This window comes from Oncorhynchus gorbuscha, linkage group LG05, assembly GCF_021184085.1.
Source record: "Oncorhynchus gorbuscha isolate QuinsamMale2020 ecotype Even-year linkage group LG05, OgorEven_v1.0, whole genome shotgun sequence".
Lineage (NCBI taxonomy): Eukaryota > Metazoa > Chordata > Actinopteri > Salmoniformes > Salmonidae > Oncorhynchus > Oncorhynchus gorbuscha.
The window spans coordinates 40,580,693-40,724,871 of record NC_060177.1 but is presented as its reverse complement, the minus strand read 5'-3'; the positions used below and the strand labels follow the sequence as shown (position 1 = coordinate 40,724,871).

Below are 144,179 nucleotides of genomic sequence, written 5' to 3'. Positions count from 1 at the left end.
TCAACATTATCAACAAAGAACAAGTTATGTTGGTTGGACTATGTTTTAAGTTTTACTCCTGTCATTGCTACTTTGTGTAAAATGTACTCCATCTTTTGTTTTTATTATTAAATTATTGCAATTTTTATGATTGTTTTGTACATGAACTCACAGCAAAACTGTATATATTTCATTTTAAATAAACATATTTATAAAGTGTTTATTTAAAAAATGTCCTTCACACCTAAATCAAACCCTGATTTTGACAGTAAAACATCAAAATAGCACCATCTACTGTCAAAATGTGTCAAATACTGTGCCGGCAAAGCACGCTAACATTAAAAAAACAAAACACAGGATCATAATTTCCCGTCTTTCAATCAAGGAGTTAGTGTTTACCTACTCAAGGATGACTTTTAATATTACTTGGTAGTGTTACTCCACACACAGGGCATGGCAAAGGTACCTGATATGGAAAATCATGGCTCATTATGGCTACTTTCCTACAAATATATGGTCTTAAGGCTCTTTCACACTGAGCAACGCAACATAAATTGACAGAGGCAATTCAGTGTATTTCAATGGTGAAGGTGCGAGGGGTTGGCGCATCAGTTGCATGAGGTTGCATTAAACAATGCACTACCAACACTCAAAACAAGTGCATACTCATCCGTTAACTCTTCATGGAAAGCATCGCTAGTGTGTGAGGCATTACTCAGTCGATGAAGCTGATGATATGATAACATATTTAAAAATGGACATACAGTAGAAGACATGAATTACTACTTATTCTGCTTAAAGTTAGACTTTGGATAAACACAAAAATAACGTCTTTAAACTGTATAACTTATCAATGCACCATCATAACAGGTCATTTAATGCTTAAAACAATTGATGAATAATATATTTGGCTACATCCGATATTTGGCTTCTGTGAATCCTGTGAAATGACGTCAACACATCAAATGTTATTTGTCACATGCTTCGTAAACAAGTGTAAATGAATAGTGAAATGCATAGTTACGGCCCTTCCCAACAATGCAGAGAGGAAGAAAATAGAGTTATAATAGAAAAGGTATAACACATAATGAAAGTAATATCAAATACACAATGAGTATATATACACGGGGTACCAGTACCGAGTCGAAGTGCAGGGGTAAATGAGGTAGATATGTACATATAACTAGGAATAAAGTGACTAGGCAACAGGATAGATAAAACAGTAGCATCAGCGTTTGTGACGAGTCCCCCAACAAATGTGACCGGCTCGATTCGGTCTTATGTAGCATTTGAAATTGTGTTTTTTGCATTGGATAAAAGTAGAGACTCTGAGAAATAAAATGGTATATCATACACTACAGTTGAGGAACAATGGGAAAGTAACTATGCTTTCAAAGTTGAAAAACTTGTAACCTTTTGAGAATGTGCCCATTGAAAGTTTTGGTACCTACTGGAGAACTCTTCTTTGTTTGCACCCATTCGGCATCGTTCACACCCTCTTAAGCTTTAGCCCCACCCATCTCTTTAAAGATTCACATGTGAGGCTATGTACTAAACAACAAAACATTTAAAGACTACAGGCTGGCTTAGACTACAGGTGTGTTCGTGAATTTAATCTTGAGTGCCAGACTCTGCTCTGGGCGTTCTTAAAATGAGAGCATTGTCAAATTGTTCATCTTTGTAAATTCGGAGTGTTCCACTATCGGAGCGTTCAAAGCATACACTGGATGCTCTGGCCGAGGAGTATGGTTGATCCAAGCGTTCTGACCTAACAACAACTGTCAAGCAACCAAGCTAACTGGCTAACATTGGCTAGCTTGCTAGCTAATTCCAGACAAAAATGAGAGAACCTCTCATTTTACTCACCCTAGCAGAGGTGGTTGGGCTGTTTTTATGTTATCCAGAGTGTTGGTGATGCAACTGTGCTGCTGGCAACAATTTAATTGCGCTTTTTTTTGCTAACGTTTACTGACACTGGCCATATTCAACGGGTGTTGAGTGTTCGTAAATTCGTCAGTTATTCTGCACTCTGTCACACTCAGACTAGAGTGTTCTGAAATCGGAGTAGATAGCCAGAGTGAATTTGGAATACACTACCGGTCAAAGGTTTTAGAACACCTACTCATTCAAGGGTTTTTCTTCATTTTCCTATTTTCTACATTGTAGAATAATAGTGAAGACATCAAAACTATGAAATAACACATGGTATCATGTAGTAACCAAAAAGGTGTTAAACAAATCAAAATATATTTTATATTTGACATTCTTCAAATAGCCACCCTTTGCCTTGATGACAGCTTTGCACACTCTTGGCATTCTCTCAACCAGCTTCATGCTTTTCCAACAGTCTTGAAGGAGTTCCCACATATGCTGAGCACTTGTTGGCTGCTTTTCCTTCACTCGATCCGACTCATCCCAAACCATCTCAATTTGGTTGGTTGAGGGATTGTGGAGCACAGGTCATCTGATGCAGCACATCATCGCTCTTGGTAAAATAGCCCTTACATGGACTGTGTGTTGGGTCATTGTCCTGTTGAAAAATAAACGATAGTCCCACTAAACCCAAACCAGATGGGATTGCGTGTTGTTGTAGAATGATGTGGTAGCAATGCTGGTTAGGTGTGCCTTGAATTCAAAATAAATCACAGACAATGTCACCAGAACAGCACCCCCACACCTCCTCCTCCATGCTTGACTAGGAACCACACGTGTAGATCATCCGTTCACCTACTCTGCGTCTCACAAAGACACAGCGGTTGGAACCAAAAATCTAACATTTGGACTCATCAGACCCAAGGACAAATTTTCGCCAGTCTAAAGTCCATTGCTCGTGTTTCTTGGCCCAAGCAAGTCTTATGTCCTTTAGTAGTGGTTTCTTTGTAGCAATTCGACCATGAAGGCCTGATTCACATAGTCTGCTCTGAACAGTTGATGTTGAGATGTGTCTGTTACTTGAACTCTGTGAAGCATTTATTTGGGCTGCAATTTCTGACTGTTAACTCTAATGAATAATGAACTTATCCTCTGCAGTAGAGGTAACTCTGGGTCTTCCATTCCTCAAGAGAGACAGTTTCATCATAGCGCTTGATGGTTTTTGCGACTCGAAGATACTTTCAAAGTTCTTGAAATTTTCCGGTTTGACTGACCTTCATGTCTTAAAGTAATGATGGTCTGTAATTTCTCTTTTCTTATTTGAGCTGTTCTTGCCATAATAAGGACTTGGTCTTTTACCAAGTAGGGCTATCTTCTGTATACCTCCCTACCTTGTTACAACACAACTGATTGGCTCAAACGCATTAAGATGGAAAGAAATTCCACATTTAACACTTAACAAAGCACACCTATTAATTGAAATGCATTCCAGGTGACTTCCTGGAAGCTCATTGAGAGAATGCCAAGAGTGTACAATATTGTCATCAATCTGAATTATAAAATGTTTTGATTTGTTTCATTTCTTTTTTGGTTACTACATGATCCCATATGTGTTATTTCATAGTTTTGATGTCTTCACTAATTTTTCTACAATGTACAAAATAGTAACAATAAAGAAAACCCCTTGAATGAGTATGTGTAGTTAGTTGAATAGTAGAGTCTTTTGTTTAGACATGTAGCTAGCTAGCGAAACAATTAATCATATTCCCAACTCATAATGTTACTACCTTGTATGAATCTGCAGGTAGCTAACCAACTAGGTCCAATGTTAGTTAACTAACATTAGGCTACAACTAGCAATGCAAATGGCTCTAAGATATGAATAATATTACTACACAGATCATACAGGTAATGTTAGCTAGCTAGCTAACGGTATACTTTATTTTATTTTTATTTTTTTCACCTTTATTTAACCAGGTAGGCTAGTTGAGAACAGGTTCTCATTTGCAACTGCGACCTGGCCAAGATAAAGCATAGCAGTGTGAACAGACAACACAGAGTTACACATGGAATAAACAATTAACAAGTCAATAACACAGTAGAAAAAAAATGGGCAGTCTATATACAATGTGTGCAAAAGGCATGAGGAGGTAGGCGAATAATTACAATATTGCAGATTAACACTGGGGTGATAAATGATCAGATGATCATGTACAGGTAGAGATATTGGTGTGCAAAAGAGCAGAAAAGTAAATAAATAAAAACTGTGGGGATGAGGTAGGTGAAAATGGGTGGGCTATTTGCCAATAGATTATGTACAGCTGCAGCGATCGGTAAGCTGCTCAGATAGCTGATGTTTGAAGTTGGTGAGGGAGATAAAAGTCTCCAACTTAAGCAATTTTTGCAATTCGTTCCAGTCACAGGCAGCAGAGTACTGGAACGAAAGGCGGCCGAATGAGGTGTTGGCTTTAGGGATGATCAATGAGATACACCTGCTGGAGCGCGTGCTACGGATGGGTGTTGCCATCGTGACCAGTGAGCTGAGATAAGGCGGAGCTTTGCATAGCATGGCCTTGTAGATGACCTGGAGCCAGTGGGTCTGGCGACGAATATGTAGTGAGGGCCAGCCGACTAGAGCATACAAGTCGCAGTGGTGGGTAGTATAAGGTGCTTTAGTGACAAAACGGATGGCACTGTGATAAACTGCATCCAGTTTGCTGAGAAGAGTGTTGGAAGCAATTTAGTAGATGACATCGCCGAAGTCGACGATCGGTAGGATAGTCAGTTTTACTAGGGTAAGCTTGGCAGCGTGAGTGAAGGAGGCTTTGTTGCGGAATAGAAAGCCGACTCTTGATTTGATATTCGATTGGAGATGTTTAATATGGGTCTGGAAGGAGAGTTCGCAGTCTAGCCAGACACCTAGGTACTTATAGGTGTCCACATATTCAAGGTCGGAGCCATCCAGTGTGGTGATGCTAGTCGGGCAAGCGGGTGCAGGCAGCGATCGGTTGAAAAGCATGGATTTGGTTTTACTAGCGTTTAAGAGCAGTTGGAGGCCACGGAAGGAGTGTTGTATGGCATTGAAGCTCGTTTGGAGGTTAGATAGCACAGTGTCCAATGACGGGCCGAAAGTGTATAGAATGGTGTCGTCTGCGTAGAGGTGGATCAGGGAATCACCCGCAGAAAGAGCAACATCATTAATATACACAGAGAAAAGAGTCTGCCCGAGAATTGAACCCTGTGGCACCCCCATAGAGACTGCCAGAGGACAGGACAACATGCCCTCCGATTTGACACACTGAACTCTGTCTGCAAAGTAATTGGTGAACCAGGCAAGGCAGTCATCCGAAAAACCGAGGCTACTGAGTCTGCCGATAAGAATATGGTGATTGACAGAGTCGAAAGCCTTGGCAAGGTCGATGAAGATGGCTGCACAGTACTGTCTTTTATCGATGGCGGTTATGATGTCGTTTAGTACCTTGAGTCTGGCTGAGGTGCACCCGTGACCGGCTCGGAAACCAGATTGCATGGCGGAGAAGGTAGGGTGGGATTCGAGATGGTCAGTGACCTGTTTGTTGACTTGGCTTTCGAAGACCTTAGATAGGCAGGGCAGAATGGATATAGGTCTGTAACAGTTTGGGTCCAGGGTGTCTCCCCCTTTGAAGAGGGGGATGACTGCGGCAGCTTTCCAATCCTTGGGGATCTCAGACGATATGAAAGAGGGGTTGAACAGGCTGGTAATAGGGGTTGCGACAATGGCAGCGGATAGTTTCAGAAATAGAGGGTCCAGATTGTCAAGCCCAGCTGATTTATACGGGTCCAGGTTTTGCAGCTCTTTCAGAACATCTGCTATCTGGATTTGGGTAAAGGAGAACCTGGAGAGGCTTGGGCGAGGAGCTGCGGGGGGGCCGGAGCTGTTGGCCGAGGTAGGAGTAGCCAGGCGGAAGGCATGGCCAGCCGTTGAGAAATGCTTGTTGAAGTTTTCGATAATCATGGATTTGTCGGTGGTGACCGTGTTCCCTAGCCTCAGTGCAGTGGGCAGCTGGGAGGTGGTGCTCTTGTTCTCCATGGACTTCACAGTGTCCCATAACTTTTTGGAGTTGGAGCTACAGGATGCAAACTTCTGCCTGAAGAAGCTGGCCTTAGCTTTCCTGACTGACTGCGTGTATTGGTTCCTGACTTCCCTGAGCAGTTGCATATCGCGGGGACTGTCCGATGCTAATGCAGTCCGCCACAGGATGTTTTTGTGCTGGTCGAGGGCAGTCAGGTCTGGAGTGAACCAAGGGCTGTATCTGTTCTTAGTTCTGCATTTTTTGAACGGAGCATGCTTATCTAATATGGTGAGGAAGTTACTCTTAAAAAATGACCAGGCATCCTCAACTGACGGGATGAGGTCAATGTCCTTCCAGGATACCCGGGCCAGGTCGATTAGAAAGGCCTGCTCACAGAAGTGTTTTAGGGAGCGTTTGACAGTGATGAGGGGTGGTCGTTTGACTGCGGCACCGTAGCGGATACAGGCAATGAGGCAGTGGTCGCTGAGATCCTGGTTGAAGACAGCGGAGGTGTATTTGGAGGGCCAGTTGGTCAGGATGACGTCTATGAGGGTGCCCTTGCTTACAGAGTTAGGGTTGTACCTGGTGGGTTCCTTGATGATTTGTGTGAGATTGAGGGCATCTAGCTTAGATTGTAGGACTGCCGGGGTGTTAAGCATATCCCAGTTTAGGTCACCTAACAGAACAAACTCAGAAGCTAGATGGGGGGCAATCAATTCCCAAATGGTGTCCAGGGCACAGCTGGGAGCTGAGGGGGGTCGGTAGCAGGCGGCAACAGTGAGAGACTTATTTCTGGAGAGAGTAATTTTCAGAATTAGTAGTTCGAACTGTTTGGGTATGGACCTGGAAAGTATGACATTACTTTGCAGGCTATCTCTGCAGTAGACTGCGACTCCTCCCCCTTTGGCAGTTCTATCTTGACGGAAGATGTTATAGTTGGGTATGGAAATCTCTGAATTTTTGATGGCCTTCCTGAGCCAGGATTCAGACACGACAAGGACATCAGGGTTAGCAGAGTGTGCTAAAGCAGTCAGTAAAACAAACTTAGGGAGGAGGCTTCTAATGTTGACATGCATGAAACCAAGGCTTTTTCGATCACAGAAGTCAACAAATGAGGGTGCCTGGGGACATGCAGGGCCTGGGTTTATCTCCACATCACCCGCGGAACAGTGAAGGAGTAGTATGAGGGTGCTGCTAAGGGCTATCAAAACTGGTCGCCTAGAGCGTTGGGGACAGAGAATAAGAGGAGCAGGTTTCTGCGCATGGTAGAATATATTCAGGGCATAATGCACAGATGGGTATGGTGGGGTGCGGGTACGGCGGAGGTAAGCCCAGGCACTGGGTGATGATGAGAGAGGTTTTATCTCTGGACATGCTGGTTGTAATGGGTGAGGTCACCGCATATGTGGGAGGTGGGACAAAGTAGGTATCAGGGGTATGAGGAATAGGACTAGGGGCTCCATTGTGAACTAAAACAATGATAACTAACCTGAGCAACAGTATACAAGGCATATTGACATTTGAGAGAGACATACAGCGAGGCTTTCTGACAATATTAGACTTGTGTAATATCTGAAAATGTATGTAGTTAGACTCTCTTACCCGGATGCATGGATCGACGCTTCTCACTCTTTGTCATAGATGCCATGGTTGCTCTTAGTTTGAAGATGTAATATAGACAGTGGTAATAAAGGTGCCGGAGGGCTGCTGTTTTACGGGCTTCTAAACAACTGTTTTATTAGATTTTATTTTTTGCATTGTTTGTAATTCATTCTGTATGTAATGTTGCTGCTACCATCTCTTATGACTGAAAATACCTTTTGGACATCAGAACAGCGATTCCTCACCTCGAACTGGATAATATTTGATCTTTAATGAGTCCGATGCGATGGATATACTGCTTTATCGAGATAAGGCCCAAATCCCCATTATCAGCATGAAGAAAAGACTGAGAAAATTGTAATAATTCACCGACAAGTATTATTGCCCAACGTGCAATCAGTGGAAAACAAACTGGACTATCTACAATCAAGACTATCCTACCAACAGGATATTAAAAATTGTAATACCTTATGTTTCAGAGACTTGGCTGAAGGACGACACAGATAATATAGAGCTGGCTGGCTTCTCCGTCTTTTGGCAGGACAGAGCAGCTACATCTGTTAAAACGAGGGGCAGGTGTTTGTTTCTATTTGTCAATAACTGCTGGTGTGCGATGTCTAATATAAAAGAAGTCTCTAGGTAGTGCTCGCCTGAGGTAGAATACCCCATGGTAAGCTGTAGACCACACCAAGAGTTCTCATTTATATTATTTGTAGAGGTCTATTTACCAACACAAACCGATGCTGGCACTAAGACCGCCCTCAAAAAGCTTTATAAGGCCATAAGCAAACCGGAAAATGCTCATGCAGAAGCGGCGCTTCTAGTGGCCGGGGACTTTAATGCAGGCAAGCTTAAATCCATTGGACCTCATTTCTACCAGCATGTCACGTGCAACCAGAGGGAAAAAACTCTGGACCACAGTTATTCCACACACAGAGATGCATACAAAGCTCACCCTCACCCTCCATTTGGCAAATCTGGCCATAATTATATCCTCCTGATTCCTACTTACAAGCAAAGATTTAAGCAGGAAGTACCAGTAACTCGCTCAATACGGAAGTTGTCATATGACGTGAATGCTACGCTACAGGACTGTTTTGCTAGCACAGACTGGAATATGTTCAGGGATTCATCCAATGGCATTGAGGAGTATGCCACCTCAGTCACCAGTGTCATGACTCTCCTGAAGGATCAGGTTACATCACCCTCTCTCTCCTGCAGAGGGGTAGAGAGGTGAAGTTGGCCATTTTATGACAGTCGCAAGTACCTGCAGGAACTCTCTCTCTCCCACACAATGAAACGGAATTGAAAAATCCCTTCGTTACAACAGAGAGATTTTGTAGTACTGTGACATCAAAAGGTTGAATAATGATACTACACTGCTCAAAAAAATAAAGGGAACACTTAAACAACACAATGTAACTCCAAGTCAATCACACTTCTGTGAAATCAAACTGTCCACTTAGGAAGCAACACTGATTGACAATAAATTTCACATGCTGTTGTGCAAATGGAATAGACAACAGGTGGAAATTATAGGCAATTAGCAAGACACCCCCAATAAAGGAGTGGTTCTGCAGGTGATAACCACAGACCACTTCTCAGTTCCTATGCTTCCTGGCTGATGTTTTGGTCACTTTTGAATGCCGGCGGTGCTTTCACTCTAGTGGTAGCATGAGACAGAGTCTACAACCCACACAAGTGGCTCAGGTAGTGCAGCTCATCCAGGATGGAACATCACTGCGAGCTGTGGCAAGAAGGTTTGCTGTGTCTGTCAGCGTAGTGTCCAGAGCATGGAGGCGCTACCAGGAGACATGCCAGTACAACAGGAGATGTGTGGGAGGGCAACAACCCAGCAGCAGGATCGCTACCTCCACCTTTGTGCAAGGAGGAGCAGGAGGAGCACTGCCAGAGCCCTGCAAAATGACCTCCAGCAGGCCAGAAATGTGCATGTGTCTGCTCAAATGGTCAGAAACAGACTCCATGAGGGTGGTATGAGGGCCCGACATCCACGGTTCCCAACACCGTGCAGGACGTCTGGCATTTGCCAGAGAACACCAAGATTGGCAAATTCGCCACTGGCGTTCACACAGGTTCACACTGAGCATGGGACAGACGTGATAGAGTCTGGAGACGCTGTGGAGAACGTGCTGCTGCCGGCAACATCCTCCAGCATGACCGGTTAGGCGGTGGGTCAGTCATGGTGTGGGGTGGCATTTCTTTGGGGGGCCGCACAGCCCTCCATGTGCTCAACAGAGGTAGCCTGACTGCCATTAGGTACCGAGATGAGATCCTCATACCGCTTGTGAGACCATATGCTGGTGCGGTTGGCCCTGGGTTCCTCCTAATGAAAGAAAATGCTAGACCTCAGGTGGCTGGAGTGTGTCAGCAGTTCCTGCAAGAGGAAGGCATTGATGCTATGGACTGGCCCGCCCGTTCCCCAGACCTGAATCCAATTGAGCACATCTGGGACATCATGTCTCACTCCATCCACCAACGCCACGTTGCACCACAGACTTTCCAGGAGTTGGCGGATGCTTTAGTCCAGGTCTGGGAGGAGATCCCTCAGGAGACCATCCGCCACCTCATCAGGAGCATGCCCAGGCGTTGTAGGGAGGTCATACATGCACGGGGAGGCCACACACACTACTGAGCCTCATTTTGACTTGTTTTAAGGTAATTGCATCAAAGTTGGATCAGCCTGTAGTGTGGTTTTCAAGTGTGGTCCAAATCCAGACCTCCATGGGTTGATAAATTTGATTTCCATTGATCATTGTTTTGTGATTTTGTTGTCAGCACATTCAACTATGTAAAGAAAAAAGTATTTAACAAGAATATTTCATTCATTCAGATCTAGGATGTGTTATTTTAGTGTTACCTTTATTTTTTTGAGCAGTGTATTTTTTTGGGGACCTCCGGCGCCTCACCTTCCTGCAGGGGGCCAGCTACCACTAGCCTGAGGAGAGACACATGAAACGAGGGGTTAATATGATAGTAAGAACCTCATTTATCCTCCTCACAAACTGCGCCCCCAGCTTCCGGCAGGGCAGGGGGAGGGGCAGGTTTTGGGTCTGGTGCGAACACGGGGGCCTCACTGTGGTGGTGGTCAGCACTCCTCTTCTGCCATCCACCAGCTTGCTTGAGGGATTCCTGGCCCTCCAGGTGTCCTTAGAGTGCTGCACCCACTCCTCCACCGCAGGAGCCTCGCTCTGACTCTGATGCCACGATGCCATGGTGACATGTTCGTGGAGGAGTGGCGGAGTGAGTTCTGAGCCACCTCCGCCCATGGGACGTACCTCACCCATTCTCCTGGCCGGTCCTGGCAATACGACCGCAGAAACCTACCCACCTCCTGGTTCACTCTCTCCACCTACCCATTACTCTCGGGGTGATAACCCGAGGTCATGCTGACTGAGACGTGAACTGGGGACCCCGATCAGAAACTATGTCCTCAGGCACCCCGTAGTGCCGGGAGACGTGGGTAAATAGGGCCTCCGCAGTCTGTAGGGCCTTAGGGAGACCGGGCAACAGGAGGAGACGGCAGGACTTAGAAAACCGATCAACAACGACCAGGATCGTGGTGTTCCCCTGAGATGGGGGAAGATCGGTAAGAAAGTCCACCGACAGATGAGACCACGGCCGTTGTAGAACAGGGAGGGCCTGTGACTTCCCTCTAGGAGCCTTACTCCGAGCGCACACAGAACAGGAAGAGACATAGAACCTCATGTCCCTAACTAAGGTGGTCCACCAATACTTCCCCCTAAGACCCAGCACTGTCCTCGCCACACCAGGATGACCCGAAGAGGGTAGCGTGTGAGCCCACCGAATCAATTGATCACGGACACCAAGCGGCACGTACTTAACAAAGACCTGTAGGACGTTGTGTAGGCGCAGGTTCCAACTGTAACGCCCACTCAATGTCCGTGTCCACCTCCCATACCACCGGTGCAACCAGCCTTGAAGCTCGAAGGATGGGAGTAGGATCGATGGGCCGATCCTCTGTGTCGTATGGCCCACGTTGCCTGACGAGGATTCAGTCTCCTCGCTGCCTGAACATACTCCAGATTACGGTCCAGTCCAGATGAGGAAAGGGTGCTTGGCCCCCTCAAGCCAGGGTCTCCACACATTCAGGGCCTTTACCACAGCTAACAACTCCCGGTCCCCCACATCATAGTTCCGCTTCGGTGGCGTGCCCGAGCGCTGTGATAGCACGGCTCCAACCCCAGCCTCGGATGCGTCCACCTCTATGAATGCCAAAGAGGGGTCTGGATGTGCCAACACGGGAGCATCAGTAGTAAAAAGCGCCTTCAAACGATTTAAAGCTCTGTCCTCCTCTTCCGACCACTGTAAACTCGCCGGCACCCCCTTCAGCAGTGAGGTAATGGGAGCCGCCACCTGGCAAAAACCCTAAAAACCACTGCACCTCCTTTACTGTGGTCGGAGTCGGCCAAATACGTACCGCCTTAACGTGGTCACACTCCATCACCACCCCCGAGGTGGAAATGCGATAACCCAGGATGGAGACGGCTCGTTTGGAGAACAAACATTTCTCAGCCTTAACATATAGGTCATGCTCCAGCAGTTGTCCAAGCACCTTGCGCACTAGAGACACATGCGCGGCGCGTGTGGAGGAATAGATCAGGATATCATCCATATACACCACCAGACCCTGCCCGTGCAGGTCCCTGAGAATCTCGTCTACAAAGGATTGAAAGATGGCTGGAGCATTCTTTAACCCATACGGCCTGACGAGGTACTCATAATGGCCAGATGTGGTACTAAACGCGGTTTTCCACTCGTCTCCATCCCGAATACGCACCAGATTATACGCACTCCTGAGGTCCAGTTTCATGAAAAACGTGAAATGATTCTACCGCCATAGCAATGAGAGGTAACTAAACCCCACTGTGATGGAATTGAGACCTCAATAATCAAGGCACAGACGCAGACCTCCCTCCTTTTTTCACAAAAAAAGAAACTTGAGGAGACGGGTGACGTCTGAGCCGAATGTACCCCTGTCCCAGAGATTCCGTGACCTATGTCTCCATAGCCAACGTCTCCTCCTGTGACAATGGGTACACGTGACTGCTGGGAAGTGCAGCATTTACCTGGAGGTTTATCGCGCAATCCCCCTGTCGATGAGGTGGTAATTTGTTCGCCCTCTTCTTACAGAAGGCCAAGGTTCTGTCCTGTTAGTGTCTGTGTTTTTATGGTCTCCACTCTAGTTCCCTGCAGCTAATCTGAGCGTATGGTCACCAGAGATGACTTGAGCTGACAAATAAGTTAAAGACTGCATTACATAGACAATAATGTGTTTTTCTGGGGATAGCTTGGGAGTAGAACAATCTCTCGTTGTCTCAAAATGATCCTTCCAAATGGGGAACTAAGCCAGGTTGGGGTTAAGACAACATCCCTGTACAGATAACGACAACATGAACCCAGAGTGGATTATGATGCTCCTTGGTCTGCATTAGGGGGGTTGAACCAACCACGGCTGAGCATTGTTAGTGTCAGCTATATAAAGTACTCATTTGCATTTGTGTGAAGGTTAATTTACTCGGTCCAAAACTCAAGGTTTGGGGGTCGACCAGCCTCATTATTGCAATAAAGAATCTATATTAAATAAAGATGATTGTTTGGAGAAATGACAAAGTCTCTCTCAGTACTGAATTTCTACGACAGTGCATCGACGACGTCGTACCCACAGTGACCCTACGTACATTTCCCAACCAGAAACCATGGATTATAGGCAACATCCACCCGAGCTAATGGCTGGAGCTGCCTTTTTCAAGGTGCGGGACACTAATCCGGACACTAATAAGAAATCTTGCTTTGCCCTCAGATGAACCATCAAACAGGCAAAGCGTCAATATAGGACTAAGATTGAATCCTACTACAGGTGTTCGTTGGATGTGGCAGGGCTTGAAAACTATTATGGACTATTGTGGAAAAAATGGGGACACTCAAAGTCAATACTAAATTAATCATTGTTTATTGTCAGCGAGCTAGAGCGGTTCCAACCAACTCACTGCACCATAGTACACAGACCCAGCAGTTGTCTTAGATACGGCTATACACAGACAATTTATATTTGCATGATTTAGCATAATTAATTCATCATTACTGTTTTGATTCATTCATATGACCGACCAATACTGTTTCATAACATGTGACAGACCAACACCTCACGAGGCTTCTCCTCTCTAGGCTGGCTGAGACGTTGAAACTGAGATCTTTCATTTGGTCTCAAAACGTCATTCGTTCTTAAAACACGGCCAGGGCGTACTGCCAAATTGCAGTTACTGATAGGTGATTTGAACAGTCAGCCACTTGTATGAACACAGAAATAGGTTTATAGAACAGCATATGACTAGAACACAGAAATTAGTTATAAGCACAAACATTAAAATTCCCATTACAGGACTACAAAGGGAAACCCAGCCGTGAGCTGCCCAGTGACGCAGGCCTACCAGATGAGCTAAATGCCTTTTATGCTTGCTTCAAGGCAAGCAACTCTGAAGAATGCATGAGAGCACCAAATGTTCCAGATGACTGTGGGATCACACTCTCCATAGCTGATGTGAGACCTTTAAAAAGGTCAACATTCACAAAGCATGCGTGCACCAACTGTCAAGTGTATTCACTGACATATTCAACCTCTCCCTGTCCGAGTCTGTAATTCCTCCATGTTTCAAATAGACCACCATTGTCTCTGTGCCCAAGAAAGCTAAGGTAACCTGCCTAAATGATTACCGCCCTGTAGCACTCACGTCGATAATCATGAAGTGCTTTGAAAGGCTGGTCATGGCTCACATCAACATTGTGTTATAGTCTCCTACCATAATGAATAGATAATTTGTTGCCTGTAAATTCAATAAATTGGTATAAATATTTTTGAAGAGGTATGGACCATCCATGATTTGGACCATATAGATTAATGAGCCAAATCTCTTTTTCGTTCACTTTCAAATTCAAACGGATCCACCTTCCTTGCGAATCATTCTTGACTATTTGCACATTCAGATCGACATTTTTGATAATTTGTCACATTCTGACCTTAGTTCCTTTTTTATGTCTCTATTTTGGTTTGGTCAGGGCGTGAGTTGGGGTGGGAATTCTATGTTTGGTTCTGTGTGTTGTATTTCTATGTGTTTGGCCTGGTATGGTTCCACATTAGAGGCAGCTGTCAATCGTTGTCTCTGATTGAGAACCATACTTAGGGTAGCCTGTTCCCACCTGTGTTTGTGTGTAGTTGTTTCCTGTTTTGTCACCTTGCAGGACTGTTTCGATTTTCGTTGTTTCACTTTTGTTATTTTGTATTCAGTGTTCAGTTGTAATAAATTTAACATGGACACGTACCACGCTGCATTTTGGTCCGATCTTTTCCTCTTTCCTCTCTGAAGTAGACGACAATCGTTACATAATTAATATCATCACACATTTTGAGAACCTTTGTCCATGACAGAAAATTATTTCACCACCCCATTCCTTTTCCTACGCAAATTAATCTAGGGATGTAGTGAGTTTACTGTAAACAGTATATGTTATATTCCTTTTCTTTTTGCCATGTAAAGACTGATCTTCTTTTTTTATAATCTGCTAAACCGTTACAATTATAACTGGCTATACTTACTTCACCCCTTACCATAACTAGATACTATTCTCAGTCTAAATTGACCACAATTAGTGCTTGTAAAGTTACTGCCATCAGAGGTATTATTTGTGGTCAAAACTAGAGCTTTCAAATGTCTGATATTTAGAATTCAAGAAATAGGTTCTCGCAATATGTGTTTTATTCCCTCGCCTGTTTGCCTGTGAGCCAATACCACAGATGGTAGAAAATTGATATTATGTGTGTAGTAAATCTGAGTAGGTTGATGTGTATGATATTGGATGTGATTTAGTGAGAGTGTGTACGATGTCTGTATAAGAGTAAGACTATTAATGTGTGATGTCCAAATAAATAACTCGGCCAATTTACATGGTTGGGTGTCTATGTGTGTAACATGTAGTGCGTTTAGTCATAATATTCATGATGATAATTGTAATCCATATCGTATTACCATCATAGTTGCATCATAATTGCCTTTAACATAATTGAAAAACACATCCCAGCATTTCCATAGCAATTGATGTTTCGCATGATCATGAAAGAGACCTTGCATTTCTCTGGAGACGGCTTCACTTCAGTACAAATGTATTTCGTACAATATGTTATTATTCCCCAATGCAGCGAAATGCTTAAGTTTCTAGCTCCAATAGTGCAGTAATACCTAGCAATTGAAAAAAATACATACAAATCCCCAAAATAAAATAAAGGAATTAAGAAATATAAGAATGAGTCCGGAATATAAATATACTGAACAAAAATATAAACGCAACATGCAACAAAATTCAAAGATTTTACTCAGTTACAGTTCATGTAAAGAAATCGGTCAATTGAAATAAATGAATAAGTCCTAATCCATGGATTTCACATAACTGGGATCATGTGCAGCAATGGGTGGGTCTTGGAGGTCCACCCACTTGGCAGCCAGGCCCAGCCAATCGTTTTTCCTCACAAAAATGCTTTATATAGACAAAAATACTCCCCCACCAATTTGCTCATAAAACAATTTACATGTTATGTTTATATTTTTGTTCAGTACTACAGTGCCTTGCAAAACTATTTTTTAACCTTTATTTACCTAGGCAAGTCAGTTAAGAACAAATTCTTATTTTCAATGATGGCCTAGGAACAGTGGGTTAACTGCCTGTTCAGGGGCAGAGCGACAGTTTTGTACCTTGTCAGCTCGGGGGTTTGAACTTGCAACCTTCCGGTTACTGGGCCAACGCTCTAACCACTAGGCTACCTTGGTGTTTCTCTATTGTGTTGCATTACAACATGTCATTTAAATGGATTTTTATTTGGATATCATGTAATGGACATACACAAAATAGTAAAAAAAAGTTTACTTGTTTCAATAAATGCAAAAAATGTCAAATGGAAAAGTGGTGCGTGCATATGTATTCACCCCCTTTGCTATGAAGCCCCTAAATAAGATCTGGTGCAACTAATTACCTTCAGAAGTCACATAGTTAGTTAAATAAAGTCCATCTAAGTGTCACATGATCTGTTACATGATCTCAGTATATATACACCTGTTCTGAAAGGCCCCAGAGTCTGCAACACCACTAAGTAAGGGTCACCACCAAGCAAGCAGTACCATGAAGAGCAAGGAGCTCTCCAAACAGGTCAGGGACAAAGTTGTGGAGAAGTACAGATCAGGGTTGGGTTATAAAAAACCACCCGAAACTTTGAACATCCCAAGGAGCACCATTAAATCCATTATTAAAAAATGGAAAGAATATGGCACCACCACAAACCTGCCAAGAAAGGGCCGCCCACCAAATCTCACGGACCAGGCACTTAGGGCATTAATCAGAGAGGCAACAAAGAGACCAAAGATAACACTGAAGAAGCTGTAAAGCTCCACAGCGGAGATTGGAGTATCTGACCATAGGACCCCTTTAAGCCGTACACTCCACAGAGCTGGGCTTTACGGAAGAGTGGCCAGAAAAAAGTAATTGCTTAAAGAAAAAAATAAGCAAACACATTTGGTGTTCACCAAAAGGCATGTGGGAGACTCCCCAAACATATGGAAGAAGGTACTCTGGTCAGATGAGACTCAAATTGATATTTTGGCCATCAAGGAAAACACTATGTCTGGCACAAATCCAACACCTCTCATCACCCCGAGAACACCATCCACACAGTGAAGCATGGTGGTGGCAGCATCATGCTGTGGGGATGTTTTTATCAGCAGGGACTGGGAAATCGGTCAGAATTGAAGGAATGATGGATGACGCTAAATACAGGGACATTTTTGAGGGAAACCTGTTTCAGTCCTCCAGAGATTTGTGACTTGGACAGAGGTTAATCTTCCAGCAGGACAATGATCCTAAGCATACTGCTAAAGCAACTCGAGTGGTTTAAGGGGAAACATTTAAATGTATTGGCATGGCCTAGTCAAAGTACAGACCTCAATCCATTTGATAATCTGTGGTATGACTTAAAGATTGCTGTACACCAGCGGTACCCATCCAACTTGAAGGAGCTGGAGCAGTTTTGCCCTAAAGAATGAAAATCTGGCAAAATTCCCAGTGGCTAGATGTGCAAAGTTTATAGAGACATACCCCAAGAGAGTTGCAAAGACAAAGCCATATCTCAGACTGTCCAATAAAAATATTAAGATGGGCAAAAGAACACAAACAATGGACAGAGGAACTCTGCCTAGAAGGCCAGCATCCCAGAGTCGCCTGTTTACTGTTGATGTTGAGACTGGTGTTTTGCGGGTACTATTCTATTCTGGTTTGAGCCAGTTTGCGCTGTTCTATGAAGGGAGTAGTACAAAGCGTTCTATGAGATCTTCCGTTTCTTGGCAATTTCTGGCATGGAATAGCCTTCATTTCAGAAGAATAAACTGAGGAGTTTCAGAGGAAAGGACTTTGTTTCTGGCCATTTTGAGCCTGTAATCGAACCCACAAATGTTGATGCTCCAGATACTCAACTAGTCTAAAGAAGGCCAGTTTTACGTAGAATGTATGCACACATGACTGTAAGTCGCTTTGGATAAAAGCGTCTGCTAAATGGCATATATTATTATTATTATTTATTGCTTCTTTAATCAGGACAACAGTTTTCAGCTGTGCTAACATAATTGCAAAATAGTTTTCTAATGATCAATTAACCTTTTAAAATGATAAACTTCGATTAGCGAACACAATTGGAACAGGAGTGATGGTTACTGATAACGGGCCTCTGTACACCTATGTAGATATTCCATTAATTATCAGCCATTTCCAGCTACAATAGTCATTTACAAAATTATCAATGTCTACACTGGATTTCTGATCAATTTGATGTTATTTTAATGGGGAAAAAATGTGCTTTTCTTTCAAAAAGAAGGACATTTCTAAGTGACCCCAAACTTTTATTTATATATATATACATACATACAGTGGGGAGAACAAGTATTTGATAACCTGCAAAATCGGCAGTGTTTCCTACTTACAAAGCATGTAGAGGTCTGTCATTTGTATCATAGGTACACTTTAACTGTGAGAGACGGAATCTAAAACAAAAATCCAGAAAATCACACTGTATGCTTTTTAAGTAATTAATTTGCATTTTATTGCATGACATAAGTATTTGATACATCAGAAGAGCATAACTTAATATTTGGTACAGAAACCTTTGTTTGCAATTACAGAGATCATACGTTTCCTGTAGTTCTTGACCAGGTTTGCACACACTGCAGCCGGGATTTTGGCCCACGCCTCCATACAGACCTTCTCCAGATCTTTCAGGTTTTGGGGCTGTCGCTGGGCAATACAGACTTTCAGCTCCCTCCAAAGATTTTCTATTGTGTTCAGGTCTGGAGACTGGCTAGGCCACTCCAGGACCTTGATATGCTTCTTACGCAGCCACTCCTTAGTTGCCCTGGCTGTGTGTTTCGGGTCGTTGTCATGCTGGAAGACCCAGCCACGACCCATCTTCAATGCTCTTACTGAGGTAAGGAGGTTGATGGCCAAGATCTCGCGATACATGGCCCCATCCATCCTCCCCTCAATACGGTGCAGTCGTCCTGTCCCCTTTGCAAAAAAAACATCCCCAAAGAATGATGTTTCTACCTCCATGCTTCACGGTTAAGATGGTATTCTTGGGGTTGTACTCTTCCTTCTTCTTCCTCCAAACACGGCGAGTGGAGTTTAGACCAAAAAGCTCTATTTGTGTCTCATCAGACCACATGACCTTCTCCCATTCCTCCTCTGGATCATCCAGATGGTCATTGGCAAACTTCAGACGGGCCTGGACATGCGCTGGCTTGAGCAGGGGGACTTTGCGTGTGCTGCAGGATTTTAATCCATGATGGCGTAGTGTGTTACTAATGGTTTTCTTTGAGACTGTGGTCCCAGCTCTCTTCAGGTCATTTACCAGGTCCTGCGTGTAGTTCTGGACTGATCCCTCACCTTCCTCATGATCATTGATTCCCCACGAGGTGAGATCTTGCATGGTGACCCAGACCGAGGGTGATTGACCGTCATCTTGAACTTCTTCCATTTTCTAATAATTGCGCCAACAGTTGCTGCCTTCTCACCAAGCTGCTTGCCTATTGTCCTGTAGCCCATCCCAGCCTTGTGCAGGTCTACAATTTAACCCTGGTGGCCTTACACAGCTCTCTAGTCTTGGCCATTGTGGAGAGGTTGGAGTCTGTTTGATTGAGTGTGTGGACAGGTGTCTTTTATTCAGGTAACGAGTTCAAACAGGTGCAGTTAATACAGGTAATGAGTGGAGAACAGGAGGGCTTCTTAAAGAAAAACAGGTCTGTGAGAGCTGGAATTCTTACTGGTTTGTAGGTCATCAAATGTCATGCAATAAAATGCAAATGAATTACTTAAAAATCATAAATTATACAATGTGATTTTCTGGATTTTTGTTTTAGATTCCGTCTCTCACAGTTGAAGTGTACCTATGATAAAAATTGCAGACCTCTACTTGCTTTTTAAGTAGGAAACACTGCCGGTTTTGCAGGTTATCAAATGCTTGTTCTCCCCGCTGTGTGTATATATATATATATATGTGTGTGTGTGTGTGTTTAACAAATAAAAATATTTTGAATGTTTGAGATTCTTCAAATAGCCACCCTTTGCCTTGATGACAGCATTGCACATTCTTGCCATTCTCTGAACCACCTTCACCTGGAATGCTTTTCAACTGTCTTGAAGGAGTTCCTACATATGCTGAGCACTTGTTGGCTGATTTTCCTTCACTCTGAGGTCCGACTCATCCCAAACCATCTCAAGTTATTCTACAATGTAAACAACATTAAAAATAAAGAAAATGCCTTGAATGAGTAGGTGTTCTAAAAAAAATTCACCAGTAGTGTGTACAGTACCAGTCAAAAGTTTGGACACAGCTACTCATTCAAGGGTTTTTATTTATTTTGAATATATTCTACATTATATAATAGTAGTGAAGACATAAACTTTGAAATAACACATATAGAATCATGTAGTAACCAAAATAGTGGTAAACAAATCAAAATATATTGTATATTTGGGATTCGTCAAAGTAGTCACCCGTTATCTTTATGACAGCTTTGCACATTCTTGGAATTCTCCCAACCATCTTCACCATGTGGAATGGAACGCATTTAAATTAACAAGTGTGCCTTGTTAAATGTTCATTTGTGGAATTACTTTCCTTCTTAATACGTTTAAGCCATCAGTTGTTTTGTGACAATGTAGGGGGGTATACAGAAGATAGCCCTATTTGGTAAAAGCCCAAGTCCATATTATTGCAAGAACAGCTCAAATAAGCAAAGAGAAACGACAGACCATCTTTACCTTAAGACATGAAGATTTCTAACAGACATATTTCAACATCAACTGTTCAAAGGCGACTGTGTGAATCAGGCCTTCGTGGTCTAATTGCTGCAAAGAAACCACTACCAAAGGACACTAATTATAAGCCAAGAACACGAGCAATGCACATTAGACGTGGAAATCCTTTGGTCTAATGAGTCCAAATTTGAGTTTTTGGTTCCAACCGCCGTGTCTTTGTTAGACGCAGAGTAGGTGAATGGAAGATCTCTGCATGTGTGGTTCCCACCATGAAGCATGGAGGAGGAAGTGTGATAGTGTGGGGTGAGTTTCTGGTGACACTGTCAGAGATTTATTTAGAATTCAAGGCACACTTAACCAGCATGGCTACCACAGAAATCTGCATTGATACGCCAACCCATCTGGTTTGCGCTTAGTAGGACTATCATTTGTTTTTCTACAGGACAATGACCCAATACACCTCCAGGCTGTGTAAGGGATATTTGACCAAGAAGGGGAGTGATGGAGTGCTGCGTCAGATGGCCTGGCCTCCATGATCACCTGACCTCAACCCAATTAAAATGGTTTAGGATGAGTTGGACCACAGAGTGAAGGAAAAGCAGCCAACAAGTACTCAGTATATGTGGGAACTCCTTCAAGACTGTTATAAAAGCATTCCAGGTGAAGCTGGTTGAGAGAATGCCAAGTGTGTGCAAAGCTGTCATCAAGACAAACATAACAGAACTGCAATGATCAAATGCTCAAATACATGTACAGAACATCTGACCAAATCAAATCAAATCAAATTTATTTATATAGCCCTTCGTACATCAGCTGATATCTCAAAGTGCTGTACAGAAACCCAGCCTAAAACCCCAAACAGCAAACAATGCAGGTGTAAAAGCACTCTGACCATTTTCTTGCCTTAGTAACTGACGCATACCTTTGTAAAAATCTGCAGCACTTATATACCTATACTCTAATAATATATTATAACCATTAAATCAATCAATTTAATATTATTTTATTACATTATAGGTAATATAGGTGCTGCAGATTTATATGAGAGTATGCGTTCAATTCAGGTACTAAGGCAAACAAAAATCATCAGAAGTTCTGTACATGTATTTGAGCATTTGATCATTGCTGTTCTGCTATAAAGATGTTTTTCCACCTTCTCGCCATTAAATCTAGTTAAGGAGGAATTTGCCGCATTTGCAACCTGAATGGAGAATGTTTTAGGTACGAACCAGTCCATGTGGTATACGCGTGTATTGCCAGCTGCTTACAATGTGTTTGGAGGGTAAGATGAAACCATCAATATCGCAATCTGCCGGCTTATGGGCTGTCATACCATGTGCAACCTACAGACAGATCCAAAATTATTGGTACCCTTGATAAAAATGAGCAAAAAATACTGTATAAAATAATTCAAATACTGAGCTATATTGCATGTATTTTTGTTTATATTTTTTATACTAATACAATTGCCCAGATAAAGCTTAGCAAGTAATGTTTAACTAATATATTTTTTCTCAAATGAAAGGAAAAATTAAGTGATATTGCCCAAGAAGCCGGTGTTTGGAGGATATGTTGGCACGCGTGTTGTAAACTGCATATTCTCCAAACAACGGCTTCAAGGGCATTATCACTTTTATACAATGGGTTACCAACATATTCAAATAATGATTGACATATTTTCATTAAAAACATTATTTTGATTAATTTATTCATACTATTTCATCCTTCCACAATATATAGTCTCGACAAAAATCTAGGGTTGCTACCCAAGCCGGGTGGTCGTTCATTCTATCGGTTCGGTTGCCAGGGACGCGACACAGTCCATCAGTCTTTTTGTTCTGTACCTATGGACTCGACCTCATCGTTCGTTCTAAATGTTCCATTGCCATGCTGGCTGGCAATGTTCTCATCCCTTGCTTGCTAGCTAGCCAACTACGGCTAACTTACAGTTATGTCAAACAGTGCAGCCAGAATATCAGCAAAATAGCTGCATTTAAGTTTGTTTAAGGTGTTTTCTTGTGACATTTATTTGTATACATCCATAAGAATTAGCTAATAATATGTGATTTATCCTGGCATAGAAAATGTGCTCGCTGGTCAGGACACTGTTGTTCAGAGGAGCTAGCCAACAAAATAGCTGACACAAACTGAGCCTTTTTTCTTAGGAGTTTGGAGTTTGGGAGTGATCACAATTTGGGAGTGATCTTAGACCATTCCTCCTTACAGAATATTTCCAGATCCTTGATATCCTTCAACTGTGCCTATGGACTGCCATCTTCAATTCAAACCAAAGGTTTCCAATGGGGTTTAGAGCCTGATTTTGTGGTCAATTAACCATTTCTTTGTGGATTTTGTTGTGAGCTTCGGGATATTGTCTTGCTGGAAGATACACTTGCGGCAGCCTCCTGGCAAATGCAAACAGGTTTTTTGCAAAAATGTCCTGATACTAAGTCAAGTTCATGATGCCGTTGACATTAACAACGGGCCCAGGACCAGTGGAAGCAAAATAGCCTCATAATGTCAAAGATCCACCACCATATTTTACAGTAGGTATAGGGTACTTTTCTGCTTATTCATCCTTTTTTCGATGCCAAACCCACCACTCGTGCACGTGGCCAAAGAGCTCTGTTTTCATGTCATCCAACAAACGTAAACACCTGCCGTTTTCTAAACGGCATTGGCACTTGGATTGGAACCAGTGCTATGGTCAGATGACACTTTTGCGATGCCCAGCAGTTATGGGTTTGGCATTGAAATAAGGATGTATGGAAAGGTCTAGGAAATTGGGACAGTCTAATTCAGGGTTCTCCAACCCTGTTCCTGGAGACCTACCCTAGTGTAGGTTTTTCTCTCAAACCTGAGTTGTAATTTACCTGCAGTTTATCAACCAGATAATTATTAGAATTAGTTGCGCTAGATTAGGTTGGAGCAAAAGCCTACAGGATGCTAGCTCTCCAGGAACAGGATTGGAAAGCCCTGGTCTAATTGATATAAAAAAATATATATTTTGCATTATTGCGTACATGCAGAGATGCAGAGAATAAAGTTGGGTTACTCCTACCTAACTTTGGGTTACTCCTAAATGATCATCTCCAACATTGTGACCTTCCATTATAGAGCTTTGCTTTGGTCCGGATTTAGACATATACAGCACATTCATATCAGTTGTGTTCCTCCATTGTATTCACCTTTCCTTTATTCTATTGTGGATTGTGTTTCTTTGCACCAATTGAAAGTCTAAACAAACCTTTATATTGAATACATTGAATTGGATTGTGATGATACCTGCACACTGTGCTTTTTTTGTATTGAATTTTTTATCATGATTAATATTTGATTTGTATGAAATTGTTCAGTGAAATACTGTATGCATAAAATAAGAGTAATTGCCCATAATTCTGTACCTTTGGATATTTGTAATCATCATGATTTAGTGACTGCAAATTTTTTTTATTGATCTACTGGTATTTTTAAAACAGTGACCATGTTTTTTTCTGCTTGGACTCAAGAGATAAGTATGTTGTTGGATACATTTTTTTTGCAGGTAGTCGTGTTCTTTTGATGAATATATTTGCAATTTCGACGCTATAATATAGTTTTGATTCATGTATTTATGTCTTGAGAAGGCATCTACATTTTGAAAAGGCATTTACTGTTTTGCAAAAAGCCACAGAATTCTATGTCTTGTGGACTCTGTTTTGAAAAGCCCTCCACTGAGACTGACAAACAGCTACAGGTACCTTCAGTCCAAAAGCTCATTATTTCAATGTATTCTCAGCTGTGCCTCAAGTAATACAACAACTGATATATTACCCGTATTATCATATACAGTATTATCGACTTTCTGACTTTGTTCTCCATATTCCTACCATCTTACTCAGTACATCTTCTTGTAACAACTTCTCACGACTATCTCATGAAATGTGTGTGTCTATCTCCTTTACAGAAAGTGGATAAGGTATTTCAGAGTGGGATGCCAGAGGCCCCAACCAAGAGTTAATTTAAGTAGCAGGAAAGGTTTGTACTTTGTGCCATTCAAGTAAAATATATGCATGAATTTTGATATTTTCAGCTACTGTAGTAAATATTTACAGTAATGTGCCCATGGTATACAGCAGTTTCTGTAGAATAGAAGTCATGTGTGGCTCAGTATGGGGTCACAAACTCACATATTATATTATTAGTCTATAACAAATATTTGAGCGTAATTCCTTAAGATCGAGTTGTTAACACAACATTCAAAGACACCAAAATGCCACACAACTTAACAAGAGTGTCTATTATCCATGTCCATGTTCATCTATTATCCATGTCCAAATCCTTAAGTATACTCTGCATCTCTTCATTTACATGGTGGATATTTAAGATGCTCAGGAGAGCACATTTCCCACTACCATCATTTCATCAGTTTCAAAGAGAAAGGAGGTGCTATCTGGGGACCTTGATAAGTATTTGACAATACATCCATTGATTGCGCTGAGGCTGACACAGAGTGCAGTGTTACTGGTAAACCATGAGACAGATTCCCCCCTCCTTATCACAAGTTCAACAAACTCCTCGGGAACACCATAAATGTGGCACTAGCAGGCTTGCCATTGATCTTTTAATAGACATTCCCAATTATTCACACTTCCCAGCCGTGTGATTGAAATGGGTAACTCTGTGCCATCTCAAAGAGTCAATGTTGTCGATCACACTCCTTAAGGAGGGAGACATATGGCTCACAGTGTGCATGCCGTCAAATACACTTTGTGTGGTCCTGTTGCGTTTTGAAACACTGACCTTAGGTCTCCCTGTCTTCAATGCAGCTCACAAGATGCTTTAAGTCACAAGGTCTAAAAATGTATTTGGGAAGTACAAATGTGACCGACTGCCTCAATTCAGTGTAACGTAGCAAAATTTGAAATTGTGTTTTTTTTTATATTGGATAAAAGTATAGACTCAGAGCTACAAAATGCAATATTATACACTGCAGTTGAGGAACAATGGGAAAGTAATTCTGCTTTGACAGTTGATAAACTTGTAACCCCACTTTTGAGAAAATGTTTTGGTACTGTAATGCTCCGGGTGTCGTGGGTGTGAAGTCAAATGCAGGAGACAGAGTTCAATGCTGTGCGTCTTTTAATAGCACCAATGCACCACAGGTTTTTCACGAAAGTTACATTCCCAAAACACAGGGAATCAAAAAATACATGACCAGGCAATAACACGTACCTTTACAACAGAGCCGAAGGTTACACTGAAATAATCCCGCACAACAACCAGGCAGGCCAGCTGACTAATAAAGACAAACTAATTAACATAAACATGTTCTACCACTAAACATACAAGGAGGGGGAGGAAAAACAATCAGTGGCAGCTAATAGGCCGGTGACGAGGACCGCCGAGCTCCACCCGCCCGGGAAGGGGAAACACCCTCGGTCGAACTCGTGACAGGTACACCTACTGGAGATCTCTTCTTTGTCTACACTCATTCAGCATTGTTCACACCCTCTTAAACCTTAGCCTCACCTATCTTTTTAAGGATTCACATGAGGCCATATTGTTACGGTTTTCTTCCGTCAAAAGAGAGTCAGACCAAAATGCAGTGTGGTTAATTCGATACATCTTTAATGAAGACAAAACACGAACAATACAAAAACAACAAATGGACCGTGAAAACCTATACAGCCTATCTGGTGACAACTAACACAGAGACAGGAACAATCACCCACGAAACACTCAAAGAATATGGCTGCCTAAATATGGTTCCCAATCAGAGACAACGAGAATCACCTGTCTCTGAGAACCGGCTCAGGCAACCATAGACTTTGCTAGAACACCCCACTAAGCCACAATACCAAAACCTACGAAAAAACCCCATACATAAACACAACACAAAATAAACCCATGTCACACCCTGGCCTGGCCAAATAAATAAAGAAAACACAAAATACTAAGACCAGGGCGTGACACATATGTTAAACAGAGTGAGTGTAATGTAGACTCTGGGAGTCGAGAAGCAGGCGCAGGTGGTGAGTTTAATAATATAATGAACATAGAAAGATACAAGACAAGAGTAGTGTCGAGACATGAAACACATAGTCAGTTCCCTTCCACAGGCAGGACTAAGGGAGTTCTGTGAAGTGATCAGTGAAGTGATGGAATCCAGGTGTGTCTCATGATGAGGTGCAGGTGCGTGTAACGAAAGTGCCAGGTGTGTGTTTAATGATAGTAGTCAGAGCCAGTGATTAGTAAACTGGCAACATTGAGCGTTTGAGAGGGGGAGCGGGAGTAGATGTGACAGTGAGTAAGGTAGTGTAGTAAACAACCAAAGATTTCAAGACTAAAAATGGTGAAAGTAGTAGCCTTCAATAAAGGAAAAGCTCCAGGTAAAAATACGCTATATAGTCCTTGGCCTACATCCTAATCTGACTTTGGTGCAGGTCATGTTGTTCTTCACATTACCGTATCTGGTAAACACCACATGAAATAAAACAGTTATTTGTCACATGCACTGGATGCAGAAGGTGTAAACAGTACAGTGAAATGGCTACTTGCATAGTAGCAATTACAAAAAATAAATTGTCAAGATAACAAAATTGTATAAATATTTTGCAATTATTAGATGATGCTTACCCAGACACATTTGTCTTAATTGATGGGACATGAAATAAATGCTCTAACCACCCCCAGCCACATATACAGTTGCTTGTGAAAGTATTCACCCCCCTTGGCATTTTTCCTATTTTGTTGCCTTACAACCTGAAATAAAATAGATTTTGGGGGGTTTGTATCATTTGATTTACACAACATGCCTACCGCTTTGAAGATACAAAATATTTTTTATTGTGAAATAAACAAGAAATAAGACAAAAAAAATCTAACTTGAGGATGCATGACTATTCACCTCCCCAAAATCAATACTTTGTAGAGCCACCTTTTGCAGCAATTACAGCTGCGTGTTTCTTGGGGTATATCTCTATAAGCTTGGCACACCAAGCCACTGGGATTTTTGCCCATTCTTCAAGGCAAAACTGCTCCAGCTCCTTCAAGTTGGATGGGTTGCACTAGTGTACAGCAATCTTTAAGTCATACCACAGATTCTCAATTGGACTGAGGTCTGGGCTTTGACTAGGCCAAGCCAATACATTTAAATGTTCAAATCAAATTGTATTTGTCACATACACATGGCTAGCAGATGTTAATGCGAGTGTAACGAAATGCTTGTGCTTCTAGTTCTGACAATGCAGTAATATGCCTCTGGCAGTCTCTATGGGGGTGCCACAGGGTTCAATTCTTGGACAGACTCTCTTCTCTGTATACATCAATGATGTCGCTCTTGCTGCAAGTGAGTCTCTGATCAACCTCTACGCAGACGACACCATTCTGTATACTTCTGGCGCTTTTTTGTTTGGACACTGTGTTAACAATCCTCTAGGCAAGCTTCAATGCAATACAATGCTTCAATGCCGTGGCCTCCAAATGCTCTTAAATACAAGTACAACTAATTGCATGTTCTTCAATCGATCACTGCCTGCACCTGCCCGCCTGTCCAACATCACTACTCTGGACGGCTCTGACTTAGAATATGTGGACAACTACAAATACCTAGGTGTCTGGTTAGACTGTAAACTCTCCTTCCAGACTCACATCAAACATCTCCAATCCAAAGTTAAATCTAGAATCGGCTTCCTATTTCGCAACAAAGCATCCTTCACTCATGCTGCCAAACATACCTTTGTAAAACTGACCATCCTACGAATCCTCGACTTCGGCGATGTCATTTACAAAATAGCCTCCAATACCCTTCTCAATAAATTGGATGCAGTCTATCACAGTGCCATCCGTTTTGTCACCAAAGCCCCATATACTACCCACCACTGCTACCTGTACGCTCTCGTTGGCTGGCCCTCGCTTCATTCTCATCGCCAAACCCACTGGCTCCAGGTCGTCTACAAGACCCTGCTAGGTAAAGTCCTTCCTTATCTCAGCTCGCTGGTCACCATAGCACCCATAGCACCCATCTGTAGCATGCTCTCCAGCAGGTATATCTCTCTGGTCACCCCCAGAAACAATTATTCCTTTGGCCGCCTCTCCTTCCAGTTCTCTCCTGCCAATGACTGGAACAAACTACAAAAATCTCTGAAACTGGAAACACTTATCTCCTTCACTAGCTTTAAGCACCAGCTGTCAGAGCAGCTCACAGATTACTGTACCTGTACATAGCCCATCTATAATTTAGCCCAAACAACTACCTCTTTCACTGCTGTATTTATTTATTTATTTTGCTCCTTTGCACAGCATTATTTCTTTCTCTACTTTGCACATTGTTCCACTGCAAATCAACCATTCCAGTGTTTTACTTGCTATATTGTATTTACTTCGCCACCGTGGCCTTTTTTTGCCTTTACCTCCCTTATCTCACCTCACTTGCTCACATTGTACATAGACTTATTTTTCTGATGTATTATTGACTGTATGTTTGTTTTACTCCATGTGTAACTTGTTGTATGTGTCAAACTGCTTTGCTTTATCTTGGCCAGGTCACAATTGTAAATGAGATCTTGTTCTCAACTTGCCTACCTGGTTAAATAAAGGTGAAATAAAAATAAAATAAAAATCAGAGTAATCTAACCTAACACTTTAACAACAACTACCTTATACACACGTGTAAAGGAATTAATAAGAATATTTACATTTAAAAAAATCCATGAATGAGTGATGGTATAGTACGGCATAGGCAAGATGCAGTGGATGGTATAAAGTACAGTATATACATATGAGATGAGCAATATAGGATATGTAAACATTATATGAAGTGGCATTGTTTAAAGTGGCTAGTGATACATTTATTACATCAATTCTATCCATTATTGAAGTGGCTGGAGTTGAGTCAGTATGTTGGCAGCAGCCACTCAATGTTAGTGATGGCTGTTTAACAGTCTGATGGCCTTGAGATTGAAGCTGTTTTTCAGTCTCTCGGTCCCTGCTTTGATGCGCCTTTACTGACCTCGCCTTATGGATGATAGCGGGGTGAACAGGCAGTGGCTCGGGTGGTTGTTGTCCTTGATGATATTTTTTGGCCTTCCTGTGACATCGGGTGGTGTAGGTGTCCTAGAGGACAGGTAGTTTATACCCGGTGATGCGTTGTGCAGACATCACTACCCTCTGGAGAGCCTTGCGGTTATGGGCGGAGCAGTTGCCGTACTAGGCGGCGATACAGCCCGACAGGATGCTCTTGATTGTGCATCTGTAAAGGTTTGTGAGTGTTTTTGGTGACAAGCCAAATTTCTTCAATCTCCTTCTCCTCTTTCTTCAACCTTCTTCAACCTCCTTCTTCAACCTCCTATTCCTCATGTCCAAGTGGGTTAGGGCAGTGTGATTGCGATTGCGTCGTCTGTGGACCTTTTGGGGCGGTAAGCACTTTGGAGTTGGTCTAGGGTGTCAGGTAGAGTGGAGGTGATATGGTCCTTGACTAGTCTCTCAAAGCACTTTATGATGACGGAAGTGAGTGCTACGGGGTGGTAGTCATTTAGCTCTGTCACCTTAGCTTTCTTGGGAACAGGAACAATGGTGGCCCTCTTGAAGCATGTGGGGACAGCAGACTGGGATAAGGTTTTGGTAGTGGGCAGTGTCAGTGGCACTGTGGTGTCCTCAAAGCGAGCAAAGAAGTTGTTTAGTCTGTCTGGCAGCGACTGCGCTGGTTTTCCTTTTATAGTCCGCGATTCACTGTAGACCCTGCCACATACCTCTCGTGTCTGAGCCGTTGAATTGCGACTCTACTTTGTCTCTATATTGACGCTTAGCTTGTATGAATGCCTTGCGGAGGGAATAGCTGCACTGTTTGTATTCGGCCATGTTTCCGGTCACCTTGCCCTGATTAAAAGCAGTGGTTCGCGCTCTCAGTTTCGCGCGAATGCTGCCATCAATCCATGGTTTCTGGTTTGGGAATGTTTTAATAGACGCTGTGGGTACGACATCGCCGATGCACTTGCTAATAAACCCACTCACCGAATTAGCGTATACATCAATGTTGTTGTTCGCCGCAATGTGGAACATATCTCAGTCCACGTGATCGAAGCAACCTTGAAGCGTGGAATCCGATTGGTCGGACCAGCGTTGAACAGACCTGAGCGCAGGAGCTTCCTGTTTTAGTTTCTGTCTATAGGCAGGGAGCAACAAAATGGAGTCGTGGTCAGCTTTTCCGAAAGCATGGCGGGGGAGGGCCTTATATGCCTTGTGGAAGTTAGAATAACAATACTCTAGGGTTTTGCCAGCCCTGGTTGCACAATCGATTTGCTGATAGAATTTAGGGAGCCTTGTTTTCAGATTAGCCTTGTTAAAATCCCCAGCTACAATAACTGAAACAGGTTTCCCTTAAGAATTTCCCTGTATATAGAGACATTCATCATTCCTTCAATTCTGACCAGTTCCCCAGTCCCTGCTGATGAAAACATCCCGACAGCATGATGCTGCCACCACCATGCTTCACTGTGTGAATGGTGTTCTCGGGGTGATGAGAGTTGTTAGGTTTGCGCCAGACATAACGTTTTCCTTGATGGCCAAAAATATAAATTTGAGTCTCATCTGACTGGAGTCCCTTCTTCCATATGTTTGGGGAGTCTCCCACATGCCATTTGGCGAACACCAAATGTGTTTGCTTATTTTCTTCTTTAAGCAATGGCTTTTTTATGCCCACTCTTCTGTAAAGCCCAGCTCTGTGGGGTGTATGGCTTAACCTCTTGCTCCTACCTGACACGCAGGCGTCCCATCTAGACATCTGGAAATGCAAATGCGCTATGCTAAATGCTAATAGTACTAGTTAAAACTCAAACGTTCATTAAAATACACATGCAGGGTATTGAATTAAATCTACACTCGTTGTGAATCCAGGCAACAAGTCAGATTTTTAAAATGCTTTTCGGCGAAAGCATGAGAAGCTATTATCTGATAGCATGTAACACCCCAAAAGACCCGCAGGGGACGTAAACAACATAATTAACATAGTCGTCGCTACACAAACCGCACAAATAAAATATAAAACATTCATTACCTTTGACCATCTTCTTTGTTGGCACTCCTAGATGTCCCATAATCACTATTGGGTCTTTTTTTCGATTAAATTGGTCCATATATAGCCTAGATATCGATCTATGAAGACTGTGTGATAAACGAAAAAAATTGCGTTTTATAACGTAATGTCATTTTTTAAATTAAAAAAGTAGACAATAAACTTTCACAAAACACTTCGAAATACTTTTGTAATGCAACTTTAGCTGTCCGTCTGGAAATAATGTCCGGGTAAATCTCAACCAAAATATCCGGTCGGAGGCTTGAACAAATGGCTTGTCTCTTCTTCGTTTGACCAAGAAACAAAGCCTAGGCAAATGACAAGACTGTTGACATTGTGTGGAAGCTGTAGGTATTGCAACCTCAGCCCCATTTATTGTGGTTCGCCTTTATCAATTGGTTGAAGTGGCGGATGGATATATATTTCCATTTTCAGTGATCAGATTTTCCTGCGCTTTTCGATGAAACGCACGTTCTGTTATAGTCACATCCGTGATTTAACCAGTTTTATAAACGTCTGAGTGTTTTCTATCCACACATACTAATCATATGCATATACTATATTCCTGGCATGAGCAGCAGGGCGCTGAAATGTTGCGCAATTTTTAACAGAATGTTCGAAAAAGTAGGGGGTAGGAGTAACAGGTTAAAGTGGTCCTATGGTAAAGAAACTCCAATCTCCGCTGTGGAGCTTTGCAGCTTCTTCAGGGTTATCTTTGGTCTCTTTGTTGTCTCTCTGATTAATGCCCTCCATGACTGGTCCGTGAGTTTTGGTGGGCAGCCCTCTCTTGGCAGGTTTGTTGTGGTGCCATAGTCTTTCCATTTTTTAATAATGGATTTAATGGTGCTCCTTGGGATGTTCAAAGTTTCTGATATTTTTTATAACCCAACCCTAATCTGTACTTCTCCACAACTTTGTCCCTGATCTGTTTGGAGAGCTCCTTGGTCTTCATGGTGCTGCTTGCTTGGTAGTGCCCCTTGCTTAGTGGTGTTGCAGACTCTGGGGCCTTTCAGAACAGATGTATATATACTGAGATCATGTAACAGATCATGTGGACTTAAGTGAACTTTTTTTAAACTAATTATGTGACTTCTGAAGGTAATTGGTTGCACCAGATCTTATTTATGGGCTTCATAGCAAAGGGGTGAATATCACTTTTTTATTTTTTTTTGCATTTATTGAAACAACTTATTTGTTTAATTTCACTTCACCAATTTGGACTGTTTTGTATATGTCCATTACATGAAGTCAAAATAGAAATCAATTTAAATGACAGGTTGTAATGCAACAAAATCGGAGAAACACCAAGGGGGATGAATACTTTTGCAAGGCACTGTAGCGAGGTGGATGGGTCACTAATGTCTAAACATGTACACTTGTTCATGATATCCAATAGATGGCCGTAATCACCCCCAGACACACCTGGCTAACTTGATGGGTCATGTGAAAGAGAGGCTATAATCACCCCACATTCAGGTCGAGCTAAGTGGACGGGTCTCTACAGAAGGTGTAAACTGTAAAGTGAAATGGTTACTTGCATAGTAGCAATATCAAAAATAGAAAGTGTCAATATATATATTAAAACATATCAATGCCAGTAGAGCTTGTATTTATTACTTTTTTTATTTAACCCTTATTTTACCAGGTACGTTGACCGAGAACACATTCATATTTACAGCGAAGACCTGGGGAATAGTTACAGGAGGAGAGAACAAACAATATCAATAATGATATCAGTGATAGTGGTGATAGATGAGGTAGGTATATGCATACAATTCGGGGTAAAGTGGCTGAGCAGCAGGATAAAAACATTATTAGTAGCATAAATTTATGGTGTGTGTGTGTGTGTGTGTGTGTGTGTGTGTGTGTGTGTGTGTGTGTGTGTGTGTGTGTGTGTGTGTGTGTGTGTGTGTGTGTGTGTGTGTGTGTGTGTGTGTGTGTGTGTGTGTGTGTGTGTGTGTGTGTGTGTGTGTGTGTGTGTGTGTGTGTTAGGAGAGAGTCATGTGAATGTGTATAGAGGCATTGGAGATAATCCGGATGACTGGGAACTCGCCCCAGGTGATGGGCTTGTCCGTCCGCCCTATGCATGAACAATGGAATCTGTATTCGGAGAGCTTGTTTCTGTCCTGCCCTTGACTTTGGTGCAGGGCATGTGACGTCCATGCCCTCTTTTTCTTAAAACTCCCAGATCTTCTCAAAAATAAATGTATGTCTAGTTGTGTCCAGTCCAGGTGGTGCTTGTTCAGTCTGTCCATTATGGGAGAAAGCACGTCAGCGTTGCGAGGTAGCTGAAACCTGGTCCCGACTGAGTTAAGGCCATCAGATCATGATTTGAACACTCCTTGGCAACATCAACACCCGGCTCCAGAGCATTGAAGCTGTAAAACAAGAAAATAGACTAAACAAATGTGGAAGACATTACAATCTTGCATAACATCAAATCATTTCCCAAGTTTAGATAATAAGAATAACCTCATACAATGCAATGAAAATTATATTCACCTGAAGTGCTGGTACTGCTTGATCTGTGGCAGTGGCCTGAGGTACGAAGTCGGGTGTTGTTGCCAGCCATAGCTTTCCACCAGCACCATACCATCCTCCAGTCCAACCAGCTGTGGGATGTTGACCCCTGTCATAGTGCTGTCCTTCACAACACCAGCAATCTCAGACAAAGTGTTCACTCTGGTCTTTCGGGAAGCGCTGCTTGATGAGGCCGAAGAACCAGTCAGGGGCAAACTTGGTCCAGACTGGTCAAGACTGTGGTGGAGCATGTGCATGCTCCACCAGGCACAATACCAGAGCACAATCTTGTTCTTGTTAAAACGTAGATGAGACCTGGCTGCATAGGGTCAGAAGGATAGTGCATCTGTAAACAACAACAAAATAACAGAGAAATGAAAATGATTTGTCACATCCCTGTCAGTCTTTCTTTACACAGGTCAGTGAAAGACATGTGCCTGGGTCCATAATACCAACCAATAATATCAGCAATACAAAACGATTGTCATATCTAGCCACCATGCATAAAATGCTGCAGTATGAATCAGCAGGTAGCTAAAGTGAACCAACTAGGTTCAATGTTATCTAGCTCGATGACATTTGGCTATAACTAGCAATGTACATTGATTTCTGAGATACGAATAACATTACTACACAGATCATACACGTAGCTGGCTAACAGTACGCTTTAACTTGAAATGAAAACAACTTTGACAAAATTAGAAATGTATAATATCTTAAAAGAGAAATTAAAATGAATTGTACACATCCCTGTCAGAGTCTGTCTTTACACAGGTTAGTGAAAAACGTGTGTCATACTGAGACCAAGGTCTCTTTCACAGATGAGCCCTGAATTACATAAATTACAGAAAATACACATCAATATGAATTTAGACATGTAAATTAGTTAGCTATCTATACAATGCACCATAATCCCAAGTCATGCAGTACTAGCATAACAAACCGATTGTCGTAGCTAATGCATGAAATGCAGTAATATAAATCTGAAGCCCAGTCAAAACGGTGGGTTTGTGTCTATTCCGTTTGAGTCTCTGGGTACTCGTTATCGACTCGGCATCGACTCCGGGGGCTTCATATGGGCCGAGCTTTTCCTAAGTCTGGCAAAATCATATTACTATGGGTTCCGGCTAATGGTACTCGGACCGAGTCCACTTCAGCATATCTGTTTCGATTCACTTTTCAGAAGTAGGGCCATATGAGGTTTTTATTTGGCAGGTGATGGAAGAATAAAAAAACAAATGAATGTAATAATTTCACCTCAAATTTGCGAGGTCATTTGCAAGGAAAGATTTGGCCTATTAGGCTCTTAGTATCAGACCTCAGGATAAGACCCAGATGCAGACAGTTCGAAGTAATAAAAGTTTAATTACAAAAACAGGGGGCAGGAAAACGATAGGTCAAGGGCAGGCAGAGGTCAGTTATCCAGAGCAGAGTCCGAAAGGTACAGAACGGCAGGCAGGCTCAGGGTCAAGGCAGGCAGAATGGTCAAAACCGGAAAAACAGGGACTAGAGCGAAAACAGGAGTATGGGAAAACGCTGGTAGAGGATCCGCTTGACGAGACAAGATGAACTGGCAACAGACGAACAGAGAACACAGGCATACATACACAGGGGACAATGGGGCCAAATGGGCGACACCTGGAGGGGGGTGGAGACAAGCACAAAGACAGGTGAAACAGATCAGGGTGTGACAATTTGATAGAGAAGGACCCTAGAGAATCTATGCTATAAATGAATTAGATTTTACTACAGATTTGATTTTAGAACACCACTCACACTAATCCTCACTTAATATAATGGCATTAGTGATTTTTAGGCATTTGCTGGTGGCCACATTAATTATAGGACGACTTGGCATACATGATCCAAGACAGTGTCATAGTCCTACCATTGAAAAACAGGCTATAGCCTATCTGTAAATGTCAATACATCCTGACAAAATGAGTGGTCTAATGTAATTTTCTGTACCTTGTAAACTGTCGAGAAAGAATCCATAACTGATCCCAAATGGTTGTATAATCAGGGCTTTATTTCGGCATGAAACGCAAAAGGACGTTTGAGGGGTTATTCAAATTAGCCTACAATACTACAGTTTACAGCCTAGACAATAATTGGTTGCTCACAATAATACATTCCACATTGCACTGTGTTGTTATAGCCTAGGATGTAGAATAATAGTGTCTTCTAAAAACGTAGGTCTTATATCTTCAATTTGATAATCTGCTACCTAAACTGAAAGGAGTGATGCTGCTTACAAACATGCATGTTAATGTATTGCAATAGCCTATTCAACTGTTACAAATGTAGTCTATAGCCTATTAAAATAGCAAAATAAATAACCACCATGACAGTCAATGGAAAAAATCATGGCGCTTGAAACGTCATGATTGTGGGTTCAATTCCCGGGGCCACGAATGAAAAATGAATGCATGCATACGGTGGATTTGGATTAAACTGATGATAATGGTTTATTTCATTTCATGTGTACTATGGCAGCTAAACACTGAATTACTGTAACACATACAACATTTATTTTTGTATATGGTCCCGGTAGTTCTGTGTAACGTTGCCTACCTGAAGGATTTGGATCTAGCTCGTGGTCGACCACAAAACAATAAATAGTTTTGCGAAACTATTCATTGTTGACCCTGTACAGTCAATGGGTCAATCAGATGCTGTCTTCATTCATTGAAAAGCAAATCTATAAAAAAAGAAAATAAATAAGTATAAGGTAAAACAACATTCTATAGGTTGACTGATTAGTGTTTCCAGCTGATCCCATTCCTCAGTTGGATGCCATGTAAACCATGTGCTCCACAATACATGTCTTCCTGCCAGCAGACTCAGGCTGAGAGTGGAGAGACCATCTGACAGACTGTCTCCACCAGTGGCAATTTTAGCATGTAAATCTTGGTGGGGCAAACTCCCCAAAAAAGCCCCTACACAACACAACACTAAACAATACATTAATTGCACTATAACGGTTACAAACGATGCCCACAAACTGTTAGGCCCTACAGAAAGCTGTCCCAACAGCATAGCTTTCTTTTCAGCACCACGGAGTGAATCCTTACCGCCGCTACATCTGCATATCAGCGGAGCCTTGTCTGGCAACGAAAAAGTAAATTCAGTCTCATTCAGCCTTTTTAAAAATCATATTTGATATGGCTGGCTTGCTTAAAATAATGTGGTTACTACTGACAATTGAGATCGACAAACTATGATCATAATTTCGATTAAGAATGAGCAAGCTAGGATGGACATAGTCAGAATACCTATTTGTTCAGCACTTTGAAATGTACAGCGACAGAATTCAGAACATGGGCCATTCTTACAGTATACTCCCTGTACACCAAGTTAGAACCATATGTTAAATAAAGGGGGCATATGAGCAGACAATGAAAGCTCTTACAAAATTCAATAATTACATTTCTCTAAAACAGGTTACAGGCTACATGTGCACCACCAGAACATTAGGTGAAATTAAGAGTGGTAAATAGACCAAATTATTAGGGTGAGGCACATGGGCAACTAACAACTTACTACACAACATACATTTAGTATTACTTTTTTAGCTATAGTATACATATCTCCCTGGCATATTACTTCATTTATGCGGCAGCATACAAGAGATTTTTGGACTTACCTTGTTGTGATTGTTATGCAGGTGAATGAGGACCCAAAAGCGACTTGGCGAAAACAGAGTCTTTAATCCAGTAAAGTAAATTTACAATCATAAGGCATAATTCCACTCGTAATGACGAGAACAGACTGGAGACTCGATCAAGAACTGCAGGTTGCCTCGGGAAGGCACTTGAACGTAGCAGACTCAGACACCTGCTCACCACGCAGCATCTGAGGGAAACACGACACGACAGGGCGATACACAGACACAGCACGGTGAACAATAGACAAGGATCCGACAGGGCAGAAACGGAAAACAAGGGGAGAAATAGGGACTCTAATCAGGGAAAAGGATAGGGAACAGGTGTGGGAAGACTAAATGATTGATTAGGGGAATAGGAACAGCTGGGAGCAGGAACGGAACGATAGAGAGAAGAGAGAGAGGAAGGGAGAGAGAAAAAGGGGAACGAACCTAAAAAGACCAGCAGGGGGAAAATGAACAGAGGGAAAAGCAAAATGACAAGACAATCTAAGACAAAACATGACAGTACCCCCCACTCACCGAGCGCCTCCTGGCGCACTCGAGGAGGAATCCTGGCGGCAACGGAGGAAATCATCAATAAGTGAACGGTCCAGCACGTCCCGAGACGGAACCCAACTCCTCTCCTCAGGACCGTAACCCTCCCAATCCACTAAGTATTGGTGACCCCGTCCCCGAGAACGCATGTCCATGATCCTACGTACCTTGTAAATAGGTGCGCTCTCGACAAGGACGGGAGGGGGGAGGGAAGACGAACGGGGGTGCGAAGAAAGGGCTTGACACAGGAGACATGGAAGACAGGATGGACGCGACGAAGATGTCGCGGAAGAAGCAGTCGCACAGCGACAGGATTGACGACCTGGGAGACACGGAACGGACCAATGAACCGCGGAGTCAACTTACGAGAAGCTGTCGTAAGAGGAAGGTTGCGAGTGGAAAGCCACACTCTCTGGCCGCAACAATACCTTGGACTCTTAATCCTGCATTTATTGGCGGCTCTCACAGTCTGTGCCCTGTAACGGCAAAGTGCAGACCTCACCCTCCTCCAGGTGCGCTCACAACGTTGGACAAACGCTTGAGCGGAGGGAACGCTGGACTCGGCAAGCTGGGATGAGAACAGAGGAGGCTGGTAACCCAGACTACTCTGAAACGGAGATAACCCGGTAGCAGACGAAGGAAGCGAGTTGTGAGCGTATTCTGCCCAGGGGAGCTGTTCTGCCCAAGACGCAGGGTTTCTGAAAGAAAGGCTGCGTAGTATGCGACCAATCGTCTGATTGGCCCTCTCTGCTTGACCGTTAGACTGGGGATGAAACCCGGAAGAGAGACTGACGGACGCACCAATCAAACGACAGAACTCCCTCCAAAACTGTGACGTGAATTGCGGGCCTCTGTCTGAAACGGCGTCTAACGGGAGGCCATGAATTCTGAACACATTCTCGATGATGATTTGTGCCGTCTCCTTAGCGGAAGGAAGTTTAGCGAGGGGAATGAAATGTGCCGCCTTAGAGAACCTATCGACAACCGTAAGAATCACAGTCTTCCCCGCAGACAAAGGCAGACCGGTAATGAAGTCTAGGGCGATGTGAGACCATGGTCGAGAAGGAATGGGGAGCGGTCTGAGACGACCGGCAGGAGGAGAGTTACCCGACTTAGTCTGCGCGCAGTCCGAACAAGCAGCCACGAAACGGCGCGTGTCACGCTCCTGAGTCGGCCACCAAAAGCGCTGGCGAATAGACGCAAGAGTGCCTCGAACACCGGGATGACCAGCTAACTTGGCAGAGTGAGCCCACTGAAGAACAGCCAGACGAGTGGAAACAGGAACGAAAAGGAGGTTACTAGGACAAGCGCGCGGCGACGCAGTGTGCGTGAGTGCTTGCTTAACCTGTCTTTCAATTCCCCAGACTGTCAACCCGACAACACGCCCATAAGGAAGAATCCCCTCGGGATCAGTAGAAGCCACAGAAGAACTAAACAGACGGGATAAGGCATCAGGCTTGGTGTTTTTGCTAACCGGACGGTAAGTAATCACAAACTAGAAACGAGCGAAAAACAACGCCCAACGAGCTTGACGGGCATTAAGTCGTTTGGCAGAACGGATGTACTCAAGGTTCTTATGGTCTGTCCAAACGACAAAAGGAACGGTCGCCCCCTCCAACCACTGTCGCCATTCGCCTAGGGCTAAGCGGATGGCGAGCAGTTCGCGGTTACCCACATCATAGTTGCGTTCAGATGGCGACAGGCGATGAGAAAAATAAGCGCAAGGATGAACCTTATCGTCAGACTGGAAACGCTGGGATAGGATGGCTCCCACGCCTACCTCTGAAGCGTCAACCTCGACAATGAATTGTCTAGTGACGTCAGGAGTAACGAGGATAGGAGCGGACGTAAAACGTTCTTTTAGAAGATCAAAAGCTCCCTGGGCGGAACCGGACCACTTAAAACACGTCTTGACAGAAGTAAGAGCTGTGAGAGGGGCAGCAACTTGACCGAAATTACGAATGAAACGCCGATAGAAATTAGCGAAACCTAAAAGCGCTGCAACTCGACACGTGACCTTGGAACGGGCCAATCACTGACAGCTTGGACCTTAGCGGAATCCATCTGAATGCCTTCAGCGGAAATAACGGAACCGAGAAAAGTAACGGAGGAGACATGAAAAGAGCACTTCTCAGCCTTCACGTAGAGACAATTCTCTAAAAGGCGCTGTAGAACACGTCGAACGTGCTGAACATGAATCTCGAGTGACGGTGAAAAAATCAGGATATCGTCAAGATAGACAAAAACAAAGATGTTCAGCATGTCTCTCAGAACATCATTAACTAATGCCTGAAAAACAGCTGGCGCATTGGCGAGACCAAACGGCAGAACCCGGTACTCAAAATGCCCTAACGGAGTGTTAAACGCCGTTTTCCACTCGTCCCCCTCTCTGATGCGCACGAGATGGTAAGCGTTACGAAGGTCCAACTTAGTAAAGCACCTGGCTCCCTGCAGAATCTCGAAGGCTGATGACATAAGGGGAAGCGGATAACGATTCTTAACCGTTATGTCATTCAGCCCTCGATAATCCACGCAGGGGCGCAGAGTACCGTCCTTCTTCTTAACAAAAAGAACCCCGCCCCGGCCGGAGAGGAAGAAGGCACTATGGTACCGGCGTCAAGAGACACAGATAAATAATCCTCGAGAGCCTTACGTTCGGGAGCCGACAGAGAGTATAGTCTACCCCGAGGAGGAGTGGTCCCCGGAAGGAGATCAATACTACAATCATACGACCGGTGAGGAGGAAGGGAGTTGGCTCGGGACCGACTGAAGACCGTGCGCAGATCATGATATTCCTCCGGCACTCCTGTCAAATCGCCAGGTTCCTCCTGAGAAGTGGGGACAGAAGAAATGGGAGGGATGGCAGACATTAAACACTTCACATGACAAGAAACGTTCCAGGATAGGATAGAATTACTAGACCAATTAATAGAAGGATTATGACATACTAGCCAGGGATGACCCAAAACAACAGGTGTAAAAGGTGAACGAAAAATCAAAAAAGAAATAGTCTCACTGTGGTTACCAGATACTGTGAGAGTTAAAGGTAGTGTCTCAAATCTGATACTGGGAAGATGACTACCATCTAAGGCAAACATGGGCGTAGGCTTGTCTAACTGTCTGAAAGGAATGTCATGTTTCCGAGCCCATGCTTCGTCCATGAAACAACCCTCAGCCCCAGAGTCAATCAAGGCACTGCATGTAGCACCCGAACCGGTCCAGCGTAGATGGACCGACATAGTAGTACAGGATCTAGATGAAGAGACCTGAGTAGTAGCGCTCACCAGTAGCCCTCCGCTTACTGATGAGCTCTGGCCTTTTACTGGACATGAATTGACAAAATGTCCATCAAATCCGCAATAGAGGCACAGGCGGTTGGTGTGTCATGCAGGTGAAAGAGGACCCAAAAGCGACTTGGCGAAAACAGAGTCTTTAATCCAGTAAAGTAAATACAAACAAAAAACACAACTTTCACTCGAAATGACGAGGACAAACTGGAGACTCGATCTTGAACAGCAGGTGAACAGCAGGTTGCCTCGGGAAGGCACTTGAACCAGACAGACTCAGACACCTGCTCACCACGCAGCATCTGAGGAAAACACGACACGACAGGGCGATACACAAACACAGCACGGTGAATTCTAGACAAGGAACCGACAGGACAGGAACGGAACACAAAGGAAGAAATAGGGACTCTAATCAGGGGAAAGGATCGGGAACAGGTGTGGGAAGACTAAATGATTGATTAGGGGAATAGGAACAGCTGGGAGCAGGAACGGAACGATAGAGAGAAGAGAGAGCGAGAGAGTGAGAGAGGGAGGGGGAGAGAGAGGGATAGAAAGAGGGAAAGAACCTAATAAGACCAGCAGAGGGAAACGAATAGAATGGGAAGCACAGGGACAAGACAAGATAATAAATGACAAAACATGACAGTACCCCCACTCACCGAGCGCCTCCTGGCGCACTCGAGGAGGAATCCTGGCGGCAACGGAGGAAATCATCAATGAGTGAACGGTCCAGCACGTCCCGAGACGGAACCCAACTCCTCTCCTCAGGACCGTAACCCTCCCAATCCACTAAGTATTGGTGACCCCGTCCCCGAGAACGCATGTCCATGATCTTATGTACCTTGTAAATAGGTGCGCTCTCGACAAGGACGGGAGGGGGAGGGAAGACGAACGGGGTGCGAAGAAAGGGCTTGACACAGGAGACATGGAAGACAGGATGGACGCGACGAAGATGTCGCGGAAGAAGCAGTCGCACAGCGACAGGATTGACGACCTGGGAGACACGGAACGGACCAATGAACCGCGGAGTCAACTTACGAGAAGCTGTCGTAAGAGGAAGGTTGCGAGTGGAAAGCCACACTCTCTGGCCGCAACAATACCTTGGACTCTTAATCCTGCGTTTATTGGCGGCTCTCACAGTCTGTGCCCTGTAACGGCAAAGTGCAGACCTCACCCTCCTCCAGGTGCGCTCACAACGTTGGACAAACGCTTGAGCGGAGGGAACGCTGGACTCGGCAAGCTGGGATGAGAACAGAGGAGGCTGGTAACCCAGACTACTCTGAAACGGAGATAACCCGGTAGCAGACGAAGGAAGCGAATTGTGAGCGTATTCTGCCCAGGGGAGCTGTTCTGCCCAAGACGCAGGGTTTCTGAAAGAAAGGCTGCGTAGTATGCGACCAATCGTCTGATTGGCCCTCTCTGCTTGACCGTTAGACTGGGGATGAAACCCGGAAGAGAGACTGACGGACGCACCAATCAAACGACAGAACTCCCTCCAAAACTGTGACGTGAATTGCGGGCCTCTGTCTGAAACGGCGTCTAACGGGAGGCCATGAATTCTGAATACATTCTCGATAATGATTTGTGCCGTCTCCTTAGCGGAAGGAAGTTTAGCGAGGGGAATGAAATGTGCCGCCTTAGAGAACCTATCGACAACCGTAAGAATCACAGTCTTCCCCGCAGACAAAGGCAGACCGGTAATGAAGTCTAGGGCGATGTGAGACCATGGTCGAGAAGGAATGGGGAGCGGTCTGAGACGACCGGCAGGAGGAGAGTTACCCGACTTAGTCTGCGCGCAGTCCGAACAAGCAGCCACGAAACGGCGCGTGTCACGCTCCTGAGTCGGCCACCAAAAGCGCTGGCGAATAGACGCAAGAGTGCCTCGAACACCGGGATGACCAGCTAACTTGGCAGAGTGAGCCCACTGAAGAACAGCCAGACGAGTGGAAACAGGAACGAAAAGGAGGTTACTAGGACAAGCGCGCGGCGACGCAGTGTGCGTGAGTGCTTGCTTAACCTGTCTTTCAATTCCCCAGACTGTTAACCCGACAACACGCCCATAAGGAAGAATCCCCTCGGGATCAGTAGAAGCCACAGAAGAACTAAACAGACGGGATAAGGCATCAGGCTTGGTGTTCTTGCTACCCGGACGGTAAGAAATCACAAACTCGAAACGAGCGAAAAACAACGCCCAACGAGCTTGACGGGCATTAAGTCGTTTGGCAGAACGGATGTACTCAAGGTTCTTATGGTCTGTCCAAACGACAAAAGGAACGGTCGCCCCCTCCAACCACTGTCGCCATTCGCCTAGGGCTAAGCGGATGGCGAGCAGTTCACGGTTACCCACATCATAGTTGCGCTCAGATGGCGACAGGCGATGAGAAAAATAAGCGCAAGGATGAACCTTATCGTCAGACTGGAAGCGCTGGGATAGAATGGCTCCCACGCCTACCTCTGAAGCGTCAACCTCGACAATGAATTGTCTAGTGACGTCAGGAGTAACGAGGATAGGAGCGGACGTAAAACGTTCTTTTAGAAGATCAAAAGCTCCCTGGGCGGAACCGGACCACTTAAAACACGTCTTGACAGAAGTAAGAGCTGTGAGAGGGGCAGCAACTTGACCGAAATTACGAATGAAACGCCGATAGAAATTAGCGAAACCTAAAAAGCGCTGCAACTCGACACGTGACCTTGGAACGGGCCAATCACTGACAGCTTGGACCTTAGCGGAATCCATCTGAATGCCTTCAGCGGAAATAACGGAACCGAGAAAAGTAACGGAGGAGACAAGAAAAGAGCACTTCTCAGACTTTACGTAGAGACAATTCTCTAAAAGGCGCTGTAGAACACGTCGAACGTGCTGAACATGAATCTCGAGTGACGGAGAAAAAAAAATCAGGATATCGTCAAGATAGACAAAAACAAAGATGTTCAGCATGTCTCTCAGAACATCATTAACTAATGCCTGAAAAACAGCTGGCGCATTGGCGAGACCAAACGGCAGAACCCGGTACTCAAAATGCCCTAACGGAGTGTTAAACGCCGTTTTCCACTCGTCCCCCTCTCTGATGCGCACGAGATGGTAAGCGTTACGAAGGTCCAACTTAGTAAAGCACCTGGCTCCCTGCAGAATCTCGAAGGCTGATGACATAAGGGGAAGCGGATAACGATTCTTAACCGTTATGTCATTCAGCCCTCGATAATCCACGCAGGGGCGCAGAGTACCGTCCTTCTTCTTAACAAAAAGAACCCCGCCCCGGCCGGAGAGGAAGAAGGCACTATGGTACCGGCGTCAAGAGACACAGACAAATAATCCTCGAGAGCCTTACGTTCGGGAGCCGACAGAGAGTATAGTCTACCCCGAGGAGGAGTGGTCCCCGGAAGGAGATCAATACTACAATCATACGACCGGTGAGGAGGAAGGGAGTTGGCTCGGGACCGACTGAAGACCGTGCGCAGATCATGATATTCCTCCGGCACTCCTGTCAAATCGCCAGGTTCCTCCTGAGAAGTAGGGACAGAAGAAACGGGAGGGATGGCAGACATTAAACACTTCACATGACAAGAAACGTTCCAGGATAGGATAGAATTACTAGACCAATTAATAGAAGGATTATGACATACTAGCCAGGGATGACCCAAAACAACCGGTGTAAACGGTGAACGAAAAATCAAAAAAGAAATAGTCTCACTGTGGTTACCAGATACTGTGAGGGTTAAAGGTAGTGTCTCAAATCTGATACTGGGAAGATGACTACCATCTAAGGCGAACATGGGCGTAGGCTTCTCTAACTCTCTGAAAGGAATGTCATGTTTCCGAACCCATGCTTCGTCCATGAAACAACCCTCAGCCCCAGAGTCTATCAAGGCACTACATGTAGCACCCGAACCGGTCCAGCGTAGATGGACCGACAAAGTAGTACAGGATTTTGATGGAGAGACTTGAGTAGTTGCGCTCACCTGTAGCCCTCCGCTTACAGATGAGCTCTGGCTTTTACTGGACATGAATTAACAAAATGTCCAGCAACTCCGCAATAGAGGCACAGGCGGTTGGTGATCCTCCGTTCCCTCTCCTTAGTCGAGATGCGAATCCCTCCCAGCTGCATGGGCTCAGACTCTGAGCCAGAGGAGGGAGATGGTTGCGATGCGGAGCAGGGAAACACCGTTGATGCGAGCTCTCTTCCACGAGCCCGGTGACGAAGATCTACCCGTCGTTCTATGCGGATGGCGAGAGCAATCAAAGAGTCCACATCTGAAGGAACCTCCCGGGAGAGAATCTCATCCTTAACCACTGCGTGGAGTCCCTCCAGAAAACGAGCGAGCAGCGCCGGCTCGTTCCACTCACTAGAGGCAGCAAGAGTGCGAAACTCAATAGAATAATCCGTTATGGACCGTTCACCTTGGCATAAGGAAGCCAGGGCCCTAGAAGCCTCCCTACCAAAAACTGAACGGTCAAAAACCCGAATCATCTCCTCTTTAAAGTTCTGGAACTTGTTAGAGCAATCAGCCCTTGCCTCCCAGATAGCTGTGCCCCATTCTCGAGCCCGGCCAGTAAGGAGTGAAATGACGTAAGCAACCCGAGCTCTCTCTCTAGAGTATGTGTTGGGTTGGAGAGAGAACACAATCTCACACTGCGTGAGAAAGGAGCGGCACTCAGTGGGCTGCCCGGAGTAGCAAGGTGGGTTATTAACCCTAGGTTCTGGAGGCTCGGCAGGCCAGGAAGTAACAGGTGGCACGAGACGTAGACTCTGGAACTGTCCAGAGAGGTCGGAAACCTGAGAGGCCAGGTTCTCCACGGCATGGCGAGCAGCAGACAATTCCTGCTCGTGTCTGCCGAGCATGGCTCCTTGGATCTCGACGGCAGTGTAACGAGCGTCTGAAGTCGCTGGGTCCATTCCTTGGTCGGTTCCTTCTGTCATGCAGGTGAAAGAGGACCCAAAAGCGACTTGGCGAAAACAGAGTCTTTAATCCAGTAAAGTAAATACAAACAAAAAACACAACTTTCACTCGAAATGACGAGGACAAACTGGAGACTCGATCTTGAACAGCAGGTGAACAGCAGGTTGCCTCGGGAAGGCACTTGAACCAGACAGACTCAGACACCTGCTCACCACGCAGCATCTGAGGAAAACACGACACGACAGGGCGATACACAAACACAGCACGGTGAATTCTAGACAAGGAACCGACAGGACAGGAACGGAACACAAAGGAAGAAATAGGGACTCTAATCAGGGGAAAGGATCGGGAACAGGTGTGGGAAGACTAAATGATTGATTAGGGGAATAGGAACAGCTGGGAGCAGGAACGGAACGATAGAGAGAAGAGAGAGCGAGAGAGTGAGAGAGGGAGGGGGAGAGAGAGGGATAGAAAGAGGGAAAGAACCTAATAAGACCAGCAGAGGGAAACGAATAGAATGGGAAGCACAGGGACAAGACAAGATAATAAATGACAAAACATGACATGGTGATCCTCCGTTCCCTCTCCTTGGTCGAGATGCGAATACCTCCCAGCTGCATGGGCTCAGTCTCTGAGCCAGAGGAGGGAGATGGTTGCGATGCGGAGCAGGGAAACACCGTTGACGCGAGCTCTCTTCCACGAGCTTGGTGACGAAGATCTACCCGTCGTTCTATGCGGATGGCGAGAGCAATCAAAGAGTCCACACTGGAAGGAACCTCCCGAGAGAGAATCTCATCTTTGACCACTGCGTGGAGTCCCTCCAGGAAACGAGCGAGCAGCGCCGGCTCGTTCCAGTCACTAGAGGCAGCAAGAGTGCGAAACTCTATAGAGTAATCCGTTATGGATCGATCACCTTGGCATAGGGAAGCCAGGGCCCTAGAAGCCTCCCTACCAAAAACTGAACGGTCAAAAACCCGAATCATCTCCTCTTTAAAGTTCTGGTAATTGTTTGAACAATCAGCCCTTGCCTCCCAGATAGCTGTGCCCCACTCTCGAGCCCGGCCAGTAAGAAGTGAAATGACGTAAGCAACCCGAGCTCTCTCGCTAGAGTATGTGTTGGGTTGGAGAGAGAACACAATATCACACTGGGTGAGAAAGGAGCGGCACTCCGTGGGCTGCCCGGAGTAGCAAGGTGGGTTATTAACCCTAGGTTCCGGAGGCTCGGCAGGCCAGGAAGTAACAGGTGGCACGAGACGAAGACTCTGGAACTGTCCAGAGAGGTCGGAAACCTGAGCGGCCAGGTTCTCCACGGCATGGCGAGCAGCAGACAATTCCTGCTCGTGTCTGCCGAGCATGGCTCCTTGGATCTCGACGGCAGTGTTACGAGCATCTGTAGTCGCTGGGTCCATTCTTTGGTCGGATCCTTCTGTTATGCAGGTGAATGAGGACCCAAAAGCGACTTGGCGAAAACAGAGTCTTTAATCCAGTAAAGTAAATTTACAATCATAAGGCATAATTCCACTCGTAATGACGAGAACAGACTGGAGACTCGATCAAGAACTGCAGGTTGCCTCGGGAAGGCACTTGAACGTAGCGGACTCAGACACCTGCTCACCACGCAGCATCTGAGGGAAACACGACACGACAGGGCGATACACAGCACGGTGAACAATAGACAAGGATCCGACAGGGCAGAAACGGAAAACAAGGGGAGAAATAGGGACTCTAATCAGGGAAAAGGATAGGGAACAGGTGTGGGAAGACTAAATGATTGATTAGGGGAATAGGAACAGCTGGGAGCAGGAACGGAACGATAGAGAGAAGAGAGAGAGGAAGGGAGAGAGAAAAAGGGGAATGAACCTAAAAAGACCAGCAGGGGGAAAATGAACAGAGGGAAAAGCAAAATGACAAGACAATCTAAGACAAAACATGACAGTGATGTGCTCACTTGAACAGGAAGGTGGCTCGTCGGTGTCACGTTTACTCCCCATTTCCGGCGCTCGACGTCGCCAGTTGTCTCATCATTACGCAAACCTGCCACCATCGTTACGCGCACCTGTGTCTCATGACACTCATGGACTCCATCACCTTCCTGATTTCCTCCCCTATATCTGTCACTCCCCTTGGTTCTTTCCTCAGGCATTATTGACACTGTTTCTGTTTCATGTCTGTACGCTTTTCGTATTTCTTGTTTTGTACTATGTTCTATTAATTATTACATTTGCATTCCCTGTACTTGCTTCCCGACTCCTACGTTACAGTCGGTCCTTCTTGTGGGGATGTTTTGTCATCAAAGTCTGGCATTCTCTAGATTTATGGTGCTTTGAAAACAACTGGAAATTTCATTTAAAAAAAGGTCCAATCATAAAGTCAGTGATCTTCAGGTCGGAGCTCTAGAAAATGACGCGAGTTCCCGACTTGGAATTCCGAGTTGGATGACCGCTCAAAACGTATTTTCCCAGGCGTAGCTAGTTTCCCAGTTGTCTTGAACTCACTGAAGTCTGAGATTCCCCAGTTCCGAGTTGCCAGTTGTTTTGAACAATGCAAAAGTCATGCTGGATTGACAGCATTGCCAAAGTATTCAACTTTTCAGGCCCATGGCATGTGAATGTTTATCCTTTTAAGCTTGGAAAAGAGACACTTAAACCCAGACTTGGACCACACACCCACTCCACTGAATAACAGGCTAGTGATTGCTTTGCGGTTAGCCACTGATCACTACCAAAGCACTCATTGTTGAATTCGCGATTTCCAACTTGTTGTGTAATGTTCATGTCCAATGGGCGATAAGCACTGATACATTTTTCTATAATGTCTCTTCATAAGACAAGGATTGAAAAGGATTTGCCAGTAGATTGTCAACTTGATTCATGATGATTCATAATGACTGCTTGTCTCGATTGCTAACTAAGATTTTGAAAATATGATTTTGACTTTGAGCCTTCTGGGATGGGCACTTCTAATGTAACTCTATGACACCCGTGGGCTTGAATTTTCGAGCTCTCCCCGTAGATTTTGCAGTGAAGTAATGTCCCCATGAGTGACAGAACACTGAGGCAATTCACGGCGCAACTAGAGAGAAAGCATTGAGCAAGGCTGAAACATCTGCATTGTGGCGCTGCCTTACTCAAGAAAGAAAAAAAGTGACCATGTTTGTATGCAGCTTTATTAACTAAATGATCATGTTTTTTTTACATTGTTTGCAAACTGATATGGGACACGTATTATTGCCAAAATAAAATGCAAAACAGGCTAAAATAAATAAACAGGTGGGGCTCAAAACAGGTGAGGCTCTGCCCTGAATGACAGGTCGCCACTGGTCTCCACCTTCCACCACAATGTGCCAAATACTCAGACTGTTCACAGCTAGAAGCATATGTGTGACACAACAGTTGTCACTCATAATAACATATAATTTGTTGAACAACAATTACAGTCCATCGATTCTGGTTTACAAAACTTTTTAACTTTCCACTAATAATAACTATAAGTATAATGTAAAACAACATTCTATAGGTTGAATGATGAGTGTTTCTAGTTTACCCCCTTCTTCACATGAACCACATGTACAGTGATGTGCTCTACAATACATGTCTTCTTGTTTGTCTCTCTGATGGACTGTCTCCACCTTCAACCACCGTGCACCAAATACTCAACATGTGAATCTGAAGGCTGACTTCCTGAGCCTTAGCTGGTGTGGCTGGACAGTAAAGGAGACAATCTCAAACGTGATAACTTTTCAAGGGTGTGTAGACTTTCACTAGGCATTGTATACCCATTGACTCTTGAAGAAAATAAGTTATGAATGGTTGTTGAGCTTAGTTGAACTGTTCTTCCCCATCAGATCCAAACATAGGCCTGTTTAACTGAAAACAAACACTGTATAACCTCAAAACATGGTTTAAACTATAATTTGTATATAATGGATGGCCAGTCCTTGCCTATACATAGCTCCTATATGTTTATGGTGAGGGTTATCTGGAATCCTTGGAAATTCCCAAATCTTACACATAACCAAATCCCTTACCTAACCTTAACCATTTTATATGTCAACTTCAATGGGGTAGGGATGTCCAAAGTATTCTAAGTAGCACGGACCATATCTTTATCATCTGCGAGCTATATCCATGAATACTGGGCAGGGGATACAGTAGAATCAAGTGGATTTGGGCCATTGCTGGGTCGTTTATGGCCCTAAAATGGCAACTTTGGCTCAGTTCAGGATGTTCGATCTGGCCACCAAATGATTCGGGCCTAGTCTGTACCATCATTCATTTTGAACTCAGGACGGGTCCAGCTGCCAGACCCGGGCCAGAAGTTTTAGATCTGGCATGCCGGAATCAGGCTAGATGTTTGCTCAACCTGGGAAGTAGCTAAAGCTAAACCAACTAGGTCCAATGTTAGCACCTAGCTAACATTAGGCTATAACTAGCAATGCAAATGGGTTTCTGAGATACAAATAATATAACTACACAGATCATACAAGTAACGTTTGCTAGTGTGCCAGTCAGCTAACGTTAGCTAGCTAGCTAACAGTACGCTTTAACTTGCAATGAAAACAACTTTGACACAATTAGAAATGTTTAATATCTGAACATGTAGGTGGCTATGTAGCTGGCTAGAATCTTACCCTGGATGAACGCTTCTCCCTGTGTGTCACAGATGCCATGGTTGCCCTTAGTTTTAAGATGTAATCCGGAGTCAGGTGTTTTATTCAACAGCCTTCTGTGTTCTCTTTTTTGGACACCATTCACATTTGCAATCAAATGCCAGAATTATCTCCATCTCCTTAGCTATCATACTCTGCTTTTATTGTATTTTTAATCAACATTTATTTAACTAGGCAAGTCAGTTAAGAACAAACTTTTTCCACTGAACTTTGTTAATAACACCTACTAAATTCAGGGTAGCAATATTGTTGAGAGCAGTAGCAACACTTTTGCAATTCTCCATAACTTAATAAAAAAAAGATGTGGTACCAAGGATTATCTACACATACTGAGAAGCTCATGTTATAGACAGAAGCAGGCTACATGGTAGACCAATCCGAACGCATCTCTCGGCATGTCCTTTCTATCCATTATCGCAGTTAATCCTGGCTAATGAGAAGGTTCCTGTCTTTTTCCGTGGCTAAATGAACTAGGCTCGTAAATGAACAATGTTGTTCTACGTATAGACGGCATACACATTTTTTTATTAAGGCACATGGAAGTTCACATGTTCCAGAAGGCATTAGGTGCTGCTCAAATGCCTCTCCTGTGGAGTTGTGACGTGTGACATACGCCTAGAGACGTGAAGAGACGAGAAGAGGAAGCCACTTCAAATAATTGTAGTTGTAACTACATTTCGATACTTTTCTGTATTGCAACATCTTTATGCACCTTCATGTTCAATGATTTCGCTATAACCTGAAAGGAAAAGCTATTATATAAACATTTTTGATTATCAAATAAAAATCACTTCCTAAATTGAGTGACTTTATACTAATTGGACTTAACCCTGTTACATATATCTTCAAAAAATGTACTTGAATGTGGGGGTGACAAGTGTAACTGTTTAAATATTTATGTCTCCCCCGTTCCACCCCACAAATTACAACCTTGACTCGTGTATAGTGGACAGGAAAATTAAGCTCAGGTGTGATGGACAGTGGAAGTCTGACATTAATAAGTAGAATGAGAAATCACAGGCAATGAGCAGTAGCCAAAGCTAACATATCATCTAGCAATTTGCTTTGGAGATTCATCATAATGGTGAGGTTAGCTTCGTTAGATTATTTGTGTGTCTGTGTTTGTAGGGGAAATACCTTTTGGAGCCTGTCTTCCCCAATTAAGGTGCCACAGACCTCCTGTGATCTGGCATGGTTGGTATATCCTCAATTCATTGAACAGATCAGTCGTCTAGATCTATTTTTGAAAAGCAGGAACAAGCATCAATAGACTTAATGGTAAAATAAAGGTTAAATGGAATAAAACATGTAATCTAATTTGACAAGCAAATTAACAAACTTGAAATGTGGGTTGAAAAATATACAGTGCCTTGCGAAAGTATTCGGCCCCCTTGAACTTTGCGACCTTTTGCCACATTTCAGGCTTCAAACATAAAGATATAAAACTGTATTTTTTTTGTGAAGAATCAACAACAAGTGGGACACAATCATGAAGTGGAATGACATTTATTGGATATTTCAAACTTTTTTAACAAATCAAAAACTGAAAAATTGGGCGTGCAAAATTATTCAGCCCCTTTACTTTCAGTGCAGCAAACTCTCTCCAGAAGTTCAGTGAGGATCTCTGAATGATCCAATGTTGACCTAAATGACTAATGATGATAAATACAATCCACCTGTGTGTAATCAAGTCTCCGTATTAATGCACCTACACTGTGATAGTCTCAGAGGTCCGTTAAAAGCGCAGAGAGCATCATGAAGAACAAGGAACACACCAGGCAGGTCCGAGATACTGTTGAAGAAGTTTAAAGCTGGATTTGGATACAAAAATATTTCCCAAGCTTTAAACATCCCAAGGAGCACTGTGCAAGCGATAATATTGAAATGGAAGGAGTATCAGACCACTGCAAATCTACCAAGACCTGGCCGTCCCTCTAAACTTTCAGCTCATACAAGGAGAAGACTTATCAGAGATGCAGCCAAGAGGCCCATGATCACTCTGGATGAACTGCAGATATCTACACCTGAGGTGGGAGACTCTGTCCATAGGACAACAATCAGTCATATATTGCACAAATCTGGCCTTTATGGAAGAGTGGCAAGAAGAAAGCCATTTCTTAAAGATATCCATAAAAAGTGTCGTTTAAAGTTTGCCACAAGCCACCTGGGAGACACACCAAACATGTGGAAGAAAGTGCTCTGGTCAGATGAAACCAAAATTGAACTTTTTGGTAACAATGCAAAACGTTATGTTTTGCGTAAAAGCAACACAGCTCATCACCCTGAACACACCATCCCCACTGTCAAACATGGTGGTGGCAGCATCATGGTTTGGGCCTGCTTTTCTTCAGCAGGGACAGGGAAGATGGTTAAAATTAAGATGACAGGGAAGATGGATGGAGCCAAATACAGGACCATTCTGGAAGAAAACCTGATGGAGTCTGCAAATGACCTGAGACTGGGACGGAGATTTGTCTTCCAACAAGACAATGATCCAAAATATAAAGCAAAATCTACAATGGAATGGTTCAAAAATAAACATATCCAGGTGTTAGAATGGCCAAGTCAATGTCCAGACCTGAATCCAATCGAGAATCTGTGGAAAGAACTGAAAACTGCTGTTCACAAATGCTCTCCATTCAACCTCACTGAGCTCGAGCTGTTTTGCAAGGAGGAATGGGAAAAAATGTCAGTCTCTCGATGTGCAAAACTGATAGAGACATACCCCAAGCGACTTACAGCTGTAATCGCAGCAAAAGGTGGCGCTACAAAGTATTAACTTAAGGGGGCTGAATAATTTTGCACGCCCAATTTTTCAGTTTTTGATTTGTTAAAAAAGTTTGAAATATCCAATAAATGTCGTTCCACTTCATGATTGTGTCCCACTTGTTGTTGATTCGTCACAAAAAAATATAGTTTTATATCTTTATGTTTGAAGCCTGAAATGTGGCAAAAGTTCGCAAAGTTCAAGGGGGCCGAATACTTTCGCAAGGCACTGTATCTCCATGTGAGAACAACACATCACTGGGCTGTAATATATGGACGAAATATAAAGTGTTATGTTATAGGTTGATAAGAATTTCTATCCATTTCAAACAGTCCCCCAACCAAAACAATTGAGATGTTCCAGAATGTGGCTCATTCTCATAAATTATGGATTGTTATTCCACTTAGTCTAATGGTCTGACATTTGATGTTGAACTCTGATCAATCAATAATAGAATCACGTGGCAATATGTATTTTTCACATCACAGTACCATAGAGGTCAAACTAGAGTAGGACAGTTATCTGATAAAAACAGTGGTTGGTAAAGATAGAAAATAAAAATTATCATTTTAATCCCTGCACAAGGGCCTCTGGCTGCACTAGGACAACAACTTGCTAATGTGGGTATTAATAAACCTCCAGGCATAGCAGTGCCTACACCCTTGTGTACCTTTGTCAAGGCACTGTATCCACATTGACCCTGGAAAATACCAGCTCACATCCCTGTCAACAACACCCTCAACCTGCGGGTTAGGAGAAAAAAGGTCTGGGCTACAGGCAGAATGCCCACCATGAGACTAACTGTTTGCTGAGTTTCTGTGACCGGCCTTCCGGAGCGGAAACTTTTGCACACCCCCCTGGTGGGGACCGGCAAGAGAGGGAGGGCCGGCAGGAATACTGGGAGGAGGTGCGGTGGCAATTGGCCAGGCGCTGTTTACACTCTTTGGAAGGGAGGGCAGGAGATGGTAACACAAGGGGAACGGGGGGGGGGGGGGGTGCTTGCAGAAAAGGGGTGGGGGTTAAAACAATGCCTGCTTTAATGGAGCATGGGCATAATGGGTTTCCTTGACCTTTGAACTCACACAGAAAATCCCTCCTAACCCTCTCTCAGGAATTCCATTGTCCTCACGCAAGTGAACACCACTGTCCTAACATCAACAAACCCACGATAAGAGACATGTCGTGTTCTCCCTTGGCAGAGGGGTGTCACCAACATTAACAATGCTCAGACAGACACATCCGCACATATACAAGCATCGGTTGGCATAAGCGGATATGGACAGAAATGTATCTAATCTGATATTGGAAGCTAAGCAGGGACGGGCATACTTAGTACTTGGATGGGAGAGTGCCTGGGAATACCAGATAACTTAAGCTGTTTCTCTCTGTTGTGTCAAATTTCATCTGAGTTTTATGTTTTAATTGTAATGTTGTGACTGGAAAAAAATAAAAACATTAGAAAGGTGACACTGCTTTGAGGGAGGGGGCTGACACCAGCCACAAGTGGCTTCTTTTCCACGAGTGCCGTTGCTTATGGCCATACCACCCACAACACGGCCAATCTTATTTGATCTCGGAAGCGAAGCAGGGTCAGGCCTAGTTAGTACTTGGATCAGAGACTGCCTGGGAATACCAGGTGCTGTATGCTTTTTCTCTCTGTTGTTCTCCCTTTCTCCAGCAGGGGCCACTGGAGCCCCACTGGTACTCCAGCTAAAGCTCTGAAATAAGATTAAAATGAAGCCTCATCGTTTTGCTTGGCACTCCTTTCTGTGGAGGGCCCAATGCCATTATTCCACAGCGCCACAGTGTGGACACACAATGCTCATGTGTGATGCTGCTGTGGGAGGGTGACCGAAGAGATCAGCCTCCTCCCTGCTTTTTACTCCAGTTCCTGTCCTTTCATTCCTTTAACACAGAAGATCAAGGGAGAGTGCGGACGTGGTCCCCCACCTCCCATGTCCATGAGCCCGGAGATCGCTGCTGCCCGATACCACGCTGCTTGGTCCTTGTTTGGTGGGTGATTCTGTAACGGAATTATTCGTCCTCCTCTGACAAGGAGTATGAAATGTCGGACCAATGCGCAGCGTGGTATGTGTTCATGATGTTAATGAACTGAAAGAAAAAATACAAAATAACAATGTGAACTAAACGAAAACCGAAACAGTCCTGAGAGGTGCAGAAAACACCCGACAGAAAATAATCACCCACAAAACACAGGTGAGAAAAGGCTACCTAAGTATGATTCTCAATCAGAGACAACGAACGACACCTGCCTCTGATTGAGAACCATACCAGGCCAAACACATAAACAAAACATAGAAAAAAGAACATAAGACTACCCACCCCAACTCACGCCCTGACCACACTATAACAAAGGAACTAAGGTCAGAACGTGACACCAGTGTCCAGTCATGGCCACCTAAACATCCACAGCTTCCAATTATATTATTCATCCCCTCTCCTCCCTCCTGTAACTATTCCCCAGGCCGCTGCTGTAAATGTGTTCTCAGTCAACTTACCTGGTAAAACAAGGGTTAAAAGGGTTACAAATAAATCTTGATGCACAGATTACAATTGGTCAGACCAATGTTGAACAGTCCTTACCACGGGTGCTTCCTGCTTACATTTCTGTCTATAGGCATGGAGGAGCAGGGGGAGGCGTGATCTGACTTGCTGAAAGGAAGGCTTTGTACCCATCCTGGAAATTAGAGTAACAATGATTAAGGGTGTTCTCTCTGTGTGTATTATAAGACATGATAGAATTTCAGGGAGCGTTTTCTTCAGATTTCCTTTATTAATGTCCCCAGCTACAATAAATGTTACCTCAGGATATGCGATTTCCAGTTCGCACAAAGTCCAGTGTAATTCGCCGTCATGGTGTCGGCTTGGGATGGAATATACACCTCAGTGACAATATAACCAAGGAAAATTCTCTCAGGGGTAATTTGATCGGCATTTGATGGTGAGATATTCCAGATCGGGAGAACAAAATTACTTAATTTCCTGTACGTTACCATAATCACACCATTATTTAAAGATGAGACATACCCCTCCACCTCTGTGTTTCCCGGATGTTCCTTATTTCTGTCCATGCGATGAATGGAGATGGGGACAATATATCCAGAGAGAACTATAATTACATAAAACAGAATATGTTACAGTCCCTTATGTCTCTCTGGAAGGAGGTCCTCACCCTGAGCTTGTCTACTTTATTGTCCAAGGACTGAACTTTAGCGAGTAATATACTCAGAAGCGGTGGATGGTTTGCTCGCTGCCTGAGTCTGACAAGAACCTAACTTCTCCTCCCTCTTCGACGTTTTGGTGTAGCACCGGGAATTAATGGGACTGCCTCAGGAAGTTCAAACAAAGGATCCAGGTCAGGGAAGTTGAACTTCTAAACACATTTCTGGTGAGTGATCACCGATATAATATCCAAAATTTATTTTCAGCTGTAGGTAATAAACTTTCTGAGCAAATAATGCAAGAAATAACACTCAACAAACAAAATACTGCAAAGCTGGCAAGGAGTTAGCAACAGGGCAACCGTGTCTGTCGATGCCAGTTGTTATTATTATGTAAATGAATAATTAGGGTGAAAATTATGGGAAAATGTGAGATCTGCACCTCCTACTTCTTCGAAGAGGGTGCTGTTTGTTCCCTGGCAACACCATAGACTACACTATGCACAACCAAAGGCTATTTTAAGAGCCATCCACATTGCAATAAGAGTATTCTTCCATTTACTTAGCTACGTCAACTGCATTGATTAAATTCCCAGTTTCTGTCCTTTTGATTTCTACTTCTCACGTAAGGGTGTGATGTCTGTACAAAAACAAAAAAGGCTGTTTTAAGCCACCCATATTGAAAAAAAATTGAACAATTAGACATCCTATAATCCATACCTACACACTCATGTATCAATCTGATTGATGGAATGTGTTGTGAAGTAAGCAGACTCAGGTGTATAACTGTGGCTCCTTCCACCTTCAAAGAATAGGCAAGAGGGCCAACCATGGAGAATAGTAAGACACTTCATGATATGTATAACTACGCTATAAATCAAATCAAATTGTATTTGTCACATATACATGGTAAGCAGATGTTAATGCGAGTGTAGCGAAATGCTTGTGCTTTTAGTTCCGGCAATGCAGTAATATCTAACAAGTAATCTAACCTAACAATTTCACAACAATTACCTTATACACACACAAGTGTAAAGGAATGAATAAGAAAATCTGACTCACCTATTTGTTTTATGTACCAGGTGAGTCCACACACAGATTCTCTTTAACTACCTTATTTTCTCAATAAGCCTCTCTCCTTCACTTCATCCCTCTCTCCCCTTCTCCCTAAATCATCTAGGTTATATCAGCTGTGTCGGTGAACCCCTGCCACATCTGAACTGGCTACATAGAGGGCACAGCATGATCAGAGGTGAGAGGTCACTTGGTTGGGTCAACAGGAAATATTATTAAAGAGATTATATACTTTGAAATACAGATAGAGATGCAGTAGTCCACCTCCTGATTATGACTGCTTAAACATGTTAGCAAGTTTAAGTTTTGTGTTTAAAAAAAAAAATTCTCTCGTCTGCAGGTATGTTTTGAAGTGAGAGGATGCCAACCCCCAGTCCCGTCACCTGCTCTTAAGATAACTATAACGATTGTCGTTGGGAGAAGGAGAAGAGGACCAAGGTGCAGCGTGGTAAGTACTCATAATAATTTTAATAAATATGAATACTTGAATAAAAAACAACATGACAAAACAAACAGTTCTGCAAGGTGCAATACACACAAAACAGAAAACAACTACCCACAACCCATAGTGGGAAAACAGGCTGCCAAAGTATGGTTCTCAATCGGACAACAATTGACAGCTGCCTATGATTGGGAACCATACCAGGCCAAACACATAGAAATCTAACACACTGAACAAAACATAGAATGCCCACCCCAACTCACGCCCTGACCAAACTAAAATAGAGACATACAAAAGGAACTAAGGTCAGGACGTGACAATAACCTTCAGGCCGACTGGGAGCCCAAGTCTGGTTTGGAGACACCATTATGTAATTGTGATGAACTGAGAGATGCCTTCCTTGCTATTACCTTTCTCCTGTTGTCTTTTAGAATGATTTAACCAGTTAAGTCAGTAAAGAACAAATTCTTATTTACAATGACGGCCAAACCCGGACGACGATGGGCCAATTTTTTATTTTTATTTCACCTTTATTTAACCAGGTAGGCTAGTTGAGAACAAGTTCTCATTTGCAACTGCGACCTGGCAAAGATAAAGCATAGCAGTGTGAACAGACAACACAGAGTTACACATGGAGTAAACAATTAACAAGTCAATAACACAGTAGAAAAAAGGGGAGTCTATATACATTGTGTGCAAAAGGCATGAGGAGGTAGGCGAATAATTACAATTTTGCAGATTAACTCTGGAGTGATAAATGATCAGATGGTCATGTACAGGTAGAGATATTGGTGTGCAAAAGAGCAGAAAAGTAAATAAATAAAAACAGAATGGGGATGAGGTAGGTAAAAATGGGTGGGCTATTTACCGATAGACTATGTACAGCTGCAGCGATCGGTTAGCTGCTCAGATAGCAGATGTTTGAAGTTGGTGAGGGAGATAAAAGTCTGCAACTTCAGCGATTTTTGCAATTCGTTCCAGTCACAGGCAGCAGAGAACTGGAACGAAAGGCGGCCAAATGAGGTGTTGGCTTTAGGGATGATCAGTGAGATACACCTGCTGGAGCGAGTGCTACGGATGGGTGTTGCCATCGTGACCAGTGAACTGAGATAAGGCGGAGCTTTACCTAGCATGGACTTGTAGATGACTTGGAGCCAGTGGGTCTGGCGACTAATATGTAGCGAGGGCCAGCCGCCTAGAGCATACAGGTCGCAGTGGTGGGTGGTATAAGGTGCTTTAGTGACAAAACAGATGGCACTGTGATAAACTGCATCCAGTTTGCTGAGTAGTGTTGGAATTGTTTCACATCCCTATGGGACTCCCAATCACATCCGGATGTGATGCAGCCTGGATTTGAACCAGGTACTGCATCTCAGTCTCTTGCACTGAGATGCAATATCGCCATTCGGAAGCCTCCTCTTTCTTTCTTCTTTGTTTTTATAGTGCACACCAGATGTGCATTAAAGTACAGATTGAACTTGTATTTACAGTTGAAGTCGGAAGTTTACATACACTTAGGTTGGAGTCATTAAAACGAATTAAAACTCGTTTTTCATTAACTCCATAAATTTCTTGTTAACAAACTACAGTTTTGGCAAGTCGGTTAGGATATCTACTTTGTTTATGACACAAGCAATCTTTCCAACAATTGTTTACAGATAGATTATTTCACTTATAATTCACTGTATCACAACTCCAGTGGGTCAGAAGTTTACATACACTAAGTTGACTGTGCCTTTAAACAACTTGTAAAATTAAAAAATAGGATGTCATGGCTTTAGAAGCTTCTGATAGGCTAATTGACATCATTTGAGTCAATTGGAGGTGTACTTGTGGATGTATTTCAAGGCCTACCGTCACACTCAGTGCCTCTTTGCTCGACATCATGGGAAAATGAAATTCTTTTCAGCCAAGACCTCAGAAAAAAATTGTAGACCTCCACAATTTCTAAATGCCTGAAGGTACCACGTTTATCTGTGCAAACAATAGTAAGCAAGTATAAACACCATGGGACCACACAGCCATCATACTGCTCAGGAAGGAGACGCATTTGGTCTCCTAGAGATTAACGTACTTTGGTGTGAAAAGTGCAAATAAATCCCAGAACAACAGCAAAGGACTTTGTGAAGATGCTGGAGGAAACAGGTATAAAATTATCTTTATCCACAGTAAAACGAGTCCTATATCGACATAACCCGAAAGGCAGCTCGGCAAGGAAGAAGCCACTACTCCAAAAGCCACTACTCCGCCATAAAAAAACCAGACTACGGTTTGCAACTGCACATGGGGACAAAGATTGTACTTTTTGGAGAAATGTCCTCTGGTCTGATGAAACAAAAATAGAACTGTTTGGCCATAATGACCCTTGTTATTTTTGGAGGAAAAAGGGGGAGGCTTGCAAGCTGAAGAACATCATCCCAACTGTGAAGCACAGGGGTGGCTACATGTTGTGGGGGTGCTTTGTTGCAGGAGGGACTGGTGCACTTCACAAAATTGATGGCATCATGAGGAGGAAAATGTGGATGTATTGAAGCAACATCTCAAGACATCAGTTAAAGCTTGGTCGCAAATGGGTCTTCCAAGTGGACAATGACCCCAAGCATACTTCCAAACTTGTGGCAAAATGGCATAATCACAACAAAGTCAAGGTATTGGAGTGGCTATTACAAAGCCCTGACCTCAATCCTATAGAACATTTGAGGGCAGAACTGAAAAAGCATCTGCGAGCAGAGGTCTGCAAACCTGACTCGGTTGCACCAGCTCTGTCAGGAGGAATGGGCCGAAATTCACCCAACTTGTAAATAAGAATTTCTTAACTCACTTGCCTAGTTAAATAAAGGTTAAATAAATACAAAAATGAAGTCTTTATTTGAAATACTAAACATATCCTGTGTTTATCAGATCAATCCAGATGAAAGAAATTAGATAGTGAGAGGAACCGGTTTTAGAGTATTTACATGATGCATAGGAAGTGTAGTGTACTGTTTTTTTAATTCTATTTCTGAATATATGAATTACAGATCAGCATTTAACTAGTTAAATCATGATTATAGTCTATTGTATAGTTACAATGTGTAACCATTGATGTCCCAGGGTCAAGATTGGTAAACACTGTTCAAGTGTATAATTGTAATACTGCACATGTAGACACAGGATCATTCAAAGACTGGAATTTGATACAACTGGTATTGGATATGATTGAAAAAGAATCTCAGACATTCATACCTGAACTGCACATTTATTTGACAAGGTAGAGTACATGATCAGTGAATATATTAAATGTACAGGCTACAATGTGGGGATCTTATGCATGGTAAAAACTACATGTATATGACTTGCATCCTTGGCACACAGTTATATTTTACTCAATCCATTGGCTTCATTAATGTCATTCAAACAGTTTTGAAATTGATACAACTGGCTATGATAGCTGAGGTTCATAGCTAGGTTCTGAACTAATATGTATACCAAACTTTTTAGGGTCTATACACAGATCGGCTACATACTGTAGCTAGTTACACATCCATAGGCATACAGTTATTTTTATCCTCCACTGCACAATAAGCAAGAAAATAGTTAGCTAGCTACGTTACTTCCTCTTTCTGCATTGCATGGCAAATATCAGCAAGGCAAACTTACAAAATTGTACATTCAATTTGCAGTAAATGCTTTAGCTAGCTAGAATCTTTAAATCCACTGTTAAACAAGTCGACAGCAAGGTTTCCTGGTTGTTTCAGGAGTCCATAAAATATGAAACAACCAGAATTACAATTTCATACTCAATTTTTTTTTTTTCAATTACATACATACTCATGTCACAACACCCATAAAGCTAGCAGGCTAATGTTAGCTAGTCAGCTAGCTTGCTAAATCGTTTTTTTGTAAATGAACTTCATGACAAAAGAAGATGCATTACCGTTTCTCTCTACATTAACTAACATATTCCTCTACATTTTTTTGCATGATTCGTTATGACGTTATAGTCACTTACATTTGCTTCCATCCTAGTATTTTTGTCAGTCATCTTTGCTGAAAAAAAGCTCTTTGCTGGAGAGCCTTGGGTTGGGTAGCATAGCGTCAAATTCGTCATGGGAACTTGATATGATTGGTCATCACCCAGCGGTTGCCGATGGTGATTTACATAAAGTTGGGAAAAGTGTATATTTTTCACCGCCTCCCACGCACCACCCAAAAGGTCCCCACCCACTCCGCTTTCCATCCTTCCATTGAACATCAACCGCGCGCCACCGCTTGCTCATGAACAACCTCTGGGCACCGTTTGCTCGTGAACAACCTCCGGGCACCGTTTGCTAGTGAACACCCTCCGTCAACGCCCGTATACATTCCTTCAACATTGCAGGGCATTCCGTTGCGTTATTCCGTTATGCTGATGAAGTCGATCGTTTGACCAATAACAACAGCTGTGACGGGCCGGGCTAAATGTTAACCCGGCCCACATTTAACCCCGCCCCTTTCCGCGGTCTGCAGCGACGACCATCTGGCGCTCTTTGCAGTCTGTGCTAGGTATACCACTATTCTGCGATTGCGACTCATATCGCACCGGTAAACAACAAAAGAGAATGCTACAACCACTACAAAACATTAGTTAACCTGGTTCACATGAACCGTTTTCTGGCTGGACCGTCGTGACAGTAGCGTGTGTCTGAAGATGGCGACTGGAACGGGTTGGCAGCAACCATACAATACCGCGTCTGGCAATCCATGTATTATTACTAGTACAGGGAAATATAATTCATCGAACATGTTTTACGAAGCAGGTTTAACGATGGAATATACTCAAGACCTGCACCTGAAAATGAGTAAGAAAATAGCACAGCTGACAAAGGTTTGTTGATGCGCACGTTTTCTTGCAAACTGTCACAGTCCAGGCCAATGCATTTATTTGTCCTGCTGGCAATGGCAATTATGTAAGTCATTATAAATTCACCTAGGCTACAGTGTCTTTGTGATATGATTAGAATAATTTACTAAAGGATACGTTGTTATAGTGAAAAAAAGGCTACGTTGTTATAGTGAAAATCACACTCTGATGCTGAAGAAAAGCATTTAAATGTCCCTGTTGGAGTGGTCACTCATCGCTAAGGAAATATACAATTCAATGCTATTGTGCCACCTAGGAACACTGCAATTCTGTTGAGGCCTGATACATTTGCGAACAGCAGGAAATGTATTGTCTTACATAATTCCTGAAAGATGGTCTGTTATATACTGTATGGTTTATATAGTCATTCAATGTCAGCTACAGTAGGCCCTAAAAAACATTTAACTGACAGGATATTACTTTTGAATTGTGATTTTTCTGTTACTAGCCTTCAAAATATTTACACTTTTCAAAATGTGTTGTATTATAGCCTGAATGTAAAATTGATTAAATTGAGATTTTGTGTAACTGATCTACACACTACCCCATAATGTCAAAGTGAAAATTTGTACCTAATTCATAAAAAATGAAAAGTTAAATTTACTTGAGTCCTTCCTAACTTAGTTGCTGGAAAGGGAGGAAACTGCTCAGGGATTTCACCATTAGGCCAATGTTGATTTTAAAACAGTTGCAGAGTTTAATGTCTGTGATAGGAGAAAACTGTGTGTTTTAACAACATTTCGGGCAAACACAACACATCACTGAGTACCACGCTTCATATTTTCAAGCATAGTGGTGGCTGCATCATGTTATGAGTATGCTTGTCATCGGCAAGGACTAGGGAGTTATTTAAGATAAAAATAAATGTAATACAGCTAAGCACAGGCAGAATCCTAGAGGAAAACCTGATTTAGTCGGCTTTCCAACAGACACTGGGAGACAAATTCACCTTTCAGCAGGACAATAACCTTAAAACACAAGGCCACATATACACTGGAGTTGCTTACCAAAATGACATTGAATGTTCCTGAGTAGCCTAGTTACAGTTTTGACTTAAATCGGCATGAAAATCTATGGCAAGACTTGAAAATGGCTATCTAGCAATGATCAACAACCAACTTGAAAGAGATTGAAGAAATAAAAAAGAACAATGGGCAAATATTGTACAATCAGGTATGCAAAGCTCTTAGAGACTTACAGTACCCCAAAACACTCACAGTTGTAATCACTGCCAATCATGTAGCTGTAATTGTTGATTTTAAGATGTATTGAATCGGGGTTGATTTGTTTATTTGTCATTATTTATTTTTAAAATCTATATCATTTTCTTTCCCCAGTTTGACATTTGAGTATCGTCTGTGGATCATTGAACAAAAATGACAATTAAATAAAGTTTAATCCCACTTTGTATAACAAAATGTGTAAAAAGTCAAGAGGTGTAAATACTTTCTGAAGACACTAAAGATTTTCACATACTACTCACCGATGTATTAGTAAGGGGAATTCCATCATATATACAGAACTTTTGAGTCTAATAAATTACTTGAAGTACTGTAAAAACAGGAGAATATTTGGTGTAAATATTGGTCGTTATTGGCATCTTCATTGTAATGAAAAATTGTGAATTATACAGACATTTTTTCTATTATCAAAGGTAAAATACTCTAAAACGTTTTACTGCAGCATACTGTAAATTGTGGTGGGTGGGAAAATACTTGCTGTATTTTGAATGGTACTGTAATTCCACCCCACAGAATACAGTACTTCACTGTATTTTTTGGAGCGCCACTAGTGGGTGGATGGTATTGTTTCTGTCTCAGAAAAATATTTTAGGGTGTGCCTTGTAAGAGGCTATATTTGTTACTCCTGTGAGTGAGAATGCTATACCAATTTAACTCCTATGTAATTATAGTTCTCCATCAATTTAAAATGTGTAGGTGACAGATTGGAGTTGCAGCAAGACTTAAACCTTAAATGGTTTGGCTTTTTGCCATGTCCCTTTGGTCCTTTTTGCCCAGTAGTTTCTGCCAGTTTGGAAGCCTTTGTTAAGGCCTCTAGAAGTGCATGTGACATAAAACTCCTAATATTCTGTAATGTTTGTTAACACTTTACCTAGCAGCCAACCAAACTACTTGCACCAATCCCTTTTAATTACAGTAAAATACTATGAAATATAAACCCCTCCTCTCAAAAAAATTCAGTAATTTATTCATCCATTTTTTCATTAGTTCATTCCGAAAGTATTAACTTTTTTTTTTTTACAGTATAATAAAGTACATTTTACAGTATTGTACTTGGTGGGTGTCATTACACAGTACTTGCTTTGATACTGTATTTATATTACAGTAAGTGTACTGTAATATGAAATACAGATTTAACTGCCTCTGAGCTGCCTGTAAACTACTGTCAAATTCCTGGTAACCCCTTTACAGTGTTTTTTAAATGCAGCACCCACCAACAAGCTGCTTGCTTGGCTAGTGGGAATGTCTTGAGCCAGCGTAGAAAGGATTAAGAGGTGTATCCTCCTCCGCACGTCCTCATACCCACCCATACCCACCCAGCCGATGACTGACATTGGCAAGTTGACACCAGCTATCAAGGCTGTTTTCTGTTGTTTCATTGTTAAGATAATGTAGTGTAGCCTTTGACTAAGCATTAAACTAAAGCGAACATTTATGTAACAATACATGATTTCATATCCTCCAAATCTTTACTGATCAAATTCTCTAAATGCACCATGAGGACAATTGTTCTGATGCTATTCAACCAGTGCCAGTGGGGTACACGTCACATGCCATCCTGTGGTTGTATAGATGAAGGGCATGGTCATATTCATTAGTGCACAACAAACCATTTTGTAACAGAAAACGTTTTGAAATAAGGACAAGTTCATGTAGTCCCTCCCATTTTCCGTACATTTTCTTTTCTTTGGTGTGTTGTAAATACCACCCCGGTAACGGTAATCAATACAGATAATGACACATGACCGTTCTGCAAAAATAATACAAATGGCAAAAATCATGCTTCCTTGGTAGTACTGACCATTAAGATCTTTCATAATAGAAAACTTGGGTTTGTGGAAACCCTCCACTCCAACTGCTTTAGCTGCTGAAAAAGGGGAATAATATTTTACTAGTCTTTCCATATTTAGCTTGTATTCAAAAACTTGACACTAGTTTTACCAGACACACTACATACACTAAAGTATTTGGTCACCTGCTCGTCCAACATCTCGTTCCAACATCATGGGCATTAATAGGCAGTTGGTCTCCCCTTTGCTGGTATACAGGCCTCCAATATTCTGGGAAGGCTTTCCACTAGATGTTGGAACATTGCTGTGGGGACTTGCTTCCATTCAGCCACAAGAGCATGAGTGAGTTTGGGTACTGATGTTGGTGAGGTTGGTTGATTTTGGAATGAGATGTTCGAAGATCAGGTGTCGAAATACTTTTGGTCATGTAGTGTATGTCTGGTAAAACTAGTGTCAAGTTTTTCTGTGCATGTGAGGAATGTTGTACACACCAGCAACATCTTAGACGAGGTAAACAGGCAGAGACAAGGGTGTGTTCATTGTTGTAAATCAAATTTTATTGGTCACATGCAGATGTTATTGCGAGTGTAGCGAAATGCTTGTGCTTCTTGTTCCAACAGTGCAGCAATATCAAACACATAATCTAACAATTTAAATTCCACAACAACTACCTAATGTATCTAAAGCTTTTGTTTTTAATGAACAATTTCTTAATGTGTTAGTTATGTGTCATCCTTGATTTACTAACTGATTAGATATTCATTATCTTTTTGATGCTGTGAGGATCCTTAACTATATCCTCACTAATCTTCTCAATCCTCATCATTTTCCTCTTCCCTGTCTTTTTGCTCTAGGTTATCTACGCCCTCAACACGAAGAACGACGAGCATGAGGACGAGATGGAGTCACTGCGGGAGGCCCACGAGGACGAAGTGCAGCACATTGTGACGGAGACACATGACAAGATCATGCAGTATAAGAGCAAGATGGTCGACGAGGTTGACCTGAAGCGCCATCTGCAATCGTTGGAGGAGTCTGTGGAGCTGCACGAGCACATGAAGCGGCAGGCACTGGCTGAATTTGAGATGTACCGCCAGCGCATGGAGGACTCGCAGCTGTGTACTGAGGCGCAACACACGCAGCGCGTGGTCTCCATGTCACGTGAGGTGGAGGAGATGCGCCGCGACTTTGAGGAGAAGCTGCGCTCCTTTGGCCAGGCACAGGCCCAGTTCGAGCAGGACAAGCGGAGGGCAATTGACGAACTACGCACCACCCACCGGCAAGAGGTCCAGGAACTGCTCCACAGCCAGCAGAACCAGAGCGCCAACTCCACCGTGGATCAGGAGAAGCTGGCTGAGCTGCACAGGGCTGAGGTGGAGGCCCTCATGGAGCGAGTGGAGGAGCTGACCAAGGGCAAAGTACATCTGGTGGAAGAATATGAAGCCAAGCTCACCAAGGCTCAGGGCTACTATGAACGCGAACTGGAAGCCATGAGGCGCACACAGCAGCTGACCGCCGAGAAACTGCTGGTCTGGAAGAGGACTGAGGTGGAGCTGAGGAAGGAGTTCCAGGTGCAGGAGGCAGTGCTGCAGAGGACACTGGGAAAGCTCCGGGCTGAGCTGCAGAGGGCGCAGGAGGAGGCGAGAGAAAGCAGGGACAAGACCAACAGGCTGCAGGCTTCCCTCACCAATGCAGAGGGCACCATTAAGGTACAATTCTCATGCATATTCACGTGTGCCGTTTTGTGTCTGCAACCCTGTTTGTGTATGTTTCCGGTATGTTTAATTGTACATGTATATAAATGCCTAAATGTAGAAGCGGCAGGATTTGAAGCAAGAGACAAATAAATGGGTTATCAATATTTATTTCCAGACAATGTAATAAACTATAGCCAACTCATATTTAAGAGGTTAATTTACTTGGTATTAACTAAACTACCCTGTGCTTCTCCGCCCATGCATATAGTCTACTCTATTTAATTGAAACCACACATATAGGCACACTTGATCTCGCATGCCCGACTAGCAGAGGAGAGTAAGGTACTGAACTGCAAGCATCGAATAATGAGTTTAGATTGGTCTGACAACTCCTGCCAGCAGCATGAAAAATGCAGATTGTGCCGCAATGATGACTGATGGTTCTCTTTTATCCCTGGTAGTTTGTTGATTGATTCATGTCACTGATTGGCCAGATCTTCAATTTACCAGCTGTGAAATAATCACTGATTTATATGGGAAGGATGAAAATCAGCAATACTTTTGACCTCAAAGTTGAGATTTGAAAAAAGGGGCTACTAACTAAACTATAGTACTACAAACTAAACTACAGTTTTAATGTGTTCTTGTTTCTGTTCCTTGACCTGATATCACAGAACTTGCACAAGCAGCTGGAGGAAGCCATCCAAGATGGGGAGATCTGGGTGATGCAGTTGAAGGACACGGAGTATGAACTGGAGGGGAGCCGAGATCGAGTGCAGCAGCAGGCTTCTGAGATCCTCCACAAAGCCAGTGAGATATTAAACCTCCATTTATCTTGAGAGTTTGGATAGAGAATACTAATCTCTGGTATTTTGAATTGTTTTAAATATGTTCAATATGTGTTGGTGATTGGCGGGATAACTGTACGTTTTCCTGGTATATGGGGTGAGAGTGAAATATAAGGTTGTCTGGGCAGATAAGAAAACATGTTATTTTTTTATGAAAGAAGGTTAGGCCTATTAAAGAAAAAACACACCTTTTTTTGTGTGCTTATTTTCTTCCATATTCGCACAGGACGAGTATTACTAGAGAACATTGGTTATGTAATTATTACCCCAGAATGTCTGTTATTCCAGAGGACGATTTGTACGGGATTCATTTTTTCCAAACTGCCCTTTGTAATTCTATTTTTTTTTTTATTCCAGGCGTGAAGATATTTCAACGTCCTGGCGATAACAGTCTACACTGATAACTCAAGCTTGGCTTCCAAGTTTCTAAACCATACAAAACCATCTTTGTCTATTTGATTTGAGGAAGTGTGATCATAATCATTATTTCAGCGAACCGAGGTAGACATCCTAATTGACCCCCAGCCTGCAGATGTGAGCAAAACAGAGCACTTGCACTTCAAATCAAATTGTATTTGTCACATGCGCCAAATACAATACAACCTTACCGTTTACAAGCCCTTAACCAACAGTGCAGTTCAAGAAGAGTTAAGAAAATATTTACCAAATAATTGAAAGTAATTTTTAAAATAAAAAGTAACATAATAACAATAATGAGGCTATGTACAGGGGGTACCGGTACCGGGTCAATGTGCGGGGGTACGGCTTAGTCAAGGTAATTTTTACATGTAGGTGGGGGTAAAGTGACTATGCATGGATAATAAACAGCGAGTAGCAGCAGGGGGGGGGGGGGTGTGTCAATGTAAATAGTCTGGGTGGTCATTTGATTAATTGTTCAGCAGTCTTATTACTTGGGGGTAGAAGCTGTTAAGGAGCCTTTTGGACCTAGACTTGGCGCTCCGGTACCATTTGCCGTGCGGTAGCGGAGAGAACAGTATATAACTTGGGTCACTGAAGATGTGTTTTTAAGCTATGGATGAGAACTTGAACTTGTTATTTAAGTTTAGCACAGTTGGAATGCTGCTTTGCAATCTATTAACAGCAAGTGTTGCACTAAATAGGGGTACAAACCATGAGGTCAAAGAATTGTCCATAGAGCTCCGAGACAGGATTGTGTGGAGGCATAGATTCTGCGGTAGGGTACCAAAAAAAGTCTGTAGTATTGAAGGACACCAAGAACACAGTGGCTTCCATCATTCTTAAATGGAAGAAGTTTGGAACCAGCAAGACTCTTTCTTGAGCTGGCCACCTGGCCAAACTGAGCAATCGGGGGAGAAGGGTCTTTGTCAGGGAGGTGACCAAGAACCCGATTGAGCTCTATCAGAGTGAACAGAGTTCCTCTGTGGAGATGGTTGCCCTTCAAGAAGGTTCTCCCTTCTTTGCAGCCCTCCATCTTTCAGGTTTTTATGGTAGAGTGGCCAGACGGAAGCCACTCCTCAGTAAAAGGCACATGACAGCCCGCTTGGAGTTTGCCAGAAGGCACCTAAAGCACTGTCAGACCATGTGAAACAAGAATGTCTGGTCTGATGAAACCAAGTTTGAACTTTTAGGCCTGAATGCCAAGCGTCACGTCTGGAGGAAACCTGGAATCATCCCTACGGTGAAGCAAGATGGTGGCAGCATTATGCTGTGGGGATGTTTTTCAGGGACTGGGAGACTTGTCACGATCGAGGGAAAGATGAACAGAGCAAAGTACAGAGAGATCCTTGATGAAAACCTGCTCCAGAGCGCTCAGGACCTCAGACTGGGGCAATGGTTCACCTTCCAACAGGACAACAACCCTAAGCACACAGCCAAGACAATGCAGGAGTGGCTTTGGGACAAGTCTCTAAATATCCTTGAATGGCCCAGCCAGAGCCCGGACTTGAACCCGATCGAACATCTTTTGAGAGACCGTGAAATAGCTTTGCAGCGAAGATCCCCATCCAACCTGATAGAGCTTCAGAAGATCTGCAGAGAAGAATGGAAGAAACCCAAAACATACAGTTTTTTATTTTTAATACATTTGCAAAAAATTCTAAATGCCTGTTCTTTTTGACTTGATGGGGTATTGTGTGGAGATTGATGAGGGGGAAAAAAAACAATTTAATCCATTTTAGAGGACCTTGGAGTTGTTTTTTCCCGTCTGGAATTATTACTCTCCTGCTATGTAAAAATGACCGACAGGGCAGATTCAGATGGGACTTAAGGTACGGATGTGGTGATTTGTGCTCGTGTACATAATTACCTAAGCCCATCTCCCCCATTAAACTAATCTCATGCGAATAGGGCTAAGCTTGTCTGGTCAGATAAGAGAACATATATATATTTTTTTTTTTACCAAAGAGAAGTAGGCCTACGTATGTTTTTTAAATGCATTTTTTGTTTGTTATTCAAGTAGTGTGCTTTTACCTTTTGAGAAAAATTTGTTTTGCAGATTGAGGGTTATTCGAGACTAGTTTCATCACCCTTTTATATTCTCCCTCAGTGCCAAGTCCTTTCTCATTTTGTACTTCCCTTTGCAGTTCTATGAATAACTCATGCATTAAAAGCAGTAAGATATTTTTGGAAAAAACGCATTGTTTTATTTGACTTTTAAGCTAATTTAGCACTTTACAGTGAGATTTTAACCGCAAGGACACTTCATGGACTTTTGAGTGTTCATCCCACTTGAATATTCTGACAGAACAGATGTTCAGTGTCTGATATGAAACCATTGCCCATTTAACTTGCCTTTCTGCCATTGCCCTTCACACCCTCACCATCTGCTTGTTTTGCATGTGTGCCTCCAGGTCAGATAGGCTCTCTACAGGCCACCCATATGAGCCACGAGGCCACTATCAGGGACCTGGACTTGGAGCAGAGCCGCCTGAGGGAGAAGATCCTCAGGCTGGAGGAGGAGAGGGAGAGGGTGCTCAACCAGAGCCAGGCCACCGACGAGCAGCACAAACATCAGGTCCTCTCACTGGAGCAGGTATTCAACTTCTCTCAGTTTGTAAGATGTGCTGAATATTATATTTCGCTTCTCCTAGTGTCTCAGTGTTTAGTAGATCCGGACACTGGGAAAACAGTGGGAAGTTTCACAGATAGAAAGCATTTGTTTGGCCAACATATTTGGCAAAAAAACATTATGTACAGTACCAGTCAAAACTTGAACTTGAAAAGTTCTTGATATTTAACGGATTGACTGATCTTCATGTTTTAAAGTAATGATGAACTGTTTCTCTTTGCTTATTTGAGCGGTTCTTGCCATAATATGGACTTGGTCTTTTACCAAATAGGGCTATCTTCTGTATACGACCCCTACCTTGTCACAACACAATTTATTGGCTGAAATGCATTAAAGAAGGAAATAAATTCCAGAAATGAACTTTTAACAAAGCACACCTGTTAATCGAAATGCATTCCAGGTGACTAACTCATGAAGCTGGTTGAGGGAATGCCAAGAGTGTGCAAAGCTGTCATCAAGGCAAAGGGTGGCTACATTGAAGAATCTCAAATATGAATATATTTTGATTTAACACTTTCTTTGGTTACTACATGATTCCAAATGTGTTATTTCATAGTGTTGATGTCTTCACTATTATTCTACAATGTTGAAAATGGTAAAAATACAGTTAGTTTTTGTGTCCAAAATTCTGACTGGTACTGTATATTGATTGGCATGGCATTGGAAATGGTTGTTAGCTGCAAATATTTATATAACTGTGCAATTCTGTTTCCGATGATGCCAATGTTTTCAGAACGTATGCATGCTTTCTAGGTTAGCTGTTCCCTCAGGCAGGTACCCGCCAGGGAGCTGGTACAAAACAGAAGAGTTCTGTATCTCAACCCTTCTCTTATTATGTAATACTCATTGTAGATATTGATGCTGTGCCAAATACACTGAAACATCTCAAGCTTCACAGTAGATCCAAACAACGTTTAGTGAAGAAGCTTAGCCCTTCTGTCTTATGTTTAAATCCCCATAGTCGTTTTCTGCGGCCCCATGGAAATCGAATGAACATAATACACTTTTTTCAGTTTAAGCTACAGATATCAGTTTTGCATTGGATGTGTCTCAATCCTCTGCATCCACCGATGCCGCACTTACGCATCTGCATTTAAAGGTGACAGGGCTAGAGCAGTGTTAGTCAGACCATCAGACATCCTGAATTATCGGTCTTCTCACAAAATCTTTCGTCGTGTCCGAACGGTTTGGCCTATTATGACCCCTATATGGAAAGATGAGACTCTCACAAACACAATCATGTTTTCTGTTTTGCTGTATGACCACCACAAGCGTGGTCTGAAGTTGGTACAGCCGATCTGCCAACTTCTGTCTGTAGTGTCCGAACAGTTTGGCTACACACTAATATGGAAAGGTGAGACTCGTCCCCCCTGTACCAGTTGAAAAAATGAATGGAAGAAACATATACTGTGTATGGAGACTGTTTGCTGCCAAAAACTAAACAGTTAAATACTGTACATTCAATACCAATAAATGTTTCCTGATCTTTCTTATATCTCTGATATTGGACAGACTCTTCAGAACAAACTTCCTTTAGATTGTTTTGGGGACGATCAGTTGTACCATGTAGTGAATCTGTTATTCAATGCGTTTGTATAGGCTTATAGCAGTAAGACCAAATGTAAATTTGTTTTTGGTATTTTTTTATACTTCAAGGGGTCTTAAAATGTAAAACCAAATAACTAAAATGTTATACAAAATTATCCTTGGTATAACCTTCCATATAGCTTAGTATATATGCAAATGTATGTGGACACCCCTTCAAATTAGTGGATTCAGCTACACCTCAGCCGTTGCTGACAGGTGTATAAAATAAAGCACACAGCCATGCCAACTCCATAGACAAACATTGGCAGTAGAAAGGCCTTACTGAAGAGCTCAGTGACTTTCAACGTGGCAACAAGTCAGTTTGTCAAATATCTACCCTTCTAGAACTTCCCGGTCAACTGTAAGTGCAAGGAGAAACAATGGCTCAGCCGCGAAGTGGTAGGCCACACAAGCTTACAGAAGGGGACTGCCTAGTGTCCACATACTTTTGGTCATGTAGTATACATAGTTTATCATTTCTTTAGCGGATTTTAAAACATCAACATATTGATTTTAAGAACCATTGGGTTCCATTAGTAACACTGCCGAAACTGCTGTGCTAAGATGAAAGTAGCCCATCTGCTCTCTATGGGGAGGGTACATTCATCTATTAGATTTCAGCTGTGGTTTGTTTCATTACAGCCATCACGTGTAAATTCTTCATGTATCTATGGCCCTTCGGATCTGCCAGGGTGTGAAATAAATCTTGGCTATTCCCCCCCCTTCCCAAGTCCCTTCGCGAGGAGAGGCAGGGCTATGAGAAGGAGCTAGCGAAGCTGAGGGGCAAATACGAAGAGGAGGGTGTGAGATTCAAAGAGGCCCAGGCACAGGCACTAGAGGAGCTGTCGGAGAAACACAGGGTGACGCAGGAGAGTGCACAGAACGCTGCAGAGAAGGAGACTAATCTATTGATGGCTGTGAGTATCATGCACACACACTGCCATACACACTGTTGTTTACACACTATTTAATACACTCTATTTATGCTACACTCTGTGCACACACACACAGCCACACTCAAGCCCAGTATCTATACATATATTCATAAACAATGAACTTGGTACACACCCCCAAGCCTACATACAGTGCCTTCAGAAAGTATTCACAAACCTTGACTTTTTCCAAATTTTGTTGTGTTAGTCTGAATTTAAAATGGAATAAATTGAGTTTTTTTTGTCACTGGCCTACACACAATAACCCATAATGTCAAAGTGAAATTATGTTTTTCAAAATGTTTACAAATGTATTAAAAATGAAAAGCTGAAATTCTTTGAGTCTAAGTCGATAACCCGTTTGTTATGGCAAGCCTAAATAAGTTCAGGAGCAAAAACTTGCTAAACAAGTCACATGGATTCATTCTGTGTGCAATAATAGTGTTTAACATTTTTGAATGACTACCTAATGTCTGTACACCACACATCCAATTATCTGTAAGGTCCACCCTCAGTCGAGCAGTGAATTTCCAACACAGATTCAACCATAAAGACCAGGGAGGTTTTCCAATGTCTGGCATATAAGATGCCCTTACTGGTAGATGGGTTAAAAAAAAGCAGACATTGAATATCCCTTTGAGCATGGTGAAGTTATTAATTACCCTTTGGATGTGTATCAATACACCCAGTCATTACAAAGATACAGGCATCTTTCCTAACTCAGTTGCCGGACTGGAAGGAAACCACTTAGGGATTTCACCATGAGACAAATGGTGACTTAGAAACAGTTAAATGGCTATAGTAGAAGAGCGCTGAGGATGGAATGACTTTGTAGTTCACTTTCAGTCAGTCAAATTCTGTACAACATAGTATGGGGAGTCATACACTCTTTGGTTGAAGGATCTACAATCACTAATGACAAGGCCAATGAAATCCGCACCTCGCTGGAAACCCCACCTTCCACAGGTGATAGGCATGGATTAATTCCTTCAATTATTCCCCTCTTTACCTTGATGTGAATGGGAACGATTCACGGTACTAAAACAAACAATTGGAAAACGAGACTTGTCGTACGTTGCTCCAACTAAATTCCCTCATAGTGGTAGAGCCTGCTCACCACCTGAACATTTGTGCTCAAGGTTGTACTTGTTCTCATAAGATTTCTTATCATGCGGATATACAGTTGAAGTTGGAAGTTTACATACACCTTTGCCAAATACATGTAAACTCATTTTTTCACAGTTCCTGACATTTAATCAGAGTAATAATTCCCTGTCTTAGGTCAGCTAGGATCACCACTTTATTTTTAGAATGTGAAATGTTGGAATAATTGTAGAGAGAATTCTTTTTTTCAGCTTTTATTTCTTTCATCACATTCCCAATTGGTCAGAAGTTTGCGTACACTAAATTAGTATTTGGTAGCATTGCCTTTAAATTGTTTAACTTGGGTCAAATGTTTAGAGTAGCCTTCCACAAGCTTCCCACAATAAGTTGGGTGAATTTTGGCCCATTCCTCCTGACAAAGCAGGTGTAACTGTGTCAGGTTTGTAGGCCTCCTTGCTTGCACACGATTTTTCAGTTCTGCCCACACATTTTCTATAGAATTGAGGTCAGGGCTTTGTGATGGCCACTCCAATACCTTGACTTTGTTGTCCTGAAGCCATTTTGCCACAATTTTGGAAGTATGTTTGGGGTCATTGTCCACTTGGAAGACCCATTTGCGACCAAGCTTTAACTTCCTGACTGATGTCTTGAGATGTTGCATTTTTATGGCGTTTTTTGAGCAGTGGCTTCTTCCTTGCTGAGTGGCCTTTCAGGTTATGTCGAAATAGGACTCGTTTTACTGTGGATATACATACTTTTGTACCTGTTTCCTCCAGCATCTTTACAAGGTCCTTTTCTGTTGTTCTGGGATTGAGTTGCACTCTTTACACCAAAGTACGTTAGTCTCCAGGAGACAGAATGCGTCTCCTTCCTGAGCGGTATGACAGCTGAGTGGTCCCATGGTGTTTATACTTGCGTACTATTGTTTGTACAGATGAACGTGGTACCTTCAGGCGTTTTCATGTATCACGCTTTTCTATCCCAACAGAGGGTGCCCGGGTTCCGGCTCTGCTTCGCCACATTTTGGCTGGGTCACGCACTGCATTTTCGCCAGTGCCTACGCCAGTGCCTACGTCTACCAAGTTGTTCCCTTGGGGCTATTGTTTATACAGCCCTGGACACATACTGCGGCCTAAGCCTGTCGCTTGGGTGTCCCTGTCAGGCCTACGGGCCAATGCCCAGTGGTGAGATTCTCTGCTATTGTCAGGCGGGGGGGGGGGGCGGGGGGGCTGAGTGGTGTCCCGCAAGGTGATCACGACAGACGCTGTACGAAGGCAACTCAATTTGGCGGGTATGGATACTGGTGTGGCACACCCTGCATGTCTATTAACCACATTATCTGGAGGTTCCCCCTGTTTTTGTTGGACCGTTTGTTCTAGTCATAACCGACTATGTCAGTGGTGCCGTGCATCAACAGATAGGGAGAGACTCACTCTCTCTCTCCCTCCTAACCTTGGCTCGCTTTCACTTTGGGTGACACCTCCCCCGGTTGCCTCAACTCAGATCTTTTAAGCAGGTATATTGGAGGGGGTGCGCCAGGAGGACTTACCATTGATTCTTATGGCACCCCTTTGGCCCAGGCAGCCTTGGTTCACAGAGAACATTCACCCTTTGGGCGGGGACCTGTGGATTCTCCCATTGCACAGGGACCTGTTGTCCCAGGCACATGGGCAAGTTTGGCATGTCAGGTGAGAGATTTGGTTCCTATGTGCCTGATGGCTAGAGGTTTACTGCCTTATGTTATTGCTACCATTCAGTCTGCAAGGGCGTCCTCCACGAGAGGGTTTGTCCTCCACGGGAGGGTTTTATGCGTATAAGTAGCAAACGTTTGAGCTCTGGTGCCAAGATATAGCACTTGTTCCTTTTCAGTGCTCTGTGTTCCTACAGGAGCTTTTCAAGTGTTCAGCTCCCTTTAAGCCTCTGGAGTCAGTAGATCTGAAGATCTTCTCCTACAAAACCTCCGCTAAATGTGTTGGGGACCTCCATGCGTTATCCATACACCCTTCCTGTTCTCAGTTTGACCCGGGCGACTATAAGGCGGCGTTGCGTTCAAATGTGGCCTTTGCCCCGAAAGTCATGGGTATGTCCTACAGGTCCTTAGCTTTTGAGCAATTTCCCTTTTTGTCTCATCCTTTTGTTTCTGAAAAGCAACAGAGGTTACATGCCCTGTGTCCTGTGCAAGCTTTTCACACGTACATTGAGCAGAGCTGGGATATCTGTTTATGTGACCAACTTTTGGCCTGTTTTGCTAATCCTGCTCACGGCAGGGCACTCTTTAAGCAGCGTCTTTCCCCCTGGATTGTGGAGGCTCTCTCTCTGACATTTAGCAGCAAGGGTTACCTAGCAGTGTTCGCGCCCACTCCACCAGGGGTCTGGCAGCATCTTGGGCATTGTTTAAAGGATTTACTATAGGAGATATTCGTGCTGTGGAGAGTTGGGTATCACCACACACTTTAGTGAGGTTAATCATTTGGATGACACTGCTCCCAGTATAGCACACAGTATTCTTACAGCTGGGACAGAAGTAAGTCACTAGGCAGTGCACTGTGTGTGCAATATCCAGACTACCGCATCTGGAGTGGTCAGGTGTGGGTGGTCTGCCATGGGCAATTTCATTTAGTATCTGTTGGGGTCGGCTTGTTGACTGACTGAAAGCGAATGTAACATTTGGACCCACAGGTTCCTGGGCTTGGTGAAGAGGGGTATTTAATTTAAGGAATGAATCGAAGCCTCACGCTTATCACCTGTGGAAGGCAGGGGCATCCAGCGAGGGGTGGATTTTATTGGCCATGTCATGTGTGAGGTCCTTCAACCGAAGTCGGGAGAGTGTGATTCCCCATAGTATCTTGTACCTCGATTCCCTCCGGGGAACAGTAATTATAGTAATAACATTACGTTACTCCAAATACTAGCCTAATTGACAGAGTGAAATTAAGGAAGCTTGTTCAGAATATAAATAGTCCAAGACATGCATCCTATTTACAACAAAGCACTAAAGTAATACTGCAAAATATGTGGCAAAGCAATTCACTTTTTGTCCTGAATACAAAGTGTTTTGATTGGGGCAAATCCAATGCAACACATTACTGAGTACCACTCTCCATATTTTCAAGCATAGTGGTGGCTGCATCATGTTATGGGTATGCTTGTAATCATTTATTACTGGGAAGTTTTTCTGGATAATGGAGCTAAGCACAAGCAAAATCCTAGTGGAATACTTGATTAGCCAGCATCACTACTCTGGACGGTTTTGACTACAAATACCTAGGTGTCTGGTGAGACTGTAAACTCTCCTTCCAGACTCACATTAAGCATCTCCAATCCAAAAGTGAATCGGCTTCCTATTTCGCAACAAAGCATCCTTCCCTCGTAAAACTGACCATCCTACCGAACCTCGACTTCTGCGATGTCATTTACAAAATAGCCTCCCAACACTCTACTCAACAAATTGGATGCTGTCTATCACAGTGCCATTTGTTTTGTCACCAAAGCCCCATATACTACCCACCACTGCGACCTGTCCCTCAAGTTAAGCACAGAAATGTCAATGACTGTCAGGCAAATTTAAAGTTTTCTTTAAACAGCAGTCTCAGTGTGTTAGAGTTTTATAATCTTATCATTTTTATTAAATGAAAATGTAGTCTAATAAAGTTATTTAAAATTGCACATATTATATTAATTTGCCATTTTTTTATGAAAGATTTTAATGAAATATAGACCTACTAGTCCTATATTCTTGAATTATTTTACATTCATCAGCATTATGATTTCCAGTGCTCTTGATAGGTCGTTATTTCATTGGGGGCGGGAATAGAAAACCTAGACGAAGAAAGTTGCAGCTGTCCGTTATCAATGTGAGATTAGCTAAATCACTGGTTTGTTCTTGTGGGTTTTGCTTTGCAATCAAGTTTATTTTAGCACGACAATGTATTTAATCTCCCTCCAGTATCCTTTTAAGAAAACCAGTGCACCATGCGAAGTTCAGCTTCTTTGTTGCATCTCAAACTCATCTGGGTATTGACCGTCACTTTAGGAAATGGGGCAGGAGTATGAGATTCGGCGACTCTCATTGGAGGAGCAGAAGAACTGTCTCCAACAGCAACTGGACAACCTGAAGAAGGAGCTTTCTGCCAAGCTCAATATAGCCAATCAAGAGGTAAGGAAAGTCTTTGACATAAACCAGGTTTCCATCCAATTATGCAATTAACGTACCTGTCAGATAAAAAAAAATCATGACAGGCCAGATTACAACTCTCAAATTGGCAGTACATTTCCTAAACGTCGACCAAACGAAATTGGCTAGAGAAGGGCCAATCATTTTTTTGTCATTGGTTAGATAATGCGACAAATTGCAGTGGGAACTATTTCTTGGGCAATTGCTGATATAATTACCACCATATTGAGTTAAATTTGCAGTCATACGATGCTATGTTATGTGGTCCTCCCACAACCTCGACTTCAAGAAGCATGCACAGTTTAGTAGGCTTCAGATAAAATAAGTTATGATGAACTTCACAGGGTGGTGAAAGTACACCAGTAGATCGAGTGTTTAATTGGTAAGCTGGTGACATTATGATCGATGCTTGCCTGCTAATTGACAAATACTAATTATCTCGTTCTTATGTAGGCCTCCCTCTGCCCTGTATCTGCGAGCTGTTGGCTAAAGCGCATGTCAAGACCAGAGTTAGCACGTTTGAAATAGTTCCCACTGCAATTTGTCGCATTATCAGACTTTTTGCACCAAAACCATCAATAGAGTTAAAAGTGGGATAGAAATGCATAGAATTTCAGTTTTTTAATTCTGTGTATGAAAAGTTATATGACAAATTTATTTTTCTGTGCGCAAGCCTTTGATTTGCAAGAAGCCAGTGTGATGGAAATGCACTGCTGCTAGTAAAATGTGCATATTAATTTGTGCAAACTAAAATCTTGAAAATCGTTCCACAAATTGATGGCTGATTTCTTTAAAAGTCCTTATTAGCAGTTGAATTCATTTTCATCTTCATTACAGCAAACTTAACTGATTCATGGTATCGTATCCCATTGTGTTCTCTGTTACTGTACTCAGTGCAGCCGTAGTACATGGATTGGAAACTAGCTCGAGCATCTGCACCTTAGAATTTGCTTAAAATGCAAAAATAGACATTCTGAAAAATCCAACACCAATGGCAAGGGTTGCAAAGCTACCAGTAATTGACCAAAGTTTTTTATTTATTTATTTAACATGTTAGTTAAGAACAAATTCTTATTTTCAATGACAGCCTAGGAACAGTGGGTTAACTGCCTGTTCAGGGGAAGAACAACAGATTTGTACCTTGTCAGCTCTGGGATTTGAACTTGCAACCTTTCAGTTACTAGTCCAACACTCTAACCACTAGGCTACCCTAAGTTACCAGAATTTTGGTAGATTGCCATAGGTTTTCTGTTAATTATTGGAACGTTGGTAACTTATACTTTTTAATAAATTTTAAAACATGTACATATATAATATTAATTCTTTATATCTGTGTCCATGAGTTTTGGTTCAAGAGAAAATAGCCTAATTAATTAAAAAAGCATCAAAACAACAATGCCATTATTTTTAATTACCTCTGCAACTCGTCACAAGTAGTATTGACTTTTTTCACAACTGCCACTAGTTTGACGCAAAAACATTGACAACAAATATATATTGACATAGAAAAATAAATGTAATCAAATCTAATTTGTCACATGCTCCGAATACAACCGGCGTAGACCTTACAGTGAAATGCTGACTTACAAGCCCTAACCATCAATGCAGTTTAAAACTAAAACATAAAAAATAAGAAATAAAAGTTACAAATAATTAAAGAGCAGCGGTAAAATAACAATAGCGAGGCTATATACAGGGGTTAACCGGTACAGAGTCCGTGTGCTAGGGCACCGGTTAGTCGAGGTAATATGTACATGTAGGTGTCACGTCCTGACCTTAGTTCCTTTTTATCTCTCTATTTTGGTTTGGTCAGGGCGTGAGTTGGGGTGGGCATTCTATGTTTTGTAATTCTGTTTTTGGCCTGGTATGGTTCCCAATCAGAGGCCTATCGTTGTCTCTAATTGAGAACCATACTTAGGTAGCCTGTGTGTGTGGGTAGTTGTTTCCTGTTTTGTCACCTGATAGGACTGTTTCGTTTTTTCGTTGTTTCACCTTTGTTATTTTGTGTTCAGATTAATAAAGTTACCATGGACACGTACCACGCTGCATTTTGGTCCAATCCTTCATATTCCTCATCAGACGAGGACGAGAATCGTTACAGTAGGTAGAGTTAGAAAAGTTAATATGTTTAATATGAAACCCTCATATTAAACACCAATGGTATTCACAAAGTTAGTTGATGGTTTATATTTAGGATAATGTTTTACAGCTTTGTCATTCTATTTATTTTTGTTTTGAAGTCATCTTATTTAATAACGTAATATATTTAGTGATGAGGCCACACAGGGGGCCAGAGATAATTACGCTGTTGATCACGCTCTCCGTAGCCTATGTGAGCAAGACCTTTTAAACAGGTCAACATTCACAAGGCTGTGGGGCCAGACAGATTACCAGGACGTGTACTCAGAGCATGCACGGACCAACTGGCTAGTGTCTTCACGGACATTTTCAAATTCTCGCTGACCGAGTCTGTAATGCCAACATGTTTCAAGCAGACCACCATTGCCCCTGTGCCCATGAAAGCGATGTTAACCTGCCTAAATGACTACCGCCCCATAGCACTCACGTCGGTAACCATGAAGTGCTTTGAAAAGGTGGGTCATGGCTCACGTCAACACCATCATCCCGGAAACCCTAGAACCACTTAAATTTGCATAACGTTCCAACAGATTTCGATCGCACTCCACTCTGCCCTTTCCCACCTGGTCAAAAGGAACACCTACTGTATGTGAGAATGCTGTTCATTGACTATAGCTCAGCGTTCAACACCATAGTGCCCTCAAAGCTCATTCCTAAGCTAAGGACCCTGGGACTAAACACCACCCTCTGCAACTGGATCCTGGATTTCATTGCCGGTCCGCCCCCAGGTGGTAAGGGTAGGTAACAACACATCCGCCACGCTGATCCTCAACACGGGGGCCGCTCAGGGTTGCGTGCTTCATCCTCTCCTGTACTCCCTGTTCACCCACGACTGCGTGGCCAAGTGCGACTACAAAACCGTCATTAAGTTTGCTGACGACACGACGGTGGTAGGCCTGATCACCGGCAATGATGAGACAGCCTATAGGGAGGTGGTCAGAGACCTGGCAGCGTGTTGCCAGGACAACAACCTCTCCCTCAAATTGAGCAAGACTAAGGAGCTGATCGTGGACTACAGGAAAAAGGATTCACATCGATGGGGCTGTAGTGGAGCAGTTCAAGAGTTTCGAGTTCCTTGCTGTCCACATCACCAACAAACTTTCATGCTCCAAACACACCAAGAAAGTTGTGAAGAGGGCATACCCCTCAGGAGACTGAAAAGATTTGGCTTGGTTCCCCAGATCCTCAAAGTTGAGAGCATCCTGACCGGTTGCATCACTGCCTGGTATGGCATCTGACCGTAAGGCGTTACAGATGGTACTGCGTACAGCCCAGTGCATCGCGAGGGGCCAAGCGTCCTGCCATCCAGGACCTATACACGAGGCAGTGTCAGATGAAGCCCCAAAACATTGTGAAAGACTCCAGTGACCCAAGTCATAGACTGTTCTCTCTGCTCCCACACGGCAAGCGGTACCAGAGCACCAAGGTCCAACAGGCTCCTTAACAGCTTCCACCCCCAAGCCATAGGACTGCTGAACAATTAATCAAATGGGCACCCAGACTATTTACATTAGAACCCCCTATTTTGTTTTTACACTGCTGCTACTCACTGTTTATTATCTATGCATATTCACTTTATCCTTACCTACATGTACAAATTACCTCAACTAACCTGTACCCCCGGACATTGACTCGGTACCGGCTGTATATAGCCTCGTTATTGTTATTTGTTAATTTGGTAAATACTTTCAACTCTATTTCTTGAACTGCATTGTTGGTTGAGGGCTTGCTAGTAAGCATTTCACGGTAAGGTCTAAAGCTGTTGTATTCGGCTCATGTGACAAATAACATTTGATTTGAATTACAGACAACTGTGATAATCTGAAGTACCCAAAACAGCCACTAAATGTCCTTTGATAGATTACATAAAATCCTTAAAAGATACCAGCATTCTGGTAGTTTCCTGGTAAACTTAGAACATTTACAGTAATATACTCTTCCCTTTTGCAACCTTAGGCATGGCCGTTCCTCTCTGCCACTACTACCTGATTTGGTCCTTGAGTTAATTTCCCGTCCACTGCAGGTGTCTCACCTTCAGGAGTTGGTGAAGGAAGGGGAGCAAAACCTTGGCTCTGCACACAGCCACATCTCCAGTCTGAAGGACACCCAGGAGAAACTATGCATTGAACTGGACACCACCAGAGCCAGAGTGAGAGAGACCAGCAACCTGCTCACTGATCTGCAGGTAAGACTTTTGAGAAGATGTGCTTTATGCTCAGATCTAGGATCAGCTTGCCTCACCAAATCCTCACACACTATTTTGTGCATACCATCAAATTATATTACAAAATGTCTGATTTAATTTACTTCCAGTTAATTTAATTCCTAAATCAACCCTAGTACACTGAAAATAAACACTCTTAAACACTCTCTTATTCTCTGCTCTAAAAATAAATAAATAATTGAAATACAGAAATCTTGGCAAGATCTCAAATTTGTCACTACTGTATATGTAAAATGATTAAGGGAATACCAGATACATGCACAGATCCAATTTGTAAGTCGCTCTGGATAAGAGCGTCTGCTAAATGACTTAAATGTTAAATGTTAATATTCCTATATACAGTACCAGTCAAAAGTTTGGACACACCTACTCATTCCTGGATTTTTCTTTATTTTTACTATTCTTTACATTGTAGAATAATAGTGAAGACATCACAACTATGAAATAACACATACAGTATGTAATCATGTAGTAACCACAAAAGTGTTAACAAATCAAAATCTATTTTATATTTGAGATTCTTCAATTTAGCGACCCTTTGCCTTGATGACAGCTGTGCACACTCTTGGCATTCTCTCAAACAGCTTCATGAGGTAATCACCTGGAATTAATTTCAATTACCAGGTGTGCCTTGTTAAAAGTTCAATTCTGGAATTAATTTCCTCCTTAATGCGTTTGAGCCCATCAGTTGTGTTGTGACAAGGTAAGAGGGGTATACAGAAGATAGCCATATTTAATAATAGGCCAAGTCCATATTATGGCAACAGCAGCACAAATATGCAAAGAGAAACGACAGTCCATCATTATTTTAAGACATGAAGGTCAGTCAATCCGGAAAATTGCAGTTGCAAATAACAATCAAGCGCTATGATGTAATTGGCTCACATGAGAACCGCCACTGGAAAGGAAGACCCAGAGTTACCTCTGCTGCAGAGGATAAGTTCATTAGAGTTACCAGCCTCATAAATTGCATCCCAAATAAATGCTTCACAGAGTTCAAGTAACAGACACATCTCAACAGCAACTGTTTAGAGGAGCCTACGTGAATCAGGCCTTCATGGTGGAATTGCTGCAAACAAACCACTACTAAAGCACACCAATAAGAAGAAGATACTTGCTTGGGCCAAGAAACTCAAGAAATCTGTCCTTTGGTCAGATGAGTCCAAATTTGAGATTTTTGGTTACAACCTCTGTGTCTTTGTGCTGATTCAACTTGTTAGCCAGGGTTTGTGCAGATAAAATAATTTACAACTTTCAGATGAGACTGAATTAAGATGACAATTGATATTGACTGCTATTGATGTAAAATATTACTAGGTCTTTAAGAGTTTACTCGGAATATAACAGCTCTATAAATATTATTTCGTGGTGCCCGACTCTCTAGTTAATTACATTTACATGATTAGCTCAATCAGGTGATATTAATTGTGGATAAATTACTTTATAGAATAGCATGTCATATCACACGGCATAGCCAAAGACACGACAGTGGTAGATGCGATACTCTGTCTCTTCTTTCCTAGCCCACGTTTGCAGCTGCTGTTGCTAACTCAACGGCTAGGAGGTATCACTTCTGTACTGAATCAGAGTTAAAAGTTTATACCATTCTCAAAAGCTCACTCTGAGGTTGGCTTAGTTCTGTAGTTGACATGTTAGTCCTTTTAACGCAGAGGCTGCAGACCTCACATACTTGGAACAGGAGGTTCATTTTCATCAAGGCTTCATATAGTGGAGCGAGAAGGGTGTGTTTGAAAAGTTTTATAACCCAGGCCTCTTCACAGGGGCGGGCCACTGATTGAGCAGAGCCCTAACCTTATGAAACCCCAAATCTCTCATTTGGAAGCTAAAATTAACATTTAATCTCTTCACCAATAATTTAATATTCAAACATTTAAATTGAACAACAATTCCATGTGACTCCGATAACTACAATGTGCAGACTTTCCACTGTAGAGTTTATGTCATCCTATCATTGATGAGAATGTCCCAGATGACAACCAAACTGACATCATATTCATTAAGTACCACTGCATATGTTCAATTGGTCAGATTACCAGAATATAGTTAATTTCCCCCCGCCTTCTGATGTTCCCAGAATCTCTATGTTAACCAAGGGGTTTTCAAATTTCACATCAGTAGGGTAGAGAGAGGAAAGAGGGGGGAAGAGGTATTTATGACTGTCATAAACCTACCCCCAGGCCAAGGTCATGGCAGTGCTTAGTCCCACTATCATTTGTTTTTCAACAGGACAATGACGAAATACACCTCCATGCTGTTTAAGGGCTATTTGTATATGAAATGGATGGCTGTGTAAAAATATTTTACTGCAAAAGGGGTTAAATTTATAGATATTGTGACACACCCTAAACTCAAAAAGTACAGAATAATGCCTGGTTGGAAGGGGGATGGACAAAAATGTGGAATACAAGTAGTCAGTCTTCTGCCCTACATACACAAACAAACAGCATCAGGAAATCTTAATGCATCTTGGAAATATAGACCTGTTAACACATGTATACCATAGGTGGAAATGTAATTTATTAATATTTATGATGAATGTAAGCTTTACTTTTTGGTAGCTGATTTAAAACCTCTAGTGACTCCCCATCCCGCAATGAGGGAGCGTAATCATCGACTGCCACTAATTAGCATAAAGCAACGGACATAAATATTCCTAGAAAATATTCCTATTCATGAAAATCACATGTGAAATATATTGAGACACAGCTTAGCCCTTTGTTAATCGCCCTGTCATCATAAAGATTTTCAAAATATGCTTTACAGCCAAAGCTAGACAAGCATTTGTGTAAGTTTATTGATAGCCTAGCATAGCAGTTGTCCAGCTAGCAGCAGGTAACTTGGTCACGGAAATCAGAAAAGCAATCAAATTAAATCGTTTACATTTGATGAGCTTCGGATGTTTTCACTCACGAGACTCCCAGTTAGATGGCCAATGTTCCTTTTTTCCCAAAATATTATTTTTGTAGGCGAAATAGCTCCAATTGTTCTTCACGTTTGGCTGAGAAATCGCACGGAAATTGCAGTCACGGAAACGCTGGAAAATATTCCAAATTAGCTCCGTAATATCGACAGAAACATGGCAAACGTTGTTTATAATCAATCCTCTTGGTGTTTTTCAAATATCTATTCGATAATATATCCACCGGGACAATTGGTTTTTCAGTAGGACCGATTGGAATAATGGCTACCTCTGTATTTTACGCGAGAGTAGCCGCTTATGGGTATTCTTCAACATAAATGCGTAAAACTATGTCACAATGCTGTAGACACCTCGGATAAAAAGTAATCTGGTTGATAGCCCATTCACTGCTCAATAGGGCTGCATTGGAACGCAGCGCTTTCAAAACATGAGGCACTTCCGGATTGGATTTTTCTCAGGCTTTCACCTGAAAATTAGTTCTGTTATAATAACAGACAATATTTTTACAGTTTTGGAAACTTTAGACGTTATCTTTCCAAAAATGAAAATACTGCCCCCTACTCACAAGGTTAATAGAAAACTTTCCAAGTCAAATTCTGCCTTACAAAATACATATAGTTCCACATGTTTTTGTGTGTGTTATGCCTATTATAATCTGATCTGAGGAAAACAAGTGGATTCAGACATTGGAATTCGATTTGAGGTCCAAGGATCCTTTGATGGATTTTTTTATTTTTAGACGCTACTCTTGAAATTAAGTCGGGAGCCACCACAGATGATCTTTGGGGCCACCGTGGATTTTGGCTCAAATCCAATATGATATCCAAATCCCGTATGGCCACCATAATACCATTTGATGGAGGTTAAATAATGTGTAAATATGTATTTTGTATAAATGAGGCATTTTTTCAGGATTGTGTTCAACTCTCATGACAGAGGTCAAACGTTTTTACAAGGTTTTCACACACTGTTGCTGGTATTTTGGCCCATTCCTCCATGCAGATCTCCTCTAGAGCAGTGGTGTTTTGGTGCTGTTGCTGGGCAACACGGACTTTCAACTCCCCCCAAAGATTTTCTATGGGGTTGAGATATGGAGACTGGCTAGGCCACTCCAGGACCTTGAAATGCTTCTTACGAAGCCAGATCCCTTCATTTTTTCAAAATGTTAAGTTTTTCCTCAATCTACACACAAAACCCATAATGACAAAGCAAAAACAGGTTTTTAGACATTTTTGCTAAGTTATTGATGCACCTTTGGCAGCGATTACAGCCTTGCTTCTTCTTGGTTATGACGCTACAAGCTTGGCACACCTGTATTTGCAGAGTTTGTCCTATTCTGCTCTGCAGATCCTCTCAAGCTCTTTCAGGTTGTATGGGGAGCATCGCTGCATAGCTATTTTCAGGACTCTCCAGAGATGTCTGGGCTCTGGTTGGGCCAATCAAGTACATTAAGAGACTTGTCCCGAATCCACTCCTGCACTGTTTTGGTTGTGTGCTCATGGTTATTGCCCTGTTAGAAGGAAAACTTTCGCCCCAGGCTGAGGACCTGAAGTCCTGAATGTTCCGGAGCAGGTTTTCATCAAGGATCTCTCTGTGCTTTGCTCCGTTCATCTTTCCCTCGATGCTGACTAGTCTCCCAGTCCCTGCCGCTGAAAAACATCCCACAGCATGATGCTGCCACCACCATGCTTCACTGTAGGGATTGTATCAATAATCGAACAAAATCGTATTCGTCACATGCGGTTAAATGCTTACTTACGAGCCCCTGACCAACAATGCAGTTTAAAAAAATACAGATAAGAAATAAAAGTAGCAAGTATTTAAAGAGCAGCAGAAAAATAACAATAGCGAGACTATATGCTGATGGGTACTGGTACAGAGTCGATGTGTGGGGGCACTGGTTAGTTGTGGTAATATGTACATGTAGGTAGAGTTATTAAAGTGACTATGCATAGATGATAACAACAGAGAGTAGCAGTGGTGTAAAAGGGGGGGGGGCAATGCAAATATTCTGGGTAGCCATTTGATTAGATGTTCAGAAGTAGAAACTGTTTAGAAGCCAGGTGATGAATTGTGGCTGGTTTCCTCCAGACGTGACGCTTGGCAGTCAAGCCAAAGAGTTCAATCTTGGTTTCATCAGACCAGATAATCTTGTTTCCCATGGTCTGAGAGTCCTTTAGGTGCCTTTAGGAAAACTCCAAGTGGGCTGTCATGTGCCTTCTACTAAAGAGAGGGTTTCGTCTGGCCACTCTACCATAAAGGCCTGATTGGTGGACTGCTGCTTTCCTTCTGGAAGGTTCTCCCATCTCCACAGATGAACAGTGAAGAGGCAACCCCAGGATGCTGAAGAGGCAGAGTTGCAAAGAAAAATCCATATCTCAGACTGGCCAATAAAAATAAAAGATTAAGATGGGCAAAAGAACACAGACACTGGACAGAGGAACTCTGCCTAGAAGGCCAGCATCCCGGAGTTGCCTCTTCACTGTTGACGTCGAGACTGGTGTTTTGCAGGTACTATTTAATGAAGCTGCCAGTTGAGGACTTGTGAGGTGTCTGTTTATCAAACTGGACACTAATGTACTTGTCCTCTTGTTGAGTTGGGCACCGGGGCCTCCCACTCCTCTCATGGATGACCATGAGATATACCTGCTGGAGCACGTACTACGGGTGGGTATGGTTATCGTGACCCGTGAGCTGAGATAAGACGGAGCTTTACCTATCAAAGACTCATAGATGACCCATAGATGTAGCGAGGGCCAGCCGACGAGACCATACAGGTCGCAGTGGTTGGTGGTATATGGGGCTTTGGTGACAAAACGGATGGCACTGCGATAGACTACATCCACTTTGCTGAGTAGAGTGTTGGAGGCTTTTTGTAAATGACAACGCCGAAGTCAAGGATTGGTAGGATAGTGGGTTTTAGGGAGGGTATGTTTGGCGGCGTGAGTGAAGGAGGCTTTTTTTGCGAAATTGGAAGGTGATTCTAGATTTAATTAAAAAAGGATTCAAAAAAAGGAGTTAAAAAATATTTTTATCCTAGAGGAAAACCTGGTTGGTTCAGTCTGCTTTCCAACAGATGCTGGGAGACAAATTCACTAATCATCAGGACAACATCCTAAAACACCAGGACAAATCTACACGGGAGTTGCTTACCAAGACGACATTGAATGAATGTTCCTGAGTGGCCTATTTACATGTTTGACTTAAATCAGTTTGAAAATCTATGGCAAGACTTGAAAATGGCTATAGCAATGATCAACAACCAACTTGACAGAGATTGAAGAATTGCACAGTCCAGGCGTGCAAAGCTCGTATAGACTTACCCAGAAAGAGTAACAGATGTAATCGCTGCCAAAGGTGCTCCTACAAAGCATTGACTCAGGGGTGTGAATACTTAGGTACATTTAAATATTTGTTTATTTAATTTTCAATAAATATGCAAACATTTCAAAAAACATGTTTTCACTTGGTCATTATGGGGTATTGTGTGTAGATGGGTGAAATCTGAGAAGAAAAATATGTTTAATCAATTATGAATCCAGGGTGTAACATAACAAAATGTGGAATAAATCAAGGGGTATGAATACTTTGTGAATGCACTGTCAGTCTGTAATGTCTATGTTAATGTTTTAAATGTATGTCAATGATTAACTATTTTAGTCTTTTATGTCTTTTTGCTGCATGGTACCCCAGGAAGACTAGCTGTCGCCATCGGCGTCAGCTAATGGGGATCCTAATAAAAATCATACATTCAGACTGAGATTCAGGATGGCATTGACATTAGAGAGCTGCAATTCCTATCACATGTGAAGGCCCACTAAGTCGATGGAATTTCTTGTCAATGAGGGTCAGGTTGTGTTGGTTCATTATAGTGAACAGCTGCCTTATGTTCTTGTGACTCGTTTCAGGAAACTAGGCATATGTTGCGGGTCACTACTTCACATTTGAATGTGAACTTTTTAAAATGTTTTATCAAAATGTGTTTTTGGCAGAAATGCCTTTTGGAACGTGAACTTTCATGTGCCTTAATAATAAACTTGTATGCCATCTGTAAATACGAATAAAATGGTTCAATTACGAGCCTAGTTGGTTTATCCACAGAAAAATACACCAACTTTCCCGCTAGCCATGATTGGCTGAGATAATGAGTTGGCGGGACATGCCGAGAGATGAGTTTGGATTGGTCTGCCATATAGCATGTTTCTGTCTATTAGAGCTGGTCAGTATGTGTAGGTAATCCTGTCTAACTCAAATTTTATATATATATATATCACATAGTAGAAGTGCATAAGGGTTGCTCTCCACTCTCTGGAGTTTTGAATCAGTGGAATTTGAGTATGATAGCTAAGGAGATGTGGGAAAAACACCTGTTTCCGGATTACATCTTCAATCTAAGGGTATCCATGGCATCCGTGACAGGCGTCCACCCATGATGTATAAGGGTAAGAGAGTCTAGCTAGGTACATTTTCAGATATTCCACATTTCTAATTTTGACAGTCGTTTTCATTTCCAGTTAACATGTACTTTAAGCTAGCTAGCTAACGTTAGCTGGCAGGCTCACTAGCTAAAGTTACGTGTATGATCTTATTATTCGTATCTCAGAGCCATTTGCTTTGCTATTTATTGAACCTGGTTGGTTAGCTACCTGCAGAGTTTTGCAGGGTAGTAACGTCATGAGTTGGGATTATGGTTCAATTGTTTACCTAGCTAGCTACATGTCTTAACAAAAGACTACTATGCAAGTAACCATGTCAATAGAATGTCCCTGCGACAACTGTCGATAGACGTAGCTGGTAAATTTGCTCTGGCTATCTACTCTGATTTCAGCGCACTCTCGTCTGAATGTGCCATAGTGCTGAATAACTGACAAATTTACCTACGCTCAACAGCAGTTGAATATGGCCGGTGTCAGTAAACGTTGGCAAAAAAAACGTAAGTTGTTGATAGCAGCACAGTTGCAGTCACCAATGCTCTGGATAACATAAAAACAGCCTAACCAGCCCTGTTAGTGTGAGTAAAAGGGTCACTGAGCTGTTCTCTCATTTGTGTCTGGAAGTAGCTAGCAAGCTAGCCAATGTTAGCCAGTTAGCTTGGGTGTGGTTGTTAGGACAGAACACTCTGATTGACCCTTAAAGAAATGGATGGTGCTAAAGCTTAAGATGGTGTGAATGATGCTCAATGGTTGAAGACAAAGAAGGGCTCTCCAATAGTAGTACCAAAACATCCAGAGGAAATTTTGATCAATCAAGTTGTTCAACTTTTAAAGCATAATTACTTTCTCATTGTTCCTCAAATGCAGTGTATGATATACCGTTTTGTAGCTTTGTGTTTGCTTTTATCCAATGTAAAAAAAACACAATTGCAAATGTTGCAACATAAGACTGAATCAAGGCAGTCGGTCACACACCATAAAGTAGACATATACAGCAACTCCAAGGCAGAAAACCAGGATGGTAGACTTGATTTTCTGGAAAAATAAATGTGCCTTCTCAACCTGAACGGCATAACATTTACATTTACATTTAAGTCATTTAGCAGACGCTCTTATCCAGAGCGACTTACAAATTGGTGCATTCACCTTATGACATCCAGTGGAACAACCACTTTACAATAGTGCATCTAAATATTTTAAGGGGGGGGTGAGAAGGATTACTTTATCCTATCCTAGTTATTCCTTAAAGAGGTGGGGTTTCAGGTGTCTCCGGAAGGTGGTGATTGACTCCGCTGTCCTGGCGTCGTGAGGGAGTTTGTTCCACCATTGGGGAGCCAGAGCAGCGAACAGTTTTGACTGGGCTGAGCGGGAACTGTACTTCCTCAGTGGTAGGGAGGCGAGCAGGCCAGAGGTGGATGAACGCAGTGCCCTTATTTGGGTGTAGGGCCTGATCAGAGCCTGGAGGTACTGAGGTGCCGTTCCCCTCACAGCTCCGTAGGCAAGCACCATGATCTTGTAGCGGATGCGAGCTTCAACTGGAAGCCAGTGGAAAGAGCGGAGGAGCGGGGTGACGTGAGAGAACTTGGGAAGGTTGAACACTAGACGGGCTGCGCCGTTCTGGATGAGTTGTAGGGGTTTAATGGCACAGGCAGGGAGCCCACCCAACAGCGAGTTGCAGTAATCCAGACGGGAGATGACAAGTGCCTGGATTAGGACCTGCGCCGCTTCCTGTGTGAGGCAGGGTCATACTCTGCGGATGTTGTAGAGCATGAACCTACAGGAACGGGCCACCGCCTTGATGTTAGTTGAGAACGACAGGGTGTTGTCCAGGATCACGCCAAGGTTCTTAGCGCTCTGGGAGGAGGACACAATGGAGTTGTCAACCGTGATGGCGAGATCATGGAACGGGCAGTCCTTCCCCGGGAGGAAGAGCAGCTCCGTCTTGCCGAAGTTCAGCTTGAGGTGGTGATCCGTCATCCACACTGATATGTCTGCCAGACATGCAGAGATGCAATTCGCCACCTGGTCATCAGAAGGGGGAAAGGAGAAGATTAATTGTGTGTCGTCTGCATAGCAATGATAGGAGAGACCATGTGAGGTTATGACAGAGCCAAGTGACTTGGTGTATAGCGAGAATAGGAGAGGGCCTAGAACAGAGCCCTGGGGGACACCAGTGGTGAGAGCGCGTGGTGAGGAGACAGATTCTCGCCACGCCACCTGGTAGGAGCGACCTGTCAGGTAGGACGCAATCCAAGCGTGGGCCGCGCCGGAGATGCCCAACTCGGAGAGGGTGGAGAGGAGGATCTGATGGTTCACAGTATCGAAGGCAGCCGATAGGTCTAGAAGGATGAGAGCAGAGGAGAGAGAGTTAGCTTTAGCGGTGCGGAGCGCCTCCGTGATACAGAGAAGAGCAGTCTCAGTTGAATGATGGTCTCTCCTATCATTGCTATGCAGACGACACACAATTAATCTTCTCCTTTCCCCCTTCTGATGACCAGGTGGCGAATCGCATCTCTGCATGTCTGGCAGACATATCAGTGTGGATGACGGATCACCACCTCATGCTGAACTTCGGCAAGACGGAGCTGCTCTTCCTCCCGGGGAAGGACTGCCCGTTCCATGATCTCGCCATCACGGTTGACAACTCCATTGTGTCCTCCTCCCAGAGCGCTAAGAACCTTGGCGTGATCCTGGACAACAAACTGTCGTTCTCAACTAACATCAAGGCGGTGGCCCGTTCCTGTAGGTTCATGCTCTACAACATCCGCAGAGTACGACCCTGCCTCACACAGGAAGCGGCGCAGGTCCTAATCCAGGCACTTGTCATCTCCCGTCTGGATTACTGCAACTCGCTGTTGGCTGGGCTCCCTGCCTGTGCCATTAAACCCCTACAACTCATCCAGAACGCCGCAGCCCGACTAGTGTTCAACCTTCCCAAGTTCTCTCACGTCACCCCGCTCCTCCGCTCTCTCCACTGGCTTCCAGTTGAAGCTCGCATCCGCTACAAGACCATGGTGCTTGCCTACGGAGCTGTGAGGGGAACGGCACCTCAGTACCTCCAGGCTCTGATCAGGCCCTACACCCAAATAAGGGCACTGCGTTCATCCACCTCTGGCCTGCTCGCCTCCCTACCACTGAGGAAGTACAGTTCCCGCTCAGCTCAGTCAAAACTGTTCGCTGCTCTGGCTCCCCAATGGTGGAACAAACTCCCTCATGACGCCAGGACAGCGGAGTCAATCACCACCTTCCGGAGACACCTGAAACCCCACCTCTTTAAGGAATACCTAGGATAGGATAAAGTAATCCTTCTCACCCCCTCCCCCCTTAAAATATTTAGATGCACTATTGTAAAGTGGTTGTTCCACTGGATGTCATAAGGTGAATGCACCAATTTGTAAGTCGCTCTGGATAAGAGCGTCTGCTAAATGACTTAAATGTAATGTAAATGAATGACTAGTCTTGAAACCTCTGATTTGGATCAAGAAGGTCATTCTGAGAGAGATAGCGGGAGAGCTGACCAAGGACGGCACGTTCAAGAGTTTTGGAGAGAAAAGAAAGAAGGGATACTGGTCTGTAGTTGTTGACATCGGAGGGATCGAGTGTAGGTTGCATAAGAGTGCATCGGAACGTCCCAATGTGCATCACGAATACAGTGAGCCAGCGTAAGGTCATGTTGGATTCAGGCAGCCATATTGGACTATCCGTGAATCAAAGCCTACTTCTACAGTAAATGATAAGGTGACTTAAAAGCCCAATCCTGGAGTGGGGGAAAATTGTAGAGCTAGGGAGAGGGTGCTTGAGTCCTGCGTTCGATTCTCTTTCCTTTCGTTGGAGCATGCTACATGTTGCAATAAGCCTTTAGAATAATGCAAAACATATAATTGACTCTATCCAACTTGATTAGCGGGAAACAAACCATGCCAGTCAGCCTACATATCCGGCCCATCGAATCTACACTATACCGAAACTGCCTTCACACATAAGAGTTAGCCAATAGTTTCGGGGGGCCCTAATGTTATTGCAAGTGTAGGGGCTAAACAAATAAATCCACAGAGGAACCTTTGACTGAAAAAAATGACAGGTTTCAGTGTCTGAGCCCATTTGTTTTCCTTCGAGACGATTTAGATTACAATAGCCACAACATAAAAAAAATAAAAAATGTAACTGTATTTCTGTCAGGCAGCACCATACAGCATTGAATGAGAGCAAATACGCTAATGCTGTTTCTTTGTGTATGTGGTGCAGACAACTGACTACTGGTATTTCAAATGTAAAAAATATTGGGTTACATGACCTTATGTGGCCGATTCACCCTCCAGCCTGGCATATTATGTACTTTTTGAATTTAGGGGGCGTGTCACAATATATATACATTTTAAATTTGCCATAAAATATTTTTACACAACCATACTTTTAAAATATGGGATACATAAGAGACATGGTTGTGTTTTATTCTAGCTCAGGTAGGGGTATCTCCAAAACTGAAGACCTTTTTGAGGTTTGGCCACTATCTTAAAAGAAAAACAGTTCATGGTAAAACCCTATCCCTCTGCAAATAACCCTTTAGGAATCCATTTTTCTAAGAGTGTATGGCTTCAATTATTTAGGCAGCTTGGCTTAAAATAATTGACAAAAATCACAGTTGGTACATCATTGTGCACATGTTGTACACATCACAGTAGCTTACAGTTGGCAAAATAACTCAATTGATTAACGCTGCAATATGTCATTCTTTGGGAGACCCAACCAATTTCACGTAGAAATGTAAATTATAGACCTGTCATTCCCATTCAAAGCAATTCTAAGAAGCGATAGATCTGTTCTATGCCCGCTCTTTCTATGCCTCCCATTCATAAGTTTTGTTTTTGCGTCTTTTACTTTTGGTTTTGTACACCAGTTTCAAACAGCTGAAAACACAATTTTGGGGGTTATTAAAAATATATTTTACAACGGTTTAAATGGTGCAATGATTCTCTACACTATACATTGCTTGTTTTGTCCTATAAACTGGAGTTCAGCAAACTATTCAAATTTGAGTAAACAGGAAATGGCAGAGCAAGTTCCTGTATTCAACAAAGTCATTTTTGGACACAGAGAGACAAACATTTTGATTCTGTTTTTTTGTGGAGATCTTCTATGTGTAAAGTAATGACACACTTAGTAGTTCTGAGTGGTCTGAGGCAGTCGTTATCTTACAAGCGTTTTCAAGTGCAACATTAGTTACAATAGTTTTGGGAAACAGCTCTGAAACTTTGCGATGCTTCTACGGAGATTCTAACCATGAACTTAGCCTTAGTATGCTTGTGGCAAACCTGTCCCTGGTTAATAGCTTGGGTTGATGTGTAATTACAGAGTATATCCAAAGAGAAACAAAGTGGAAGATTTATCATTATAATCTTGCTTTTGGTGTCAGTCTAAACTGCAGATTCTCCTCATTGAGAAGGAATTATTATATATATATTTTTTAACCAAATGTTTAACTACATTGCCCTTTTCTGTACTCATAACTTATATTGTATCGTGCCTCAACTTCCCTGAACTTGTCTCTGGTTTGTCCACGTGTCCAGGAGGAGATTGAGACCCAGAAACAGCAGCATGAAGCCAGGGTAATGTCCATAAGGACAGAGGAGAAGCAGAAAATTGACAAAATGGCTGAAGACCTGGACCAAAAATGGACTTATGCTCTGAGGTAGGCCTTTATGTCAGCCAGTAGGTTTCATCGTCCCTAAGCTATTGTGGGGGCGGCATGGTAGCCAAGTGGTTAGAGAATTGGACTAGTAACCGGAAGGTTGCAAGTTCAAACCCCCGAGCCGACAAGGTACAAATCTGTCGTTCTGCCCCTGAACAGGCAGTTAACCCACTGTTCCTAGGCCGTTATTGAAAATAAGAATTTGTTCTTAACTGACTTGCCTGGTTAAATAAAGGTTAAAAAAATAGTGCAGATAAGCCTGGAATAACAACTCAAATATGGCCTATGTGGTAGTGACTAAATACATTTAAAATTGTTTGGCAGAATTTGATTTTAGCAAATCACATGACTGCAAGGCGTGGCTCCGAATCAGAGGTACACGAGATAGGGGAATGGGTTATGAGGTTTGGAGAGGGATTATTTGAGTTAAAGCCAAGTGGGAGAGAGATGATTGATTAGAGATAATGGTAATGGCTGCAGCAGGTAGCCTAGCGGTTCTATCAAATCAATCAAATGTATTTATGATGCCCTTCTTACATCAGCTGATGTCACAAAGTGCTGTACAGAAACCCGGCCTTAATCGCCAAACAGCAAGCAATGCAGGTGTAGAAGCACAGTTCATAGCGTTGGGCCAGTAACCGAAAGGTCGCTGGTTCGAATCCTTGAGCCTGCAATGCAGTTTACCCACAACAACAACTGCTACCCAGGCATGATGACATCGATTAAGGCAGCCCCCTGCACCTCTTTCATCAGAGGGGTTGGGTTAAATGTGCAAGACACATTTCGGTGGAATACATTTATAAATTGGTTCTTTTTCTACTGGATCAGGACTTTTGCCCACTCTTTCTATTGGGTTTACAAAGGCTATGTTTCACTTGTTGATCTAGTAGACCTTTCAAGCATTGGGCTGAAGTGTCTGGTGAATGAGATTACCCAGTATGGCTGTGCAACCCAGAATCTGAGATGTAGTGTTTCAGGCTTCAGGATCATCAAAGTCTCTCTTTCTCTCTCTCTACCCATTCCTTCCCCTTACCCACTCTATAGGGAGGAGTTGAGGTTGCTGAAGGAGGAATTGACGGAGGAATATGAGGCTGACAGACAAGCCTCCTTGTCCCAGCTGTCTCAGCAGAAGGAGCTGGAGTTGATGGCGGCCAGGGAAGGCTGGCAGAGGAAAGTGGAGGACCTGCTGGAACAGGTAGTGTAACACACTCCCTTTCGCATTGTCACGATTTTCAGTATCACAGTACTTTTGAGTAAGTAAGGAAAGAAAACATGAAGCAGACTGGATTTCCTGAGGGAAATGGTTTTAATTTTAAAATGTGGATTGATGTTGTCACATTTGTTAATTTTTCAAGCTATAGCTCACCATTTTACTTGAATCAGGTTTGTAAATGACCATAGAGTTTAGTCTGTGTCTTGTTTTCTTTTTTTTGCCATGGCAAATGTAGTATCATATCATCAGGATACTGGGATTGTAACAACACTACAGCCTGTTGAACACGCCACACACTCACACTGCACCAAATACCCTAGTTTCAGACTCCTAATTATCCTTACACTTCATAATATTCTAACCGCTTCCATGCCAGTCGGTAGAACATGTGTTTTATCTCGGAACACTCAAGTTGCTTTCTCTACCGACTATAGGATAAAAGGAGCATGAGGTGTTAGCCACACTCGGTGGACACCTGAATGGCAATGTGTCCAGCCTGACACATGCCAGTTTTATCGTATCTTGATTATTGCCCAGTCATATGGTCTGATGCTGCAAAGAAGGACATAGAAACACTTCAGCTGGCCCAGAACAGTCTTGCTCTTCAGAGGGCTAAAGTATGCATGACGGTCTCTCTTGGCTAAAACTAGAGGAGAGACTGAATGCATCACTTCATTCCATATTGTTTGCATAGTCAACTTACACACGGCAATGCAATAACACACACACTTACCCCACCAGACATGCCACATTTCACAGTGCTCAAATCCAGAACAAATTCAAGAAAACATACATTATTATATAGAGTAGGGGTGTGAACATTTAAATGTTAAAACGTTTAAACTAAGTTGGGATCCTTAATGTTAAGAAAAATCCATATCCGAAAGACAATGTGTATATATATTTTTTTCTTCACTTAATTAAAATCACAGTGCAGTTATCACAAAACATATAATTTTCTGTGTTATAGGATATAAAGGCCTAGGAAAGTTGTGTAATTAAAATAAAACTGAAAATAGGCAAACTATTAGAGTTTTAGCAACTAGGAAATAACAAAAAAATACCCAGCAAAATCCGTGACCACACTTTGGAAAGGGGAGACTCTCACAACCCCCACAAGTGTCAGAAAGACTTGTCTGAAGTACTGTCGATGTGCCAACTTCTGTTTGGTAGCGCCCAAACCATTTTGGTTACAAACTAATGGGACCCCACTTTGGAAAGGGGTGATTCTCAAGGGTGCATTTTGCTATAGGACCCTCACAAGTGTCACGGGACTCATCTGAAGGTAACTGGTACCGTTTTTTTTTTAACTAATAGAAGTATGAAGGTAGTTTTGTGCCTACCAAAAAAAGGGGTTAAATATTTGTTAAAATAACATTTATATATCCTAGATTTAGGACAGACAGTTCAAAACCTCTGTTTTCCCTTTTATGAATTTGTTATTCAATGCATTTCTATGGGCTTTAGTTGTGAAGGCCAAAATCTATATTAAATCAAATGTTTTTGATATATCTACAGTACCAGTCAAAAGTTTGGACACCTACTCATTCAAAGGTTTTTCTTTATTATTTACTATTTTCTACATTGTCGAATAATAGTGAAGACATCAAAACGATGAAGTAACACATATGGAATCATGTAGTAAACAAAAAAGTGTAAAAAAATCTAAATATATTTAAGATTTTAGATTCTTCAGAGTAGCCACCTTTTGCCTTGATGACAGATTTGCACACTCTTGACATTCTCTCAACCAGCTTCACCTGGAATGCTTTTCCAACAGTCTTGAAGGAGTTCCGACATATGCTGAGCACTTGTTGGCTGCTTTTCCTTCTCTCTGCAGTCCAACTCATCCAACACCATCTCAATTAGGTTAAAGTCGGGTGATTTGTGGAGGCCAGGTCATCCGATGCAGCACTCACTCCGGGTCTTCTTTTCCTCCTCTGGGCCGTCCTCATGAGAGCCTCTTTCAAAGTTCTTGCATTTTGTGTATTGACTGACCATGTCTTCAAGTAATGATGCACTGTCATTTGGACTTTTACCAAATAGGGCTATCTTCTGTATAATACCACCCCTACCTTGTCACAACTTAACTGATTGGCTCAAACACATTTAAGAAATAAATACATTGCACAAATTAACTTTTGACAAGGCATACCTGGTAATTGAAATACATTCCAGGTGACAACCTAATGAAGCTGGTTGAGAGAATGCCAAGAGTGTACAGAGCTGTCAGCAAAGCAAAGGGTGAGTACTTTGAAGAACCTCAAATATAAAATATATTTTAATTTAAAACTTTTTGTGGTTACTATATGACTCCATATGTGTTATTTCATAGTTTTGATGTATAATTTTCTACATTGTAGAATAATAGTGAATACAAATAAAGACAAATCCTGGAATGAGTAGGTTTGTACAATCTTTTGACTGGTACTGTGAGTGTGTGTGTATACAGTTGAAGTCGGAGGTTTACATACGCCTTAGCCAAATACATTTAAACTCTGTTTTTCACAATTCCTAACATTTAATCCGGGTTTTAAAAAATCCCTATTTTAGGTCAGTTAGGATCACCACTTTTTTTTAAGAATGTGAAATGTCAGAATAATAGTAGAGAGAGTGATTTATTTCAGATTTGATTTCTTTCCCCAATTGGTCAGAAGTTTACATACACTCAATTAGTATTTGGTAGCATTTCCTTTAAATTGTTTAACTTGGGTCAAACGTTTTGGCCTACAGGTTCATCTGCCTCACCTAAAGCACATTCTTGTGGGAAGCTGCTATAGACCACCATGTGCTAACAGTCAGTATTTGTATAATGTGTGTGAAATGCTTGATAATGTATGTGATATCAACAGGGAGGTATATTTTCTGGGTGATTTTAAATATTGACTGGCTCTCATCAAGCTGCCCACTCAAGAAAAAACTTCAAACTTTAACCAGTGCCTGCAACCTGGTTTCAGGTTGTCAGTCAACCTACCAGGGTATTTACAAACAGCACAGGAATGAACTCATCAACATGTATTGATCACATCTTTACTAATGCTGCATACATTTGCTTGAAAGCAGTATCCAAATACATAAGATGTAATTATCACAGTATAATAGCCATATCTAGGAAAACCAAAGTTCCCAAGGCTGGGCCTAATATAGTCTATAGGAGGTCATACAATATGTTTTGTAGTGATTCATATCTTGATGATGTGAAGAATATTTGCTGGTCTTAGGTGTGTAATGAGAAGCAACCAGACACTTGACACATTTCTGAAATTGCTTATTCCAGCTACTAATAAGCACGCACCCATTAAGAAAATGACTGTAAAAACTGTTAAATCCCTGTGGTTTGATGAGTAATTGAGAAATTGTTTAGTTGAGAGAGATAAGGCAAAAGGTATGGCAATTAAGTCTGGCAGCCCAACTGATTGGCAATGTACTGCAAAGTAAAAAATCATGTGACTAAGGTAAATAAAAACTAACTTTGCTATGAAACAAAGAAACTATATAAAGCATGATAATAAAAAGCTTTGGAGCACCTTAAATTACATGACCAAAATGCGGCGTGTAGATTACGATTCATGTTTAATGAAAAAACACACTAAACACAAACGCTACAAAACAATAAACATAACGAAAACCGAAACAGCCTATACTTGTGTAAACTAACACAGAACAAGGACACTAAGGACAATCACCCACGACAAACTCAAAGAATATGGCTGCCTAAATATGGTTCCCAATCAGAGACAATGATAAACACCTGCCTCTGATTGAGAACCACTCCAGACAGCCATAGACTTTGCTAGATCATCCCATTAGCTACAATCCCAATATATACACACCACATACAAAAACCCATGCCACACCCTGGCCTGACCCAATACATGAATATAAACACAAAATACTTCGACCAGGGCATGACATCTGCTCCATTATTCATTTAATCAGATGGCTCATTTATCACAAAACCCACTGATATTGCCAACGACTTGAATTACTTTTTCATTGGAAAGATAAACACACTTAGGGATGACATGCCAGCAACAAACACTGACACTACACATCCAAGTATATTTGACCAAATTATGAAAGACAAGAAATTTAACTTTTGAATTCCGTAAAGTCAGTGTGGAAGAGGTGAAAAAAGTATTGTTGTCGATCAACAATGACAAGCCACCGGGGTCTGACAATCTGGATGGAAAATTACTGAGGATAATAGCGGATGATATTGCCACTCCTTTTTGCCACATCTTCAATTTAAGCCCAATAGAAAGTGTGTGCCCTCAGGCCTGGAGGGAAGCTAAAGTCATTCCGCTACCCAAGAATATTAAAAACACCTTTACTGGCTTAAATATCCGAACAATCAGTCTGTTACCAACCCCTAGTTAACTTATGGAAAAAATAGTGTTTGACCAGATACATTGTTATTTCACAGTAAACAAATTGACCATGGACTTTCAGCACGCAAATAGGGAAGGACACTCAACAAGCACGGCACTTACACAAATGACTGATGATTGGCTGAGATAAATTGATGATAAAATTATTGTGGGGGCTGGCTTGTTAGACTTCAGTGCAGCTTTTGACATTATCAATCATAGTCTGCTGCTGGAAAAACATACTGTATGTGTTATGGCTTTTCACCCCCTGCTATAATGTGAATAAAGAGTTACTTGTCTAATAGAACACAGAGGCTGTTCTTTAAAACCTCTTAAGGATCGGACCTTTTTCCAATTTTCGCCTAAATGACATACCCAAATCTAACTGCCTGTAGTTCAGGACCTGAAGCAAGGATATGCATATTGTTGATACCATTTTAAAAGGAAACACTTTGAAGTTTGTGGAAATGTGAAATTAATGTAGGGGAATATAACACATTACATCTGGTAAAAGATAAACATTTTTTAATCATCTTTGAAATGCAAGAGAAAGGCCATAGTGTACTATTCCAGGTTATGTGCAATTTAGCAGTGTATGTGCAAAGTTTTAGACTGATTCAATGAACCATTGCATTTCTGCTTAAACTGTTGTATCAAGACTACCCAAATGTGCCTAATTGGTTTATTAATACATTTCAAAGTTCATAACTGTGCACTCTCCTCAAACAATAGCTTGGTATTATTTCACTGTAATAGCTACTGTAAATTGGACAGTGCAGTTAGATTAACAATAATTTAAGTTTTCTGCCCATATCAGATATGTCTATGTCCTGGGAAATGTTCTTGTTACTTACAACCTCATGCTAATCACATTAGCCTATTTTAGCACAACCGTCCCGCTGGTGGACACTGATCCCATAGAAGTTAATGGAAGCCTCTCAAATATAATACAGGTAGAAACAGGAATTCCCCAGTAGCTTGCTTTTTTCAATCTTTACTAACGACATGCCACTGGCTTTGAGTAAGGCCATGTATGCGGATGACTATACACGTCAGCTACTACACCAACTGAAATGACTGAAGCACTTAACAAAGAGCTGCAGTTAGTTTCAGAATGAGTAGCAAGGAATAAGTTAGTCCTAAGTATTTCCAAACTAAAAGCATTGCATTTGGGACAAATCATTCACTACCCATAAACCTCAACTACACCTCATAATGAATAATGTGGAAATTGAGCAAGTTGAGGTGACTAAACTGCTTGGACTAACCCTGGATTGTAAAACTGTCATGGTCAAAACATATTGATTACAACAGTAATTGAGAAGTCTGTCCATAATAAAGCGCTGCTCTGCCTTCTTAACAACACTATCAACAAGAAAGGTCCTACCGGCCCTAGTTTTGTCGCAACTAGACTACTATTCAGTCGTGTGGTCAGGTGCAGCACAGAGGGACTTGGGAAATTTGCAGTTGGCTCAGAAACGGTGCAGCACAGCTGGCCCTTAAAAGTACACAGAGAGCTAACATTAATGACATGCATGTCAATCTCTCATGGCTCAAATTGGAAGAGAGATTGACTTCCTCAGTACTGGTTTTTGTAAGAGGTGTTGACAAGCTGTCTGTTTAAAATACGAGCACACAGATCGGACACCCATGCATACCCTACAAGACATGTGTAACAGTATAACTTTAGACCGTCCACTCGCCCATACCCGGGTGCGAACCAGGGACCCTCTGCACACATCAACAACAGTCACCCACGAAGCATCGTTACCCATCGCTCCACAAAAGCCGCGGCCCTTGCAGAGCAAGGGGAATCACTACTTCAAGGTCTCAGAGCAAGTGACGTCACCGATTGAAATGCTATTTAGCGCGCACCGCTAACTAAGCTAGCCGTTTCACATCCGTTACAATCACCCCCCGTTTGACCTTCCGTTACATCCGTTACACATGCGCAACAAGACATGCCACCAGAGGTCTCTTCACAGTCCCCAAGTCCAGAACAGACTATGGGAGGCGCACAGTACTACATAGAGCCATGACAACATGGAACTCTATTCCACATCAGGTAACTGATGCAAGTAGTAGAATCAGCTTTAAAAAGCAGGTAAAAGGACACCTTATGGAGCAGTGGGGACTGTGACACAAACATAGGCACAGACATTTGCAAACAAACACATGATAGCATACGCACTATACACACACGTACACATGGATTTTGCGTAGTAGGTAGGTGGTAGTGGAATATGGGCCTGAGGGCGCACACTTAGTGTGTTGTGAATTCTGTAATGAATGTACTGTAATGTTTTTTTGAAATTGTACAACTGCCTTAATTTCGCTAGACAGCAGCTAAATGTGATCCATAATAAATAGAAATACAAATGTCCAGTGCAGCTGTTTTTAACTCAATATCAAATCATTTCTGGGTAACGATTAAGTACCTAACTTTGATTGTTTAAAATGATCAAAAAGAAACCAAAATAGTTTCGTAGCAAAGAGCAATTTTTCAAGCAATAATTTTGCTAGGACTGTCTGGGAGTGGTCTGAGTGGGGAGGGAAGAACGATCTGTTTTTGGCAAAGAGGTTCAGAACTCTATTTCTTATTGGTCTAATTCACTGCCAGGCAGTCCAAAACTCCATCCCAAATAGGCAGACATTTCAGGCGGTCTTACGCTAAAGGGACACCATCATCGTTTTCACAATTTCACAGTATTATTTCATGCTCACAGTGTGGAAATATATATAAAATACAGAAAAATCCAAAATGTTTGACTGCACTTGGCCTTTAAATCAATATCCTGTGGTTGCGGAATGGTGAAACTCAACACAGAAGTAGGACAAATCCAACACATGCAGACTAGTGGCAAAGCTACGCAGCCTAGCAGCAGTACAGTCTGCCTCCACTAAAAATGAATGACTTCTGCCGGATCGCAAAGATTTGAACGCAGTATGTCTGTAGCCTCCATTAGTTGCTGGCCTCTGCATTTTCTTGTGTTACATCCTGAATTTAAAATTGATTCATTTGAGTTTTTTTGTCATTGGCTTACCCCATAATATCAAAGTGGAATTATATTTTTCTAAATATTTACAAATGAATAAAAAATGAAAGGCTGAAATGTCTTGAGTCAATAAGTATTCAACCCCTTTGTTATGACAAGCTTAAACAAGTTCAGGAGTAAAGACTTGCTTAACAAGTCACATAATAGGTTGCATGTACTCACTCTGTGACAATATTTTTTTATTGACTGCCTCATCTCTGTACCCCACACCTACAATTATCTGTAAGGTTCCTCAGTCGAGCAATGAAATTCCAACACAGATTCAACCACAAAGACTACCTATTGGTAGATTGGTTAAAAAAAAAGCAGACGTTGAATATCCCTTTGAGCATGGTGACGTTATTAATTACACTTTGGATGATGTATCAATACAGCCAGTCACTACAAAGATACAGGCATCCTTCCACTCAGTGATTTCACCTTGAGGCCAATGGTTACTTTAAAAGAGTTACATAGTTTAATGGCTGTGATGGGAGAGAACGGAGGATGGATTAACAACATTATATTTACTCCACAATACTAACTTTTTTGACTGAGTGGGGGGGGGGGGGGGGTCCTGTACAGAATAAAAATATTTCAACACATGCATCCTGTTTGCAACAAAGCAAAAAGTACTGCAAAATAATTGGCAAAGCAATGAACTTTTTGTCCTGAATACAAAGTGTTACATTTGGGGGAAATCCAATAAAACACATTGAGTACCACTCTCCATATTTTCAAGCATAGTGGGGGTTTCATCATGTTATGGTTATGCTTGTAATTGTTAAAGACTTGGGGGGTTCAGGATAGAAAAGAAATGCAAAGGAGTTAAGCAAAGGCAAAATCCTAGAGAAAAAACCTGCTCCAGTATGCTTTTCACCAGAGACTGGGAGATATATTCACCTTTCAGCAGGACAATAACCTAAAACTCAAGGCCAAATCTACACTGGAGGTGCTTACCAAGAAGACAATGAATATTCCTGAGTGGCCAAGTTACAGTTTTAAATCTGCTTGAAAATCTTTGGCTTGATCTGAAAATGGTTGTCCACCAATGATCAGCAACCAATTTGACAGAGCCTGAAGGTTTTTGAAGAGAATAATGGGCAAATGTTGCACAATCCAGGTGTGGAATGCTCTTAGAGACTTACCTAGTAAGACTCGCTCAGCTGTAATCGCTGCCAAAGGTGCATCTACAAAGTATTGACTCAGGGGTGTGAATACTTATGTGTATTATATATATCTGTATTTAATATTAAATCAATTAACAAAAATGTTTTCACTTTGTCATTATGGGGTATTATGCTTCAATGGTTGAGATGTATTTATTTTGTATAAACAATAGTACGCAAGTATAAAAACACCATGGGACCACGTAGCCGTCACACCGCTCATCTTAGAGATGAACATACTTTTGTGCGAAATGTCAATCCCAGAACAACAGCAAAGGACCTTGTAAAGATGCTGGAGGACACAGGTACTGTTTATACTGTTTATACTGTCTATATCCACAGTTAAACAAGTCTTATATTGACATAACCTGAAAGGCCACTCAGCAAGGAAAGAGCCACTGCGCCAAAACCTATTTATGGCGGACTATGGTTTGCAACTGCACATGGGGGAAAATATCATTATTTTTGGAGAAATGTTCTCTTGTCTGATGAAACAAAAACAGAATTGTTTGGCTATAATGACCATTGTTATGTTTGGAGGGAAAAGTGGGAGTCTTGCAAGCCGAAGAACACCATACCAACCGTGAAGCACAGGGGTGGCAACATCATGTTGTGGGGGTGCTTTGCTGCAGGAGGGACTGGTGCACTTCACAAAATAGATGGCACCATGAGGTAGGAAAATTATGTGGATATATTGAAGCAACATCTCAAGACATCAGTCAGGAAGTAAAGCTTGGTCGCAAAAGGGTCTTCCAAATGGACAATGACCCCAAGCATACTTCCAAAGTATGGCTTAAGGGCAACAAAATGGTTTAAGGGCAACAAAGTCAAGGTATTGGAGTGGCCATCACAAAGCCCTGACCTCAATCCTATAGAAGATTTGTGGGCAGAACTGAAAAAGTGTGCGAGCAAAGGAGGCCTTAAAACCTGACTCAGTTACACCAGCTCTGTCAGGAGGAATGGGCCAAAATTCACCCAACTTATTGTGGGAAGCTTGTGGAAGGCTATCCGAAATGTTGACCCAAGTTAAAAGGCAATGCTACCAAATCTTAATTGTGTATGTAAACTTCTTACCCACTGGGAATGTGATGAAAGAAAAAAAGCTGAAATAAATAATTCTCTCGACTATTATTCTGACATTTCTTAAAATAAAGTGGTGATCTTAACTGACCTAAGACATGGAATTTTTACTCAGATTAAATGTCAGGAATTGTGAACAATTGAGTTTAAATGTATTTGACTAAGGTGTATGTAAACTTCTGACTTGAACTGTATATTTTATTCCCCCCCTAGGTAGAGTGTTAAGATGACTTTGTAATGAAAAGCGCTATAATATACAAATATAATAATAATTGTACATATTGTTTTTGTGTTATTTTTTTAAATTAATACACTACAGGGGAAAAATGAAGACGAATTGCACATTCATGGTTGTGTCCCAAATGTCACCCTCTTTCCTATATAGTGCACCGTCTGACCAGGGCCCAAAGTAATGCAATACAGGGAATAGCGTGCCATTAGGGACACATAGCATATAACACACCACTCCCTCTTATCCCTTTCTCTCCAGATCTCCCTGCTGAAGCAGAGTCTGGAGCTACAGCTCTCCCAGTCCCAGGGCGCGCTGCAGCAGCTGCAGGCCCAGTTCAGCCAGGAGAGAGAGCACCTGAGTCAGCAACTCCAGGAGCTGCAGCTGGAGCACCAGCGCAGAGAACACCGGCTGCAGGAGGCTCAACGCTGCGCCCATGGCACACTGGAAGACGCGCGCCAGCACCAGCTCAGGGTGAGAGAATAATACACACACACACCCCTCATATATATTGTGCAATCAGAAGGTATTCATACCCCTTGACTTATTCCAACAAAAATTGTGTTACAGCCTGAATTCAAAATTGATGAAAATTGTATCTCAACATTTTACACATATTACACCATCATGACAAAATGAAAACACGTTGAATTTCTTTTGTTGCTATTTATTGAAAATGAAATACATTAATATCTCATTTACATAAGTATTCACACCCCTGAGTCAATACATGTTAGAATCACCTTTGGCAGCGAATACAGCTGTGAGTTCTTGAATAAGTCTGTAAGAGCTTTGCACACCTGGACTGTACAACATTTGCGCATTCTTCTTTTTGAAATTATTTTGTCAAGCTGGTTGTTGAGCATTGCTAGACAGCCATTTTCAAGTCTTGCCATTGATTTTCAAGCTGATTAAAGTCAAAACTGTAACTAGACCACTCAGGAACATCAATGTTGTCTTGGTAAGCAACTCCAGTGTATATTTGGTCTCGTGTTTTAGGTCATTGTTCTTCTGAAATGTGAATTTATCTCCCAGTGTCTGTTGGAAGCAGACTAAACCAGGTTTTCCACTATGATTTTGCCTGTGTTTAGCTCTGTTCCGTTTCTTTTTATCCTAAAAAAAATCCCTAGTCCTTGCTGATGACAAGCATACCCATAACATGATGCAGCCACCACCATGCTTGAAAATATGAAGAGTGGTACTCAGTGATGTGTTGTGTTGGATTTGCCTCAAACATAACAATTTGTATTTAGGACATAAGTTAATTTCTTTGCCACATTTTTTGCAGTTTTACTTTAGTTCTTTAATGCTAACAGGATGCATGTTTTGGAATATTTCTATTCTATACAGGCTTCCTTCTTTTCAGTCTGTCATTTAGGTTAGTATCGTGGACTAACTGCAATGTTGTTGATCCATCCTCACTTTTCTCCTATCACAGAAAATAAACTATTGGCCTCATGGTGTATTCCCAGATAGGTTTCCTTCCTCTCTCCGGCATCTGTGTTAGGAAAGACCCCTGTATCTTTGTAGTGACTGGGTGTATTGATACACCATCCAAAGTGTAATTAATAACTTCACCATGCTCAAAGGGAATTTCAATGTCAGCTTTTTACATTTGTTTCCCATCTACCAGTAGGTGCCGTTCTTTGAGAGGCAGTGAAAAAACTCCCTGATCTTTGTGGTGGAATCTGTGTTTGAAATTCACTGCTCGATTTAGGGACCTTTAGGGACCTTAAAGACATTTGTATGTTTGGGGTACATGCAACTTAATATATGACTTCATAAGCACATTTTTACTCCAGAACTAATGTAGGCTTTCCATAACAAATGGGTTGAATACTTATTGACAAAAGACATTTCAGATGTTCATGTTTAATTAATTGGTATTTTTTTTTGTCAAGGGGTGTGTATACTTTCTGAAGGCATTGTAAATACTTTGTACCCATACACATGCTCCATACACCTTACTCATTGACCATTGTTTCTCCAATAGTTTTTGTGGTATAAGACAGCATGTACTGTTAACCATCCCCTACTCTGTGTCTCCATATCCTATCAGATACTTAAATGTTTTACATTTTATTAATTTAGCAGACACTCCAGAGAGTAGTGAGCGCGTTCATTTTTATCCTTTTTTGTTGTTGTACTGGTCCCCCATGGGAATCAAACCCACAACCCTAGCATTGCAAGCGCCATGCTCTACCAACTGAGCTACACAGGAGATATACATTGTCAGTGTCACTCATCTGAAATGGTCACTGTGTCTCACTCTCCCTATTTATCTCCCTCCCTCACTCTCTCCCCTCCCTTTTTATCTGCCTCTCTAGTACCTACAGTAAATGCACTTTTAGCCAGTTTATTAGGTACACCACCCCGTTCATGAAAATGCTTTGGTCCTACAGACAGTGAGTCACGGGATCGCTATGTAAAACAGACAGACAGGCATCGAGGCATTCAGTTCCTGTTCGATTGAACGTTGGAATAGGCAAAGCGAGGGACCTAGGGGACTTTGAGCTTGGTATGATCGTGAGTGCCAGGTGCGCCGGTTTCAGTATCTCAGAAACGGCCGGCCTCCTGGGCTTTTCATGCATGACAGTGTCTAGGGTGTACAAAGAAACATCCCGTCAGTGGCAGTCCTGTGGGCGAAAACAGCTCATTGATGAGAGAGGTCCAGTGGCCACCAACACTGGACAATTGAGGACTGGAAAAACATTGCCTGAAAAATCCCAGTTCCTGTTGCGTCATGTTTGATGAAAGAGTCAGCATTTGGAGTAAGCAGCAGGAGTCCACAGGCCCCGTCATGCCTGGTGTCAACGGTACAGGCTGGTGGCGGTGGTATAATGGTGTGGGGAATATTAGGTCCCTTGATACCATTTGAGCAACGTTTGAATGCCACACCTTGTAGAAACTTTGCCCCTGAGAATTCAGGCTGTTCTGGAGGCAAAGTGGGGTCTAACCCTGTTCTAGATGGGTGTACCTAATAAACCAAAATACTGAGTGTATTTCTCTTCTCTTTCTTATACCTCTCCATTTCCTCCAGCTTGCTCCTTCTCTCTCTTTCCCCTCTCTTCTCCTAATGTATCTATACCCCTGCTCCCTTTCCTTTCTTCCACTCAGCCCCCTTCCTCACTCCCTCTCTCCATTAGTCCATGTCCAGTTGGATTCATTCCCATTCCCGCCCTTGTGTCCATGTCACCATCTGGATGTGTCCTCTGACCTTAAGCCTCAGTCACCAAACCACAGAGCAGTGAGTTGGAAAAACTGCAGTGCTGCTGCTACCAGACCTGCTGATGTAATGGCAATTAATCCCAATTGAAAACCACTGCTGAATTGTTGCCTGTTACAAGAATGTGGGCTTCTTCAAGAAAGACTTCAGGCTCTAAAGAAAAATCATGGAGTTGCAGGTATAGTAATTGGATTTCAAGTATGCATCAAATCAGTATTTATATTGTAGTGTGAAACAAAAGGAAGTTAGTCTGCATAATAATTCAAATAATATTCTGTGTTTGCGCAGTAAGGATATTGTTTTTGTCGGAAACCCAGTTACTAACTTTGATTGAATTGGGACCTTAATAACTCTACTGGCCTCTTACCTAACATATCAATCCATTTAATTTGTGAATACAGTGCAATATACCGTATCGACCAGCACCTGTTTCCGAAGGATCAAATTTGTTTCAATTGTAAAGAGGGTAGGTCGCTGTTGTAATAGAGCAGTGTTATCAGGACTAACCTCCAGTTAAATTAGATTAAACGCAGTAGAAAATCTTTGATGTAGAAAAAGCGCTATACAGAGGCTAACAGGCTCTATATTTGCCTCACACCCATGCTGGGGCCTTGAAAGCTATACCTCTTAAGTTACTGTTCCATAAGAATTAACAGAAAATGTTTTAAAAAACAACAGGCAGCTACTTTTATATTAAAATGTATCTGGAGAAAAAAAGGTTTGTTCTTCATAGTCACAGTGCAGCGCTTGGCCATAAAAAATAGCACATATTTCACTGAACAAAAATATAAACGCAACAAATTTTCCATATGCACAAAAAGCTTCTTTTGGGGCAATAATTTGTTTATATCCCTGTTGGTGAGCATTTCTTCTTTGCCAAGATAATCCATCCACAATGACAGGTATGGCATATCAACAAGGTGATTAAACAGCGTGATCATTGCATAGGTGCATCGTGTGCTGAGGACAATAATAGGCCACTCTAAAATGTGCAGTTTTGTCACACAACACGATGCCACAGATGTCTCAAGTTTTTAGGGAGAGTGCAGTTGGCATGCTGACTGTAGGTATGTCCACCAGAGCTGTTGCCATAGAATGTAATGTTAGTTTCTCTACCATAAGCCTCTTCCAATGTCATTTTAGAGAATTTGGCATTACGTCATGCTCGTTATCCTCAACAGGGTCTTGACCTGACTGCAGTTCAGAGTCGTAACCGTCTTCAGTCGGAAAATGCTCCCCTTCGATGGCCACTGAAGAAGTGGGCTCTTCACGGATGAATCACGGTTTCAACTGTAGAGGGCAGATGGCAGACAGTATGGGTTCGTGTGGGCGAGCGGTTTGCTAATGTCAACGTCGTGAAAATAGTGCCCCATGGTGGGGTTATGGTATGGGCAGGTTTAATCTACGGACAACAAACACAATTGCATTTTATCAATGGAAATTTGAATTGATCCTGAGGCTTATTGTCATACCATTCATCCACCGTCATCACCTCATGTTTCAGGATGATAATGCACACCCCCATGTCGCAAGGATCTACACAATTCCTGAAAACAGAAAATGTCCCATTTCTTCCATGGCCTGCATACTCACCAGAAGTCACCTATTGAGCATGTTTGGGATGTTCTGGAAGAACGTGTACAACAGTGTATTCCAGTTCATGCCAATATCCAGAAACTTCGCACAGTTATTGAAGAGGAATGGGACAACATTCCACAGGCCACAATCAACAGCCTGATGTGTTGCACTGCAAGAGGCAAATGGTTCTCACACCAGGTACCGACTGGTTTCTGATCCACACCCTACCTTATTTTTAAAGGTACTGTTTCTGTGACCAATAGATGCACATCTGTATTCCCAGTCATTTGAAATCCATAGATTAGGGCCTAATGAATTTATTTAAATTGACTGATTTCCTTATATGACTGCGTGGCCATGCACGCCTCCAACTCAATCATCGAGTTTTCAGACGACACCACAGTGGTAGGCTTGATTAACAACAACAACGAGACGGCCTACAGGGAGGAGGTGAAGGCCCTCAGGGTGTCTGGTGTCAGGAAATAACCTCTCACTCAACGTCAACAAAACAAAGGATATGATCATGGACTTCAGGAAACAGCAGAGGGAGCACAATGCTTCACCGGGGGCAAACTACCAGCCATCCAGGGCACCTACAGGACCCGATGTCACAGGAAGGACAAAAATATCATCAAGGACAACAACCACCCGAGCCATTGCCTGTTCACCCCGCTATCACCCAGAAGGCGAGGTCAGTACAGGTATATCAAAGCTGGGACCGAGAGACTGAAAAACAGCTTCTATCTCAAGGCCATCAGACTGTTAAACAGTCATCACTAACATAGAGGCTGCTGCCAATATACAGACTCAAATCTCTTGCCACTTTAATACATTTATTTAATTAAAGGTATCACTAGTCACTTTAAATAACGACACTTTAATAAGGTCTACAGATCCTACATTACTCTTCTCATATATATATACTGTATTCTATACCACCATCTGCATCTTGCCTATGCCGCACGACCATCTCTCATCCATATATTTATATGTACATATTCTTATTCATCCCTTTACATTTGTGTGGGTAAGGTATTCATTGGGTAGTCAGTGGGTTAACTGCCTGTTCAGGGGCAGAATGACAAATGTGTCCCTTGTCAGCTCGAGGATTTGAACTTGCAACCTTTTGGGTTAACTGCCTGTTCAGGGGCAGAATGACAAATGTGTCCCTTGTCAGCTCGAGGATTTGAACTTGCAACCTTTTGGGTACTAGTCCAACCCTCTAACCACTTGGCCTAGTGGTTAGAGGGTTGGACTAGTACCCAAAAGGTTCCGGCAGGCTTATTTTTTTGCCATGCAAAGATTATTTAATGAGAATATGACTATAATATTATAAACAAGCACATAAAATGGCACAATCTGGAATGATCTAGTCTTTAATGGCGCAAAAAGGATTATATTGGATATCACGATATTTGGAGAAGCATATCATAGAACAGGTCTCCTGTCAGAACAGAAATTACAAGATGTTATAATGCTGTTATTGCATCAAATGGTTGTTTTATGCAACAGAATAAGGGGTTGTTAGAACGCTCATCTGTGTGTCTTCTACTGAGGATGGGCCGCTGGAAGATTTACGATGTCTTTGGGTGATACCGCATTCCAGAGCATGAGTTAATGTTTCTGTTCTGTAAGGTACCCGGGAGAGATGACTCCAGGGCCAGACCCTGGTCTCTACACAATGAGATACTATCTGCTGTGAATTAGAAGTATCTTTCATACAAATCTTAACCTTGTGACCTGTTTCATACATCTGTTGTTTGTCATGTAGACTGAAGGAGGGTGGACTTTGCTATAAAATGCTGTGGCTCAAAACAGATTGTTGAGTTCTCAGTGATCACCTCCAGGGGTGATTACCAACCAGCTCCATTACTGCAGTAATTAAATAATAAAGTTTGATTGTTTTGAAGACATCTACAAGTCTCTCCTTTTGATTACAATAATTCCACCACACTCCCCAAATATCGCCCAACCCTAGTGTGTATGTCTGCCTATTAGGGGTGTGCCCATCTGGCCATATTCATAATAGAATCCGTAAATTGACAGTTATTAGTCGGATCAGATAATACTCATAATCAGAATAACAGAAGTGTTTTAAAATGCCTAAATAGAGCATGGCAATACATAATCATCTCCCTGCAGATGAAGCTGCAGATCAGCAGCAGCAGCGTACTTGTGTGTCTGTGTGTTTGTTCTCAAAACTTGCAGGCAGATGAGTTTGCTAACACTCAGTCAGAACGCGCATAAGCTTTTCATGTTTTTCCTCCCCTTGCTCCGCTTGTTCGATATTATGCACATTCTAGAAAATATTCTTGCTGTGTATGCGCGTATATGCATTTACATATGTTTGAAAATATATTATGTCATTTTAGGTCATGTACTGTATAAGCTGCTACCATTTGTACAATGATTTGTTGAATGATTAAACACTGTGTGTGTGTGTGTGTGTGTGTGTGTGTGTGTGTGTGTGTGTGTGTGTGTGTGTGTGTGTGTGTGTGTGTGTGTGTGTGTGTGTGTGTGTGTGTGTGTGTGTGGGGAGGGGTCTAGGCTTTGGAGGAGCGTTTGAAGCAGGAGCAGAGGGAGGAGGTGCTGGCGCTGAAGGATGCCCACAGACGCACACTGGACATCCTCAGACAGCAGTCAGAACAGGAGCTGCAGACGTTGCGCTTTGAATTGGAGGACGAAGGCAAGGCCATGCTGGGTAAGAGCCTCACACACTGGACAATTTTTTAAAGAACTGGGGCAGTACCACTCTCCACATATTTTTTGTTTATTGGATAGGATGGAGGTAAAGGTAGAACCCATGCGGCAGTGGTATATGTGATCCAGAGGCAACAGCTTAAACCGAAAGACAACCCTAAGCCACCGTGCTGGACTATTCGATCACAAAAGCCACCTTTGAAAGAACACACACACACACACCCCCACACACACACGCCAAAGCTATTTTTAATGAACCAAGGCATCATTTTCAAAGTGATAATGAATGACGAGTGAGAGATACCTCATTGTAAATTTCTAACAGTTTATTATCAATGTAGGGTGTACTACCTATCAATAATCAGGTGTCAGCAACAGGGGGATCTATTTGGCTCACAAGTGATTTTATTTGCACAATTTATGTTGGACAAATAAAAACACTAGGAATGCAGCTAGTAATGACTTTAATTTAGGATATTTCTTCTCAAATAATTCCTTTAATAAATATATATTATCGTATCCGGACCAAATCTGAACCAATTATAGGTCTATGTTTGGTTCAGATTTGGTCCAGATCAGCCTTGATTTCAACGTCCACAGATGTCTGGACCAGCATCGATTTGGCCCAAACATACAGTGGTTACTCCCATAAAAGTTTTGTGATTATGCTGCGGTACTTAGAGGTAATTTGTGGTTTAGTACGGTACCCTGCGTCACCACTTCATTGCTCCAGACCAGAGCAAGGGGGAGTTAGAGCACTGATTATGCTTTTGGGTCCTACTGTTTCTCTGACAATGAATGGGTGACATAAACATAAATAGAAACTGATAATTTTGCACAACTTCAGTATTGCTTACTAAAACTGTTGTTACACTAAGGTTTTTATTATTTTATTTTGTTAGGATTATTTTGCTCTGACTAGTATTGTAGCCCACTCCCGACCGGTCATGTTGTACAGCGCCTGAGTGTCGCAACGGTCTAAGACACTGCATAGTAGTGCAAGCTGTGTTGCTACAGATACTGATTCAATACCTGTGCTGTCCTCTATTGGGACACCCATAAGATGACTGTAGGTTTTTGGTTTCACTCTGTCTAAAAACATAAATATATAATTCAAAATTACAAACGGGCTTTATTTAAAAATTAGCAACAAGGTCTCTGTCCGTGTTCAAGAATGGTCTTTTTCTCACTCATTTTACGTTATTTGAAAATTAAATGATTATCAATATGTTGTTATTTTATAAACAAAGCGATTATTATTCATTTAGAATTATATAAAAGCCCCTTGGATATTCTCAGATATATTATTAACCCTGTTATATTAGCATGACAGTATATTGGTCATGGCGCACAATGGGATTGCCTTACAGTTCTCCAGCTGTATCCACTGAAAGCATGTGAGGTGCAAGGCACGAGGGCATGGGGCACGGGTTAGTCCACAGAGCAGCGCACAGAAGATGGACCTAGCCCATGGGGAAGGGAGAGGGGGGGTTGACCCCCACCCTGCCCCACTGGGTAGCACAGGGCAACACTTTAAGGGGGAACGTTCCCACTGTTCTTAGTGCCAGTCTGCACGTTCAAACTTAAACAATGTAACTAATCATGGCATCTTTATGCTTTCGTGAATAAAATAATGATACAAATACTCTTTCAACATGCCAACGTTTATTTAGTTATGGATCCATAATGAATTACTATGGGAATAAATATCACTGAATTACAGAAATATCCTCCAATATGTAATTATTGGCGGAGAGTCACGTCATATTTTTCGATATACTGTAGGTGTACCGTAGGCGACATGAGTCTCAACAGTGTTGAGTAATGTGCTGTTAAATGGTTGATTTAGGTGCAATCTTACTGGCAGCAAGAAGCCCTTTTTGTGCAAAGCAATGATGACGGCACCTGTTTCCTTGCCGGCAACCATGGTGGTCAATCAGCATGACAGAGTGATCTCCAGCTTTGTCCTCGTCAACACTCACACACGTGTTAACGAGAGAATCACTGACATGACAGCTGGTCAGCTGGTCCTTTTGTGGCAGGGCTGAAATGCAGTGGAAATGTTTTTGGGGGATTCAGTTCATTTGCATGGCAAAGAGGGACTTTGCAAGTAATTGCAATTCATCTGATCACTCTTCATAACATTCTGGAGTATATGCAAATTGCCATCATACAAACTGAGGCAGCAGACTTTGTGAAAATTAATATTTGTGTCATTCTCAAAACTTTTGGCACGACTGTACTATGTTCTTACAAAAAAGGTTTTCAATTCTCTAGTACAGCCACTATTGAAGGCTATCAAATGCTTCTCAAATGGCTTAAGGACAACAAAGTCAAGGTATTGGAGTGGCCATCACAAAGCCCTGACCTCAACCCTATAGAAAATGTGTGGCCAGACCTGAAAAAGCATGTGAAAAACTGAGTTTAAATGTATTTGGCTAAAGTGTATGTAGACTTCCGACTTCAACTGTATGTACGGTTGAAATTTAGCCATCGAAATGATTACCAAAAAAAGACGTTGTTTCAAAGTAAAATATGTATTTTCAAAGCCATGCTCTACCAATTTAGCCTCACAGGACTTTAATGTTCCCCTCCTCCTCTTCCTCCCCTGTAGCCTCCCTGCGCTCTGAGCTGAACCACCTCCATGCAACAGCCATAGAGCATCTGCGCCAGATCCACCTGAAGGAGAACACTGCTGCCAAACTGGAGCTACAGGGTGCTCTGGAACAGAGTCAGCAACAGGTCAGTCCATAGTTGACACTTTTTGCTGCTTGAGGTAGAAGTTGCCCCTAACCACACTCTTAATCATACCCATAACAATTTGGGAGGGAGGAAATTATATCTGGGGGTGTATGTTTTACACGTCTCATAGTAGGAGTTCTGATCTAGGATCAGTTTTGCCTGATCCTAGATTAGTACTCTTACACTGAGATGCTTGATACACATGGCCCCTGACTTGCTATCAGTGGCTAGAAAGGACCAGAGGAGGACTTTTAGGGTGTGTTTATAAATTGTTATTTGGGACTCATCCCTTGGGGAGCTGAAGCTCACTGTTTGCCAAGCATCTGTGATGTAGCCAAAACAATATTATAATTATATTTGAAATACAACAGCTTGCGATCACATCGTGTGCATCTCAAATACAGGCTGAGACAGCGTTTTAAAAAATAAATGCTGCTTTTGGTGTTGCTTTTTGCATTGGCAAACTGGGGTATGCAGGAACACAAACATAATAGGGTAGGATAATACTAAGTCGTATAGATAAGCAAACTGCCCAGAGGTCCAAGATTACCCATTTTCTCATAGTCTGTGCTTTAATCTTTAGGGTGAATCATAATACATAAGTAAAGAACAACAAAGAATCTGAAAGGTTCCATGTGTGTACACATTTCTATATATGTTTCTGAGCACTTCGGTTGCATAATTTTCCTATGTTGGACCACACTCTCTCTTTCCTTGTCTCTCTCTCTTTCCTTCCCTTGCTCTCTTTTTATTTCTCAAAAATACAAGGACAACTCTTTTCAGTTCATTGCAGTGCTACATCTTTTAACATGACCCACTTAAAAATGTAGACTGCGCCTTAGGGCTGACATCTACCCATGCCTCTTCCAAGCAGCTTCTACAATATCTCTTACAAATTAAACTAATTAGATATAGGGTCCCAAATCAAATACTTCTATATTGGGACACACAGTCTGTAAACCGCTTTAGAAATGTTGAAGTATTGTTGTAACCATATTGTTTTGAATAATACCTGGGTGTCACAAACACATCAATGAGGGAAAGAGAGGAAACAAGTTTGTTTCTTGGTGCAAACCTAAATTTACACACTGGCAATTACTATTGAATTGGCTGTAGCAAAGTTGTGGAACTATTTATGGATGGAATCAAACCAGCCCCCCTATGTTTTTAGAGCAGGCGTACTAAGCTCTGTACCAATAGGATTCATTCGCTTTGATAGCTATGCCTAGAGTTGGGATCCTAAAAAAGTACCTGAAAATGTGTGATTTTTCATTCTTGAATTGGAATTTCAATTCTAGTTCTGAATTGACTGAATTAGATTGGAATTGTCACCTCAGCAATTATGATTGTCTTCATTATCTTGTCTGACTTGGAACCAGGAGGAGGACCTGCTGGGTAGTATATCAGACCTGCAGCAGGAGGTGTCCTGCAGAACCCACCGTATTACAGACCTGGACCACGAGATCCACTCCCTCAATGAGACCATCAGCACCCTCACCAGAGAGCTGGAGCTCAAGGGCAAAGAGGTTCTCAGAGTCCGCAGCGAGGCCAACCAGCAGATCAGGTACTGGGACCCATTAACTGGCGTCTATTTATAGTGACCACTAAGGGAGCGAGGGAGTACCCAGGTCTTCCAAACCTCTCAGTATATGTGGACCCTCATGGTCTTAGAAATGCTAGATTGACATGAAAAATAGTATTGTATTTTTCAAGAGCCCACATTGTCATGTGAGGTGCGATTTACAGTTTTTTTCCCCAATCACTTTGGTGCTTAAGTGGTATATTTTTAAAACTCTAAGCACAAAAATCTAAACAGATAATCAAAATGGCTCATAATTCACAATTCTAAGCACATTTTCAATTGAGTGAGTACAACAAACAAATTCACAAAGTAACTTGTTCACTGTACCAAATCACGATTTCAATTTGGATCTGTTTTTTTCAAAATGCAATATTCACTTTACTTTTGATATGATTTTCTTGTCATTTGTCAACAATACTGTTAACTGTGACTTTATCAAACTGCTCAAAACTGATAACTACTGAACCAAAATGATGTAGTGCCTAGTTAACGTGTACACGCAGTGTACAAAACATTAGGAACACCTTCCCAATATTGAGTTGCACCCCTTTTGCACTCAGAACAGTCTCAATTTGTAAGAAATGGACTCTACAAGGTGTCGAAAGCATTCCACAGGGATGCTGGCCCATGGTGACTCCAATGCTTCCTACTGTTGTGTCAAGTTGGCTAGATGTCCTTTGGGTGGTGGACCATTGTTGATACACACGGGAAACTGTTGAGCGTGAAAAACCCAGCAACGTTGCAGTTCTTCAGACGCACTCAAACCGGTGCACCTGGCACCTACTACCATACCCTGTTCAAAGGCACTTCAATGTGTTGTCTTGCCCATTCACCCTCTGAATGGCACACATACACAATCCATGTCTCAATTGTCTCAAGGCTTAAAAGTCCTCCTTTAACCAGTCTCCTCCCCTTCATCTACACTGACTGAAGTGGATTTAGACATCAATAAGGGATCATGGCTTTGGTACTATTTTCAATATGTGGTACATTTTCATAACTCTTAGCACAACTCTAAACTGGTCACACTTGTAACACAGCCAGTCTTTCATTGAAAGCCTGTCATTGTGCGTTAATTTGAATAGTAAACATCTCTCACCACACAACCATTGATTCAAAATATGTTTATTGTGTAATGTAATGAGAACATTGGTTTAATCACCAAAACACAACACAATGATATCTTTTCAATTTCGTCATTTTAACTACCAGTTAATCCAATAGCAATCAATGCAAGATACGTGTTTCAAATAACTCTTAGATGTGCTGAAAGTATTATGCTACAGTACTGTAAATTGCAGTAGATTACACAGTTTTCACATTAGGCAATACAGTTACATTGTTTTTAAACATTCTAAAAACCTGTTTTTGCTTTGTCATTATGGGGCATTGTGTGTAGATTGATGAGGGGAAAAAATAATTTCATAATTTTTAGGCTGTAACGTGACAAAATGTGGAAAAAGGAAAGGGATTGAATACTTTCTGAATGCACTATACAGTGCCTTGCGAAAGTATTCGGCCCCCTTGAACTTTGCGACCTTTTGCCACATTTCAGGCTTCAAACATAAAGATATAAAACTGTATTTTTTTGTGAAGAATCAACAAGTGGGACACAATCATGAAGTGGAATGACATTTATTGGATATTTCAAACTTTTTTAACAAATCAAAAACTGAAAAATTGGGTGTGCAAAATTATTCAGCCCCTTTACTTTCAGTACAGCAAACTCTCTCCAGAAGTTCAGTGAGGATCTCTGAATGATCCAATGTTGACCTAAATGACTAATGATGATAAATACAATCCACCTGTGTGTAATCAAGTCTCCGTATAAATGCACCTGCACTGTGATAGTCTCAGAGGTCCGTTAAAAGCGCAGAGAGCATCATGAAGAACAAGGAACACACCAGGCAGGTCCGAGATACTGTTGTGAAGAGGTTTAAAGCCGGATTTGGATACAAAAAGATTTTCCAAGCTTTAAACATCCCAAGGAGCACTGTGCAAGCGATAATATTGAAATGGAAGGAGTATCAGACCACTGCAAATCTACCAAGACCTGGCCGTCCCTCTAAACTTTCAGCTCATACAAGGAGAAGACTGATCAGAGATGCAGCCAAGAGGCCCATGATCACTCTGGATGAACTGCAGAGACCTACAGCTGAGGTGGGAGACTCTGTCCATAGGACAACAATCAGTCGTATATTGCACAAATCTGGCCTTTATGGAAGAGTGGCAAGAAGAAAGCCATGTTAAGCCTACCCCCTACTTTTTCGAACATTCTGTTAAAAATCGCGCAACATTTCAGCGTTCTGCTACTCATTCCAGGAATATAGTATATGCATATGATTAGTATGTGTGGATAGAAAACACTCTGACGTTTCTAAAACTGGTTAAATCACGGCTGTGACTATAACAGAACGTGTGTTTCATCGAAAAGCGGAAGAAAAACTGATCACCAATATCAATCCGCCACTTGCATGTATTGTCTTTGGGAAAGCAAATTACATGGGGCTGAGATTGCAAGTCCTACAGCTTCCACACGATGTCGCCAGTCTTGTCAATTGCCTGGGCTTTGTTTCTTGGTCAAACGAGTAAGAGAGAGCCCATTCCTTCCAGTCTCCGACAGGATGTTTTGGAGGAGGAATTTCCGAACATGATTTGAAGACGTGGAGCTTTTCAATACACATCGCCCCGTGATCAATTTGATAGATTATTAACGTTTACTAATACCTAAAGTTGGATTTCAAAAGTATTTCGAAGTGTTTTGTGAAAGTTTATCGTCGACTTTAATTTTAAAAAATGATTTTGCGTTTTAAAACGCTGTTTTCCCTGGATCACACACTTTTCATAGATCGATATTTAGGGTATATATGGACCGATTTAATCGAAAAAAAAGACCCAATAGTGATGTTTATGGGACATCTAGGAGTGCCAACAAAGAAGCTCGTCGAAGGTAATGAATGTTTTATATTTTATTTCTGCGTTTTGTGTAGCGCCGGCTATGCTAATTATTTTGTTTACGTCCCCTTCAGGTATTTCGGGGTGTTGCATGCTATCAGATAATAGCTTCTCATGCTTTCGCCGAAAAGCATTTTAAAAATGACTTGTTGGCTGGATTCACAACGAGTGTAGCTTTAATTCAGTACCCTGCATGTGTGTTTTAATGAACGTTTGAGTTTTAACGAGTGCTGTTAGCATTTAGCGTAGCGCATTTGCATTTCCAGTTTGCTAGATGGCACGCCTGCGTGTCGGGTGCACTTAAGAGGTTAAAGATATCCATAAAAAGTGTCGTTTAAAGTTTGCCACAAGCCACCTGGGAGACACACCAAACGTGTGGAAGAAGGTGCTGTGGTCAGATGAAACCAAAATTGAACTTTTTGGCAACAATGAAAAACGTTATGTTTGGCGTAAAAGCAACACAGCTCATCACCCTGAACACACCATCCCCACTGTCAAACATGGTGGTGGCAGCATCATGGTTTGGGCCTGCTTTTCTTCAGCAGGGACAGGGAAGATGGTTAAAATTGATGGGAAGATGGATGGAGCCAAATACAGGACCATTCTGGAAGAAAACCTGATGGAGTCTGCAAAAGACCTGAGACTGGGACGGAGATTTGTCTTCCAACAAGACAATGATCCAAAACATAAAGCAAAATCTACAATGGAATGGTTCAAAAATAAACATATCCAGGTGTTAGAATGGCCAAGTTAAAGTCCAGACCTGAATCCAATCGAGAATCTGTGGAAAGAACTGAAAACTGCTGTTCACAAATGTTCTCCATCCAACCTCACTGAGCTCGAGCTGTTTTGCAAGGAGGAATGGGAAAAAAATTCAGTCTCTTGATGTCCAAAACTGATAGAGGCATACCCCAAGCGACTTACAGCTGTAATCGCAGCAAAAGGTGGCGCTACAAAGTATTAACTTAAGGGGGCTGAATAATTTTGCACGCCCAATTTTTCAGTTTTTGATTTGTTAAAAAAGTTTGAAATATCCAATAAATGTCGTTCCACTTCATGATTGTGTCCCACTTGTTGTTGATTCTTCACATAAAAATACAGTTTTATATCTTTATGTTTGAAGCCTGAAATGTGGCAAAAGGTCGCAAAGTTCAAGGGGGCCGAATACTTTCGCAAGGCACTGTATGTACCCGGAGATAAGTGAAGATCTCTATCTCTGGCATAATGATATGCTCTGTGGCTAGAATGATTGACGTGATTGTGGCCATCCTACAGTATGACGTGTCCTACAGAGACTCAAGATATAAATAAAGTCCCATTTCTCAGGACATGGCAGGTGTATCTTTTGGAGGTGACTGACATACACATCCCTCTTTTATTCCACTTGAATTCTACAACATCCACAACCAGTTAAGCAGAGACTGTATTGCAGTTTGGATTTGGGGGAAAGTAGTGTTGTGTTTGGATAAATTCCATGATTAGATATGGGAACAGAGGTAAAAATCTCATAGGAGTGAGTGCCTGTTATATAAATGAATTATTGTTATTTTTAGCTTGCTTTAATTATTTACTCATCGTTATTGACTGGAGAGTGTACAGAGACTCATTTTAACATAGTTTGGCTGCAAAGCTTTGTTTACATTCAGCCACTGGAGATATGTGACTGACCTCTGTCTCTCTCTCTGTGCCTCAGGGCTCATGAACAGGACCTGACAAAGAGACATGAGAGAGAGCTGGGGGAGCTGAGTGCTGTTCACCATAGAGAAACTCAGATCATGCTCTCAGACTTCAACAAAGCCCAGGAGCTACTGAAGGACAAGATCTCTGCCCTCCAGATACTGTAAGGGCACGGTGTGTGGGTGTGTGTGAGAGAGCAATCAAAAGCCAGTGATCTCACCTCAAATGTTATTTTTATCCGATGACGTGTGCTAGAATGTTATGCCACTATTGAAATGTTGATACACAGATCCTCCCCCATTGTTCTGCTTACATACTTAATGCCATCTATGGTGACCTAATTTAGATGCTTCTACACCTGCACACCTGAGTGCTTCTACACCTGCATTGCTTGCTGTTTGTGGTTTTAGGCTGGGTTTCTGTACAGCACTTTAAGATATCAGCTGATGTAAGAAGGGCTATATAAATACATCTGATTTAGATAACTTTCAATGTGTGCGCCATCTAGATGCCATACAAGGTACTGTGTGGCATCTACTTGGCAATTTGAGACTTTTATGGTTATCTAATGCATATTTTATGTTTTGATGTTTCACCCTGGTCTAGATTGGAGGGGACAGAAGATAAGTTTCGGAACAGAGAGAGTCGTCATGAGGACCTACAGGTCATTGCTGAACTCAAGGACATGGTGACAGAGCGAGAGGCCCTTGTCAAGAAACTGGTGGTGGGTGGTCAACTCAAGGGCGTAGGTTTCACTTGAACATTGGGGGGAAAATAAACAGCAAATTCACTGGTGACTTTAAATACATTTGATGAGGGGATACATTGACATTTCTACCGTCCAATTAATCCTATTATAGTTTTTGCCATTACCCAGGTACATTTTTGAGATCTGCCCCTGACACAGTAGAATTCAGTAGAAAGGTAATTCTCAGGGAATGGGTGGTGGTTGGTCAACTAACCAGAAACCTTCACGGAACATAAAGTAATTACCATTTGGTTGGGCGCTGTTGTGGAAGTATGTTCCCTAGACATTATTTTTACATTATTGTGTTATTCCACAAGTAACTTTTGGGTCCTTTAATTTTGTCAAATATAACAATTTCACCTAATTTTAACATTCTGTCACAAAGAGCACATGTTCAACTTCATAACAAACATATTTTTCCATCTCAAGAGGTAAAATAAAAAATACATTTTAAAAAAGTGACAAACTGACAGGGTTGACGATTTTTATCTTAGATTTCATCTCCCCTTGTGACAAAGGAAATAGAAAGTTGTTGTTTGCCCTTTGTTGTTGAAATTGTTAAAACATTTCCAGCTTATCTATGTATGGGCAACAGCATTGACGTGTTATGCTAGATGGGCCCAGTTTTCCACCACAAAACACCAGAAAATGGCAAAAAGATTAGAACCAGCTCAACTGCTTTTACATCTTGATTCAGCTATTAGATGATCAATGTTTGTTTCGACAAAAAAAAATATTTTAAAGGAATATGAGAGTTCATGTTACAGGGTTGACCTTAAAGCTGGAATCCCAGCGGTTAGAGCGCTGTGACAGTAACCAAAAGGTTGCTTATTAGAATCCCTGAGCCGGCAAGGTGGAAAAACTTGCCATTCTGCCCTTGAGCAAGGCAGTTAACCCCCCACAAAAACTGCTCCACGGGCACCGATGACCTGGACGTGGATTAAGGCAGCCCCCGGCACCTCTCTAATTCAGAGGGGTTGAGTTAAATGCAGAAGACACATTTCAGTTGAATGGATACAGTTATGGAACTGACTCGGTGTCCCCTTCCCCTGAATGGTGAAATTGCCACGTCCGTTTGCGATATTACAGCAACAAACACGTTTTTTCCCCCCTTGGACATCATTGAATCCCCCGCGATAGAAGAGAAGATATGGACTGCAATTAATTTTACCATGCTGGGTGACGCTCCTCAGCTCTGCAACAAAAACAACTATGGCGGCCAGTGTCACTAATTCCCCTTACTACGGATTACATCTAAACTTGAGTGACAATGTAAATTAATTAAGAATCACATTAAATTAAGTAAAAATCTTCAGAATTTACTTTCCCAAAGCAACAAAGAACTAGGGCTATACAATGATGGTGAAATATTGGGGTTAAGTGGATTAAAATATTCCTAGAAGTTGGAAATGAATAAAGAATAGTACTAAACCAGTAGTAGTAGTAGATACGTCTCCTTCAAATGTTAATATTTGGTTTTATTGACAACCAAAAACAATTCGATATCACTTTTGCAATACAGTAAGGCCACAATTTAATTTATAGCACAGCGTGTTGTACAGTCGACAATTCGGATTTTAAAGGCATTTTCCCTGACATTCATGGAGATCTCATTCACAGTAAATGCAATGGAAATTACCTTTAAATGTCAAGGGCGCTATAATGCGTATCAGATTGAGTCCCGGCCTAAATAGCAGTTAACAATTAACATGTTGGATTCATGTCTCCAACTCCAACCAAAACTCGAAGGTTAAAGAATAGGACCACGTGGGTGGCATAGATTGAACTATCCAATCAGTAGATACAGTACATCTCCTTCAAATGTTGATATGTGGTTTGTTAACAACCAAACAATTCAGTACAACTTTTGCAATACAGTGAATACTAACTTGACGACAGGTCAACAAATAATGTGTTGGATTCACATCTCGAACTCAACCAAAAATTGAAGTTAAAGAATATGATTAAGCACAAACTTTTCCCTGTTTACTTGAGTGGGTGGATATCTCATTGATCAAGGTCTCAACCAAATATTACCTAATTGTCCACAATGAAATATGTCCTGATAGGCCCTAAGTTGTATATACTGTATGCTGATTTGATTGGCTGACAGCCATGGTATGTCAGACCGTATACCACGGGTATGACAAAACATCGATTTTTACTGCTCTACTTCTGTTGATAACCAGTTTATAATCGCAATAAGGCACCTCGGGTGTGTTGGTTTTGGCCAATATACCACGGTTAAGGCCTGTATCCAGGCACTCTGCATTGCGTCATGCTTAAGAATAGCCCCTAGCCGTGGTATATTGGCCATATACCACACCCCCCCATGCCTTATTGCTTAAATAGTCAACTATAACAATAACTAGGTCCTTGGTTAGATCACATGGTCTGAAAAACAAATGTCCGTAGTCATGAATGGTCCTGAAATCGTATATGACAGAATCTTTATAAATCTTTACTTGGCAGTTCTCACCCTCGTTCACTCCCCCGCATGGATTTAAAGCATGGTGTAAGAAATACATACAGTTGAAGTCGGATGTTTACATACACTTAGGTTGGAGTCATTAAAACTAGTTTTTCAACCACTCCACAAATTTCTTGTTAACAAACTATAGTTTTTGCAAGTCAATTAGGACATCTACTTTGTGCATGACACAAGTAATTTATCCAACAAGTGTTTACAGACAGATTATTTAATTCACTGTATCACAATTCCAGTGGGTCAGAAGTTTACATACACTGACTGTGCCTTTAAACAGCTTGGAAAATTCCAGAAAATGATGTCATGGTTTAAGAAGCTTCTGATAGGCTAATTGACATAATTTGAGTCAATTGGAGGTGTACCTGTGGATGTATTGCAATGCCTACCTTCAAACTCAGTGCCTCTTTGCATGACACCATGGGAAAATCAAAAGAAATCAGAAAAAAGGTAGAAAATTGTAGACCTCCACAAGTCTGTTTCATCCCTGGGAGCAATTTCCAAATGCCTGAAGGCACCACGTTCATCTGTACAAGCAATAGCAAGCAAGTATAAACACCATGGACCACGCAGCCGTCATAACGCTCAGGAAGGAGATGCGTTCTGTCTCCTAGAGATGGACATACTTTGGTGCGAAATGTGCAATCAATCTCAGAACAACAGCAAAGGACCTTGTGAAGATGCTGGAAGAAACAGGTACAAAAGTATCTATATCCACAGTAAAACGAGTCCTATATTGACATAACCTGAAAGGCTGCTTAGCGAGGAAGAAGCCACTGCTCCAAAACCGCCATGAAAAAGCCAGACTACAGTTTGCAACTGCACATGGGTCAAAGGTCATACTTTTTGGAGAAATGTCCTCTGGTCTGATATAACAAAAATAGAACTGTTTGGCCATAATGAGCATCGTTTGGAGGAAAAAGGGTGAGTCTTGCAAGCCGAAGACACCATCCCAACCGTGAAGCACGGGGGTGGCAGCAACATGTTGTGGGGGTGCTTTGCTGCAGGAGGGACTGATGCACTTCACAAAATAGATGCCATCATGAGGTGGGATAATTGTGTGGTTGTATTGAAGCAACATCTCAAGACATCAGTCAGGAAGTTAAAGCTTGGTCACAAATGGGTCTTCCAAATGGACAATGACCCCAAGCATACTTCCAAAGATGTGGCAAAATGGCTTAAAGACAACAAGTCAAGGTATTGTAGTGGCCATCACAAATCCCTGACCTCAATCCTATAGGAAATTTGTGGGAAGAACTGAAAAAGCATGTGAGTAAGGAGGCCTACAAACCTGACTCAGTTACACCAGCTCTGTCAGGAGGAATGGGCCAAAATTTACCCAACTTATTGTGGGAAACTTGTGGAAGGCTACCTGAAATGTTTGACCGAAGTTCAACAATTTAATGACAATGCTACCAAATACTAATTGAGTGTATGTAAACTTCTGTCCCACTGGAAATGTGATGAAAGAAAAAAAAAGCTGAAATTAATTCTCTACTATTATTCTGACATTTCACATTCTTCAAATAAAGTTGTGATGCTAACTGACCTAAGACGGGGAATTTTTACTCGGATTAAATGTCAGGAATTGTGAAAAACTGAGTTTAAATTATTTGGCAAAGGTGTATGTGAACTTCTGACTTCAACTGTATCTAGCCCATGTACACACCTATCCAATGCTATTGAGTCCATGAGGGAGAGTGAATGGGTGCACACTTCATTGAGAAAGGGAGAGAATTGGACTGCAGCGGTAGTTTCTGAACCTACCAGAAACATTTTGGGAACCAACTACAGATAGCACAAAAGCCTAAGAGACTCCAACTTGATTCCCCCTGCTAGCTCCATCACTCTCTAAACAAATGCCCTCTCACTGACACTCATAATGAGACCTTCAAACCATGAACAAGCACTGACATTATTTGATTGTATGCCATGATTTCATTGATTTTTATTATCCCTTGTCATTTATTTCAATGTATGTAATGTCTGAATTCCATGCTTCATGTACACATCAAACAAATAGAAAAATACCCACTCAGAATTTGTGGCCAAGATGTGACTATAGGATTTCTTGACTAAAGTTTTAGAATTTGAATATCTACCATCTAGCTACAAATCAGAGGGAATTGTTTTAAGTGTTTGCACCTGCTATGGTCATAAGGGAGTAAAATAAACAAAAAGAACACTGAAATCATTACTCTCTTTAAGTTTATATATACTTTACCTTAAGTTTTCCTCCTTTTAGTGGACTTCTAATCATTTTACCAACATTCCAACTTCAAGGTTTTATTCCCTGTGAATGATACAAAACATTGTACTGATGCAAACACTTAAGGGCCCTAACTCAATTCAATCAGTTGCAGATAAAGGAAATCCTCACTGAGGGTTAACTCAGAATGTTAACACTGTATTTTAAGGATAGGTGTGGCATGGATTCCTGTCAATATCCAATATATCCTGTGCCAGAGGAACAGCTTTACCATAAAATACAGCAGAAATATTCTAAGTGAACCTACAGTTGGCATTTATTTTATTGGCTTAAATTGGGACCTTAGTGTCAGTCCTCTGACTCACATGTAGAATTTGATTTATTTGGGTATGAAATAATACAACAAGATGTCCATTGGTTCCCTACTTCAAAGCAGTAATTTAAACACTTGTTTCCAAAGTGGTCCTTCTGTTACAGACATGAACTGATCAGTCTTTCCTGTTTTTTTTGTAGGATGACAAGAAGTTCTATCAGCTGGAGCTGGTCAACAGAGAGACTGGCTTCAACAAAGTGTTCAACACCAGTCCTAATGTTGGAGTCATTAACCCTCTCATCAAGGTTAGTTATCCACTGAACACCTGCTCAGTATATACTAATTCAATTAGAATCACATATTCTGATCAACAATATACTGATTGAATCTGGTATGGATACCAAAAAGCATACATAAAATTGTTGTACACAACCGATCCACAACTGATACGTTTTTTGCTTTAAGGTTGATATTCAATATAACGTACATAGGTACATAATATAAAATAAATGAACAAAAAATACCTATATTGTATGTATATAAAAAGGGGGGGTTAGATTATATTATTTTATACTAATACAATTGCTGAGAGAATTTTTATTTTTGTTCTCTCAAAAAGATAGGGGTCCAAATTATTGGCACCCCTTTTCAGTAATCCGGCACCGTCCACTTGCAAGGATAACGGCACTGATCTTTTTTTATAACTTGTTCCAGGAAACTAAGCAGATGGTTCCCGTCACTACTTCACAAGAGTAATTTGATCATATATATATATATATACACTGCTCAAAAAAATAAAGGGAACACTTAAACAACACAATGTAACTCCAAGTCAATCACACTTCTGTGAAATTAAACTGTCCACTTAGGAAGCAACACTGATTGACAATAAATATCACATGCTGTTGTGCAAATGGAATAGACAACAGGTGGAAATTATAGGCAATTAGCAAGACACCCCCAATAAAGGAGTGGTTCTGCAGATGGGGACCACAGACCACAGTTCCTATGCTTCCTGGCTGATGTTTTGGTCACTTTTGAATGCTGGCGGTGCTTTCACTCTAGTGGTGAAATGAGACGGAGTCTACAACCCACACAAGTGGCTCAGTTAGTGCAGCTCATCCAGGATGGCACATCAATGCGAACTGTGGCAAGAAGGTTTGCTGTGTCTGTCAGCGTAGTGTCCAGAGCATGGTGGCGCTACCAGGAGACAGGCCATTACATCAGGAGACGTGGAGGAGGCCGTAGGAGGGCAACAACCCAGCAGCAGGCACACTCCATCACTCATCACTCTCCAAATAGCCCTTACATAGCCTTTACAGCCTGGAGGTGTTTAAAAATACATATATATATTTCACCTTTATTTAACCAGGTAGGCTCGTTGAGACCAAGTTCTCATTTACAACTGCGACCTGGCCAAGATGAAGCAAAGCAGTACACAAACAACAACACATGGAATAAACAAACATACAGTCAATATTACAATAATAAAAATAATACAATAATAATAATACAATAGAAAAGTCTATATACAGTGTGTGCAAATGAGGTAGGATAGGGGAGGTAAGGCAATAAAATAGGCCATAGTGGCGAAATAAATACAATATAGCAATTAAACACTGGACTGATAGATGTGCAGAAGATGAATGTGCAATAATATGGGGATGAGGTAGTTGGATGGGCTAATTACAGATGGGCTATGTACAGGTGCAGTGATCTGTGAGCTGCTCTGACAGCTGGTGTTTAAAGTTAATGAGGGAGATATGAGTCTCTAGCTTCAGTGATTTTGCAGTTCGTTCCATTCATTGGCAGTAGAGAACTGGAAAGAGAGGCGGCCAAAGGAGGAATTGGCTTTGGGGGTGACCAGTGAAATATACCTGCTCGTGCTACGGGTGGGTGCTGCTATGGTGACCAGTGAGCTGAGATAAGGCGGGGCTTTACCTAGCAAAGACTTATAGATGACCTGGAGCCAGTGGGTTTGGCGATGAATATGAAGTGAGGACCAGCCAACGAGAGCATACAGGTCGCAGTGGTGGGTAGTATATGGGGCTTTGGTGACAAAACGGATGGCACTGTGATAGACTGCATCCAATTTGCTGAGTAGAGTGTTGGAGGCTATTTTGTAAATGACATTGCCAAAGTCCAGGTTCGGTAGGATAGTCCGTTTTACGAGGGTATGTTAGGCAGCATGAGTGAAGAATGCTTTGTTGTGAAATAGGAAGCTGATTCTGGATTTCATTTTGGATTAGAGATGCTTGATGTGAGTCTGGAAGGAGAGTTTACAGTCTAACCAGACACCTAGGTATTTGTAGTTGTCCACTTATTTTAAGTCAGAACCGTCCAGAGTAGTGATGCTGGACGGGTGGGCAGGTGTGGGCAGCGATCAATTGATGTGCATGCATTTAGTTTTACTTCCATTTAAGAGCAGTTGGAGGCCACGGAAGGAAAGTTGTATGGTATTGAAGCTCATCTGGAGGTTAGTTAACACAGTGTCCAAAGATGTGTTGGGTCATTGTCCATATTTTCAAGCACGGTGGTGGCTGCATCATGTTATGAGTATGCTTGTCATCGGCAAGAACTAGGGAGGTTTTTTAAATAAAAATAAACTGAATAGAGCTTAGCACAGGCAAAATTCGAGCGAAAAACCAGGTTGTCTGCTTTCCACCAGACACTGGGAGACAAATTCATCTTTCAGCAGAAATATTACCTAAAACACAAGGATAAATATGCACTGGTGTTGCTTACCAAGATGGCATTGAATGTTCCTGAGTTGCCTAGTTACGGGTTTGACTTTAAAATGGCTGTCTAGCAACAACCAACGAGACAGAGCTTGAAGAATAAAAAATAAAAAAATTGTACAATCCAGGTGTGCAAAGCGCTTAGAGACTAACCCAGAAAGACTCACAGCTGTGATCGCTGCCAAAGGTGATTCTAGGTGTGAATATTTATATAAATTAGATATTTCTGTATTTTAATTTCAGTAACGTTGCAAAGTTTTCAAAAAACATGTTTTGACTTTGGTCTATTGTGTGTAGAGGGGTAAGAATTATTTTTTGATATGCATTTTTTAAATTCAGTGACACAAAATATGGAGGAAGTCAAGGGGTTTCAATACTTTCTGAAGGCACTGTACATAACAACCAAAGCTTCAATTAGTGCTGAGCGATTTGTGCCTTTTGAGGTCAATTATTATTTTTATTAAATGTACTATGCATTATGTGGATTGAATCCTGTAACAACACAGAATGAAACAAATAATAAAATGTCCATGATGGGAATATTGGGTTGTTCAAATGTTTTTATTTTTTATAGAAATAAAATGTCGGACACAAAGAAAAGGCAGTGCCACACATCATATTTAGAATTCAATCACTACTCTAATAGCTATTGTTAAGAGGGAATGCTATCTGGCTTTGATTCGCACCATCACTGAGAAATAAGAAACTACATTTTGAAAATGCTTAAGGACAATATTGTGAAAAGGTGAAGTAACTGATTTTTGGATCAAGAGAGCCAAAGGGTTTGAGGCAATGCACTTTTAGTGTTATGAAGACTATATGCAGCCTCTTTATGTAGCTGCATTGCATTCTGTAATGTGTACTGTATGTTGCGTGTGTTCATTAAACTCTGTGTTGGCTCTTTGAAACCTTTTGTTGTTGTGTTTGGCATTGTGTAACTGCTGTCATTTCAACCTTCTTATGCAGCCTTCCTGAGACTGACAAGGCAACCATGGAACCAAACGAATCGGAGGAACAAAAGGAGCTTCTTCGCCCAATACTTTACTTTCTGACTCTCACTGAAGGAGCCCACCCAAGAGCATGTGAAAAATAATAACATTAACACACCATGACTCTCTGTTCATTCATACACTGTGAAACTGTCCGGTTTGTTATTTTGTTTGTTTGAATAACAATAATTATGTTGGATATGGACTATTATGCAATTTCTGCATTGGTGCAGATGTGTTTTCTTTTTTCAGTATCATATTTATGGGGACACTGTATGTATGGTTGGGGTCAATTCCATTTAACTACCAGTCTGTCCAGGAGATTAATTGAATTTAAATTCACATATTAAAATATCCCAATGGAAAAAACGATAGGCACTTTTCAATTTGATGTGTTCAGTAAAAGGACTGACTGAAAATGTAATTGCCCCCAATCTTGACTGTTTTGTGTCTGCTAAAACTGCATTAACCAGTCAAGGTCGACCTGAACTGTTCAACACAAATGATGTCTTGCCAATTTTGAAATAAATAGCACAATATATCTATATTTATATTATACCTCTGTGTATGAAATAAACATATAAAATCAATTGTGAGATTTACTTGAGATTAATATTTTACCATAATGGCGTTGTTGCCGTTAAGGAACATTTGGGTACTATATACACTTCTATGATGTTTGTCCTTTCATTTTCTGTGCGTGTTTGCGAGCGCATACAAGTGAGTACAGAGCTCAGTGAGGACTTCTCAGCAGTGATGCCAATTTAGCAATTTTGTTGCTAGATTTAGAAACTTTTCAGACTACCCTGGCAACATTTTTAGCAACTTTTAAAAAATGTATTTTGAACTTTTAGCAACTTTTGAAAAGTGACTCAAACGCTAAAATGCACACATTTTCCCTCTAAAATGACAAAACCGATTTTCTCTGTCACACACTCAGTCACAACACACGTGCCTGGCTGCGAAAGTGCATTGTGAGTGACGTCAGCAGCAGGGCACTCAGCTCGTGCACAGGAAGCAGCAGGCCAGCAGCAATTTCAGCAAATTGCAAATCATTGTTGGCTGACTGCAGCAGTAGTAGTACGGGTTCGACGAGCCAAAACCAATGAATATAGTTGGTCACGAATGTTTTGATCTTGAACAGAACTCACAACATCAATCAAAAGATGTACAGATGTACAGAAGAGTGGGAGTCTGTACCTGAACCTCATTTTCTCTGAGATGGCCAGTCAATTTCAGTAACTTTACTGTGTATTGTACGTGATGACGCAGTTTTACGTTATCACGCAATGACATCAAAACATCTTTTAGCAACACATCAACCTACCTGCAATTTACTCTGAAAATGACTTGGCAACACTGCTTATCAGACCACAAACATCATGTTGATGAACTACCTGCTGAAACCCCATGCCCCATGATGTCACATTCCTTTTCATTAGACTCAGCCTGATGAGGGCACAGTTCATGAAATTCGATGAGTTCCAGCTTCTGTTGCTAGGGCTGTTGCTAGAATTAGCAAAAAACACTGACCGGATTATGTCATTAACCAAAGCGTCTGTTGCTATGCTGGTTGGCTCTATTTTTACTCGTAGCGGTCACGAAGGAAGGAGTATGAGGGCAGTTCTAGTTCTATTTCACTTCATAAACACTCGCTCAGTCCTCGCGAAATTATTACATCAGAATTGCTCTCCAAGAATGCTGTTTTTGACGGTGACAACCTGCTGACTACGTGCTGCTTCAGAGGACCGAAAAGAGAACACGCTTTCTTTACCATATATTTGTCTTTAAATAAGAAAATATTGTTGAATAGGAAGAAATAATTTAAGCTGTTGACGTTGCTAGCTGCTGTACTTACAGTGGGGCAAAAACGTATTTAGTCAGCCACCAATTGTGCAAATTATCCTACTTAAAATAATGAGAGGCCTGTAATTTTCATCATAGGTACACTTCAACTATGACACACAAAATGAGAAGGAAAAAAATCCATTGTAGGATTTTTTTATGAATTTATTTGCAAATTATGGTGGAAAATAAGTATTTGGTCACCTACAAACTAGCAAGATTTCTGACTCTCGCAGACCTGTAACTTCTTTAAGAGGCTCCTCTGTCCTCCACTCGTTACCTGTATTAATGGCACCTGTTTGAACTTGTTATCAGTATAAAAAACACCTGTCCACAACCTCAAACAGTCACACTCCAAACTCCTCTATGGCCAAGACCAAAGAGCTGTCAAAGGACACCAGAAACAAAATTGTAGACCTGCACCAGGCTGGGAAGACTGCAATAGGTAAGCAGCTTGGTTTGAAGAAACCAACTGTGGGAGCACAATGGTTTGTTTTATGTATTTTTTACAATTTATTTTTGTTTTCCCATGGTACATAATCAGACATATTTCAATATCTTAGATTGTCAATAGATATTGCTTTCCTACCCCCTCCTCCAAGTTTGGTGAATTGACCAACCAAACCCTCAAGACTGCCATTGGCAAGTCCCTTGATTGGTACCAGGAAGGGTGGGCAAACAACCTGAAGGTAATTCTCTTTGCACACAACAGCAGCATCCAGGCCTCCACCGAGTACGGACAGGAGCCGCAGCTGTTGACTGAGGTAAACAATGCAATTCAATTTTTTATGTACAATTATTGCATATAGTCTTTCAAATTTGTGATTGACTTAGTGTTGTTCTTTGTCTATTGCTATTTTTGTATAACGTACTGTCAGATCACTGAAACCCCAGCTGATGTGGTGGAAGTTGTCAAATCAGATTCGAATGCCTTCGAGGACCACCTTCAGGCACGGACTAAGAAGGATGTGGAGGTTTTTGACCAGGTTAAAATGATTGCTGTTAATTTATTTTCTCGTCCTCCAAGAGATATGTAAGAGATGTATTTGTAATATGAAGTATAATTGCATGTATTCCTGTTATCAGTCAAGGTGGACTGAACATCAACAAGGCGCAGGAGAAACAGAAGGAGAGCTACCGGACCAGAATCAAGCACAGGAGCAAGTGCTACGACATCCAAGCGAACTACTTGGTTTGGAAGAAGAACAAAAGAAAGGCGAGACCTGCGAAACCTCGCTGTTCTTTCACTCCTAGCTGGGGTCACCATCTGTTAAAGTGAATATAAAAATAACTATTTGCATTTGCACACAAAATAACCTGAAGCTAGTTTTAGTTTCCCTAACACTGATATTTTTCTGGCTCTATCATCCTGGGCATGTAATATGTGAGATGCAAAGATGAACTAAAAACACTAGCACTGCAAAAACTCAGAACAAAGTGAGCAGCAGTGCCCAGACTTTGCAGTCTCCCGCTTCAATTTCCCCTTCCAAGACTGGCTGCCTGTTGAGAAGTGACCAGCAGGACCTCCCACCCACACAGCAACCACCTCCTCTATATTCCACACTCCAGAATTCAGTATTTTAGTCTATGATTGCCATGTGAATGTACAAAAAATCTGAAAATAAATTACTGACACAACTGTACCAAAAAATATAAACATTTATGTATTAAAATATTAAATATTGCCAGGTTGGTTAATTGTAAGGTTTCCTTTGACTTTTTATTTGTTCCAAATTATTCATTGTTGTATCCTGGGACCTACAATAGATACACATATATTCAACCACAAGGGTGTATTAATGAGCTATACGAGATAGAAAAAAATGTATCCTAATAGTGGACTACTGAAATTATATTAGTTCAGTGTAGATAAGGGACGGGCAGGTTAAAATAAAAACAAGACAGCCAGACAAGCCAGTGTATGAATCAAATGGATTTGCATATGAATGGAGTGGAAATTATCTGACTTTTATCTGTACGGTCAGTAACAAGTGTGTCAAGTAGATAACGTTTTCTTTGTCATTTCCCGAAACATAGCAACATTTAAGACATGGATTTCATGTTATAATCTTAACAAGGTACCCAAAAGTAGTTTGAAGTAATGTTTTCATTTTATTAGCTTAACAAAACTTGTTAAAACAGCGAAATTGTCATGGAAATCAGCCTTGTTTGCATAGCGATGATGAAAATAACAATTTAGGCTGTAATGATCTCCAAAATTCTAATCATAAGGTCATCACACCGTTGATATAGCAACGGACGGTAACACAGTTTATTGAATCCCATTGTGACGCAGAGGGGTACACTTTTTGGCCTGGGAACATTATTTGGCATGCCAGGCCCCTTATACATAGCCGATACATTTTTCCATTGACTTTGTCCAAGTTGTCCCTCAGGCCACAGCCAGGCCAGAAATACCACTGTATCCAATCTGTGTACTCTTATCAGTTGCAAAAATGTGTCTGTAGAAAGAATGGGCTCACTTACCCTGCCCCAAGGATGTTGCTCTGATTTCAATTATAGCAAAGTGACTGCTACATCTACAGAACAAAAACAATCTAAAATATATCTACAACATCTGACTGTTCTTGTTCTCATTATATCATTCAAGTTAATCATAACCACATGATCTCAGTGTTTATTTACTCTCAAAGTGGCATGTTTTTGAAGGTTGTGAGTGTTGCTCAGAGATGTGCCCATTAATTAACCTAATACAATCTCTGTTTCCTTGTGACAAAGGTTATCCATTTGAGTTTGGACATGCCAGAGAGACCCTGAGAGAGCAGAGCTTTGTTTTTGTTTTCTTCTTCTGTTATCCAATGTTAATTTCTCCTAGTGATAGACTCCTGAACCCTCTGCTCCTGGTTACCACGCTGATTGGTCCGGTTGTGGTGGGTAGTTCTGTAACGACTGTTGGTGGAAGAAGGTGAGGACCAAGATGCAGCGTGGGAAGTGTTCATCATTATTTTAATAAACTGAACACTAAATGCAACAAGGAACAAAAGAAACAACTAAAACAGCTCCGTCAGTGTCAAAACACACTAAACAGAAAATAACTACCCACAAACACCAGGTGGGAACATGCTACCTAAGTATGGTTCTCAATCAGAGACAACGATTGCCAGCTGCCTCTGATTGGGAACCATACCAGGCCAAACACATAGAAATAGAAAACATAGAATGCCCACCCCATCTCATGCCCTGACCAAACTAAAACAGAGACATAAAAAAGGATCTAAGGTCAGGACGTAACAAAGACGTTTATTGTCCAGCACATCGCTTTACATGGTATTCAAGTGAGGAATGTGTTCAGCTGCAAACACTAATTGAAAGATTAGTGGAATCTGTGTGGGTTGCTGGACAGGTAGGATGACTGACAGTGAAGGTGAACAGGTGGTCACGTGTCAGGTGACAGAGGAATGTATGAGACTGAGGCAGGAATTCCTTTAACCATAAAGTGGTATATTTACTGGTAGTCTGTGCTGCATCACAAAGGAAACAAATAACATGTATACAATCAAATTCATAATCAAAGATCAAATCATAGCAGTCATTATTAACAATTCACATTGCACAATATGTTTGAAGCGTGCGCTCCAAGCCGCACTCCGCGGTGATAACTATAAACAATAACTGAATGGCCCACTCTCCCGATCACCACAGATCATTCAGATGAAAGGTAAGAGTCGGTGGACTTACGGGATTCATGGACGCACAGAACTTCTGGATCAGATGGATTTAGGGAAGAGAAAGCAGCGAGATCAGGCAATGGCAATTTCCTCCTTTTATGGAGTTGAGATCTGTTGGACATTTCCACCTGACCTAATTAAAGCGCCCCTGGCCCAGCTGAGTAAATGGCAATTAATTAAAGGAGTATTCCACCAACTCCATGGGCCTTTTCTACAGCCACCCCGGAAATTTGTTAATTTCCACATTCCTCAAAAAGGCTCATTGCTCCCCATCCTCTGTCATCTCAGGGAGAGGAATCAGTCGGGCAACTGGCCGGATATATGTCCGGTTCTTCACCTGGATTTCCACTGATCTAACACGACCATCGGTCCCAGGCATGGTCTTAGTTATACGGCCCACCGGCCAGGAGGCTCGAGGCAGCTGAGGGTCCACCATCATTACTACTTGGCCAGTTTCCAGGCTGGCCATTTCTCTCCGCCATTTCCCTCTGTGCTGTAGACTTGGTAGGTAATCCCGAATGAATCGGGCCCAAAAATGGTCAGCTAAGATTTGGCTGTGTCGCCACCGGCGTCTGCCTACGAGGTTGGTATCAGCATACATGGCTTGAGGAAGTGACGCATCTCGGCGTCCCATCAAGAGCATATTCGGTGTAACCGGATCGGGGTCAGCAATGTCTGCAGAGAGATATCCCAAGGGTTTGGAGTTCAGAATCCCTTCCACCTCTATCAGGACAGTCCTCAAGACCGTTTCAGTGACAGTTTGGTCCCCTAGTACGACTCGTAAGGCCGTCTTTACAGATTTGATCTCTCGCTCCCATGTTCCTCCAAAATGAGGAGCGCCTGGAGGGTTAAATTTTAATAAGATTTGTTGGTCCATCAGCTGATCCTGGAGGCTGGGTTCCATGGCTTGGAAGGCTTCCTCCAACCTGGCTTCTCCTGCCTTGAAGTTCGTACCTCTGTCAGCCAGGATCTCGTAGGGTTTCCCCCGTCGGGAGATAAACCGCCGTAGGGCCATGAGGAAGGCTTCCGTATCCAAACTCTCCAGTAGGTCCAGGTGGACACATCTGGTTGTCATACACTTGAATAGAATGCCCCAGCGCTTTTCCACACGACGACCTAACTTGATCATCAAGGGGCCGAAGCAATCTACTCCTGTTGACCAGAAGGGTGGTTTAAGGAGGCGCAAGCGAGCAGGGGGTAAATCTGCCATTTTGGGCACCGTAGCTCCGGCCCGCCATCTCTGACATTCTACGCAGGCGTATTGGTGCTTACGAATGGCTCCTCGTCCTCCAATTATCCAGTACTTCCGCCTCATCTCCCCATAGACCCTCTCTGGCCCTGGGTGGAGAAGCCGCTCATCATAACTCTTGTTGAGGAGCCTGGTAAGAGGGTGTCTGGAGTCGAGGATAATTGGGTGGATAGCATCTGGGTCCAAAACCTCCGCTTGGCGCAGCCTCCTCCGACTCTGATCACTCCAAGGATTGGATCATATTCTGGGGCAAGAGAGAGAAGACGGCTGCCCTTAGCCACTTCCCTACCGGCTTTCAGAGCTTTTAACTCCTCAGGGAAGCTAACTGCTTGTGCTTGCTGGAGGAGTAGTGTCTCTGCCGCGAGGGAGGTAGGTATAGAAGCCACCCCATCTGAGGTCTGGTTTGTGGCTGTGATCAGATCCGGCAGTGTTTGGGATTGTGTTAGGTCAGGGAGAGCCGTTGTTGGTTCCGTAGAAATGCTGTAGCATTGGGCAGACTTCCTTAACTCATGAGCTTCAGTCGGTCGCGGAGGGGCCGCACGCCTGGGGGCTGTCGGCCACTCGTTCTCTGGTTGGGACAAGAATGGTGGTCCCAAGCTCCAGCGATGGGGTTTAGCCAATTCCTTAAGGGTTTTACCTCTAGTAATGTCATCAGCAGGATTGTTTATGCTATCAACATACCTCCAGTCCTGGACTTCTGTTAGGTCTTGGATTTCCGCAATGCGAGTCCTGACAAACACCTTATACCTGCAGGACTCCGACTTGAGCCATGTCAATACAGTGGTCGAATCACTCCAGTAGATGATCCTTTGGATTGGCAAGGTGAGCTCGGCTCGCAAGGTAGAGGCCAACTGGGCTCCGGAAAGGGCAGCACTGAGTTCCAGCCTAGGCATTGACAACTGCTTCTTGGGTGCGACCCTGGACCTGGCCATGACAAAGGAGACATGGGTGTGGCCTGCCTTATCCTCCACTCTAAGATAGGAAACCGCCCCATAAGCTCGCTCCGAAGCGTCACAGAACACATGCAGTTCCAGGCATGATCCCAGTTGGTCAACACAGGATGGTACATAACATCTTGGCATTTGGACATCAGAGAGCTCCGTTAACTCAGTTTCCCAACAGATCCATCGTTCCACTAGGTCAGCTGGGTGGATTGGTTCATCCCAGTCCCTCTTGGTCTGCCACAGGTCCTGGACTAAGACTTTGGCCCGTGTTGTGTATGGCAGGATATACCCAAGGGGATCGTATTGACTGGCCAGGGTCCGATAGATGGTGCGCAGAGTGGGGGTTTCGGTACTCGGGGATGAGCGGTGCTTATACCCCAGGGTATCCGGTAGGCAGCTCCACCTCAGTCCTAGAGTGGGCTCTTCTGGGTTAGCACCAGACTGCGTTAGCCATAGTTCACTGCTACTGGACCTAGCTTGTGGCGGGAGGTGCTGGATAACCTCCGCTCTGTTACTAGCCCACTGTCGGACCTCAAATCCCCTTTGGACAGGAGATTCCGCACTTTATCAAGGAGTGATTTCGCTTCAGCCGTGGATGGGATGCTTTGTAAGCAGTTATCCACATAGAAGGCATTTTCCACTGAATCCAATACTTCTGGGTCACTGTCTGGATGCTCCCGTGCGTGTCTCTGCAGAGCGTATATGGCACAGCAAGGACTGCAGGTGGTGCCGAATGGGAGTACCTGCCATTCATAGATTGTGGGCTCTGCATCTCGTTCCATATTTCGCCATATGAACCGGAGCAGTGTGGTGTCGGAAGGCAGTAAACGAATCTGATGAAACATGGCTTTGATGTCTCCACTGATGGCTGTAGAGTGCTGGCGGAACCGGAGAAGGACACCGAGCAAGGAAGGACCTAAGGTTGGTCCGGGGAGTAGACAGTCATTCAGGCTTTGACCAGCTGCTTGGAATGAACAGTTGAAGACAAGTCTGTACTTCCCACCATGTTGCTGGATAACATGGTGAGGGAGATACCAGGATTCACGGAGTGCGTTTCCCTCTTCATGAGCTGTCACTTCAGTGACGTAGCCTGCCTTCACAAGGTTATGAATCTCTCGGTTATGAACTTCTGCAAGCTCAGGATTCTTCACCAGGCGTCGCTCTGTTCCACGCAGTAGTGGGAGTACAGCCCGTGTCGTGGTTGCCAGAGGAGGATGGTTGGGCACCCGTAGCAGTGGGGTTGCATACCTGCGAACGCCATCCAGTTCAGTGGTGGTGGTGCTCTTCTCCAGGAGGTCTAATGCATAGGAGTCATTTTTCGAGCGAGTGACCTCCTGTAGCTTCCGGTTGGAGAAGGTCCATCTTCCATAGCATCTCAACATTCCAAAGGAGGTCAGTGGCTGCATCTGGATTGCTTCTGGTGAAGAGGACTTGCTGTGACTGTACAGCTTGGGTGGAGAGAAGTAGATGGGATGGACCTTGCACAGCCCAACCCAAGGATGTATGGACAGCAATGGGTCCTCCTTCTGGTCCAGCTCGTATAGGCTCAGTCGGGGTGACGAGATGTGGGTGGTCTGACCCAATCAGGATAAGTGGTGCTACTCTGGCCAGGTTAGGAAGAGGCAATCCTCGTAGATGAGGATATTGTTTCTGTAGAACACTTACCGGGCAGGAGTGCTCTGCGAGATTCAAGCCATCT

The 144,179-nt window shown here is 42.3% G+C and overlaps 1 protein-coding gene and 1 long non-coding RNA gene across 5 annotated transcripts; both read left to right on the top strand.

Annotated features, from left to right (window-relative positions):
- The first annotated feature begins 63,462 nt into the window (after positions 1 to 63,462).
- On the top strand, positions 63,463 to 135,335 carry fam184aa (family with sequence similarity 184 member Aa). 3 transcript variants are annotated; one of them, XM_046349914.1, is made up of 17 exons: positions 63,463 to 63,831; positions 67,753 to 68,607; positions 69,270 to 69,405; positions 72,275 to 72,456; positions 74,811 to 74,996; positions 80,149 to 80,271; positions 84,452 to 84,613; positions 97,594 to 97,715; positions 98,760 to 98,910; positions 109,073 to 109,285; positions 116,163 to 116,316; positions 118,930 to 119,057; positions 120,437 to 120,621; positions 125,288 to 125,434; positions 125,878 to 125,995; positions 131,227 to 131,331; positions 134,731 to 135,335. In XM_046349914.1, exons 1-17 carry the CDS (start codon positions 63,655 to 63,657, stop codon positions 134,737 to 134,739), a joined length of 3,153 nt encoding a protein of 1,050 aa, XP_046205870.1. In that variant the 5' UTR covers positions 63,463 to 63,654; the 3' UTR covers positions 134,740 to 135,335. The 3 variants fall into 3 exon arrangements, 2 of the variants coding, with proteins under 2 accessions (XP_046205870.1, XP_046205869.1); XM_046349913.1 differs by having other exon boundaries at positions 125,878 to 126,016; XR_006838815.1 differs by lacking the exons at positions 118,930 to 119,057; positions 120,437 to 120,621; positions 125,288 to 125,434; ... (1 more) ...; positions 131,227 to 131,331; positions 134,731 to 135,335 and adding an exon at positions 111,852 to 112,215 and having other exon boundaries at positions 116,163 to 116,299.
- Positions 135,336 to 136,979: 1,644 nt separating this feature from the next.
- LOC124035111 lies at positions 136,980 to 138,265 on the top strand. 2 transcript variants are annotated; one of them, XR_006838684.1, is made up of 4 exons: positions 136,980 to 137,043; positions 137,311 to 137,362; positions 137,477 to 137,584; positions 137,685 to 138,265. It is a non-coding gene; the product is annotated as an uncharacterized LOC124035111 (long non-coding RNA). The 2 variants fall into 2 exon arrangements; XR_006838683.1 differs by lacking the exon at positions 136,980 to 137,043 and having other exon boundaries at positions 137,158 to 137,362.
- The last annotated feature ends 5,914 nt before the right edge of the window (positions 138,266 to 144,179 follow it).

Bases quoted from the DNA above. Each gene is read 5' to 3' on its own strand.
- fam184aa (XM_046349913.1), top strand. From the start codon at position 63,655: ATGGCGACTGGAACGGGTTGGCAGCAACCATACAATACCGCGTCTGGC. The intron at 63,832-67,752 runs GTTTGTTGATGC...TTTTTGCTCTAG, and splicing joins AAATAGCACAGCTGACAAAG to GTTATCTACGCCCTCAACAC. The intron at 120,622-125,287 runs GTACTGGGACCC...TCTGTGCCTCAG, and splicing joins GAGGCCAACCAGCAGATCAG to GGCTCATGAACAGGACCTGA.